At 41.5% G+C, this 144,179-nt stretch overlaps 2 protein-coding genes across 4 annotated transcripts; one reads left to right on the top strand and one right to left on the bottom strand.

Annotated features, from left to right (window-relative positions):
• The first annotated feature begins 6,295 nt into the window (after positions 1-6,295).
• Positions 6,296-11,065, top strand: COMMD9 (COMM domain containing 9). Of its 2 annotated transcripts, XR_005956286.1 has the most exons (7): positions 6,296-6,399; positions 6,479-6,604; positions 6,947-7,086; positions 7,827-7,861; positions 9,091-9,194; positions 10,001-10,777; positions 10,876-11,065. XR_005956286.1 is itself a non-coding variant. In XM_041481288.1 (6 exons), exons 1-6 carry the CDS (start codon positions 6,349-6,351, stop codon positions 10,139-10,141), a joined length of 597 nt encoding a protein of 198 aa, XP_041337222.1. In that variant the 5' UTR covers positions 6,296-6,348; the 3' UTR covers positions 10,142-10,837. The 2 variants fall into 2 exon arrangements, 1 of the variants encoding a protein (XP_041337222.1); XM_041481288.1 differs by lacking the exon at positions 10,876-11,065 and having other exon boundaries at positions 10,001-10,837.
• A 24,083-nt stretch (positions 11,066-35,148) lies between these two features.
• LDLRAD3 (low density lipoprotein receptor class A domain containing 3) lies at positions 35,149-139,220 on the bottom strand. 2 transcript variants are annotated; one of them, XM_041481310.1, is made up of 6 exons: positions 139,123-139,220; positions 104,907-105,053; positions 88,459-88,584; positions 85,913-86,047; positions 41,965-42,310; positions 35,149-39,969 (listed from the first exon to the last, which is right to left on the bottom strand). In XM_041481310.1, exons 1-6 carry the CDS (start codon positions 139,154-139,156, stop codon positions 39,708-39,710), a joined length of 1,050 nt encoding a protein of 349 aa, XP_041337244.1. In that variant the 5' UTR covers positions 139,157-139,220; the 3' UTR covers positions 35,149-39,707. The 2 variants fall into 2 exon arrangements, with proteins under 2 accessions (XP_041337244.1, XP_041337245.1); XM_041481311.1 differs by having other exon boundaries at positions 35,149-39,966.
• Between the last annotated feature and the right edge of the window lie 4,959 nt (positions 139,221-144,179).

The following is a 144,179-nucleotide window of genomic DNA, read 5'->3' as shown; positions in this document are numbered from 1 at the left end:
CGTCCTGAAATTATAGTGCACAAACACAGCTGCATTTGTGCTATTTCTAAAATGCCAGAGGCAAAGCATTTAATATACATTTATACAGATATGAAACACCCCTCTGGGGATTTACTACTTACACACATGGAAGTGAACAGTGGCAGCAGCAGATAAATAATGAAAAAGTCAATTACATTTTAAAGAGCCTTTTAATTTTAATAGTCCATAGTGATGTTAATAACACAGGGAAGGACATTTTCAAAGCATTTATCCTGACATTTACCCTTATGATGGCTTGGTAATTTAAGCATGTGGTTGTGGAGGGAGAGAGCTAAAGCTCTACCTCTGCAGAGAAAGAGAAATAATTTATATTCCAGTTTCTTAGTTTTTACAATTCTGCTCTTCTGTTTTGAGGCATTAATAGAGGCTCTTCTGAGTGTTTGTGTTATACCTCTTCTTTTCTGAATTTTAAGCCATATAAAATAGAGAAAGAAACTGCTTTTTGTTGAAAACTGCTGTTGAAACTGTTTTCTATTGCAATTATATGTGTGATCAAGGCATTGTTGAAATAACCTGTGGCTTTATGATTTTATTGCTATTTCTTAGCACCTTAATCTGGTGTTCTTTGAGCTAGCCAGCATATTAACACAGAATGAAAAGACAATCATAGCTAGTAAGGCAGAAATGAGCCCTCCAAAAGTGTCATTTCAAACCAATAAAAGGCAGCTATCGCAACAAAAGGGGCCTGAATGACTCCAGTATTTCCTTGATAATGGGATGTGAATCCTTTTGCCTTACTGAGATGTAACTTAAACTAACGGTGGCTGTTCTCTCTCTGTGAGCTATTCTTATGCGAAATGAACTGATGGGGTTCTTGTTGTGGTTTTGGGTCACAGCCATGACCTTACAACTCTCCGTACCTCCCTCTCTGCAGGCAGCCTGAGCTGCAGAAGCAGAGACAATGCAATTTCTTGAAGTCCCTAGGAGCCCGGGGCTGCCTTGATCTGCCACTGGCTGTTTCACACACCTGCCCTCACCACAAATGTAAACTGAGCACATGCAGAGCTGGGTGAAGTGGCTGGTGCTTCTCCTCCTGATGCAGGAGAACGAGCCAGTGTGAGTGGCTTCCTGCTGGGAGGCCCCTGGCACCCAGTGGTTAAAGGCGGGCAGTGCAGAGGACAGTGCTCAAGTGGGATTTAGGCTGTGGAAGAGTGGAAGGGAAGCAAGACAGCGTAGCAGACTGAGAATGGGTAGGTAGAGTTTATAGGTTGTGTCACAGCAACATTGCAGAGTGCAATGGGCTGGGGTATACTGAGACTTTGTAATGAGTACAGAACATGAAACTGATGAAATGAGCCTATAGCTGGCTTGTTGATACTTGGCATCACTGCAGCTCCAGAGCTGGCCCTTGATGTTTCACTCTTAAAGGCTAAACTGCCACAAGTCACCAAGGTGGCCTGAGGCCCCACAGATGTGCAGAAACTGCTCTCCTGCCAGCAGTGGTTCCCAGTGACAGATGTCATCAACTACTTGCTGTGGCAGGTAACTCCTCTGCTGGAAGAGAGAAGCCATGCAACTGAACCAGGCACATTTGAGGCTTGCTGGTTTACATACCTTGTCTCACAGGACGCATTTCTGTCAGCTGCTGTCAACCAGTTCACCAGCAAGCTCCAGCATGTTTGAGCTTTCCCTTGCTGCCTTCCCCTTGCACAGTTGCTTGCACAGATTGGTGGTCACCTCTAGCAGCCAAAAGGGAGAGCTGGGAGCCCATGCTGGTGCTGGCCTCTGCCTCCTTGTTCAGCTTCAGCATGACCACGTCATGCTAAGGGACACTGACATTCAAAAGGAAAGTGGGGAGGAAAGGCTTGTTTACTTTTTTGCTTTTATAAGAGCTTTTAAATGTCTTGCTTTTGTCTGTGCTGGCTTGCTCCTCCCGTCTCGTCAGAACTGACTCTGTTATGCCACTGGGGTTGCAAATACCTCAAGGAAAATGTTTTGTTGCATGCTTTAATTTGCTTAATAAAACCAGATGCAGTTCCATTGATTTTTATACAGAATTTTTTCCCAGGAGTTTTGTGAGCATCAATGAATGGTTGTTAAATCTGAATGAGACCTTGAATAAAGACAATGGTAAAAGCTTGGTATGATGCTTAGGCCAAATACACTCAGCTGGAAAACACTCAAAAAGCTTCTTTTTGTCCCAATGATGCTTTGCAGTTTGAACACATTCATAATCTCATGAACAGGCTGAGCTGCCTATCAAATTTTATAGGGATTGTCTTGCAGCAGAGGGCAAAGAAAATTACCTTAGATGAGCTGTTAATGTGCAATGTCCTCTTTACAAGTGTGAGGCTGCTCACTTTCCAGTTTTAATACAGTTTTACAGCAGTGTGAGGCTGCTCACTTTCCAGCTGTAATGCAGGCAACTGTCCACAGACTTACAGAGCACACAGAGTATCTGTTGGCACGAGCCTTACGGATCACATCTGTCAGCAGTGGTCTTACCCTCCAATTTGCAGTCCCATCTGAAGAGTCTCAAGTATCAGCAATCCAAACTGAAAAGGCAGTTCAGCTGTTTCAGCTGAGAGGCCAGGGAGGAAGGAATACTGTCATCTGAAACGTGATTGAAAACTGACATGGAAAAGCACAAACCCGAACATTAATAACATGGTTTGGCTCCATTTCTTAAAAAACCCTAACAATAAAAGCCTGTCAAGATGACAAGTCCTTAGTGAGTAGAGATGGGGCCAAATAGGAAAGGTGTTGATTCTACATTACATGCACTTTGTTGGGCCACTGCAAGAGGCAACAGACTGGCAATGAACAGGGTGCACAGCCACGCAGAGCCAGGCCAGCAGTGCTAATCATGCCCAGAGTGTACCGCCAGTGCTTCTAGCCTGCTCTCTATCACACAGTTAATGGGTTTCACCAACAGAAAGAAACGTAGGAAACTGGAAGATGAAAAGAACCTGACGTGCCTAAGTTTGTTAAAGTAAGGATTACCTGTCAAGTCCAGTGATCAGTTCAGAAACTTTCCCCAATAACACAGACCAATCAATCTTTCTGAATTCCAGCAAAAAGTAATGTGTCAAAATACTAATTACAGGCAACTGTTTGGCAATCCTGTTCTCTGAAGATCTGCAGGGCTTAGCCACAGACTGTCTGGGACAGAGCTTTCCTCTCTCACACAGTCTACATCCAGGCCCATGAACACACTTGATGTCATCTCTCTGATGCATTCCCTTGGAGCTAAATTCTGCATTTCTAATTTGGAACAGGATAGGCAGCTTTGTTACTAAAATTGCACCCACCCAGCAGGGAGCAGTTACAGAACAGAGCCTTGCCTTGCAGCTGGAAGCCCTTAAGGAAGAAACAACTCCTCTGCAACACATGCTCCAGTGAATACAGGTGATGCTGTAGGGAAAAAAATAATGATTCTTCCCATCAAAAACTTAGTATCCCAAAGATTTCTCTTCCAGGGATCCTTGAATGAACAAAGTCAGCTAGAACTATTTGGTTCTTTCCCTGGAGTGTAAAAGATTACAGTTCTCCAGGTAAGAATTGTAGGCAAGCTAAATCTATTATTTCCTTTTTTTTACTTCTCAAAGAGAAAAAAAATACCTACACTACTTTAGGGAGAACCATTTGCAGATACCCTAGGCTGGCTCAACCAAGAGAGAGTTATATCAGTCAGTACTCCAGCTGTATCACCCAGGCCTGGGTGCAGGCAAATTTGCCAGCCCAGAGGCAGAATTTAATTTTCAGACTCAATGACTGGACAATTTGGTTCATGAGATCCAACCCAATTCCTGCACACACTGCTGTGACTCATCTGCAGGCTCAGAACTCACAGCTGAGTCCCCTTGGGTGATACAGACATGAAATCATGGTAAAAAAAGGGCTGTGAGAAAACACATCTGGAGGTCATCCAATCCATCTCACTCCCCTAAGTGGGTTTCTTTTTTCAAACTCAGAGAGAAGTGCCTCTGGCACAGCAGATAATTGAACTGGTGTTTCTCAAAACTTCCTGATAATCACACTGATCACAGGGCCAGCCTTCCTTACAGCATGCAGTCTCACACTTAATCCCTGATAATTTCACTTTGGAGGCCTTGACCTTGAAGAAAGAGGAAGGAAGGAGGGAAAGAAGAAGGGAAGAAAGGAAGGAGGAGAGGAAGAAATGGAGGGAAGAAGAAAAAAGAAAAGAAAGGAAAAGAAAGGAAAAGAAAAGAAAAGATCAAAACAAATAAAGCATTTCACTAAGCATTTCTGTTGGCTTCAGCTGTTCCAAATTTGATATTAAACAAACAGCATTTCAAGTTTGATATTAAATCAAACCTGTCATTATTTCTTCATAATTATTAGACTCCCAGAGTGAGGAAATGGCAGCAATAGGAGGTGGACTGGAGAACAAATTCAGTGGGATGCCAGCTGTGCTTACTGGCAGGCAGCATCTTTGTTCTGACTCACAGGTAAATGCTCTCTTGCCACACACTCCTGTGAGAGCTGGCAGAGACAGTTATCTACTCCCACCACCCTATACCCTCCCATCCTTTGCATCCCTCCACCTACTTGTCTGACAAAATTACTCTGTACAATTAGTCCTTATCCCAGGTGTGGTGGTTTGACCTTGGCTGGATGCCCAGTGCCCACCAAAGCCACTCTATCATCCCCTTCCTCTACTGGACAGTGAAGAGAAAATGTAACAAAAGGCTCATGAGTTAAGCATAGGGACAGATCACTCACATTACCATCATGGGCAGAACAGCCTTGATTCAGAGAAATTAACTTAATTTATTACCAGTCAAAATCAGAGCAGGATAATAAAAAAACAAATCCTAAAAACACCTTCCCCCACCCCTCCCTGCTACCTGGACTTAACTTCATTCTTGATTCACAGTTACTTCTGTGCAATAACTTTTGTTTTTTCTTCTTAGCCCTGCTATCCCAGAGGTGCTCCCACCATCACTGATGGGCTTGGCCTTGGCCAGTGGCAGATCCATCTTGGAGCCAGTTGCTTCAGGCTCTGTTGGAGATGGGGGAAGTTTCTAACAACTTGCCAAAGAAACCACTCCTGTAGCCTCCCACTACCAGAACCTTGCCACAGAAACCTAATACCCTAGGCATGGACCAACCTGATTTTATTGAAGTCTTGTAAAGTCGTTACTTTAGAAAGGCTCTGAAAAAATGTAAGTGTCCCTCTCCCCCAGTTAGAGATGGCATTTCAGAAGTGGTACTGCTTAGAAAAATTCTGCTTACCTCTTAGAAAAAGTTAGCCTTATTGGTTTGGGAGCAAGACAAGCAGGCGGATTATAAGAGGTCAACGATGCAAGGACAAGTATATCCTGTGAACAATCCCTGTTTCCTTTAGGCATACTTCCTCAGATTGTAACAACACAGTGTTGTTTTTTTCCCAGTGTCTTCTTTCTGTTTATCCTTTCACAACCTCCACGCTTACTGCTAATGTTAAAAAATGCCCACACTTACTGCAGGATGTTATGTGTTATACAGAGAGCGCCATTACCTTCCTGGCACTCCTGACAGAACTGACCTACCTTGATTCATCTAAAGACTGAAGCAGGGTCAAGAGAATGTGATTCTGGCTTCCTAGCTCTTGAACCCTGACCTCTAACCACTACCCCATGCTTTCTCCCACTGGGGTGCTATTGTTTAACCCACTAGCTGCAAACCTTTCATTTTGGAAATCAAAAATTAATATTACACCATCCTTCTCTTCACTTTCTGTTCTGTCCTAGTGTGTAGTATGGACTCTGTTCCTCTACAAGAGTAAACCCTGTTCCCTGCCAGGCTTGTGAAGCCCAGTAGAAGAAGCATTTACATGTTTGCATTTCTCACTGTGCAATATTCTGCTTACGAACCAACAGAGATGAAAATGAGGATGGGGACATGACAGAGGCAGTGATAGGGAAAGACCACAGATTAGTGATGCCCTGGATCCAGATGTGCTGGAAGCCACACAAGGCAAAGAGAAGACGTTATCTCTCAGAAAGAGGACTTATTTAAATCCCTTAAAAAGTGTAAGACACAGCTTGCAAAGGTAAGGGTCCGTATCTCTATCACAGTGCCATGATAAACCCTTCACCTCCCGTTCCCGCTGGCTGAAAGCAGAGCGTTTACAGGACAATTCCAAGGCAGAGTTTTGCACAGAGAGTAGAAAACGCCCCGACTGGGGCGGCAGGGGCAGTGCCACACACCGAGAGCTTCCCTGTCCGTGTCCCTATCCCTGTCCGTGTCCCTGTCCCTATCCCGGTCCCAGTCCCGGCCCCTGTCCCTGTCCCCGGCCCCGCCCCGGTGACGGGCGCGTGATGGCGGCGGGCGGAGCGCGGCCGCTGTGACGGCGCCAAGATGGCGGCGCTGCGGGATGTGGACTTCGCGGCGTTGCAGATCCTGCTGAAGGTGAGCGGGGCCGGGCCGCGGGGGCCGGGGCCGCCGCCGCCGGGCCGCGGCTGAGCGCCCCCGCTTTGCTCCCCGCCAGGCGCCGTCGAAGGACGCTGTGCGGCAGCTGTGCCAGGAGTGCTTCTCTAGCCCGCCCGCCGCGCTCGGCCCGCTGGCGCAGCGCGCCGGCCCCGGGCTCGCCGTCAGCGCCGAGGAAGCGGAGCAGGTAGGGCCGGGCGGAGCAGCCGCGGGCCCCGGCGGGAGGGAACGAGCGGGACTGTGCCGGTGCCAGCACGGGGGTGGCCCAGGCCCTCGGGAAGATGCGGGAAACGAGACGTGAGCGGTAACAGCGGCCCTCGCCCGCGGCAGAAGGGAACGGGCTGAGGCTGCGAACCGGGGACGCTGAGGAGCTGAGCCCCATCGTGCTCAGGCTGTCGGGCCGTACTTGGATGCCCAAGGCCCTGGTGGTGTGGGCCCCGCAGCATAAGCTCTGTCCCCTGGCTAAGAAGGCCCGTCCTGTGCTGTATGTAATGCTTTTCAACCCAGCCCTGCTCTTGCCTCCTGACAGCTGGTGTCTGCTTTGCACAACCTCACCAGGCACGTGGTGTACCGCGGCTTGACCAGGGCAGAAGACATCCTCTGTCTCTTCCCAGAAAACTTCCACCAAAACCTGAAAAACCTCTTGACTAAGATAATCTTGGAGAATATGTAAGTGCTATCTGCCTCCCATTTGCTTTCAGCTGGAGAATTAAGGCTTGTGTGTGTGGTTGATACATGGATAGTTGGCAACATGATTCTTGTTTCTGTAAAGTTTGTGTGCCTTGGGCATAATCACACAGGCTGGGATGAGCAGAGTTGAGCAGAATATGTCATCTGAGTGGAATGGCCAACAAAACACAGCCATGTGGGCACACAGAGTTTTCCCATGACTTTTGAAACTGACATGGGCCACATACCCAACATGCAAAGCCCCTTTTATCTTAACAGCTGTGCGGTGAAAAAATGTTACTGTTGATGATAAAACTTAGAAGGCTGGATTTCAGCTCTAGAAGATCTAGGTAGTATCCAGATATCCATCCACTTGTCACCACGGCTTAGGTGCAGAGGCACTGTATGTGATAGAGCATACATGAGGTGGTGGCAGAGGAGGGCACTTCTGCTTGTACATCTCAATGCTTGGAGCCCATAGCTTTGATAAAACCAGGGAGGAAGGTTTAACAAGCTTTAAACAAGCTGCCCTTCCAGAATAACCCATGGGTGGTCGCCAGTTTGCCTGCCATTACCCACCAGTGCCAGCCTTTCCATGGCACTCAGTAATATAGGCAGTCTCTGTCTCCTTACTGCTGGTGACCCTTCAGGTGGGGCTAAGCCATGCTGAATGCTTACCTCTTTTTTTTTTTTTTTCTCCTCAAAGCACTGTTGATACTGTTTTCTTCACTTTTTCACAGCTCTGCTTGGAGGAATGAAGCACAAGCCAGTCAGAGTAAGTAGTAATCTCAGGAATGAGATTGTCTGCTAGGAAATAATGGATTATCTTAGTATTGTATTTATGAAGTATCTGACATGCATTACATAGGGACCAAGGCAGTGGTCCAAGGAGGACATTTCAACAGATTGATCTGTGTTAACGTAAAAAAGTGAATGGTTTCCTGCTCCTCCCAAGCCACCAGCAATCAATCTTTGCAAATTAACATACAGTGCTTAACAGATGTATTTTGTGTTGTCGCAAACGCTGCCAAGTGCTAGCCCTGACACACTGTGTACTGGAATTTGTTCCAAAAGCAGGAGCAAGGCAGCCAGTTGTGCACTGCCCCCTGGAGCTCTGCACAAGGAAGCAGAAGGAGCAGGGAGAGAGAGCCTTTCCCCAGACAGAAAAAAAATCAGACAATAAAGCACAGAGAGGAAAGGACTTGAGTGTCTGTAGTCAGTAGGAAGGCTGGCAGTCAACCCCTGGGGAAGACACTAAGCGTCTTACAATAGGCAGAATCCAGACAGGCTGCAATTGCCTGCTGAGACAGCTCTTTCCTTAGCAGCCAAGTTAGACCAGTCTTTCTTTCCTTGGGTGGGCCCAAGAGGTCTCCAGCTCTGAGCTATTGATGTCAGTATTGCACCTGTTAAATTGTTTCTGCTAGGCTGCATGTAATTAGGATGATAATTGAAACGTTTTTAAGGAATGTGAAGATTGCACTTTGTCAGTATGCTTGCTGTACTGTAGGATGCTTTGGTTGGGGAACTTGAAATAACATGTTTTATGCTGCTAGATTTTACGAGCTTTCCTGAGTGTTTTTGTACCAGTTTCAGAGCAGAGCAATAAGCATGCAGGTGCCAGAGCAACTCAGAATGAAACACTAATTGAATGTAGCACGCAGCAAGGCAGGGCATAAAGATGTGAAGAAGACATCTTACTGCTCTCATTCTCCCAGCTGCTTTGGGAATTTACCTCTGCTTCTTGCACTGAACTGTCATTGCAAGTAATGATGGGAGAACCCTTTTTGCCCTTCCACTGTTATGAGGAGGTCTTCAGAGACTGGCTTTTTCCAGAGTAAAATGATGGGAAACCATGTAGTGGGAACTAAACTTGTACACTTCCCAGGGGCGGAAGTGGAGAGGCCTGTGCATGGTGGTAGCACAGGTAGCACATGGTGGTAGCTTGCAGGGTCTGGTGTCATCATGTGCTGCTGAGCCTAACAGAGCCATTTTGTAATCCCCCAGTCTCCCTGCCTCGGCTGGTGGACATGGACTGGAGGGTGGACATCAAGACATCTTCGGACAGCATTGTAAGAATGGCAGTCCCTACCTGCCTGCTGCAGTTAAAGGTAATGGCAGTGGCTGTGAAGGGCCGAAATAACAAAGTCAAACACCTGACTTGCCAGGGAAAACCAGTTCAGAGACGCATCTTGTGCCTGGTGGGCCATTAGACTTTCTCAGAGATGATACCTGAAATGCCACAGAGGATGGGAATGTTGTCTCTGATGAAAGCTGTCTTGCACAGAAGTTTTGTGTGCATGAGGATGTGAGAAGTCACCATGTTTGTTCCTAGTCACCATTGTGTTCTACAGAAAAAAAGAAGATAAATCACGAAGCCATCATCCTTTAATTCTAAGCACTCCATCAACATGTTTAGCTGACTTCATTAGTTGGGAAATGACTTGAGATTATTAATAACTTCCTTCACTAGCCACATATATCATTTGGGGAGTATACCTAACTTACTGCTTGTGTTCTCAGAGTTTTGGATTCCCCCAACCAATAAAAAGCAGATGAGTGAGATTCAGAGGAGGAATTAAAATCTAATTTCTGTATGTGGGGTGGGGTTAATGTGGTATCTCTGTGGTATCTGCTGAGATGCTTTTGATACAAATGTGGCTTCCTGCCACAACTATCTTCAAAATATCCCAGCACTCATGGCAGTAGATGCTCACTTGCACTCTCTCAGTGGGAGTGCACTTCTCTAATGAGGCACACGGCTTAGAAAATGTGCCATGGTTCTTCAGGATGGAGCTGGATTTCAAATTCAGGCCATTTTGTTTAATCTATGTATTAAACACTGACTTTTGTAGTGGCTCTGAAAAACACATAAATTAATTCTTCATACAACTAACATCTCCATTCCTATTTTAAGATTCAGGAAGATGCTGCCTTATGTGGAAATAATCCTGTTGTTTCTGCACTGACTGTGGAACTGAGCAAAGAAACCCTGGACACTATGTTAGAAGGTCTGGGAAGGATTCGGGACCAACTTTCTGCTGTTGCAAACAAATGAATGCTCAAGGGCATGGATTCTAGCAGCAAGGAAGGGAAGTATTCTCTACCTACGGCTGTCAGAAGTTGCAGCCTAGTGTAACACGTTGTCTATTTCAGCAAAACAAAACTAAAGAGATTTCTTTCTTGAATTAATGAGATAGCTTTTGAAAGGCTAACACTCAAATACTCATTTGGATGGAAGCCAAAAAATTGTTTCCTATTGTGTTGTTGAACAAAAGCTGTTCACTATTTCAGAAGAGGATTTGAGGGCTGAGAGCCTGGCTTAATCACAAGGGTCATAACTGGAAACAGCAAATAGCTGCAGCCAATGAAGCAAGTTCTATCTCTGTCCTGAAATGAGAATCTGAAAGCCTCAAGCTGGGTAATGGGCTGCCTTCCAACAAAGGGAGGGTGCTTCTCTCTGGGATGTGCATGTACTGAGGTGCCTGCTGGATGTAGCACTCTCTCCCTCTCAGTGAAGCACAGCTATGCTGCAGATTGTTATTACAGGATGATGCACTGAAATAGGGCAGTTATGTTACAACACATTCCCTTCTGATCAGCTTCACAGCACCATTTGCAAAATGACTGTTCTGAACATCTTTAGAAGGAACTAATTTCCTCCTTCTGTTTGTAAAGAAAAAAAGGAGTTCAGGTAATTCATGTCTGGGGTTTATTGGACTCTGGACTTTGCATTTGTCTTTGCTGCAAAAACCAGACTCCTTCTGTTTGTAAAGAAAAAAAGGAGTTCAGGTAATTCATGTGTGGGGTTTATTGGACTCTGGGCTTTGTCTTTGCTGCAAAAACCAGGCTGGGAGAATAAAGAATTGAAGGCTGTTTTCTGTGCTGTAGGAAACCCCTCTGTGGCAATATGTGCCTATACTTCTTCAAAGTGTTCTGTTGTTTGTGTAAATTTTCATTTAATTAAAGAATGAACTGCTAATTGATTTTGTGAATCCTTTTCAGTCTGGAAGAGATGTTGTCCTGGGTTACCTCAGCCTCTTTGTGATGGTGCAGTTTCTAGGCTGATTTAATGGATGTTTGTGTTTGTTGCTGAAGAAGGATCTTTTGTTTCCTATTCAAATTGATTCATGTTTGAAACTTCCTTCTCTTCATTGTAATAAAGTTTCAGGGCACCTCTTTCCATGGGCATCACCTCCGTACAATATTAGAGGATTACCCTGACCTAGAAGTTTATAAATATGTATGCATTGTGAGTGTGGAGGAGTTCAGTGCAGAAAATCAACAACATTCAGTTTCTTCTTTCTGATGAGCTTCTATAGAAGTCTGTATCCAAATGTGTTTATGGCAAAATCCAGTCTTTCCTACAACACTGGGCTCTCCTTCAAGACACAAAACGTGTTTGGAAACACGAAATCATTCAAGAAGTGTACATAAACTACAAGAACTTTGTTAATTAATTCTGCACATCCCCCCAAAGTGCAGGCTAGAGTAAAAGTGTAAGTGAAGGCTGTGCCTTTAGAAGATAAAGGTGAAATGCAACTCATGCATCAAGATGAACTGTGTGGCAAGTCCCTTGTTAATGTCTTAAGCAAAGATTATAATGCTTAGTATGGTATCAAGGCAAACTGGTACATTTCGTGTATAATAGGGACATCTCAATGGAGGAGATGGATATTTAAGAGTATGTTCTGTAAGAGTCAAGCTGTGAAAAACATCTCTAACAGTACTTCAGTTTGAGGTAATTTTGTTGCCTTTGCAGCCTAGCCTTAAAAAAAAAAAAAAAAAAAAAAAAAAACAAAAAAAAACCCAAATATGTTTTATATGGTAAGAATCACTGAAGAGGTAAATAATTCAGGATGAAGTACTGTAATGTTAGAGGAGCTGAGGAAGTCAAAACATAGAGGAAATCCTTGAGGTAAACACTGAAGTTATAGTCAAAATGTAGGGTCCAATGCAATGAAGAACTGATAGTTGTGTAAAACAATTACACAACTATAGAATAGTTTTAAAGAAAAGGAAGAAAATGCTTTTCTGGTGGCGGAGTGGAGCTTTCTGCAGGTGGCTAAAAGTTGCTTGGGGAGTCTTAACAAAAAGGAATGTACCCACTCGACTAGAGACATGCCAAATATCTGGTGACTTCAAGGGGTAGATGTCAAGTCATTCTGCAAGAAGACACTGGTATTTTCTAGCTCAGTATTTAGGATGGTGTAAGAGCTTGCCTTCAAATCTTTGCCTAAATTGTTAGGTATTTTATTGTGAGCTCTTATCTCCTTAGCCAGAAGAGCTGAGACTGCTCAGAAAAAGGTACATAAAACAAAGGAGGCTGAGTAGGACTGTCATTACCGCGACAGCAGGAGAACTTCACATTAAAGTCCTTTTTATGGAGACTGCTACACAAGAAGAATAAATTGCCTGCTACTGCAGGCAACCATATGTGATCTTTTTCATAAAATTATTGCTCTCTTAAAATGAGTTAGATTTTCACCCTCCCTCCACATATTGCTGCTATTTGGTAGGGCTAGCCTAGGAGATGATGTATTCATCTCTTCTCTGGTACCAGATTGTTACTGTGCCAACACTGTCCTCTTTTGCTTACTTCTTTCTTGTCTTTCCATTTGTCCGTCCTACTTAAGCAGTAAAATCCCTCTCCACTTTTGATGACTAAGCCTTGTAAACTCTATATTCTGTGCCTTTCAGAATTGCAGTGGGCATTCTTCACTTAACAGTTTGCATCTCCCTTGAATGGGGTCATCACCACAAGTGTTCCTGGAGGATTGTCCAAGGACATTACTAAAGAATAAACTGTCATAGTACGTGAATTACCTGAATGAACTCCTGCCAGGAAACCACAAACCTTCATTGTGAAGTGGAGCTTAAAAGCTCCATCCTCATTCGAGTATTTGAGGAATAGAAAATTCATTTTCTACATGTACACTTGGTAATGGTGCTAATTCAGTTACAGTAAGCAAAACAGTGATAAATTTATTTATAAAACACAGTATGCAAGTTAAATTCAAATTGTAATTTCACAATCAGACATTGTGTTGAATCTGACTGTCAAAGTGTTGAAAAAGAATTACAAACATTAAAGCCTACTTTGTATTATTCAAAACAATACAAACAATGCTACCTTCTATTGCAAGAAAATGTGCACTTCAGGGTGTTCAGACTAAAAATTGTGTAGATGTGATTGAGAGCAAGAAAAGCTTAGAAAGTAAATACCTTTAAGGTTCCTAGCTTCTTCTTCAATTACTGATCTTCAAACATTGGTTTAAAACACTAGAAGACTTTCTAAGACTCATGATGGTTTGGTAAAGATCTAATAATTACTCTATATTTAAGTTCTGAGTTTAATACATGAAATTTATATATTCAAGCTTTTCTGAAACGAACATGTATACAAAGTTTTTGCTTTGTTTATAACTGAGGTCCTACTGTTTCATATCAAACAAGTTATTTTGTTACTAGTAATCTGGTTTAGAATTGTTTTTGACCTAAGTTTAAAATGATAGTTTCTAATTTTTTGCTGTTTAATTTTCACTGGATATTATAAAATTTCTTTAACAATATAGATGGGGCCACCTGCCAGATCAGAATTGAAGAAGGCATTTTGGGATCAAGAGACCAGTCTGGGATAGTTCTCTTGTTAAATGAACATCTTAAAAACCACAACAGTCCAGCTTAATCTCAGTTTTTGGTACTAGGAACAACATAGCTAGTGGTGTAATTTTGTCAGCTGCTTTATAACTATGGTTATTCTGAGTCATAATAATCCCTACAAAAGTAGCAGTTTAATACATTTACCACTCTTTTTTATATACCCTTAAAAGATTAATCTCACTAGGCTGTAGAGTGGCAGCACTTGAATTTGAGGAATGCCACCTCCCAAGACCCTTTACTAACATTTTGACCCCTTAGTTAGAAACTTTAGTCCATGGCACAGTAATTACACAAACTGTCATGTATTTTTCTCCCTGTCTGCACAAATGTTGTGCAAGTAGTTGCTGATTTTTTGCTCTGGTTTTTATGTAGGAGATTAATAATGCTTGTGACACTTGGGCTTGCCTTTCTAACTGACTTCTCCAAGATATAACTTGGTTAGCATTATGTAATTTAGTCTCCAGTATCACTGCACCAACACAGCCCTGTATCATTACAATGCAAGACCTTGGCTTACCCACCATCAAATATGTGCTCATCCTGCCCAGCGTTTCCATCTGCTCTCATGACTCACATTCATCTGGCCCCTGCTTGAAGGCAGCTGCACTACCATCACCAGTGAATTAAACCTCACAACCTACAGCAGGGACACATTTATAGCAAGGCTGATGACAGTGTGCTAAAGGTCTTGAGTTTTTCAGTTACACTCAAAAAATCATAGGTATCCATTAGAAGCCTCCTTGTAAGGATCAGTGGCAAAACACCCCTTGCCCTTTTAAGCACATAAGAACCAAACTTGCTGCTTGATGCTTTATAAACCTCTTTTCTGGACTTATAAGTGCCTATGAGTCTTGCCACTGACAATGCTGCTGCTATAGTACCCATGAAATACATAACAAAAATACCAGTACAGCACACCCACCCTGTGACAATTCTCCGGTGTATTTTACTGAGGATCACAGGAAGAGGGACAACGACAGGGTCAGAGCTGGCACTGCAAGCTCACAAGCTTCCTAAGCTTTCTGTAACATTGGCCTTTAGGAAAGAAAGAATCACAGAATATCCCAAGTTGGAAGTGACCCACAAGGGTCATGGAGTCCAACTTCTGACCCTGCACAGGACAGCTCCAACAATCCCACTATGTGCTTGACAGCATTGTCCAAACACTCCTTCAACTCTGTCAGGCTGGTGCTGTGACCACTTCCCTGGGGAGCCTGTTCAGTGCCCAGCAACCCCCTGGGGAAAGAACCTTTTCCGAATAACCAGGTTAAACTTAACAGAGAACAAGGAAATGAGCCTAGATTTACAGTCCTCCTAGTTCACTAAACACTCAAGCCTAAATGACACTGAGAGAATTTGATAAATTAACCACTCTAGCTGAGTATTTCCAGCCTTCTAAACTGGTACTGCTGGCCCGGCTCGGAACAGCACCTGACCATCTCCCGCCAACACGTTGGGCAGGTGTGACCGAAAGAGTGAGAACCAAAGGATGCCACAACAAAGAAACATTCCTGAAAGCGCAAACTCTTTTTCTCCAGGAGATGGCGAGCTCGGTCTCCCATTTCTCTTCCCTCCTCAGTTTCTCGGCAGGACACAGCAGTCTGGGCTGTTCTTAGAATTCTGGGAGCAAATCAATGCCTGCCGGAGTCCAAACAGCACCAAACCAGAAGGGGGATATTATTCACTGCTCAGCAAAAGGTCTCCCAACTGCTCCCACAATTGTGGGTTGAGGCAGCTCAGCACATTTTAGGGGAAGCTGGCAGAGATGGAAGCAGCAGATGGTTCTCTGGACAGTGCCAGTCATTTTAAACGCCAAGAAGGAGGAACTGTCCCTTCTTTTTCCCAGGTTGGATGCAGAGTCCTCCAGGGAAAGCTTAGGCACTTACAAGGGTAAGAACAATATTCCATTTAAAGAGATGAGGACAACTTTGAATGCTTCCAAACTGGCCTCTCTCAGACAATGTGAATTTTGCATAGATTTGTCTTTAAATAGTGGTGAGCAGGACACTGTAAAAATCACGTCTGGAGAAGGAAGTAAGATGGGGGGAGGGAGAGTTCCTTTTTTCCCAAGCATGTTAGAAAACAATTTAGTGCAAGAAGCACAATGGCATCTTGTGCAATGTACAGAAACTCTCTTGTTGCTTCTCCACTCACTTTTGCTGCTGCTGTTAATACAAGGCCTGGGATGAAAGCATTCCCTCCCCTCTCTGACCTTTCTGCACCCCCTCCTCCCAGGAGGCATCATCTTGCCACTCTGGGAGGGGAAGTGCTAATGCGCACTAGCAACACTGACACACCACACAGTGCTGTCAAATATGCAAAGTAAACACACAGAACAGAGGCAGTGAAATAGTACCCTGCTTTCATCCTTCCTCTCTTCTAGTCACTGTTCTTGTAAAGGCTGCTTTGGAACAATAGTAGGTATGGCTTCCCCCCCCACCAAGGAAGACACAATTTGTCATGTTGACATCATTCCTTTATGCTGATGAGATAGTGAGGGTTGAGTGCCAACTAGCAGCAGAAATATAATAGCATCCATCAGAGCTGTTAGCTAGAGTTGGCCAGTACTTTTGTTTGTAATTTAGAGGGCTATAACTCAGCCTTGTAAATAAGATGCAGGAGGAACTCTACACTGAAAATCTGGACCTTGCAGTGGGCTCTTTAGTTCCTTAGGGGGGAAAAAAAAAAATCAGGTTTGCTTTGACATCCTGCACTGTGCTGAAAAGAAGTGATAAGAAACCTGGATGAGATGACTGCAGCGTACCAATGCTTTGCACTGACAGGGTAACTGGAAATGCTGATTTCTTTACAACTGCATCAGTGAGTGTAGGTCCAGGGTGTTCAAACACACTTTCTGTATCAGTAAGTCTTGAGGCAAATGGTATCTTCACTTCCAAACAAATCACTGTACAGGTCAGCAAGGCTCTCCAGGTTGTATCTCTACTCCACACAGTGGCAGGGCTCAACTCACATAAAGCCCACTGCAGACTTATGACCAAGATCAGTAAATTACCCAGTGTCTGAAGTATTCTGGTTCCTTAGAGCATGGTGGCATTTAGGTATTGGGGCCTCATTCCCAAGCCTGTTCCTGCACTTATCTTATTTTCATGCCTACACAGAGACATGACCCCTACTTTTTGAATTTATTTTTTTTTTCAATCCACTAGTGTCAGCCAGTATTATTCCATGCTCTATTAAGCCAGAATGGTAGCAAGTCTAGAAAGTTTGAGTTGGATCTCAACAAACAACTGATAGACTTTTGTGTCCAATGGCAAATAAATAATCAGAAGATCGGAGTGAACTCAAAGAAACACAAAGCATGTCTTTAGTGCAGTGCATAACTGAAAGTTAAGAGAACTGCATTTAGAAACTAGTGTTTTTCCTCTCTGAAAAGAACAGCATGAAAGTGTATTTGGCCATCTGTGTCTCAGGATGTTTTCCTTTTCTTGGGCACAGATGGTAAACTTCAAACATCACTATCACTCCCATCTACCACATAAGCCCTGTAAGCAATCTTATTTACAATTTCTAGCCATTGCTTTCCAGTGACCTCATTTCTCCCTTTGGTGCTATCTTGGAAGTTCTGGCTAATATTAAAGGCACTGAAACAGACACTTTCAACACTCCCTTGTGGGTGTGGTAACATAGTTTTCAATGAAGAAAAGACCCTTTAAACAAAATGAAAGCTGGCCACATTTTCCCCTTAGCCTTAGGCAAGTAAAAAATAAAACCCCTTTCCTATGCTTTCAAAACGACAAAATAAAACAGCTAAGCAAAAAATCTAATCAAGGTGAACCTTCATTCCACCTTGTGGTTTGCAGAGCACCTCTCCAGACTGCACACTCTGAGGCAGCGACTTGGTCTTCATAGCCCCATACAGGAGACTAACTCTGCCACTGGTACACCATCAGTAACACCAAGGATTCTGTCTGCTGGTGTTATGCATCACCAAAATACTGTAGTTATTTTGGGATCAGATTTCCAGTTGTCTGACACAGCATCGGGCTTATCTTTTCCTAGATAAGTAAGGCTGATCTATGCAGTTCAATGGGTGGATTGTGTCATCACCAGCAGCTCACAGAGAAATGGTCCCATTTTCAGATGTGGAATATTTACTTTGGAACTTCAGATACTTCTGATAACCCTCCCTCTAAGCCCATCGCATCTGCAGTGTCAGAAGGGATCTCAGTACAATTTCCCCCAAGAGAAGCAATTGTCGTGGTATTTTTGGTTAAAATTTCTTCTTCCTCTACAATTCCATTTCCTTGTATCATTCTGTATCATACACACTGTCATTCTCCACTCCAGAGTGGATTACACTCTGGCAGTGAAAGAACAGCATCCTATTTCAAAAATTCAGGAATAAATGAAAAGCACCAAAATTAAAAAATAAATTACACAGACTGTCCTTTGTTGAAATGGTGAAGAGAGCTACAAAGCCTTCTAGTAACTGAAAATGAACTTGACTTTCAGGTGATGAAATTCAATTAATTAGCATTTCTCTAGAGAGGTGAAAAATCTTTGGGGACAATCTCTGCATACAAAATCAACACACTGGTCATGAATGATATTTATTCTTAAGTACAGGCAGCTTACTCACATCAGCAGTGCTCTGGGGAAGGAGTACCTTCTAGCATAGGGCTGTTCTAACAGCAGGCACTGGTGCAACTCTAGACCACAGCCTGGTTTTGCTGAGAGCTCTGCATGCCCTACAAGAAATCAAACTTTTCACAGCTCCTTGGCTGCAGAAATAAACAGGGCCCAGGAGCAGCTGCAGCTCTTCAGGCTCAACAGCATGTCCAACCCTGGATAGTGGGAATAAGTTTGGCTTTTACAGCAGACCTGGAGGCCTTGATGTCACCTCTGGGAGCACAGTAAAACTTAAGCAGGCAGCCCGCTGGAGGTGAGAGTGAGGTCTGGAAACACAGGCTTCTGAGTGCTTGTCTCTGCAGTGTCTCTGAATATCTCACTTTACCTCTGACTTCTCCCTAGCAGGTAAAAAGCTACATTACACCTGTTGTGGTGATAGAGTAACTAACTGATCCACTTGCTACTAAGCCTCTTGCAGCATGTAGGTAAAGGAACCTACAAGTGTACTGAGCATTTTGCCAAGACAAAGACGTCAATACTGGGGTATTGTGTTCCCTACGACAGAGAAGGCTGAAATGATTTTCTGCTGCCTACAAAGAAAAGAGCGTTTTGCAGAATTTCTCTCTCTCAAGTTCCTCAGGATCACAGTATCATACATCTTTGAAAACACAACAGGGTTCAACTCCTGGACCTAAATCACTATCACAACGCTCTTCAAAGGAATCCTATCCTGCTGGGCTTTATAGCTGATTGCAACTCTTCACCTCTCCCTGACCCACTTTAACACTGTGTCCTTCTACCTCATTCATATGAAAGGCTTCAGAAGGAAACTGTGAATAAAGGCCACAGTGAAAGACCAGCCCATCTGTTTGTTTAGGAAGAATTCCCTTTGTCTTGTCTCAGTTTCAGACCTTCCATGTAAATCGGCAACTATGCAGACGATTTCCCTGCGTACCCCCCCTTTCCTTTCTCCACCTCTCCAGTAGCATCTTATCCAGTAGCATCTTGTCTGTCCTTTCATGTAGCTGTGACTGGGCAGATGAATGGGCACAGGAAATAAATTCCATGTATTTAAAGTCCCTGCTGTATGAAGCTCATGTGCATGCAGAGTGGGGAAGGGATTGAACCAAGCCTGGATGATTCTGATCGATTCATTTTCACATCTAAGGTCCCTTTTGCCTAGGGTGTTTTGGTTTTTTTATTTTTGTTTTAAATGCTGGTTTCCAGGCATTTACTACAGGACATGGTAGAGAATAAATGTGCCCTGCGAGACAGTACAGCCTCAGCAGGCCTTTAGGAGGTCTGCAGAGCCTGCAGACACCAGGGATGTCCCATGGGTGGAGTGATGACGTATTGCTCAAATAAACCTGAGATGAAGCAGATGCAGGGAACAGTAAAGGGGCCTTCAGCCATCCTAACTGAGATAGAAATACAGATTTATTGTTCCTTCTGAAATCAACCAGGGACTTCATCATTGCCATTTATTGCCTTATTAACTCACTTTTATTATAGCATTTATGATATTTGGACATTCCACACCTGACAGAGAAATGTCTGCAATGAGCTAGCTATGTTCAAGTGTTGTCCTTTATTTGGGCTGACCTACAAAGAACTTCATGGGTCTGTTAGCTTCCCCTTGAGATCTATTGTGTGTTGACTACAAAAGAAAATGTCACAAGCTATTTTATAATTATAAACCAGACCCTTAATCAGTGTTTCTGCCTCTCTTCCTCCTCTCACACCCCTCAGGAGCCCTCCACCAGGAGTCCTCTGAATGCATCACCAAAAAGATCCCTTGTCCCCGAAGTCCCTGTCATTGTGTAGTGCCTTTGCATGACCACACAGTCCTTCTGCAGTCCTGAAAACAAAGGCAAACCCAAGCCAGCTCCACAGATTCTCCCTCCTTACCCCTAGCTGTATTTCATGCCGTGGTAGCACCTTCCTGTCCAGTGTGGAGCACAGTCTGGAGGGCAGCTCTGCTGTGAGGACACAGGACTGGGCTGTCTGGTGTTAATTAACCTGTGACAGGACTGCAGGCAGCTCAGGGCTCTGTATCCAGGTGGGTGCTGTTAGCAAGGCAATGACTACATCAATACTGCTCCAGTGACTACAGTTTCCCTTTTTTATTTGGTGCTAGGTGCATTACAGGGAAAAAAAAAGAAAAGAAAGTGTGAGAGATGCAGGGAAGGGAAGGATCAATTGTTCTCTGCTCTTTGCGAGCAGCCAGATTGAAAATGTTCCCCAGTCAGCCTAGTGATGAGAAATGGCAAGCTGAGAGCAACCCACACCATGGGCTTATTTTAACACACATGACCTGACTGCTAACTAATCTAACTCCAGCTGGACTTAGCAAAGCCTTGGATTTAGAAGAACAATACCTATATTCAGCTGAAAAAACAATTTGTGTTAAAAATATATCTACTAATTCTGGTCTGAATGCCATGTTTGGAGTATGCAGTGAATGCACCTGGTCCTGCTGATTTCAGTCAGTGGTTCAGTGAGCCAGACCCAGGACAGCAGCAGGGAGCAGTCTGGAAGGGAGATTTAAGAATAGACAGTGCTCCAAACAGACAATTGTCAGCCAGTATTTGGAGTTTAGCAGTCAGCAAGCAGAAAGCCTCCAAATAAGAGAATTAACTGCTGCTTAAGGACTTTGTGTTGTATCTGCTAGCTGACAACCAAATTTGTGCTGAATCTGATGCAGCAAACTTTAATCCTGCTGTGTTATCAATACTGTGTATTTCCAGGTTTAAACACTCCCAGTAGATAAAATGTCCTTGAAAACTCACTGTCTCTTTGATTCCCAACACTTTATTTGAAAACATAATCCTAAATATCTCATTAACCAATGGCTACAACACCCTTCATCTACTCCAAGATCCTTTTCTATTTGATATCTACCACATTATCACCATTCACTGAAGGAGGCCCAGAAGTGCTGTTAAGAGACTCTGTGCAACACTGCTGAAGCCAAATGACATATTGCCCTGAAACTACATATCCTGACATTCAAGGAGACAACTAAAGTAGAAATACTTCAGAAAAGGCAGTCTTCCAGAAGAGAAAAAAGATGACAAGGTACAGTACACTGTCACAGGCCCTCACCTGATCACAAACTGAGACTGGTTGTAAATGAATCCCCAGAGAATAATTACATTTCATGGTTTTAAGCTCATGCAAATTTCAGTGTTCAGCCACACACCTAGCCCACCACCTTCCAATGTTATTGCACATCAGCTGAACCATGCCAACTCACTGTGCCTTCTGCTCCCAGTGCCTGAGAGCACACACAGCTGCACTGACCTGATCTGCAGCCATAGACAGGTCAACATCCTTCACCCAGGACTGGTCAGGTTGGAAAAACCAAGTTAAGGCCATACTGTATTCCCTTCTGAATGGATGGGACTAATCTGTTTCATCCCGTGCTTTAAATGTGGTTTAAAGGTTTAAATGTGTTTTGCAGTGCCAGAAGGAGGCATAAAACAATGAGATATCCTATCAGATAAGTAGTGACAGGATTTCCATCAGATGTGCTGAGAGATTATGTGGTGAAGGGATTATGCTGGCATGAGAGTGGGCATGACGGCCTGCTGATTGATAGCTTATCAGGTGGGAGGACCCTTCTCTCTGGAACTGGTGGAAGAGGGAGTGACACACTAACACATCAGGGGTCTGTTCTACCCTTGCACAAACCCCAGACTGGGTAATCACTCTTTCTGTAATTCTCCATATCCCTGACACATAAGATGGCTGTCTCCCCCTCCCATTTATGATGGCAATAACAGAATATTTTGACTACAGTTTCACCTCCACTGCCAGAAGCATAAATGGGCATTTAAAATCCTCAGTGGCAGAGGATGAGAATACAACCCTACCTTGCTCTTCTCTCCTCCCCAAAGCAGGGAGCCTGTTTCATAAGATTTTGCCTCTGACTGCACTGGAGTATTCCCAGGAACACTTGTACATAATGCTATCCATTTCTATTTTGCAAGTCTGGTGAATTTATCACCAGCAATCTCACAGTAATCTGTAACCTGCTGCTCCAAGAAACTGCACTATTTGTGCAGCAGTAATAGTGAAGGTGACCAGACTTAGTGTGACCCACAGAATTTGTGCATCTGGGATCTTATTAAATGCAACCAGACTTACCAGAAATTAAGCCCAGCCACACCCAACCCCTCTGATCCCTGAGGACCAGCTGGAAAGCAGGGGGGTAAATTTTTTGCCAGATTTCTATACTTCTAACACAACAGCTAGGAGAGGATTCACAGGAGATGGACCCACTCAAGCATCCATTTACGTGCTTTGCAAGTTTTCTGAACACACCCCCTGAACTTACCTTAGCAACCCACATCTGCTTCAATGGCCAGCTTGGCTCAGAGCTCTGCAGTGCTTAAGAGAAGAAGAAATGGAGTGTAATTCTGCAGTGTGAGCCACCAAGCTCCCTGCTGTAACTGAGGTCCCTGGGCAATCTCTTCAGTGATGAGTCAGAGATGTGGCTCACATGCACACTCTGTCCCACTCGGAAGATTTGCAGCTCTGTGAGCCTCATCTACAGATCTTGCCTTGCAGACAGGCAGCAGTCTGGAGTGATAATTGGGGATCACAACCTCAGCAAGCAGATCCCCATGGCTTTCATCTCTGGCTGTTGTGCCTTCAGCATTATCAGGAGTCAGAGAAAATCAGAAGTGATGGTATCAGCATTTAGGGCAGGAAAGGGCAGGGAACATAGACGAGTTTTTAGGAATCTGGAATGAGAAGGTTGGTGTTTGGTATTTAGATAATGAGGCTACCAATTTCAAGATAAATTCTCATGGGTTGCCAAAGGTCTCTAATTAATTCCAACTCTCCTCTTTTTCTCATCAGCCTACTTTCCCATCTGCTCCTTCACCCAAATGCACTGTAGTCTCCACTGTTCAGGAACCCTGATGGGGATGCTGGGGGAGGGAGGTCGGTCCTCTTACGCAACCCCTGCTGACAGAGACAGCATCCGAAGTGAGCAGGTGGCCTTTTTGTAAATAAGTGTTTCAAACAACCCCTTCCAGCTTTGTATACAAATGAATTGTATGCTACTGAGCAAAGTAATGCTCAGTCATGATCTTGGATTAATAGCTAAATAAGACTGACCATAGCCAACATCAGCAAGGAAGCAGAAGATTCACACCTGCTTGTAACACGATCAGCAGGATGGGTTGATGCTGGGATTTTCAGCTCTGCCTGCAGGAGCTCCCACCAGTCACATGGATAAATGGGATCTGATAGTCCAAACAGCGTGTCTCTCCCTCCTCTGAACTGCTCATTTGTAAGTACTTGACAGTGAAAGGGTTAACTTGGAGAGAGCCCCTCAATACCTAAGTGATGGATATATCAAGTGACCCCTCTGGTCAAATGTGTTCACTCAGACCAGAGCGTGCTTCCTCATTAGCAACAATATATTCAAAGCAGATGGAAAAACTCCTCTATTCTCTGATCCAGCTTTCAAAGCCCTTTGATTTCAGAATCCCTTCACTGCTCTTTGACTTTTCTTGCCTGTCAAGTTCCCTGGCAAGATTGATAGGAGAAGGATATCAGTGCAAATTCTGGTTCTGGTCACCTCCCCTGTCAAATTTCCCACATCTGACCATGTTAATTGCTTCTCTCTCCTCCTTTGGTGTAAAGACCATTTGATTTTTTTTCCCTATCTTTTCTCCATTAGGGGGTTATTACAATTCTTTGAAAGGATCAGTGGTTAACTCTTTACTAGGGCTGCATTACTTCTCCCATACACTGCTGCCTGCACCTCACCAGGTCAGGCGGGGAACTGCCCAAGGTTAGGAAATGTTTCTTTAGGGACCATGCTCTGTTTTTTTCCACACCACTGGCTGAAAGCCTTGAAATAAGTGGACATCTGGAAAGGACAGCAAGAGTAAGATAGCAACCTAAGCACTGATGTCTGTAGAAGACTGCACAGCAAGTGTAACACCAGGACAGGAACAATGATGAAGCAGTGGTCAGAGCCATACCACAGCTCACAAGGAGTCTGGCAGGCAAGTGTTGCAGAGTGACTTGGGCAGAAGGTACTTGCAGGACTCTGAGGACTCTCTCTTAGCTGGCACAAGACATTTCCTGCAGCCCAACCCATGCCTTGCTGCCTTTTTCACAAAGGTATTTTTTCCAGTCCCCAGCCTGGATGGGAATTTTCAGCCAACTTCTTCTCATCCCACCCAGGTGGGATGAAGGGACCCTCTGTCCCCTTCCTGCAGCCACTGAAATCTCCTCAGCTCCTGAGGCTGCTTGAGAGGGCCCTGTGAAATGAGCAGGCACTGACACACTGCGTTCCTCAAGGTCACCTCAGGGAGCAATCCTGACCCTGACACCTCACCATCCTTCTGGAGGCTCAGAGGCATCTGCCTTCCCCCTGCCCCTTGCCACAGTCTCTCATTCTAGCTGCTGCCATCCTGCTGCAGCCATCCCATGCTGCCTCCTGCCTCACTAAAATCCCCTGAGCAATTATTACCCCTAAGAAAGGAGCCATTTCCACAGCCAGAAACAATGGGAAGCCCCAGTGGTAGGGTCTTCCCTCCTTCCCTCCCTGCCCTGAAAGCTCGCTTGGCCAAGGCAACACAGACTGATGAGGCCTGGCAGGCACCCCATGCGCCATCCCAGTCCCACTGCAAAGGGAGATCAGCTCTGCCAGTTACGCCAGCTGCTATATTTTAATACACCACTGCTACCATAGATAAGCAAACTCCTGTTTCCCCATGGATCTGTGATCTCGGCCACAGAGGTTTGTGGTCCCTACTCCCCACTCTCCTTCTGGGCACTGCAGACATTGCTCCTCACCTGCAATCCAGCTCAGGGAGTCATTTGCCTGAGGGTATGAAGAAACACTTCTGAAAACTGGGCAGGTCCCTGCCGTCCTGGAGATGTCCTGTCAGGCCCTGGCTCTTCAGGAAAACCATAGAAAAGTCTGTCTAAACAAGGCAAACTGAAATGAGGTTAAAAAACAGTAGCATTGCACAGAAACCTCTAGGAAAGTATAAGTAATAAATCCAACCTCAAACCACATTAGTCTGAGGTTTTGACCTCAGCTGCTGGCCCAAGAGTCTTCCAAAGTACAGCAAAATTCACTTTTCATCATCAGTGGGATGAGTCCCTACTCCTTGCAGAAAGACAGCAACACACACAGCCAGACTAGTGAATGGCTGGTGGGATGCTCTGGCCATCAGGGTGTGTGGCAGGCAGCAAACACAGGAGGAAAACTGAGACATTTCCTTTGCTAAAAGCAGCTCTCTAGGCACTGTCAGCAGGACTGAGCTTATAATGCCCAGACCAGCAAAAAGCTGATTCCATGTAATGAAAAACAACCATGTGCTGATCAGGCTTTTTGACCAGACGCTCACTTACGGCCAGTGTTTGATAATCCACCTTTAGTCCTCAAAACTATTGTGGGCAATGCATTTTTTTACACATCCTGTAGTAACACAGCCGTGCTAGTGGCATAGTGAACATGCATGAAGTGCTACATTTTGGAGTACATAATGCACTTCTAAATCCCTAAGATGCTTTCAAAGATCTCTCCATCATCGTGCCTTTAAGCTGAAGCCAGTGCACACAATCCAGATGTTGAAAGAGCAAGCCAGGATCCAGGGGTCCTGTTCTGGCTCACACAGCAAGCCTTGTGCTCAGGCTGTTTCACCTCTCCCTGCCCATGAGGTACACCAGAGCAAAAGCAGGATCATAATTTCCTGCTAGCTTACACACAGAAGCTGAAAAGCTTTAGTTCTCTGTAATAGACTGTATAATAGCCTGCATAAGGATTTTGAGGCAGAACTGACTGAAGGATGTTTCCATTTCTCTCCAGAGAGACAGGAGTGGGTGCATGCACACAGAACTGATGTGTCTCTGCAGGGGAGGAATCTGCTCTTTCTTAAGTTACATATTTATTATTCACTAAATCTAGTAAAAGGCACAAAATGACACTGACTGCCACAGTTGTTTTGGAGTAGCAGAAAGCCAGGCCATCAGGGTACCTACAGCTCCTATTTGTTTCTGCTGTGGGAGATAAGATCATTACAATTTTAGTAATCAGACAGAAGGAAGCTGAAGGGAACCAAAGAACTTGCCATAGAGCAAGGGAAGGAGCAGATGATGCTAAAATACTGCAGAACTGTTGTTGGATGATTACGGAGAGACTGAAGGCTGTTTTGCCTTCCTCCTCCTTTCAGGGTGCAACTGCAGGTACAGTAGAAACAAGGGAGCATTTTGCTCACAACAAACAGCCAAGCAAACAAAACTGATTTCTACTTCCTCCAAGTTGCAAGAAAGAAACTTTTGGCTATGTGTTAAATGAGGCTGCTGTGGAGACTTGGGTCAACAGAAGAGCACAATTAATTTTTACTGAAAGTATTAGAATATCAGACACTGAAATATCAAAGCTTTGGAGATGTGTGCTGCTTGGATGTCGATTTACTTGTCACCTCCATGTAGTCAATGCAGATGAGATAGGGGTTACTCTGCAGTTAAGTGTACCACATTCCTTTTGTCCCAGTTTTGCTAACTGGGCCCAAAATAAGGTGCCACCTTCCCTCTTCCCATCCTAAGGGACTTCATCTTAGTGTGAATAAATCACTTCCAACTTCCCTAAGTGCTCAATACCTAGGTAACATCTTCCAGTGCCATGGTAGGGGCCAACAAAGCAGGCTGCAATTAACTAAGACAGGGAAAGCAGGTGTAAAAGGGAGACACTCCATTGCTCCAGAACCAGAAGCCTTTGGGAAGAGCAGAAATAAAATCAATTTAGGGTTTTTTCTCAGCCTGCAGTCTTGGGGCAGATTTCACCACCTATTTTTACTCTGAACTTGAAATAAGTAAATCAGTTGGTTCTGTCATTCCCTCTCCTCACAGCAGCTTATAAAGCCTAAGTCATAGTGTTTGCAAAGCAGTCAGCAATTCCCAAAGTACCAATGAAAGGCCAGCAAGCAGCCTCAGCCAGTGCTGTCTTGAAGCACAAGGAGTTCAGACACAGGGCAGAGAGAGCAGAAAGTGGGAGCGATGAAGCAACCAGCCCAAGGGCCATCTTCCCGAGCCCCTTCCCCGACTGAGGGATGCTCAGCTTTCCACGATACAGTTTAATATTCAGAAGGTCACAGTTTCAACTTTTGCCTCAGGCCTTCCAGACTCCTTGGCACAGCATTTCAAATTGCATTAGTTTGGGAGAGAGGCAAACAAAAAAAGTTAGTTTTCTCCCAGGCATTGCTTAAAATAGAAAGCAAACAAATGTCACTGCTGACATGCACAGCCCTGAAGACAGCAGTGAGATGCACAGGCACAGACAGATGCCTGTGACTGGCCTCTGTGCTTGATCAGGATTACAATTCTTTCACTATCAGCCCAACATTTTCTGCACAGAAAATGTTTTTTCATATCAGATTATGGAAGATAATTAAACAGCTTTCCATTCACATGCCATTTGGTGAACTAATATGAATACTGTGGTGGTTTGCTCTCAGTTTTCCACCACTTTCTTTTCCACTGTCTCCTGTGTAATTTGTTCAGTCTGGCTGTTTCAAAGCACATCCTTATGATGTCCTTTTACTCTATTCAAATCACCATCTGTTTGTTTCATTAGCAGTCTCATTTGGGGGGTGGGGTGTCAGTTGAGGAGGTCATTCAACATTTCAAAATTAAAAGCTTGGAACTAATATTCTTCAACTAGAAAATGATAAAGTGCTTCTCTTTGGCGTTTTCCAGAAGCTTGTCTAAAAGCAACCCAGTGCCAATTTCTTGATACTTTCCCCTTTTGTTTTACCTTAACTGAGAATCACTTCTTTACTTGCAGACCAAAGAGTAAATGCTTCACACAGTTCAAGGAGAGGTTGCTAAATAATCAGGCTGATACTCCACAGGTCCACTTATTTATCTGAGCACACAGCTCTCAGCAAAGAAATGTGATGTTACTGGATACAATCCCAGTCCTCCCAGAAGCACCAGCTCCTTCTGCCCTGCTTTCAGTGGGGTCAAGTCCAGCCAGGAGTGCTCTGGGCCTGCAGTTCATGGGCCAGCACCACGTCTGATTGACGAGAGGACTGCCACACAGCTTATCTAGAAAAATGCACAATGCCAAAACATAAGCAGGCATAAAGAGGGAAGTGTTTGTCACCCACAGTGCCAGTGTCACATGAGAGACAAAGGATCATTTTTCATGTCTCTAACAGGGAGTGCAAGCTTGTTGGGACATGATGACAACTCATTGATCTTGGAAAAAAATTTGAGTAATTTCTTGCTGAACCAGAGGGGGTGCAACAAATTCAGCTTCATGTCTTTATGCCCGCCTTGTTCTGTAGCACAGGATGAAAAACAAGCCCTGCCAGAGAAGGAAAAGGAGACTACTGCATTGTATTTGATTATATTGCCATGTGTTTGATTTTTGGGTGATGCAGGCTGCAGGGGGAAAAGGAAGATCAGGCAGACTAGAAACATGAAGGGTCACATAGTGATTTGTTTATTCACTGCATCATTAACTCAGCACTAACCATGTAAGATGTTTTATTGGTTTGGAACCCGGTTTTGAATGGTTCTTCCTTAAGTTGTGACTCCTGGACTCACCAGACTACAGCCAAAGCTATTAATTTCCCACCGGAAAAATCAAGACACTTAAAAACCGCAAATGCATCATAATTAATGCACTGCTCATCTGCCTGAATGCAGAGTACTCCTTACAGAGAAGTACACTACCCTTTGCAAGGGCTGCTGGATGAAAATATGGCTGCATGAGGATCAGTGGTGCCTCAGATGCCAGGCGTGTCTCGAGTTACCAAGCCATCACTAGAGTGCTGCTAGGGAGAGGCTTTCCCAACCTGCCACTTCAGAAGAGGGATGCTTAGTTGCTTTTTCCCACTGGCTGCCTAAAGACAGTGAACAGAGACCCAAGCAGTTGGTCAAGCCACAACAGTGCAGCCAGACCTCCATGCTGGCAAGCTTTGAGACAAAATTATTAGGACTAGTTTCAGCAATAGTGTAGCCAACTGGACCAGGGCAGTGACTGTCCCCCTGTACTGGTGAGTATACTGGTGAGGTCAAACCTCAAGTGCTGTGTCCAGGTCTGGGCCCCTCACTGCAACAAAGATATTGAGGTGCTGGAGTGTGTCCAGACAAGGGCAACAGGAGGGTCTGGAGCACAGGTTCTTTGAGGAGCAGCTGAGAAAGCAGGGGGTGTTCAGCCTGGGGAACAGGAGGGTCAAGGGGGAGTTTAACACTCTCTATAACTGCCTGAAAGGAGATTGTAGCCAGAGCTGGGGGTTGGCCTTTTCTCCCAGCTAAAAAGTGACATGGATGAGAGAAAATGGCCTCAAGTTGTGCCGAGGAGGTTTAGATTGGATATTAGGTGAATGTTGGGCTGTGAAAATATCCTGTAAAAGCTCAGAGGTTACTTTAATTCCTTGAATTACATTTCATCAGCAGGGCACTGTAAAGCAGTCATGTAAGCTGAAAAGAAAGCAAGGGCAGAAGACAGCCTTCAGACAGAGCATGCACAGGAGCACCAGACCTTCACTAAATGGACATGTAATACCAAGCTGACAAAAGAGATCTAACCACAGATACAAATAAAATCCAAAATTCTTCAAGGCATCTTAATAAACTCTCAGACTAAACAGAGATAAGGGCAGACAGATCCTCTAGCATTTTCCTAACAGTACATAGTGGTGAGGGGAAGCGTCCCCATAGTCTCAGGGATACTTCATAGGTGACTGATGGTGTGAAATCAGACACTTGCCAAAGAGTACAGCACAAACCTGTTTCTAGATGACAGTTCATGTTCCTATACCCACTTCCCCTTCAGACCTGTCACAGTCCATTTGGTAAAAATGATCTGTGCAGCTTCTGTTTAGGGAGATACTTGGATCCCATAATGTGGTTTAAGGGCTTTCAGACAGACTCAGTCCTGGGGCTGCCACAGAGGTTCAGCTACTGTCCTCAGTCACTTGTAAGAGGGCTGAAGTCCAAAGCCCTTGTATTGAGCATATCTAGCAATCCAAGGTCTCTCCTCACATGGATCCTAGAACCATTTGCTACAGGTGACTGCAGAATGCCAGATCACACTGCATCCACTGAAATAAGTGCCTGTATCTTCAAAGGAATGTGAAACCCTCGGGTGTTCCTGTGCAGGCATGTCCTGTGCACTAAGAGGTAATGAACAGCCCCTGGAGCTGCTGGTGCTACCAGCCCACCATGCAGCAGGATTAACCCCAACAATGGGCTTATAAGGCTCGTTACCCAGCAGCTGAAGGGAGGCTCACCCTGACACAGTTGTATTGCCCTCAGCTCTCACCTGACCTGCGATTTCACCAGGCATGTGGCATATACACACACCTCCAGGCAAAAAAACCAAGAGCAGGGGCTGCCCTGATGGGATTAGCAGGCAGTAATGCTAGTAGCACATCAACTCCCTGTCTGCCTTTTCCTTCCCAGCCACAGCCTCATTCTCTTAGGGTTTTGCATTTGGTCCTCTGTCTTGGTGCCACACCACACCTTCTCTTTACAGCTCAGAGCAGCTCAAAGCCCATCCCGCTGAGCACAGCAAGTGCTTCCCTACACTGCACCTGGCCTGTGCTGGGAACAGCTCCTCTGCTTACTTCATCAGATTAACACAAAACATGCTATCAGCACATTGGCAGGCTCTTAGTATCTTTGCTGGCAGGTTTTAATGGCCTCAGGTCTTCTAAGGCATTTCATTCATCTGGTGACTGTCAGGCTGCAAGAGCACCAGGGTGCTCTCCCCCCACACCCCTTTCCTCAAAGCAGAGATAAGAGTGCAGCTATTTTAAAAGCAGGAGGTGAGATGAAAGCATTCACTTTAGTTAGGATGCTACTGCCATTCCCTAATTAACTTCACCTAAATTTTCAAAGGAAGAAAAGCCATCCAAAAATCATTTTGAATCACTCGCTCGCCCACGTTAGCCATCTCGTTCTTGATATCAGTATCAAGAAAAGAAAGAGGGGACTTCTTTTATTTTTTTTTTAAATAATATTACCCTTCAAAGCACTATCTTGAGCTAATTTTTCAAATGTCAGCATGAAAGGCAGCCAGGTCACACTCTTCTCTCTGTAGTTCCTTGTATCTCTTTGGGCTGCCCATAAACTCAGGGTCAAAATGACATTTGTCCCTCCCACCTCCTCCCCCTCTTTTTCCCTGTTCCATAAAGCAGAAAATGTTGGCACCAGCCACCTTGAAAAGTGTTCCTTCAGGGCCTGTAGTACCTGTGGCCCTCCCTACTCACACTGTAATTCCAGTGTGCATCTTTAAACCAGCATTATTTACAGCAACCCATTTCCACACACTCCCCCAGCTCCCTTCTGGAGTCCACATATTCCTCAAGCTACAACCTTCCTTTGTGGAAACCTACAAAAATATCTACTCTAGGTTAAGACCTAGCCTGGAATCTTATTCTAGAGCCAAATCCTCCTCCATGTGAAGAGCTATACAGAATAACTGTTTCAATGAGTCTGCAGAAATAACAGGGCTAACAAATGCGTAGAAGACAAAAGAAAAAAAGGAATTCAAATATTTGTTCATGTTTTTTTTTTATCACTACATGAATTTTCACCAAAAAAAAAAAATTAAAATAGTTACCTGCACCTCCAGACTTACCTCTTTTTTTTTTTTTTTTTTCCCCACCATAAATCTGCAAAAAATCTTCTGTTGAATGGAATGGATTTAAAAGATTTCAAATATATGGATTAGACAACACTATCCAGTGGTCAGGAAGCTGGATCTTGGAAGATGCAGTTCTGTTATTCCTGAAACTCATTTTGATGTCTCTCCCTGTCTCAGCTGTCCCTACATAAAATGTGCAAATCTTCCTCCCATCGCTGCAACGGATAAAAAGGGAGAGAGAGAGTGGTTAGTTGCTTGAGAAACATGATGTAAACAAAGCAGCCAAACAATTTCCATCTAGCTTCCTGAAGGAAGCTGAAAATTGGTCTAGAATAATCTTCACATATTTCAGGTATCAGATACTAGACAGACTAACTCATGCTACCAAACCTGAAACAACCATTGGTTTTTCTTGTGAGTGCTGCAGATTTATACCTAATTTCTAATTTCTAACCCTGACCTGCAGCCAGCTCCTAGACTGGCCTTGCTGATGAAGATCTGCTGCATCTCTCAGATTCAGAGGTTTTGTGGTTTGTTTGGGTTTTTTTTTTTCCCTGTAGAAGCTCAGGTATGATTTTATTTTATGTAATTCATGTCTCAACCAGCATATCTAACATGACACCTTGCAAGTAGATATGTAAGCCAGCTCCTTTATTTCTGAAGCAAAGCACTCTCCAAATCCACTTCAGGTAATTCATTGGTTCTGCTAACTCCTCTGCTCTGCACAGATTGCCAAAGGAGAACAATAAATACAGCAACAGATGCATGGAGAATTTTTGCTCTTGACTATGTATCATATCTGAGTAAACAGAAATTAGCAAAAGAGCAGCCAAGTATCAACTATACTTCCTTAGTCTGCAAATTCACTTATTGTGCAGCACTTAAAAATTTCTTATTCAGGTACAAGAGCTGGAACACATAAGAAATCTCCAAAGCAGTTATATATAACATATACATTAAACAGCCAACCTTACTGTCCTCCCCTTGCCCCATACCTCTGTGAGACAGTGCTGCTTTGGATGCAGCATCGGGCAAGAAGCATTTGGAGCATTTCTGAAATAACTCTGTCACCAACAAATGAGAAGAAAAATCTACTCTGTCAAACACAACATCATACTTCTTCATCACTGTGCCGCTACAGGACCTGCATCTATCAAGGAAATAGGAGGTGTTGCAAATATATGTAAGAGACTCAGTTTAATTCAGTCAAAGTGATGCTGCCTGGGCACTCCTGGAAAAGTGAGAGGTTTAAGTGAAGCTGAGCTGCTTCTCCTGTTGTTCCTGCACAGGTGAAGGTTATTGTACTTTTGTGTGCTGGAAAATGACAGTGGTTTAAATCTGAAGGTGTTACAGGCTGTGGTATCAAATAATGAGAGATGAAAGGTTTTACCTCAGGGTAACTGATAGGAATTAACCTTAGGTAAGTAGAGACTAGTTAAAAAAAAAAGCCACCTGTACAGAGGCTGTTGGGAAGCATATAGGAAGTGATGGCCCCAAATCAATTCTCAGTGAATGGGGATCTTCTGCATGGTATCCAGCATTAAAGCACCTGCACCTACTGAAACACTGACCCCATTCCCACAGAAATGCTAACGGTCAGATCAGCCCCAAAACTGCTCTGCCTCTTCTTTTTCAGTGGTCCCCACAATAAGGCTGTAAGGAATACTACTGGGATTTTTGGGGAGCAGAGAATCATGTTTCAGTTTATCTATTCACAGTATGTTTGGCAGATAAACAGAAAAGTTAATTCCCTAGAGAGATCCATCCAGTACTTTTCCGAAGTGCTTTATGCAATATGCATACTCTCAACTTTGCTTTGAAAAGCAAAGAAGAGCTGTGAATTTCCACATGAAGATGTCTTTGCTTCAATAAATAACAGTACATCATTTTGGACTACAGCTCCCCAAACAGTGAAAAGCTGCTTAGCTCTCTCTCCAACAATAACTGAGGCTGACTGATTAACAGACTGCTTGCAAAACAGCAAGAAAAGATGTTGCACTCAGAAATCACTGCTGCCTATTTAATTTTTAAGGTGTAAAAATTAGGATCTTTAAACAAATCAAAGCAGAGAGAATAAAAAAGATTAATTAGGGAGCTTAGCTGGAGACTATGGTATTTATTACCAACATTTTTCAAGCACAGCTTTTGCTGGGTGTGACTGAGTGAGTCAGCCCTGAGACCCCAGTATTCCCTCTCCTGCAGAGAGCCCATTGTGGCAGCTCCATCTCCCTTGTGCTGCTGGTGTGAATTCTGGATCCACAGCTATTTTGGGGCAGTTTGCCAGCACCAAACAAAGATTTCCATCTGAGAATCTGAGTCAGGGCATGTGATTTAATTAATGAGGATAACAATAAAACTGGCATGCCTTTGTGAAGCAAGCAAGAAGAAGAGAATCATGGAATATGTCAACTTCTGTATACTAACAGAGATTCAACAATTTAGACATAACATTTGAATTACTACTCCTTAGTCTGGGAAAATAACTTTATAACATCAGGGTACTTCTTACAGTAATCCTTTGAGCAACAGGACTTTGACAAGAAGCGGGTCTGGACTTTGTGGGTCTGGATGGTGCCCCTGATAGTGGTGGTGCCCGCAGGGGGCATCTGCCAGGGGCAGAGTCCTGACCCAGGACCACAGCCAGACACGCTGCCTCCCTGGAGCATGTGCACTTGAACCTGGCTCATGCAGCCAGCACGTGGATCACAGACCTGGAGGTAAACAGGGACATTGTGCTGGGAACACCAGTGATGGGGAAGTGGCCAGCAGAAAGGGGAGGTAGAGGCTAATGCTGACAGCCCCTGAGCTCTGCTGGTAAATCCATATACAGCAGCCAGCAGACCACCAACCTCTGCTGTGGCCTCTAGAGCTTTGCAACAAAGCAGACAACAAAACTGGTTCTGACACCTTGTCTTTCATAGCACAAACAGGACAGCAAAATGAGAAATTATGGTTATTAAGCAATTTTCATTTGTATAAATAGGGATCCGTAAATTTTTATACACATAGGTATAGGTGATTTCCAATATCACTTTGCTTAAAAATGTATTTAAAACCCACAAAGAGTTAACAAAACTTAACATGGAATGTAAAAGAAATTATAAGAAGCCTCATGCAGGAGGGCTATAAAACTAGAACAACTGAGACTGTGAGACAGGGGACATGCCCACTTGTGAACAGTATTAAAACACCAATTTTATTCAGGAATACAGAATACATTTTTAAAGATTTCCAGTTTACAAAAGTTTAAGACAAGGTTGGCTTTCAACGTACAACCTCTTCCAAAGCATTTCAGTAACTTCTCCATTTCAAGTTGACAAAACCCCCTCAAATCAGGAAAAAAAAAAAAAAAAAGACAAATCAAGGCCACAGTCCTATACTGGGATACATTCAGGCAGAATCCAGCACAGTATTGAAATTCTTCCTGCAGTCCATGTTTTAGTCCATGGATGTAATATAACCTTGTGTTAATAAAAAAATACTGCAGATCTAGTAAGAACTGCAAGAAAAGCCCTTGTCTTACAATTTTAGTTCCAGGCATTATATGCAAAGTAGCTTCCAATAAGCAACAGTTAAAAACAGTACTTGTCATTTGATCACCACATTAAAAATACAGAATTAAATTTTTTTCTTCATTTATACAATTTTAAATATTCATTAAAAATCAGAATCAGTGTCCCTCCATCCTTTCCATCGTTAATAGTTTTCCTTATCTACTAAAACCATTTGTCTTCGCTACAATGTCTAAAAGGAAAGAGCAGAAGATTAACAAGCTGCAGCATTAATTGAAGTGAGAGTCATCTCTTTCCTCCACTCAATTTCTAAATCTATCACAAGGGCCCTATTAGCTGTATCAAAGTGAAGTGGTGTAAATAAAGCTGATTTGGCTTAAAAGTAGAGGAAGAAGGAATGCAGTTATTTAAAAATTGCAATGCAGTCAGATGTCACTGCAGACAAGAGCCAAGAAAACTATTCACAGGCTCTGTTTTAAAAGCATCAGTGCCAGTTTTCCGTTTCCAATATCAGAGAGGTAAATGGCAATCTGCCTTACAAGGAACTTCAGATTACTATCAAGCAGAATCACTAATGGCTTCATTTTAAATACACAGCACGCTGATTTCAGCGGAGGTTACAGTTGAAGCTCCTGAATTTTATTTGTTTGTATTTAAATGACCTTTCTGGCATGCCTTAATTTACTTGAAGTAGTCATTTCTTCAAACTCTTTTGTTCAAATATATTAATAGCTGCACTGAGAACTACTCAATACAGTGGTCACCATTCAGTACAGATGTGGAAACAGAATTTGGCTCTTGAAGAGAACTTTAATTAATTTTACTTTTGTAAGAATAAGTCTTTGAAATAACATTCATGTGTTTAAATATTAAGTAGAAAGGAAAGCTCTTGGATGACTAACATCAAACTAAAAGGTTAAGAACAATTGCAAAAATAGGATGATCAATTCCAATTTTACCTGCTACTGAAAAGAAACCCTACCACATGGTATTGGATGAACATTTAACTTCAGTCTTACAAGCTTCAGGATTTTCAATGAAATATTTAATTTCATCAGCACATTTCCCAAAGATTCCACTGAATAATGCAGCATAATGCTGTATTAACACACTAGAAGTGATACACCATAAACAATTTCTGTGTGATACTACAGCAATTTCCAAAGGAACCAGCCTAGCAAACCTGTTCTACAAACCAGAAAACTGGAGTAAGATGAGCCACCCCACATTTTAGCACACCTTTTTGAACAAGATACTGAATTGCTGTAGTCCTTAAAGTTCAGTGGTCCCCATAAGTAACAATGAAGTGGAAGACAAGACTTGTTGCTCTTTCTGGATCTCTAGACAATGATATGCAACAACACCCAGAAACACAGGTAACAGCTTTTCCAATCAACATTCAAACAGAAAGGCACAATCTCCTTTTAAGTTGTGTTCTCAAAAACTAGATGATTCCTATACAGAGATAAATACACCCTTAGCTGGAAGGGAAAACATCACACCATTAAGAACGTTTTTGTTTTGTTTTGGGTTTTTTTTTGGTAAAGTCCAAGATTATCTTAATGCAAAAGTTACATGAATATATACATCCTGAAAGAGTATCTTTTTTTAAATATATATATGTACATATATGACAGTGACTGACACAAGACAGAAGAAACGGGCTATATTCACTCCTCTCCTACTTCTTAGCAATGTGAGGCAATGTTTTTCAGATGCCATAGGCACACAGTATTTGGGCTGCACACCCTCTGGTGTCTTAGAATACACATGGTGAAATGCAATCCCCTGTGGAAGGCTTGTTTGAGGGGTAGTGGACACAAAGATTTAGTTTCACTAATACAGCTACAGGCAACTTTAAAATAAAAAAGATACCTAATTACAATGAAAATACTGCAAACTCTTCAATGGTGTGTTTTCAAGGTGAATATAAAGTTTATAAAACTGCAACAGAAAACCATTAAAGTTAATTCTGATACAGCATAACACAGCTGTCTTACAGAGGCCAAGCAGAACCCTACTGAAAGGCAAGAGGAACAGCAGGGTCCAGTGATCACAGAAGATGTCCCTGCACCCATCTGTACTACGAACTCATTCATATACCTGAGTCTGATCTACTTGTAAAATAAAGAATAGCTGTCTGCTCGGTGCAATGACAACAGTCTGCCTATGACCTTGGTCAGCCAGTAATAAAGCTAAATCCTGCTTTGTGCAGGACAGCATAATTACATTGCTTGAGTTCTCAGTAAGGATGAAATCTGAGCCACTCTTGTACATTACTTTCCAAGGACCTAAGAGCATCTTCACCAATGCACTTCACCACAGGCTGCCTAAGCCTGTAGTGAAAGCTGCCCTTAATCTGCTTCCAAAGTCAGCCTAGCCCATCAGCATTAGAATTCTTCAGGACTCCCCACCACGTCCTCAGTCCTGGAATGACCTGTGCTTGTAAATCTATCTGGTCCCTGTCTCTTGCATATTGTGGCAACAGACTCGAAAGCTGGAAATGAAAAAAAAACAACAAAAAAACAACCAACCCAAGAAACACCACCCTAACTCTCTCCCTGAAAAATGAGGTGTATTTATGAGAACTGAGACTGAACTTGAGTTGTTGCGTTACCTACACTCCAAATTCTTGGGTTCTGAGCATGTAACCTTTGGGCAAAAGAATCTACCTTACAAAGATGGTGAAGAAGAAAGCACAAGGTGTGGGCAGTCATCTTCTTTCACCTCCCTTAAACAGCAAGGCCTGTTTAATGACACTGTTCTTTTTAAATAGAAAGAGTGGGAAATGTGGGATAGACAAATATAAATAATTTTTCACAGCAAATTTTCCCCCAGAGAAGAGGAAGACACTGCACTGTTTTCTGTATACAGAGCAAAAGTACGGCACTGCAGTGGTATTTAAATTCACAGCTTCTTCCCTCTTGCCACTCTAAATACCTTTAACCTCATAGGTGCTTTCACAAGGTGATTCAACAAGGTGCACTGAAACACATTTGACAGGAGACCATTACAAGACTTATGACAGAACAGACATAAATAATTCTGCTACAGAAGTTAGAATTTCAACCAAATGAATGTGAATAATGCAAACCCCGTGAAAACCAATGAGTACATTAAAAAAGAAAAAATTTTGACAGTTTAGAGTTCTTGTGATGTAGCAGAACTAAACCCAAGTGATACACTATGTACATACCTACACACAGGTAGGTATCCATGTCTGGTCACACACATGCTGTAGATGGGATGCCAAGCCCACACCTTTCACTGCATGACCTGCTTTCAGGTATTTCACAAATACAGCAAACTACTCATTGACACTAAAGCTTTCTGTGCTGGGTGTTTGCCTCACAGCAGTTTTGGTGTTGAAGCTTTTGCTGGAACAATCTGGGGGTTTGTTTTGTTATTTAGTTGTGGGTTTTTTTTTAAAGGGAGTAATGTTATGCCACACAGGAAAAGAAGCTCTGCTCTGTTGGTTTGAGAAGCTTCCAGTGCCTCTGTACTCAGCCTTGACATTTGACAGATAAGCCAACCTTTGTGGTGTTGCTGAGACAACCCATGCAAATTTCACCTAGATACTGGCATCTGGGTAAAAAAAAAACACGCATAGTTAGAGATGTTGCATCCTCACAAGCTTAAACCACCTTCACAGTAAGAATGTTCCAGACCACGCAGAGATGGGTCAAGTAGGAGATTTTCTGCAATTTGGGCACTGCCAGGAGACTGGCATTGGGCACCAGACCTCCAAGCAGCATGAGTGTCTCTCATGTGCTTCAGTGACCACCAGTTGGCACCAGACAGTAAGAAGAAACAGCTCCCACGTTGAGAGGATGGAAGGCAGTCTGAAAACAAGAGCCCTCCTGGCAGAGTTCTTGTGTGCAACTTCTGTAAATATTATACACACTCATATATACATTCATATACAGAAAGCAGTCCAATAAATACACCACATCAGTTCTTTTGACAAAGCACTGATGTTTCTCTTACTTGTCTGAACCAGAACTTGCTCACAGAAATACTGTGGAGAACTCATGAGACCCTAGGTTTAGCTCTCCTTGCTCTACCGTTGACAAGCCCAAAATGCTGAATTCAAGTATTAACTCAGTGTGAATTCAAAGCAAGTTATCATTCAGGCACATGTCCCCCTGAAACCTATTAGCCACAGCAGATTAACCCACACAGACACAGTAAATGCCTTCTGGCCATCCCAACTACTGGAGCAGTTACACTTCTCTTTCAGCAGTGTGGCTGACCAGAGGATCTCTCTGATCTACTGTCCTCTCCAGCAGAGTTCTGTGCCCATCCATGCTGCCACGGACGTCTCTCGTCCAGCTGTCGGATGTGCCCACAGGACTTTCTGCCACAGGGGTGTCTGTGCTGGCCAAGCTTCCCGACCGAGAGCGGTAAGGAGGAAGGTCTGGCTGATTAGGGGATTCAGATTCGGAACAATAAGGTGGTGGAGGAAGGTCAAACCAAGGTGGTCTGCTGTAAGACACACAACAGAGTAAGCAGTTACTGAAAACAATGGGACAGAAGACAGTACATGGTATTCCAATGATGAAAAAAACAAACAGTATTTCTTAGCTTTTGAATTATGACACATATCAAGTGATCTCAGACCTGCTCATATTACTCAGGTAATTTCAAAATATCCACACCACCACTGGGAAGCAAGGCTTCTGGCCAAGGTGCAACATAGTAATGACAACATGTTTTAACAACCCACATGCTGAATTAGATGGCCATGGATGTCCAACAAAGCTGGTTCAAAGACAGCTGTGTAAGAGGTAAAAAACTTCTGTTTAACCTCTACTCCAGAGAAAACACTAAAAGAAGTAACATTAAGTGGTGGATTTTCACCTATAGATGATGATGTGAGCAGAAGAAAGCTCCAAGGAAACCTCCACTGAGTGACAGAGATTAATGGCTTACAGTCTACAAATAAATAACAAACGGAGTTCTTCACACAGACAAATCACTTTGGCTGTCATGAGATCACACGCAGAACAACTGTTAAGTAGGCACAGGCAAGATGAGCACTGCATTCAGGAAAACTGTTCTGATAGCAAGCAAGTAAGGGTTGAGCAGATTGATAACAGGCAGTGGGAGCAATTAGCTCCAAAATTGCTGATGGTTTTATCAGCTCAGGTGAGAAGTGATTACAATCTGGACACCTGCTCATTTAGTTGTCCTTAATAATGAAAATATATCATTATTATGAAAGTCAACAATAAGACAAAGGACCTGCAGCCAAAAGTAGTAGAGAATAGGAATTTACAATTATTCTTAAATCCAAGTTTGTACTGTAAATACCAATAGGGTGATAGTGAACAATCTGAATTGCTAAAGTTTGTACCATATCCTTTCTAGGTACAGGGGATGTCTGCTTACAAGTTTTGTTTGGAAAGACTTCACAGACAGAGGTTAAAATGAAGGTTAACTATCTACAAATAAAAGCAGTGTCATAACTACATAACTACAAAAGCATCATATACAAGCCACACCCACACCAAACTTCAAAGCACTTTCAGCTATTTAAATTAGGAAGAGTTCTTTCCATTTCAGAGTTTTGTTATTTTCTTCTCTTGGTAAAAGGTAAAGCTCGGAGAGCAGAAGAATGATACAATTTCTTTATAAAAGAATTTAAGATGATCTCACCTTTATATACTCATCATAAATGAGCAGGGCTGTATTTTTTCAGTGCTATGACTTACAGCCTACCTGGGGTTTTTTTTGGTGAAACTCCAAATTCAGTTTTCATATTTTGATTCCAGACTGGCACAGGTTATCCCTACTAGACAAGTGATACATTCTCCTGCCATTCTCAAAATCTTGCTACCAATGTGCTAAGAGACTCGAGTTTGCCTCAAATCCCTTTTAATACCAGGAACAGTAAACAGACCTGAGGACCATGAATTTTTCATACACAGAATGTGTCGCCATGATATTTTCTGAAAAATCCTTTTGCCAGGATTTTCTCCTGAGGAGCTGAGGGCCTCAGGAAAGAAATATAAACAATAACTATCTGCTGCTGTGGAATGCAACAGGTGCATCTGTGATTGGTGCATGTTGGTTGTTTCTAATTAATGGCCAATCACAGTCAGCTGGCTCAGACTCTCTGAGAGTCACAAGCTCTTGTTATCATTCCTCTCCTGTTCTTTCTAGCCTTCTGATGGATCCTTTTCTCTCTATTCTTTTTAGTATAGTTTTAGTATAGCATTTTAATATAATATATATAATAAAACAGCCTTCTGAAACACGGAGTCAAGATTCTCATCTCTTCACTCGTCCCAGCACCCTCGAACACCACCATAAGAACAAGCTCAAATTTAGTGAAATTTCATCCTGTGCAGGCAACAGAAGCGCAGCACTGGACTTCTGTCAAAAGCAGCAGTAAGTGGGGAGCAGCAGCACAGATTACCAGAGCTGCAGCCAGCAGAGGGATGCTTTGGGGAGGCCTAAATCAGCTCCTGTACGTACCTTTGGTCGAGCACTGCCTCTGAATAGGATGGTGGGGAGTCCAGCTCCACTGGCCTGTGGTAGGGCTGGCCGGCCATGTACTGGATGCCATTGTTGACGTTGTAGGTGACGCTGCAGTGGTGTGGGTGGTCAAGGACCACCAGGCGGGACAGCAGCACGGGGTGCTGCAGGCGATGCACCGGCAGCGTCATCAGATTGTTGCGCTTGCGCTGGTGGTGCAGCACCAAGGCGAGGAAGGCCACCACGAGGACAAAAATGACAGAGCTGCCAATGATGGCGTAGGTAATACTCGGGTAGTAAAGCAGCTGATTTTCAGAGGTCACGTAATCTTGGCCGCTCCCTGCCTCTGCAAGACAAAAGGAAAACTAAGCCTGAGATTGGTTTCAATATAAAACTGCTTTTGGCCTATACTGTGCTTTCTGCTAACACACTGTGTGACAAAGAAAGTTTTCGTTTTTCCTTCAGATTGTGAAAAATGAGCTCATTAAAAGCACACGCATGCAAATTGGAGATGGCACAGCATCCCTGAGTCCATCCTCACCCACAGCAGTGCCAGCACGTAAACCACTAGGGAAAGACAAGCTGAGAAAGAGGAAAATACACACTGTAGTAGGAAGCATGAGCATTATCATGGGAGTATCTCCCCTACCCAACGGTCAGCTTTGGTTTCCAGAGGTGAGACACCCAGTTCCAAGCCATAACCACACCTCAGGTGCACCTGGCAAAGCTTACTAAAATCAGAGATGTAGAAGGCGCAACACCTTTTTTTTTTTTAACTTTACACCATTTAAGCCCCACATCCACAAGGTCTTGCAGCCATTGAGCAATATATTTTTGGGCAGGAATTTCTCTTTCTGTGCTGCCTGTAATTCCTTATAGCCTCAAACAGGCTATTCTGACATTTATCTACCTCAAGAAAAATATGAGGCTGAGTAAAAACCAAACCAAACTAAACAAACAGAACCTCAAATCCACACAATTACAGGAGCATGATCCATCCAAATTCTTAATTTCCTACTGCAGAAAGCTGGCACAGTAAGTCTTGGCATATGATTTTCCTTTCTTTTCTTTATTAAACAAAACTGCTTTTCAGTCATTCAGAATTGCAACAGAGCCACTAACATTTCTCTAATAACAGATAATGAAATATATACTGACTGTGCCCAGCAGAATGGAAGATCTTTACTCAAGCACCCATTGTTTTCATCCAAGATGCTTTAGGTATCTCTCTCAATCTTTGATTTTGGTAGTTCACTTCCATGGTTACACACCAAACCACAATTCCCAGCATCACTAAAAATAGCTTCTGCATTTGTCAGTAAGATAATACAAGATAAAAAGGCTAATCCTTTAAACATCTCCATTTTAAAGCATATATACTTACATAAGAAGAGATGAGTTGGGAAAAAAAGACTGTATCAGAAAAAAAAAAAACAACAGGATTTTTTTCATTATGAGAGCAGTGAGGCACTGGAACAGGTTGCTCAGAGAAGCTGTGCATGCCCCATCCTTGAAGTGTTCAAGGTCAGGCTGGATGGGGCTTTGAGCAACCTGGTCTAGTGAAAGGTTTCCCTGCTCACAGCAGGGGGGTTGGAACGAGATAGTCTTTATGGTTCATTCTAACCCAAGCCATTCTGTGATTATTGGTCCTGCTACCAACTATGAAAACTACAACTCAGAGAGAGCTGCTTCGCTGATGATGCCACTTCAACTGCAGACCAGAGCTTTGCAGGCCAGCTGCAAGCCAGACTTTCCCTGATACTTGGTGTAACACCTCAGGGAGGATCTCTGCTAACTTTATTTCCTGTGCAACTGCGCTAGAGAAAGCAGAAATCACTGTTTCCAGTCAACATTTGGTCTCTCACTCAGCAAAGTGAACCAAGTCTGCATGAGGAATGTAAATGAGAACAGAAGGAAGGAAAGGAATTGACATGCATTAGTAATTTTAAGTACAGCTCATCACATATTACTCTGGCTCCTTTAACAAACTCCCTAAATTCAACAGCTAAGAAATGAATTCATGTCACGCATCACAGACAAGGGCCAGTGCAGGGAATATAATGACAAGCAGATCATTTTTATGCAAGCATCAAGAAGTTTATTTGCAAGGACTGACCTGTGCATGAATACTACTACCTGCAGCAAGTACAAGGAAGTACAAGTACAAATCTATTATGGCATCCCAGTAAAATACCACAAGACTCTCATTCAACTTGGCTTGCCTTATTGGCATAATGCTGAAAACAGGATGCCTTTGCAGACCTGATGAGACCTAATTAGTTACCATGGGATCATTCTGCAGCAGCACAGTCTCTTCTCTGTATAATCTCCATCTTACTAAAATGGGAGAAAAATGAGAAGTTAAGTATCCATCACTTTTTTTCCCAATCTTTTAAAGTTATCCACCTGTTAAGGATAACATCTTCTAGGTCCTACAAGAACCAGTTCTATAAATCCAAACAAGTTAACTAGACTACTGAAGAAAAACTGCTTTGTCAAAAGTCAGATGGGATCTGATGACCAGCTTCTGAACAGTATGAAACAAAACATCTCTTATCTGGTTTTACAATCCTTTTCATACAACATCCATAGACATATTTTGCAGAGATTTGGGACAACTTTGCCATTAACATGCTATTTTGGAGATTTGGGATTAATGTGGCTAATGAAAGATCATTTATTTACTCTATTCCTTTCTGGGTGTTTAGATCTGTTTCGCATATTCCCATTTAGTTCACTGTCTTTCTGAAACCCAGAGCAATCTAAGGGCATGCCTACAGACATGTGTAGAGGTCTCTGAACCAGAAGCAGAGCTATTAGGGTGCTGTTTTGAACAGTGTTGTCTGATGCAACCTTTGAACCAGCCAACACAGCAATATTGAATTTAGAATTGGAATTAGCATCTACATCAGTTCAGCTAATTCTTGCCCGTGTGTCTCCAACACGAAGCAGCACAGAGGAGTACAGATATATCCTGTGAAGAGGAAAGAATCTAATTCATTTGTCAGGTGCTCTTTCTTGCACCCCAGGCAGAGCTGAGGATTTGCATAGAGACACCCTCCCCATACAAAGAATCCAGCTCCCTAAACATGCATAGTCTTTACACCTGTCCAGGAACAGACTGTACCTGAGATGGAGTTCTAACTAGGAAGCTCCAGCTACCACTGAAACTAAGTCTTCATTCACCATAAAAACAACATTATTCTTGCCTTATCAGTGGGTTTTCTGGGCCAAGACAACAATCTTGAGATCTCTTAGCAATCCACGCTCACAAGTGAAGTCCAGGGGCATCTCACTTTTGCTGTGATATAATTTATTCCACAAAAGATCAACCTGTACCTAATCTCTCTTTTCTAACAAGGTAAATAAATCCAAGCCTGCAAAAATGAAAGTAACATTACCTGAGCCTATCAACACTGCTTGGCTTGCAGTCTCAGAGAGGTGAATTGCCCTTAATGGTCTTCCAAAGTAATGCTTTGACAAGAAAATTGCTCTATGGCACAGCTAAAACAAAGGATAGTAGAGAACTATGAGACAGTTTTGCATACAGGGGACTCTTACATCAAGTTTTTGCTTTGTCTTCCTATATACCTGATCACGTTGAAATAAGTAACTTTTTAGAATTCCTTGATAACATTCTGTTTTTTTTGTAGAGCCTGGTGAATATTCAGAGGTTTGGAAGGGAACGAGGGGTACTGAGCTGAGACTGCCTGATGAACCTTTATCTATTTTGCACTCAATGTAAAAGGGAGAAAGTGAGATATAGAAAACACCTGAAAACTGTCTGTTGGACATGCACGACTACTTAAGGAAACAAAATCCATGACTCTTTAGCTCTGCTCTAATAACTTTCAGCAAATGTTTACACATCACAGAAGTCATTTAACTGAATTTCTTGGTAATTCAGTTATCGTCTCCCAGGAGAAACAGGCATTATCCAGGTAGGTTTAAAAAGTTCTGTCTGCTCTGCTACTAAGTGCAAATACATGAAAAAGAGTGAGTGGGCAAACAAATTTCATTTAAATTCATGGAATATTTACTATTTTGTACCTTTTTTTTTCCCCTTAAGAAGATCCGTTTTCTATCATGCCATATATAAACAGTTTATCAATGCCACTTATGCCTCTTAAACCCCAGTATCTGGGAAATGCCAAATTCACAGATCAGAGATTTTTGGAGTGTAAAAAGCCTTGCAAATAATTTAAGAAAATACTGATAAAGGAAACATAGCAGGTTGTGCTTAGAGGTCTATTTTATTGACTGTGAACAAATTTGCTGTCTCAAAGTTAAAAAAAAAGATCTGAGAGTAACTGCATTAAGTCTGCCAGACATAGGGATGAGAGGCTATTATTTTATCTTTCACAATCCTCTGCTCAAGCCTGGCTTTTCACAGTTCATTGGAGAAAAAGCTTTTGAAATACATAATCTGAGCAGACATCTGTAGCCTTAATGAGCACGAGTCACGGTCCATCTCCAACAAAGATGCTACTGTAACAACACATTTAAATTCCAACTGGTTAAAGTGCAGAGCTGCAGCTTGGAAGGTTAAAGACAACAAAAATCAAATGCAGACAGGCAGAGCCTCTGCACATTATTTACTTTCTGTGTTTGGAGCTCTTAGGGCATCCAGCTAAGTCTCTCAAAACTCTTATTATATTTTTCATTCTTGATGATTTTATGTGCCACTAAAACAAGTCTTTCATAGATTTTGTGCACTGAACTCTCAGAATGTTCTTTATTCTAGTGATGTTTTTCTAACTGACTTATCTTTTTTCACTATTGCCCTTCTCAGTGTTACAAACAAGATCTCTCTCAGACAACACAGCACCTTGACCTCATGAAGCCTCCTGATAGGTTACCACTGTTCCCCTCCCGAACAGCTTCACAGTTCCCATAGACACCAGAGACAAAGATTTGTTTTCAACTGCATTCAAAGCGTGTTTTTGCCCTGCTATGGCTTTCTCTGTTTCAGGCACAGAATAGAGATTCACTAATGAAAGTGTTACACATACTAAACAGGTCTTATCTATGGGAATAGACCAGAGGAATACAATATGATTACATTTTTGCTTAACAGGTACTTGGTAAATGGATAAGATTTTGGGGAAGGCACCAGGATGAAGCTCCTTCCAGGTATGTCTATAACAATGATGGCTTCACAGACAAAGACAGACAACAGGCATCTGCACAGATGCCATGACTACAAATGGCACCAAGGTTATCCTGTGTTTAACTCCCTGCTAATCACAAGTGTCCCTAGTGCCCACAGACCAGAAGCACAGCAAACAGAACAGCCCCTGATCCAAGAAGCTGGAGCAAAGGGTAGAAGTTGCCCATCAGGTAGTTTTCTCCACCTCTGCCTAGCCCCACCTGAAAACTAGATAGTGATGTTCCCACATTCACAGGACATTCTCCAAAGCTCTTTCATACTGACAAGAACTACATTTTCCTAAGAAGTCTAAGTGTTTCCAACATCAATCAGAAGTCTTAAACACCACTAAATGCTGTCTTACCTATTCTTTCAGATGACTGGAATGACAGTTATGGCCTTGCCTGCACAAACACAGTAGGACCTCTTCATATGAAGAGCTTGTTAGCTATACATATACATATTTACATATATATTTACATCACTATTGGTATTAGTGTAACAACTTGAGCTCAGAGCAATGAAACCGAATTTCTCTGTATAATGCACTTTAGAGGCTCTGAGCAAAACAATGGTTATTGCTCCCAAGAATGTAAAGCTAAGTGTAAGACTTGGAACTATATATAGCTATAAAAGTAGCTAGCAAGACAGAGATAAACCTAAGGACAGTAGCAGTCAGCAGAATTAGAAGCAGTGCCAGCATGTCTCATTCAGTGCACCAGAATGGGTGCATTATCAGTGCCTTCCTCCCCAGACTTAAATCCTCATCCTGACCACGCTCTACAAGAGCTGTGCTTTCAAGTCTTTGCAGCTGCTCTAAATGAGCAGCTGAGTCAGCCTGAAGATCAAGAGCCTCACCTCTCACATGCCATCCTTTTTTATCTTCTGCAGGGCAGGATAATTACGCCATGTACTTCACACACACACAAAGAAAAGAAAAGCAGCAAACTGAGCAAATAAGTGGAAAACTAAGAAATACTTAGCAGTAGTCATAGCAACCAAAGTTCTAAAATTAACTTGGCAGCAATGTAAAAACCTGCAAAGCCAAAACCTACCATAAAGCACAGAAACAAAAGGTCCAGACTTGGCAGCTGGAGGGAGCCCAAGGAGGAAATTAAAGTGTTACTCAAAAGTAATTTAGGATTACTCCACCATTGATCTATGCAGCAGTTCCTGGACACATGATAGGATAGTGGTGTACTGGATTAAATCATAGCCACTACAAAACCATGCCCAAAAGCAGGGGTAAAGCATAAAAAGGAAGAATTTTGCCCTGTTAGTCTCCTCCTTCTGGTTTGTAAATGTAGGGTCACCATCGAGGCTACCATGAAATTAGTTACTATAGAGTTCTTGTAACATTTTATGACAGGAAGATGCCACTCAGGAAGAGTCTGGGGCACTGAAAGCTTATGGGGCTTGTGCTACTATTGGCCCCTCCCAAGCACTAAATTAAACCTGCTCTGCCAAAGGAAAATCTCCAACTGCACCCACCCAAGGCTCTTTGGTAGACCAAGTTTCTAAAATAAATCAATAACCTGCTTCAAAGAAAGAAAAACAGTAGTATTGTCATAGCATAAACATGCTCTGGTGCTCTTGCTGAGACACATGACAACTACACACTTCGCACGCACTAGTGCCATTTCAAGCAAGGTGCCTAAGTTGGAGATAATAGCCACTGATCCAGTCCCACCTTGTTCCAGTCTGACAAAGTATTCCCCAACTGCTTAACAAGTGCACTGAACTCTATGGGGTCTTTGGTTGCTGTGTAACCTCTTGCATACCATTAGTGAGTAGTATACGGCAGTCTTGAAAGTTAAAACAACAATGTTTTAATGGAGAAGTTAACAAAACTGTGAAATTCAACCAGCAAGACCCGAACACACTCAGTCTCCAATATTTAAGGAATAATGGGCATACACTAAAATACAAGAAGTTCCACCTCATCATGAGAAAGAATTCCTTCACATTGAGGGTGACAGAGCACTGGAACAGGCTAAAGAAATAATGGAATCTCCCTCTCTGGAGACATTCAAGAGGTCCCTTCCAACCCTAGTGATTCTTTGATTCTGTAACATCAGCTTCATCTTCATTTCTTTAACTAAAGCATACTATTTTCTACCAAAAAACCTTGGCATCGCTGGCAAATGTATGTGCAAGTGCACTGTCCTGTCTTCTGCAAAGGTTAATTGGAGCTCTGAGCCAGGTAAGAGCCTGGACATTGTATCAGCTCCCTGCCAGTGCAAAGGCATGCCCTACCTTGATTAATTTTGAAAGGTCATCAGTACAATTCAAAGTCAAAAGTATGACGGAAAACAGGTTTGGCAAAGGCCACAGGCGGCTTTGCCTTTCCTTAGTGTTTAGAATCCATGTTTCCCTTACATACTTCACTAATATTCCTTGGAATCATGTGAATATCTAGGAGGCAGAAAAACGCAACAAATAAAAACAAAAAGTAAACTAATTAAAATGAAAATTTGTGGATGAAATGCTTGTGTTTTTATCATCTATCAACTGTGAAAAGAAATTACACCCATTGCAGAACTGTTACTGATTTATCTTGAGTGATCTATATGCCTGAAAAAAAATGCATGTTATTTCAACAGAATGTCTGGAAGAAGCTGAATGTGGGATGCTGTGCAGGACAGCTGAATTGCATTTTTATAGTGTTTATTTGGGAGGCTGGCAAGAAGAGACACACGGTGCTCAGCTAGAATGTGCACATCAACTTTTTCCTGGGTGCTGATTAGTGCTATGAGCAGCTGGAGCATAAGAAGGATAATAAGGCTTGAAGAAACGTGGTGCAGGATTTATGTAGCCTGCAGTCAGGTATACATGGCAAGAAATACTGCTTAAATGTAATTTAAATCTGTTGTAGAGTAAGTTCATAATCAGTTTATAAATTTAGTCTAATCGTTCAAGAACTCTGTTTTAATGACTGATTTTTGAAAAAGTGTTAGTACAACATCCACGTCCTGCTTTACATATTAATATTGTCAATCCTACTTATTTTCTAGAATTGTGAAGAAGAGATGTTGCCAGATACACAGTACACATAGTTTCACTTGCTCAAGAAGCTACTAACAATCTAGAAACCATGAGCAGGTTGTGATCCCAAGTGAAAAAAGAAACAAATCTGCAGAGACACAAAATACTTTCCAGGTCACCTAATTCCTTTCCATCAGCCATTCATTCATACCTACTCAATGCCCCTTCAATGACTGCCTCTAGGATGACACAGAAGAAGCCAGCAGCAAATCCACTCCAGCAAGAGCCTGCAGGCCACCCTCTGGCTCTAGGAATCAAAAGGAGACTGGAGAGGAAAGCAAGACTACAACAACTGAGCAATGTGGGTAGACACTCAGTTCAAACCCAGATAAGGTCAAGTGCTCAGTTCCAACAAACAACGCCCCTGTGTGAAGTTACATTATGAGATGCTTTGCCTCTTAAAGTTATCCTGACTTTGCATTACAACTGTATGACATACAAACTAATGTTTCCTTTCAGCCACAAGCTTTTTAGACTCAAGAAACTCTTACCAAACAATGGCCTCAGTAGCTTCACTGTGTTCAGGTTCCACCTCCAGGAAGGTCTTAACAAAAACTGTACCTGGCTGCAAATCAAATTGTAAATATTTCCTTAAATATTGTATGTACATACATACAACAGGAAAAAAAAAAAAAAAAAAAAAAAAAAAAAAAAGAGCAAAATTGGCTGGGAAAGTCGCTATTGCACAGCCCTTTTTGGCCTTTCTGATCACAAGACCCAGACTGTCAAATGCCAAAGAAAGAGAGAGGAAGAAAGAACAGAGAAGCAAATGAGGCAAAGAAGAAAAAGAAAAAAGCTGCATTTGAAAGCTAGTGTACACAAATGGGACACTAACAAGCATCTGGAAGGCATTAACACCACGAAGAAGATAAACATGTGATTTTTACTCTCCGATAAAAATCTCACTTGATCAGAAAAGATTACACTGAAAATAGGGAGTGGTAGGGAAACATTCAAAGGCTGTGGCTGCTGTGGCTCATTAGAAAATTGAAAGCTTTTGAGGGGGCCCAAAAGGCTCTCCTCTGAACCTGAAACTATTCAGTAATTACCTGAATGACAGAGACTGCTTATTCAGCTTGCTGAATCAACCCTGCCAGATGAGATCAAAATAAAAAATTATTTAAAAATAGCAGAAATGGTCAGATCACATGCAGTCAGGTATCAGCAGGGAACAGTACATTCAGTGGCAGTGAAAAATACAACACCAACAGAATCTAGCTCTAGCAAGGTGTGCGCTTGAGAAAAAAAAAAAAAAAAAAAAAAGCAGCAAAGGTGAACCAGAGCTTGATGGAGAACACCAACTATCAGATGCCCTCACAGACACTAACTAGCAAGAAGGGATTGTTTGGGCTGAAGAGAACATTGCAGCAAAGCTTTTAATATGTTTAAATACAGAAGTTTGAAATGAATGAGAAGTAAAACCATGCCTACTCTAACAATATAAGTGCAGGGATTTCAAACACTGCAGGGAAGTGTCCCAGATTACTCAGGTGAGAAATCCCAGCTTTATTTCACACATCTAATTGATTAGAGCTGTCACCTCTGTCAGTGAATAAACACTACTAGCACCACGTACCTCCATGCCTTTAGATTTCCAGTTACACTGACCACTGTGATGGTTTTACCATACGGACAATCATTCCCGTATGTCTCAGGAGAGTTTCTCAAAGTTTTCCTGATGTATATAAAAAAATCCTATAGATTTTAAGTATGGGCAATCCAGATTGAATTTGAACCACTGACCTCCAAAGGTAAAGCACCACAGTAACTTACTACCTACATGTGTAGCTCTGGTGTGAGGTGCAACTTGCAAAGTGGCAAGGAGAATGCAGCACTGGAACAGATCCCCTCGAGCTAACAATGGTCTAGCTGTGCTTTGGGAATACCCCGAGAAATCTGACAGTCCTGAATGTATACACTGGCCTGCAGTCAGAAATAACACTTTTAACCCTGCCAATCAAATAACCCAAAACACCCCGTAAAACCTACATTTGGGTTATTTCTCCTGGTGAGCTGACAAACGTGTCTTTGTTTCACCAAACCTGTCTTCAGATAAACAGAAAAAAGATGAAAAGCACCTTCTAACAATGAGGATGGAGGTCCTCTTGTAAAGAATTTTATATCACTTGTTACATGATCCCATTATTCTCCCAAGTTCAGTAGGAGCTCATACTTCATTGACAAAGCAATAAATTCTATAAGCCTTAGAAGCTAACCATGCATTCAGAACAGAAGGAAGAGCTCATCTCCTCCTTTAGAGTGCAGAGGACACTTGGATACCTTTACCCTGTGAATGGACTTAGTGCAACATTTCAGACAGTAAATCAAGATATTAGAGTACCTGGGACTTTATCCAGAACCTTTTTTTTTTAAAATATGCATTATAAAAATTTTGGTCTCACTTCAGCAAGTTTTCATATAAATAAATTAAGCAAAAAATATCTTTAATAACAGAATGGAGAAAATTGCTGCACTTGATGAAAGGCTGTTTATTCAGCACTGACAAATGCAGCCTAATGAATGCGAGAGTGCCAGATTTTATTCTTGCTGAAGATGTAGTCTTGTTTTCTGTTTCCAGAGAGATTGTGGAAACATTTATTTTCCCTTTGACCCTGGCTGACTGACTAAACTAGTCATATTGAATTGTGCAATTCTTGATATGAAAAGCATGTGTACAATTCAAGAAAGAAAAATGTATTTTAAAATTTGTATTAAGAGGCAAGAATCATAATTATTAATCACTATGTCAAGATAATTACTGTATGCAAGGGCAAATGAAGAGATTTTTGGTGGCATACTTATAGTTCCTGTTCTGCGTGAAAAGACTGGAGGCAAATAATAATGATTAGTACAGCTTAGCATAGTTTAAAAGGCACTGAATTAGCTAATGTGTCACATGAGAATGAACCTTTATTGACAGAAACTTCAGCTAATGCATAGCAGTGGTAAAGAAGGTTAATAGAAAACTGGCTTATCACAAGGAAAGGATATTAAATGTATTATGGCGTTATTCTGCAAAACCCCAATGAAACCACATTTGAACACTGGCAGCCTATTTTGGCCAGCTTACTTGAAGACAGAATTAGGTTGATGGAGTACAGCATGAGAAACAAAGATGATGAATGGGGGAAACAGGGCTTAAATATCAAGAGAGAAAAAAGCATGCTTTATTTAGTATTGAGAAAACATTATTAAGAGGAGATATGACTGAAGTATTTATAATAGCCACTGGTTATAAAAAATAAGCTCAGTGACTAATTCTTAGATTATTGAACAGATCAGAACTAAAGATGAACAAGGGTAAAAGGGAAAAGATGTGAGACAAATTTAATGAAACACTTCTCAGGAAGAAGAGAAAATAGGTAAAATGATGCTTCATGACTAAATTTAAACAAAAGCTGGGGGACTATGTGGGCTGGGTAAAAGCTTCTAGGGAGTCTAATTTGTAATAGCTGAGACATGTTTCCATTTACACACACACACGAGCATCTGCTGCAATTTAAACAATCATTCTTCAAAAAGGTTAAGAGTTTATCTAATTTGAAAGAAGAAGAAACAAAATCATTTACTACTACTGCCTTATAGTACAGATGCAAACAGCCAACTGCAGTATTTTTTTAGTACTATTCCTTTAAGTATTTAAAGACAAATCACATAAATGTTACAGTAATCCAACAAGATAGGTAAACCTATTCCTTACCTAAAAAGCAAGACTTAAATTAATAAAACAATTCACTTCAAGTTGCAGAGCTAAAGATTGTCAGCCAGGATCAAAAATTGGGAGTTCTCAGCTTCCATCAGCCATACCCTGCTCTCCACACACACAGAGACTTTAATGAATTATTTACTTTTTCTTTACTATCAAAGAGGAGGCAGCTTTATTGCTTTACTCTTAAGGTGCACTTAATTATCCTTGAGCAACCCAGTCCTGTCCTCCCCAGCACTCTGTGGTATGTTAACAAGCTGTCTACATACAGTGTTCACACGATAAAGATGGAGGCTGATTTAGTATGCCTATGTCTCAGCTTAAAAACTTGTCTAAACACAAATTAGGAAAGAAAATTAAAAGGAAAAAAAAGGACCAAATCACACTGGATTCTAGTCTAAGTGGAATATACCAAGTATTTTAAAAATACTGAATAAAAGACACACACTGGTCTGCATGACTCCTTGCTCCCTTTAAAAATAGCTTTAATTTTTCAGCTGAATTTGTTCCTGTAGATAAGCACCCCATAAACAAAGACCTCTGGATGCTGAAGGCCTGACTGATCCTAACAGAACTGTGTAGCCGTCACTCTTACCTTGTGCTTGATGGTAACTCTGCATCATGCTCACCTGTGCAATTCTACATCCTTCTCTTTGAACATTTTAAACACACAAACAACAAATTGTGCAATTTGCTTTCATTGGGCTTTTCACAGACGTTTCAAGAGCTGTAAAATTGGAACATAGTGGTTACCTGTGATTCATAAAGTGACAGATGACCTGGGAGACCTCTACCTAGGAAAAATAAATCCTAAAATGCAATTTTCACACACTGGGGTGTAACTACCCTGCCTTGGGAGTGTCACTGCAGTTTTGAAGGGATTAAAACAAAGAGCAGTCTCCATAACTAAGCCAGCTAAAAGTTTAATTAAATACAATTGCTTGCTGTGCTTCCCTTCCCCAAACAGCCTCATACATATTTATCACTGTAATTACAGCAGTAAAAACCTCCACAACTAATTATGCCATGCTTCTCATCTTCTGTATGCCTGGAATTTTTTACATAATTACTACTGAAATTAATTGCAAGTTAGTTAATTTTGCACTTTGTCCTTTCAAGCTTAATTGAAAATTAAAATTTTTCAAACCAGTCATTCTTGAAAGCACGGTGCTTTTACCTCAGATGGTGCCATAACCAAAATGTTATTTTAATGGCTTTTAGCAATACAGCGTAGGGGAGTAGTGTAAATGTTATCATTTAAAATAAGAGAGCATTGCTCTAATGCACATGTACCATATGCTTGGTAGTGCTACATTTTCCATAGAATATTCAGCCTGTCCACTTGACCTCTCCTGCAGTGCATTAGCATGTCATCCCTTGAGACAGAGACTGCTATCAGCCCCAGTTAGCTTAGATCAAGCTCAAACCTGGAATTTTATTTGACTATGGTTTAAGCATTGTGCCTAATATTTCAAGGGTGACTAATGATGTCCAGTCCTACAACTGATTTTGAAAAATAACAAACATTTCCTCCCGTAAGAAGTAGGGAAAGAGCCAAAATTTCACTTGGTCTAGAAAAATAACTGCCTGAAAAATTTTGACTTAGCCCAGGAAGTACACGGTGTCCTCATTTTCTAGGGTAGTCTCTGCAATCAATTGTAATTTATTGATTTGGGAGTGCTTCTAACGAAGGATACTGTACAATACAAAATCTTCCCATCAACTAAAGAAGTATCTAAATGCCATGCTGTGACAACAGACAGAAGATGCAGAACTCCTGGATGGGGATCCCAGCAATTTCCAAAACACAACTGGCACTCCAAGAGGACCAGTGACACATCTCAGCAAACCACAGGACATTTCAGAGGCCCACGCCATATAGGCCCATGTAACTCAATCCACTATTTTTATAATTTCATTATTACTTTCATTTAAACCTATGTCCTTAGGATCTTATAATAGTGGCAATATTAGGGGGTTTTGCCCACTCAAATAATTCATTATTGTTCTAAACAAAACCAAGTCTGTAATTCAAACACCTTTTCAATTTTAACTTCAAAGCTTCAGTCTTGCTGTGTTTTTTTTTTTTTCCATCTGCCAAGAAATCTTGCAAATTTCTAATCAAATAGAAGACTTTCAAAATCACAAGAGAACTTTTCTAGGAGAGCACTTGTTCCTTACTCCTTCACTATACGTCTCCATAAGCCAATTACTCAATGGGTAATTTTTTTCTTACAATCTTTTGTTTTCAATTTCTGTAGATTAGTTCAGTATAATGTTGCAACAAAAATCAGGGTGGTTGGTGAGTAATTAAAAAGGTAATTAATAAGAAAAAGCATTGAAATTCAAGAGCCCAAGAATGCCAAGAAAGCTCTTTCAGCAATTGTCAAAGACCTATGACTAGTGATCCCTTACCAGCACATGAATACAGTATTTATTCTGTCTCAGTAGACTAAGAGCTGCCTGTGAGTAGCTGTGAACCTGTGAGCCACATGTGTATTATTAGCTAGGAGGTTCTGAACAAACTACACTGGTACAGTGTCAGAAAGCAATGATTTCTGTTTTACAGATAATTTGCAATTCCATGAGGAAAAAATCCCTACTTGTTTACTATATCCAGTTTAAAAGTTGAAGCAAAACACAAATTCACTTGTGCATTTTCATAGCCTGACTATAGTTCAATACATTTACCCACATAAAATTGCAAAGCTCTTTGTAAACCAGTCTCACATTTTCTTAACCAAAGAAACTTCATTGTGCTAATGGCTAGCAAGTGCTAGACAGATGTATACACAAAAATACAACGAATGATTTGGTGTGAAATTCATTATTTTTTTGTACTCTGAACCTTTATCTGATGGAAGTCTTCTATGCTCTTATTTGAACCTCAGAAAACACAGTTCAAACATTTCATGCTAGCTCAGATGTTCTAAGGATTTCTCAGTGCATACCTACATACTAGACTAAGAAGCATTTTTAAAATCTAAAAAGAACAAGGCAAAAAAAGATTCTGTCAGCGTTTCAAATGTTGACAGTCATTTATTTCAACTACCCCACCACAATACTTCTGCTTTAATTAAACATTAAATCAGTCAAGAAGGCATGCAGATTTAATTACTGCTGTGCTTTAAAATGAGCTTATTTTCCCTTGAAGCCAGTGAAGGTTAGCAGGATGACCTCAGTATAATGGAAAATCCTCAGTCTGGCAGGATGCTGGACATGAATTTGTCCCTTATGGCACAGTTTAAATATCATTCTCAGTAATACAATGCTCACAAAGAAGTACTGGTTTTACAAGTTTAATCCAAACATACCTGAGGTCTATGGCAACTGAATATTTGATGGAAATAAATCAACCTGTTTTAGGGAAACAGCCTATTCAGCATTAACTCTGTCAGCTCAGCAAGAGTGGACCTGATGCAGAAGTCCCCAAACATCTTCATGTCTGATTGATACTTTTCTCCTCTGACTCATCATTGCGACCATTTCACTCAGGCACCTCGGTGCAGGAGTCAGGGCCAGGTTACTTCAAGTGAAATGGTCAGAGCTCTCTCTCACAGGGGACAATGGGTGGTACAGGAAAGGGGAAGGAAAAGAGGAGTCTTTCAGGCCACATGGTATCAGTTCAAAACATTTCCCATCAGACATGAGAGTGAGGATTATCACCTTGAGCAGAGTCTCTTCCTGTTCACTTTCCCATCAGACATGAGAGTGAGGATTATCACCTCAGAGTCTCTTCCTGTTCATACCAGAGGTTTGAAAGAGACCAAGAACACACCTACTACGATGATGGTAAGAAGTTCTGTTCTCTCCTGAGTTATGTCCTACAGGGACTTCTGGGATAGCTGTCAGCAATCTGAAACCCACTCACTGACTTCCAGACCTCTGTGAAGGAAAATTTGTGTATGTCTTCATCCTTCTTCTGCACTAAGATTTTTGACCAAGAATCTCAAAGGCTCTATGTCCGATTACAGACAGTGATTCTGATTCTGGGCAAAACCCAAGCAATTAAAGCAATTACCTGCTTAGTGACAGATCTCAGTGAGTAGCTGAAAACAGGGCAAAGCTGTTTAGTAGGAAGCAACTACAGACGTTTGTATTTATTAAAAAACCTAAGTATGCATTGAAAAGCAACTGGCAGCTGAGAAGGTACTTAGTAATACAGTCCTCTTGCATTTAAAATTGCAGACGTTCCTGAGTATCTTTGCAACCCTACTCTAATACTCTGTCTAGACAAGAACACCATAGAATGTACAACATATGACACTTTCTATATCCTCTGCGGGGATTAAGCAATAAATCAGGTTTTCAGACTCAGAAAAATTGCATTCTTGGGAAAGTGACTTGCCAAATTTCAGTAAAGGTTTCCTGCCCTTGGGAATAAACCCATGATGCTTTAAAGATGAGTAGCAACAGATCATACACAGGAAAATAATTGAACCAGTTTTGAAGTAATAGGACCTGTAGAGATCAAGGAGAAAACAAAGACATTCTATGCTGCACACCCTCTTTTTAATGCTGCATCTTACACAAACACTCCAAACTTGACACTCATTGTACAGAACAAATATTATGCATGTTCCTCATTGCATGCTAATTCTGTAACAGAACTGCAGCATTATGACATTCAATACAAAAATCAGTATTCTTCTATTCTCCTTCTTCAGTAGCATCTGATAAAGGCAACTGGGGCTGTGTGATTGTTTCATCTCCCCCAAGTTACTGAACCTATCACTTAGGTTGTGGCCTAACAATGATAGAGTTCACCCAGGAAACAGGAGATGTCAAGTCTCATCTCTTCTGCAAGGACTGTTTACGCTTTTCTATACAGTGCAACATATAAATACATGAACCCTACTTATGGAAAATGGAACACAGCTGCCTCCTCCCACACCTCTTTTGGATCATCCTCCCTCTTTCTCTCCCTTACCCGCCCAAGGACTCTCCAATTCTCTCCTACAAAGCAATAAAATGCCATAAAAGTAGTGTTTCCACCCATATACCCTGAAGCCGTAGAGTTCAAGGTTCTCTCTTAAGGTGTTTTGCTCATAAACATTTTAGGATGAGGGTAGCAAGGTGTTCCGTTCTCCAACAAATATTTAACTAAGCCTGATAGACGATGAAAGGGAAAAACAGCTTATCCTGGGTATTTCTGAGGTAAGTGAATGCAAATGTTACATTTCTGGTGGAAATTAATCCTGTTTCTGCATGTGAGCCCTCCACCTTGGGAGCCTTTGATAAATGAACTCCAGCCGAGAGCATCTCAGTCAGGTACACGTGTGAAACCAAAGCCAAACTGCTTTGCTCCACCCAAATGGAAGCAGATACTGAACATTTCAGCTGCATTAATCTAGGTCCCTCTTTGGACTAACTGCTTGCTGTACAGTGGCACAGATCTTTCAAAACCACATCCTTCTCATTCTGTTGTCTCCACCCTTAACATCAGCATATTGTAGATAGATTAGCAACAAACTTTCTGACTATGTCTTTGGCATAGCTTCTTTATTGAAACTCTAATGTAATTATTCATTTGCTTACTAGTTCCTTGTTGCTCCACTGCTAACAGGATATACAGCATCTGACTTAATGAACTGTACATGCTTTATACTGCATGTACATCCTCTATGCTGCACTGCTTTTAAATAAGGCACCAAGTGAAAAATCTGCTGCATTACATCATACAAGGCCAACACTTTCTTAAATAAGGAAAATTTCCTTTCATCTGAAGCCTACAGACCAACTTCATTGGATCTATTTACTTATACTTGGTGAATGCATGCCACAAAGCATAAGGATTTGCATGGCAATACATGGTGTGTGATAAACACCTTAAATACTTTATGCAAATTCCTTCTTTTCCAGCACAGGAAAGCTCCTATCCATCCTATAGACTTAAATAAACCCTAATTCAGACTGAATTGTATGGAAATAGCCCAAGGCTCTGACTTTCTCCTGTAACTAATGACACCCTTATAAAACACATAGTACATGCTCTTAACTATTTTTCTTGATACCCTGTAGTAAACCAGGTATCCTGGAATTTTCCTTTCACCCCTCCACTCTGACAAACCCCTGATCATTAAAATATCAGAAAAAGATGCAAGCATTTTCATCTGTCTAGAAGAGTATTTTGAACTAGGCTGAAAATCAAGAAACAGAAGATACAGACCTCCACTATTCAAGCCACAGCATGTCCAAGGATGAATTCTGCTGTTCATTACCAAAAGCTTTTTGGCAGGAAGAAAACACACCAGGAACCTGCTCTCCAGTAATATATGTACATGTATATGAAAAAAGAACACATCTGTTAAGACTGCATTAATGTTCACTTTTGATTGCTCTGTACAAACAGTTAACAACTAACCTGCATTGCTGACAAAAAAAAAACCAAAAAAAACCAAAAAAACAAACCACCAAAAAAAACCCAAACAAACCAAAAAAACCCAACTTTCTACCCCTTCTAGTTAATACCAATGCTTTCCCCTCAGGAAGAAAAACACATTTTTCTGCAGTACCCAGAATTGTGAGTGCAGGTTTGCTGTTCTGCCTCGTCGTTATACCATGCATTTAAATCATACACCATTTAAGATAAAATAATATGAAGTTTATGATCCTGTCAGTTTTTAAAAGCTAATGATATGTGCTACTTAAAGCAAACTGCAAGCCCAGTGGGAGGCATTATAATTAATACAGTTTGTTCAAAGAAAAACAAATGCAATTCCCCTTCATCTGTCAGCCAGCTGCACTGCAACCTGAATGCAAGGAACACGGAACAATAAAGCAAGAGTGTGAGAAAATCAGACAGAACTGGGGCTCAACAAAAACCAGCAAGACTATAAGCCAACTGCATCAGTATCAAGCAGAAAGATTTGAGCTTGCAACATCTATTTAATAAATATAAAATTTCACCATCTGTTCTGATTTCAGGTTTATCTTTCCTAGCAGATATTACAAGGCAATTTTGAAATGCTCCCTCCTGAGGAGAGCTCTTCAACTGTACTTATAAATTATGAGAATTTGCAAATTCAGGCACAGAGAAAAAGCACAGCAGAAAACAGAGGAAAGAACAAAGAAGAGTTTGCACAGCAGAATAGGCCATAGGAATTTCTCTCCAGTCCCTGAAATCACACCCACACCAATCAGTGGCATCCCATTAGCCACTAATCGGATATTGATTTTAATCTCATTTATACCAGATTAATTGCTACAATACCAGATGACTTACTACTCATTTAAAATGGAGTATGTTATACTCAGACTAGGTCCTTAACATTTTGAAAATCTTAATATTGATTCTCTCACAGCATCTAGTTTTGCAGAATTCCTCTCAGGACATCTACAAGACCATTATTTTAATTTTTTTTTTGTTTTTAAAACCACACCACCAACAAAATTTCAAGACTGGCTGTCAAGTACTCACAGCAAATTTGATCAGTACTTGCTAACATTTTCATGCTCCAATATTAGTATGGTACTTCCAAGCACTTGCTGAGGCTTGGAACAACAGAGACATTTCATTTTTTGCACTGACACAAATGTAAGTTTTTTAACATGCTGTGCTGCTGAAGTTAGACAGCCTTCACCTGAGTGAGAAACCAGTCCTGTGGACTGCCGGCTAGCCAACAGCTTCCAGGTAGGACATGTGAACAGGTATCCTGGGTAGAAATCTACCTCAACAACGGCAGGGACACAGCCTCCTCCCATCCTCCTGAGCCCAAGTGACCCCAGAGCTGTCAGCTGAATACTCAATTTGAGGTGTACATAAATGAATGGCTGAGTTTAAGTTACCATGTCAGTAGCAGTGTATTGCTGGGCATGTCTTCATACACATAAACCTGCACAGCTTCATTTCCCTTCATTGCTGGGCTTCATTTATGGGCAACAGCTGTTTCTATCTTTAAATTATTAAAACTTCATTCTAAAAGATAAGGAAAACAGCCAACCAGGTCTTCCTTACACTATTTTAAAATTCACCTGTCCCATGAGAGGAGTAACTGCAAAAGGGGTAACACCAAGAACCTTCCTCAGCACATTTCCCCTTAAAGCACAAGGTATACATTTCTTTTAATCGCATTAAAAGGGCATGGGTGGATAACAAGATGTACTGCAGATTTACTCAGAAAAACAATTACTCAAAATTTGGTATTCATGAAATTTTAAATAAATTAATTTTTTCTTGCACTGTTTTTTATCCTTACCTTCCCCCACACCTCCACATATGTGAAAAAAAATTTCTAAATCTAATTTATGCAAGTCCCAACGTTTATCTTGGTACAAAACTTGTAATAATATACTCTTTTTCAAGCAAAAGGGCAATTCTGAGACCACAACCCAGAGGAGCTCAGGATGGCATACCTCAGCACCCAACTAGGTAAGTGAAAAACCACTGTCACAACCAGCATCCGATCTCCTCTTCAGAGTTGATTATTGCATTGCTCTAATTTTTGTTTAGCTCACTATCACAGAGCTGTGCATATGATATATGCATCATACTTGTTAGGAAAATAGAAAAATATTTTATTGCTCATTGACTACTATAAATGTTAATAACTGCTCCAGCCTCTATTCTTCTTGCTGCTTTCATACTCTTTAAGGGAATGATGTTTTTGCCTCACCCAATATACTGACCTCATTCACTGGATTTTCAGCTTGACTGGTCACTTCTTTGAGCTGATGATTTAAAGTGGTAGACACTGCATTTCTACCACATTTATTTGTGAAAGAATTAATGACATCTTTTAAATTTGGGTAATCTGAGGACTGTTTCACTTAGCTATGCACAGAAACTGAACAGAAGCAGCTGAATGCACAGCATTGAACACAGAATTCATATCAATGCACTGCATAACACACACAGTATTTTATGTGATGTGGGTCTATTTTTTATATTATTTTCAGTATGTACAGAATCAGATAAAATTCACAATTGTCTTCAGAATGGTAAATGATTTTAAATTTTAATGGCTTAGAAGTACCCGTTCAGACTACACCTGAGGAAGCACACTCTGGAAACACTTTTAATTGCACTGCTTTAGTGAGGAGGTATTAACCTCTTCCTGATAATTAGTGGATTTAATTAACAAGGACAGTCTTTCAAAGAACTAAAATCTGACTCTCTAATGCACACCAAGCTTAATAAAAAAAAAACCTACATAAAATCAGAAGCAGGGATAACATGCCTAGAGTCATTAAAATTATATGCCAAGACTACAAAAAGGCTATCCAAGCCCTTTATCTTCGCAAGAGACAAAAATTACCTGTGTAAGCAAAAAAAAAAAAAAACAACAAAACCACAAAACCCCCCAAAACTAAACAGATAAGAGACTAATTATAAGCTTCGATTCATCATTATTTACTGACACAGATAAAGCAGAAGAGTGACTTAATCATATTCTGATACTTCCATTTAATTGCTGGACTAATTTCAAATGGGAATGTAAAAATATGAAAAGGGATACAAACATTTGATAGGGAGATTTAGAGGCCAGAGTAAGTATTTTGAGGTCATAATGTAAATGCTTATTTTGCAAATATCCTCTTGTCACCACATTACTTTTTTATACAACTCTAAAGTGTTCTTATAGGAATTCCTAGATGAAATGGATCATCAAAATTAAACTCTTCTTGCTGCTCAACAGGATTAACAAGGCATAAAAGAGTCATGCTAAAAAAACAAAGACTAATGTCTACAATCAGACTGTATTGATCAGCAAGGGAACTACATTTTTCCTGTTGCACTTCAAATTGCTGATTGATACAAGCATTTTGCACAAACTGAAAAATGCCCATTTCACCCATGCAGAGGTCACACAGCAGTTCTGCTGGCAGTCAGCATAATGAAGTATTAAAAGCTTTTTTGGGAAACTCACATATAGGAGCTCCACATTGCTAGAAGTGAAATAATTTACTGGGAGAAACATGATTTGAAGTGAACTGCAACACAAAGCAGGATCCAGTCAAGATCACCCTATTCCAAAACATCTTGTTGGACGTGCCCTGGGGAACTGCATGAATTAACTCCTAACCTTTCCAAGGGCATGTCCAAAGGAGAAATGGATTCACAACTTCTTCCTGAACAATGTTTTCAAGTGAACTTGTGACAGTATGTTTCTGTCCTGCTGGATATAAAAGACAAGACTCTAATAGTTACTGTCTTTTTAATGTCTTTTTACATGGGCATGCAGTGACAGGACAAAGGGGGTGGCTCTAAACTGAGAGCAGATTCAGATTATGTATTAGGAAGAAATTCTTTACGGTGAGGGAGGCGAGGCACTGGAAGAGGTTGTCCAGAGAAGTCACGGATGCACCATCCTGTCCTTTGTAATATTTTTCCAATAGAAAGTGTACCTGCCCCTGGCAGAGAGCTTGGAACTAGATGATCCTTAAAGTCCCAACCCAAACTGGTGTTAATGATTCTATGATTAAGTAAGCAATCAACAAATAGTTTACATAAATCTCTAACTATACCCTTTGAAGATAAAGAAAGTGCTACTGATATCTTAAAAATCTGGGGAAAAAATTATCACAACAGAAACTTGCTGTAAGTCACATGGTAGGATCACAGATGATCAAGGAACTAAACTCATTCTCTCAATTCTTTGATTAGATGGCCCAAGTGTCAAGGATGCATTGTTTCATCTTTATGATCTCTGGTGATGATTACAGTGTGTCGGGAAGCCTTTAGACAGATCATTCCTATATTTCTCCTCTAGCTAAAAGCAGAGTAGAAATAGAAAGAAAATATTTTTAAAAATAAAAAGCTGCATCTTCCTTGATTTGCAAAACCAGTTGTCAACAATGCAGATCCTCTTAGTAACACTGAGAAGGATCAAGAGTAATGAATACATTCACATATTCAGCAAGTAAGCACACTGAATTGCACTGTCAAATGTGTGACTAAATGTCCAGCTTCCTCCAGCAGATCTCTTCCTTCTCTGGAGGATGCATTCAAAAAGCTAGGCTCCACAAATATACCTAGAAAATCCTTCTTCCCTAGGAAGATGCTCTATTATAGAGGAATCATTGGAATCATTACAATATCAATAAAACAGCAGATTAAGACCACAAGTCTTATTAGCAATACCCTGCTACTGAATCTGTCAATGCAGCCATGGCTACACCAGCAGAAGCAGCTGGGATGTTCCCATTTACTCTGCAATTGGTCTGGAGTACAAACAACAATAAATTCTGAAGCCACAACGGACTGAAAGATTCAGGATAAAGAAATGACATTAAAACATCCTTCTTTACATCTCTGAAGATTAAGACAGCTCCTGCTTTTAGGTGCAATCTATTCAGCATAGGATGGCAGTAAATGAGGCATGCAGTCTGCTCACAGATGGGGCTTCAATACCTTTGCTAGATTAGTGACATTCTGCTGAGCCACTGCATCAGCACAAGTCTGCAGTCTGAAATCAAAAACACCTGGGCCATAATGCAAAGTGCTACTCTGGGTTAAGAAATTTCTTAAAAACAAGTGCCTGTGTCTGAAAAGATTGTGCTGGATAGGCATCACCACCAGTCTTTCTTCAGCTGACCTAAACTCAATGCTGCAGTTAACAACAAAAACATTGGCAAAATCTGTACCTCTGACCGAAAGGACAGCAAACATTCCCAGGATTAACGATTCTGGAACCATGGTCTTGTACTGATCCTATCCTCTAGTACAAGGCATTTTGAAGGAAGACAGTATTGATCAACAATGCCTTATCCATGGGAATACATTTTAATTCTTTGGGGTTGAAAAATAGGGTGTTTGTTTGTATGCGTGCTTTAGGTTTGTTCATTTTTACAGTTACTGGCCACTTTTAGAAATTCTACTATAGTTCAGGGGCAATATTATTCCCATGGATCAGGGAACAAAAGTAATGGAGAGCAGAGCACCAATCAGAGTCACAAGGTTTGCATAGATAGTTATAACAAAGAAGGCAAAGAATTTATAATACAAAAGGATGCAAACACAAAAAGCTTAATATTAACCTGATGTGATGCCAAAGAAATAAAACAGATGAAAAAGAAAATATTTGACAGTACATTCTCTGGATCATTAACAATGTCTAAAAATATCCTTGGTCAGCAGCTTTCCTTGACACAAGCGATCTGTTCAATAAGGCAAGTCAGCCTCCCACTAAATCCTGATCAATAAAAAAATCCACAGACTACAGTAACATCTTCTCTTGGCAAGTTAAATAACCAGTGCTTTGAACATCTGACTAAGCACGGTAGTGAGGGAACTGACAACTAAAGCAGCAGAGCTGTGGAGGTACATAAGGGAGAAATGCAGAGGACAGCAGTCGGAAATAGCAGTGTTCAAGCTGCACATCAAAATGCCACTCTCAAGCACTTGATTTACATAGCTGATCTGAAAACTCATGTAAATAACTATTTCCTTTGGAAAAAAAATCTACTTGGCATACAAGAATCAATCACATGATTACATGTTAATAGACAGAAACAGAATGCTCTGAATGCATTTAATTATAGTAATGGGAACCAGAAGGGAAAACATTACCCACTGGAGTGACAGAGACTATGGCAAGTTATTCTGATAGAAAATCAAACATGTTATTCCAGAGTTTTCTATGTGCAGCCCAGAGAAAAATCATCTTCCCTTTGCTCTAACAATTTTAAATACAAAACAAACTCAGCACTTACATGATACCATTAACAGCAAAACAGAAACTAAAATATAACTAGCATAACCCCAGCATGGCACAATTATATGAAAGGCTGATAATCCTTGTAGAGTGACTGTAACACCAGAAAAGCTCAGCCACAACACAACCTAGAGCTGACTTCTTTATCTGTGCCACAGAGGCACAGCAGCTCTTTAAACAGGCACAAACTTAGCAGCAGCTCAAGACATTTCACTCATCCATGGCAGAGGAAATGTAGTTGTCAACACAGGAAATTATACACAACTCTGACATTCAAGTGTGAAGTTTCTACTTTTAAAGGTTCATCTTGAGAAAGGTCTAGCTCAATTTTTACACAGGAAAGTGTCTGAAGTGGCCTATTTTCAAGTCATAAAAATGTGATGAAACAGGAATATCCACAGCAAAATATCTGGGGCAAAATACGGGAAGTATGCCAACATTATTTCAGCTTTCAAATCAATCTCTGTATTGGACAAGGAGCAAAACAGAAGCTTTGACTGTTAAAGCCCACAATGATGTGCTGAATATGCATGAACGAGTTAATGGAAAATGTGCCCACCAGCAGCAGAGATGCTCTGGATCTGCGGCTCTCTCAAAGCCAAGAGGATGCTTGTTGCAGAAGGTGGCAGGTTTTACCACTGAACACTCACACTGCAGCTCACGAGCCTCCTCTGACAGCGAGACAGCACTTGGGATGTGACGAACCTGTGACAGTTCACTGCTTCACAATGAAGCCTCATCTTCATCCCTATCTGGCTGCAGATGCCAGGACAACAAAAAATGCAACTGATTTACCTTGCTGGTGTGAGGATGAAGAGCAATGTTCAAACCAGACTGTGCTGTAAAGACATTACAGAGGTTATATTGAGTAATTATCAAGTTACTGCTTTTCACTCTAAGCTTAAAATCACATGGAAAATATCAGATTCAATATTTAAAAAAACTGACCCTCACCTCTAGCTATATATATAATTTATTAAATATTGTGCAACAATCAAACTACAAGTTTAGTAGTGCTAAGAAGCTGCATTGTCCATGTTCTCAGCATAACGCAGACCTGTGGAGGAAAGTTCTTTGCCAAACATAAACCTCTTGATTTAACAGGTGAAATTCACTTCCATCCTCAACAGCAATCCCAACTTCATCCACTGCAAGCTTCAAAGTCGGAATTCATGGACTGACAATCTTTTGAGGTTAAAGACATGTTACCTAATGTGCTTTGAAGTATGGCCTTGAACCATCTGCCTATTGAATCCCCCTCCCAACCATGAGAGCTAAACGGAATTTGTTTTCACAGAAGGATGGGACAATTTGTGAATGCTATTTCCAATAGCACTTGACAGCACTCACAAAAAGTAATTTTGGTACCACGTACCACACATTGTACCATCACAGAAGAACACTGTTCTCCCAGTGTAAATAAATCCTCCCATGCACATCACCTGTCCCTACCAGCTCCTGACTGTACACGACTAACACCTACAACTAGACTCCAATGAGCCTTCTAATTCTACTTTTTTGGTAGGTGAACTACCTGATATGGGAGCTGCCCTCCAGCCAGGAAAGTTCCAAACAATAGGATGTTTCATGTTATGCTCCCATTCCCCTCATATTGGATCAGATACACAATCAAGAACAAATACATCAGGTCTCTGGATAAAACAGGAATAAAGGCTTTGTCAAACCTCACTCCCCTGACAAACACTCCCTGTATTGTATTAGAAAAAAAATAGGCACCCAATACTATTTTTTTTTTTTTACCAAATAGCCAGAAGTTTTTGTTCTATGTATTTTTACACAGCCTCACAATACATATCTTTCCTTAAAGAAAGCCAGCAAATACGCAGCAGTAACCGCCCAAGCCTTAGTGGGTTGAACACAATGCCATGCAGGACACTGTCTCATTTGGCAAACACTGCCATCAAACTGTTAGATTTGTTTGGTTTATATTGTCAGGATACTTTAAACTTTTAAAGGTTAGTTATAAATCAAAGCAACATAACTCTTTTTCAACAGAACAGTCCTACCCAGCTTTTGCGGATGCATCTCATGCAGCTCTATAGACAGACACTAATTCTCCTGGCAACTGCACAAGTTAACAAAACCACATTTACATAATAGGATTGTGTAATAAACTCCTGGAAACCAAGAATCTCAAAGTTAACAGTGGGCTCTTTGTCAATGTTAATGATGTGCATACTTGTGTGCATGCGAGTGGGCAACAATCATCTGCAAAATGAAAAAACTGCATTAGCACTAAATTTTGAATTTTCTGTGTCTTGCTTGGGTTGCAGATTTAATTACGTTTTAATACAAGCTTCTTGTCCATTTTCTGAAAAGGAAAATAAATAGAGGGTTGTGAAAAATGAAATGCATCCACAGAATGTTATTGCTTTAGCCAAGTGATTATTTTAAACTGTTTTAATGTTTTGAAAGCTTTGTCTCAAGTAATCAAACACCACTTTAAGGAGGCTGTTCATGATATTTATGAATGCAATTGCTACAACAATTTATTCTCAAGCTATTAGCTCATTGGGTCTCATGAGTCAAACACAGGATTAGGGTAAATGACTTTCCTGAGATGCCTGTGACAGTGCAAGACAGGAAGAAAGGGAATCAAAAAGCTACTGCCCACAGTAGAAATGGGAATTCAGCAAATTAAATGCTCATTTTCATCAGGAACACTGCCACACCACCATGCTAAAAGAGTCACAATATTCAAGGCTTTGTCTCAGATGAAAGCACAAAATCCTCATTGAAAGATAGTCCTGTATTTTAAAAGTTTCAATACCTGATTTGCAGTTTATTGGCACTTTTCACAGGACCCAGATTACAACTTCCCTTAGGCTGTGCCCCATCACCCTCAATGCAATTCCTCTGGAAAGCAAAAAAAGCCCACCCAGAACTGGCACTACCGCAGCACCAAGAGTTCACAGAGAGCAAAGCACTTCTTCTATGTGAGCTCTCAGGACTCCCACTTTGCCTTCTGGACTTCTATGAACATGTCTCTTCCGAGCAAGCTCGTGTAATGAATTTAGCTACTGGTAGTTTGCAAGGAAAAACTAATATTAGGATGTACCTAAAAGAAGACAGACTGAAAAACTTGAGCTTTGGAAGCACTTTAAAGATGTAGTGGTAAGTTGTAAGAAATGATGGTGAATCTGTAGAGTGGGAAATTCTCCTGTAGGAATGAGAACTACACCAACATAAAGGACTCCTGGCTGCAGTGACAGCTGCACCTTGATGAACGAAACCTGTGCTTCATTTAAAGCCCACTTGGGCAGAACATAGGTGGCATCATAATTCATAATAGTAAATGCTTTTAAATGACAACAGACAGGAGTTTTGTCCTTGCAAGGAATGAACCTTCACAACCTTGGTTAAGCAAGTGAAACTAGAAAAAGCAGCGGCTTTCTCCAGGGCTGGCAGAACAGATGGCTAAGGTGCAACATGAAATCAAGAGGGAAAAGACAGGTTGATAATCTCTTCTGAAAATGCTCCCACTCACACATTAATGCCAGAGAACAGACCTCTCCCTCTCCTTCCTTAGACTGCATAGTGGTAAAGGACCAAACCACATCAGCCAAACAGCAGCTGTACCATGCACCATTTATCACCCAGGGGGAAAACTGCCCAGGGGAAGGGTGACACCAAACCACTAAGCCCACAAGGCCCAGCAGAAAAACCTAGAGCTTCTCATGTCACTAAGAGACACTGTGCAACAGTCAGCATCCCTTTCAGATTCATCAGAAAATTATAAGTTGGTGTAGAGGACACCAGAGAATTTTTCCCAGTTAGAGAGAAAAGAACTTCAAACCCTCAGAATAACCATCACAAGCAATAACCACTCCTTTTTGTGTTCTGTATCGGGTGACATATGCCCTCATTTCAGCAGAGCATCCTGTCTCAGCAAATGAAGACCACTGAACATCCACCTGCACTTCCAGACACTCTGCCCAAAAGGCAAATGAAAGGATTTTCACCAGCACTGATGAGACAGGGGCTGGTACAGCACTGCCAGTGAATGAATATGAGATGGAGCAAGGAATGACAGAAGGAAAACCTTTTAACAAGCAATAGCAAAAATTGGAAGTTTTAAGAGATATTGCTCGGATGGAAGAAAGGAAAAGTAGGACTCTCAGACTTCACTGTTACAGCCTAAGAGATCTCCCTTACTGAATTCCCTCTGAAAGTTTCTATTATTTTCTTCCTCTTCTCCTTCTGCCCTCCCATGGAAGGTCTACTAACCAGATCTGTTTTCTGGATGTTTCATGCAATACTTGGCTAGTACAAACACTCTGCTGCTGCCCAAAATAATTTTCACGCAGCCTGAAAGTGCCTAAAAAACAGAGGCTGTTGAGCACTTGCTGAGGCTGCAGCAGAGCTACCTTTACCCACAGCAGCTGGACACCAGGCAGAACTCCCTCCCTGCAACAAACCCTGGCCATTCTCTGGGCCAGGCAGGGGACAAGGGCCTGGAACTGGATCTTGCCCAAGGAACCAGCTGAATAGGGAGAAGGAAACACCAAGAATTTACCCCCAGGCTCACAAGATACACTTTCAGTCTGGAACACTAAATGTAAACGATGTAGGGCAGAAGTAAGGTTTAGAAATTGAGATCTGACAAAAAACATAAATAGGTAATAAATTCAGCTGGACTGAGGATGGATTCAAGTGATTTACCAGTCACTGAATGTGAAGATCAACCTCAGTTACTTCCATCCATGGAGAGAGAAACTAGTCCAAGAAAAATGAAAGAGAATCCTTGTTTGATCATTGTTTTGAGTTCAAGAGATCAAAAAAGCCCAAACAGTATAATAAATAATAAAAAATGAAGTCATAACATCTGTATGCCTCCTGCACTCATCTGAAATGAAGCACCTATGCAAACACATGAGACTTGCAGGGAAAAAAACCTTGTAACAGATAGAATGAGATCAGGCCAAGTTGAACCACATACAAAATGTCAACAGAAAGGTCAATGTTTGAAGATGAAGCCACAGGGTAGCAATTTAATAACTTCCTAATGACAAAATGGGCCTAAATGCAGCTGATCTAACCACTGGAAAAGTAACAAGCTAAAAGACAAGCTCAGCGCAACACGATCCTACCTCTGGACAACAAGAATCTTCTTGCAAGGGTAATTTAGCAAGACTCAGCAAGAACTGGTCCACAAGACCTTAATAAAAAAAAGCAGCTGGGATGGAGTGTTCATTAAAAACAGGAAGCACATTTAATGTACAGATCACAGAAAGGGTAGAAGCAGCCCAGTAAAGGGCAAACCTCACTTAGCATCAGTTTTCACCCAAAACAACTGAGATAAATTCAGGATAAATCAAAGATCTAGAGAGTTTGTTCTGGATGCAAAAGACAAAGGAAAGGTAAAAGTTAAGAGTAATTCTACACTACAGGCTTGTAGAGGCCTTGAAACCACATAGGCTATGTAACACTTGAGTTTTCCTTGGCTTTAGAGCAGAGGCGAAGTTAGAACAGAAGAACATGAGAACTGCAGTTACAACAATCCCCCAGAAACAGTAATTAAATCCTCACAGCCCGAGGCCTTGAAACTTAGACTGAACAAAGCATAGCAGAGTGGTACAGGACAGGGCAAACTGAATTGTCAAGATATGATGATCCTTTTCGAAGCCTCTAACAAGGAAATAAGTGGAAATAAGGACTCTGTGGTATCTGCTCCAGTCAGCATTCTTTCAAGCAGGGAAAAGCCTTGCTTGTATTAAGTTATCTTTGGTGCTTCATTATTTACCTCCTTTAAAGAAAACCCACATTGACATTATATAAAAGGGTGATCTTTTCAAACTTGCCTAAGAGTACAGAACCTACTAGAAGTTGACCTTACTTGTGCATCTAAACATATGCTTTGGAAAAAAAATCCACTTCATAATTTTTGGCTTTCTTCTTGGGACAGAGCCACAGCACACGTAAAAGAGACACATTCCTTTCTCAATGTGGAAAGGGCAGAGGTGTGCAGCACCCTCTTCATTTCCTTGGCTTTTTCACTGCGTAGCAGAAGTAGAAGGGAAAAGGGTATGGGAAAAAAAGAAAGAAAAAGCAAAAAGCTAAAAGAGTCTGTCCAAGCTATCAGGAGAAGAGACAGAATATTATGTGATTGCAATTCCAGAGACAACTGCCATAACAGTCAAGTAATGGTTTTGGAGAGGCAGTCCTGCAGTCCCTGGAAAGGAACAAATTGAAGAAGTCTGATTAATTTTCTTCCCTCCCCTATCTCCCACAACTGAAAAACCTGGGGAAGAGCACAGCAGAGAACTCCACCCTGTTACACATGACAAAGACTTGTGGTTGAAAAAAGTTAAGGGAGATTTTTCTCTGAAGCATCACTCACAGAACTCACAGCAGTGAGGCATGCTTCTGGACAACTGCTGGCAGCAGCCTGCACTCAACCCAGCCGCAAAGGCTTCCTCTCCCTCCTCCCGTTTAATGTATGAGTGGGCAACAGCTCCTGCTCTGCACCCCAATCTCTGCAAAGCCACATTTGCTGCTGTGTGCTGCACATGGCTGGGGTTGGCCAAAGGCTTGCCCCCAGGTTACACTCCAGAAGCAGACTATTAACCTATTTCCACTATTTCTTGTGGAAACTTCATCCTCTAGCAGATGTTTAATGCAGTAATTTCTTTGAAGACTCTCCCCCACCACCTCCTTCCACTGCAAGGGCTTGGTTCTGGTGTCCAATGGGAAGGTATTGCAGCCAACAAACACACCTCATGTCAAAAGCATCAGGACACTGCCCCCACCTAGCAAACCACAGGCAGGGAACTGCTAGCAGCATCAGAGAAACTCGTGACATATGCTATAAATCATGGCTATAAAATATAAGCAGTACAAATAATATGGTAAAAAAGGCAGAAAGGAAATTCCTGCTCTAACAGCTATAGCACAACCAGAGCAGAAACTGACTCCTTTTCTCACCTGATTGTGAACTGCAGACACCATAAACTTACACTAAATCTCTGCTGAAAGAAACACACAACTGCTACAAATACTGCCAGCTGGCAATTCTTGTAGACAGGCACTGTGGCCATCACATTGGAGAGAAGAGATGTGGTCCAGAGATGGAAGAGAAAAGAACTTATACTCAGTCTTCTCAGAGAGATGTGTGATTGCTCCGGCCTGTGGGTTTTGAGGGTTTTCTTATATTTTTTTATGTTTTAAGCCTAGACAATCTCCTGCCCCTCTAAGGTGACACTAAAATAGGAGAACAATGATTGTGTAGGAGAGATTTACCTGTTAGGGAAACAAAACTTTGTGTTTTAATTAGAGGTAATAGAGTGAAGTCTGGATATGGCTTAGTGCAGAGGTCCCCTTGTCCAACACATTCAGTAAAGGCAAAAACAAACATGTGACAAAAAGGCAAGATGTAAAATCTGAAGACAGAAAGAAACCAAAGCAAACAAACAGAAACAAGTGAGGAAAAGCCCCTGACGTCTCACAGGAAAGAAGGCAATTAAAGAAAAAAAGGGGGGGGCAACACAAGTTTGACTTTATTTCTTTATTTGAATAGTTTTTCCAACAAAAGAAAGTAGAGAATATGGTAAAGGTGAAATGATGAATGAAAGAGCACAGAAACAAGAGAAACAGGTTCAGTATGTTTCCTCTACTCTGTATTTACACCAGGCTTTCTGGAAAGATCGACCATATTGCTGACGTACAAATAAGAGAGACACAAACCAAAAGCATTCAGGTACCTCACTGGAAAAGTCATTATTCAAAGGTTAACTCATTACACAGTGGTTTTCCAGGTGCTTGGTTTCCACCTCAGACAGGCCATACAGCTTGCAGAGGCATCTGCTGGGATCTGTCTCCAAAATATGGGCTCACAGCATCACCTCCGCACATTTCCTCAGGCACTTCCAGCCAGCACTCTTTCACATACAGAGTATTGAATTACATCCACCTTGGCCAAGAAGGCACTCCCTGAATATTTTCTTGTAATTATCAGTCACAGCTAGAACTTGATCTCATATGGCTGCCAACTAACCATCAACTGGGATTTACATATCAAGAGGTGCAAAAGGTGGTCTGGAAAACAAGGGAGAGGCCAGCAGTAGCTTCCACAAACACTCAGTGATTCAATCACATGTGCTGTGAATTCAATGAAAAAAGTAAAAATTTGGGCTCAGGATTGTAAACCTTGGCAGTTAATTAATCACAAAACTGATCATGTGTGCATATGAACAGCACATTACTACCACCTCAGTCTTAATTATATGAGCTGCCCTCCACACAATAGCAATTGACAAGACCATGGCCAACTGACCCTTTCATAAAATGCAATTTAAAAAAAAAAAAACAAAACAAACAGGAAGAAGGAGCATGGTTTCATAAAATGCAATTTAAAAAAAAAAAAAAAAAAAACAAACAGGAAGAAGGAGCATGACTTACGCATCTGCCTGTGATGTGCAGCTGCTATTTGCACAGTAAGCCCTACTCTCTGCCACCAGGTCTCATCTTTTATCACAACAGCTGCTTCCATCCTCTCATTCTGCAGTAGCCCCCCTGCTGTCTGAGCCCATCTCTGAAGAACCTCTCTATCAAATCTATCCCAAACACCTGTTCCAATCTAGTCAGACAAATTCTGCTTTAATAGCAAGTAAAAACAACAAAGAAAATGAGCCTGGAATTTGTTCAGTTCTGAATGGGACACAGAGTCTTCTCATTCTCCTTTTTGTGGTTGATCACAGTCGACCAGTTTCTAAGCAAGGACACAACTTCCCTCACAGCATTGCACTCCCTAAGTCACATACTTATTGTTTTCTAATTCTAGAGTATGAAATAAGAAAATTAAATTTGATGGTCACTTACTGTAAGGACCCATACAATATTCCCACAACTATTGTTTCTTACAAGTATCAGCACAATACCTTGCAGAGCTTCCATTTTAATTGCACACAATGTTCCCTTTCCCTCAAACTAACTCCAAACCACATCCTCACAAACCAGTCAGCCAGGCTCCAGCCACCATGGACTTCGAAGATGACTGACAGAACAGTTCAAGTTTTAGTTCAGAAAACCTCTGAGGTCTAGAACTTGTGCTGCAGCACTGTTCTTAAGTCTTCTGTAGAGAACCATAAACACTATTTACCATGGAAAAACCACCTCAAAAAGTTTTGAAGTGTTTTCCTGACAGCTATCACTAAATCAAGGCTGGTGTTTGCTTACTACTCAGTATGAAGGAGCCAGAGGGAAATGACAATCTAGAAAAAACCACTTGAACAAATAGAACGAGTTAGTTTTTAACTCCCACAGGTAAAACATTTCCTGCCCCTTTAACAAAAACACCAGATCCTCAAAAATATGTCCGCTTAAGAGCTCAATAACAATTGCATTTACTGTAGTGCATTAATGCTGTTAGAAGCTTTGAAAGCCTCTGCTTTTGTTATAAATAAGAGGCTTGACTAGGGAAACACAACTTTGTATCTCACACTTTGAAGCCTCAGAGGATGTACTTCAACACCAATGACCAGACTGAACAGTGACTGGCTGGTGCACAGCAGCTGACTGACAATATTCAGAAATTATTAACCATTTATTTTCTTCAAATGATTTAATATTTTACACACCTTTTAAAAGTTAAAAGTTCAGTATTTTTCCCATGCAGAATAGAGATGAGGCACACAACCCAAACTGCCCAAGGTTATTTACCACACCAGTAGCAGTGAGCATCAGACAGCTCCAGCTGCTGCCAGCTCTGTGCTCAGGACACACAAACAGGCACTCCCAAGTGTCCCTGCCTTCAGCCACGTTGATGGAGGCATTATTTAATCATAGGGTGCCGCAGCATATGTTGCGGTTGAGACAGCCACAGTACACAGAATATCACCATACAATTTCAGAAAGCTTAAACCCATACAGAGTAACACCATACCACATCAGAAGGCTTCAGGCATCAGCCCATAGAGAGTAGCATCACTTCACTTCAGAAGGCTGCAAGCATCTGCTCCTCTTGTTCTTCAGCCCAGCCTTTTATATCCCTCATATTCATGCACTGCACCTGTGTGCCCTCTGCTCCCTTTGGTGGTTGGTCAGTGCCCCTGGGCACCCCATGGCTCATTGCTGTCAATGTTGCTCACCTGCTGCTCACAGCTGCAGCCCCACTCCCAATTATTAATTACCATAAGCTGTGTGCCTACAATAGGGCATACGTATCAACAGGAGTTCTGAACCCAATGCTTCCCACTCACCAGGCTGTGACTTCCCTTAATAGCCCATACCAGTTTTGACATCTGAACTGAACAGAGACGCTAAAAGCATTTTATGGCACCATACCCTTTACACTTCTCCCCCTGCTTGTTCTCCAGGTCTTACTGTTTGCATAGACTCTATATTAAAAATAAACAGAAAATTAATTATTCAGCTTCTAATTTGCATTGCATGTTGATGTTTATGTAATTGAAAACCATATAATTACTTTATGTTTTAATATCCCTCATAAATATGGATTTTTTAACACAATGCTTTACAGCAAATTAGCACCAAAAATCTGGTAAAGTGAGATGGGAACATGAGTTACTTTGCCAAGCTCAGGGAACAGCACGAACACTAAATACTGGTGTGATGTCTCTCATCACTTCACAATTTTCAACAGGCAGAAGAAAATCTGCTGCAGTTCCCATCTTTGCTAGGAAGCCTGATCAGACTCTGGGACACAAGTTTGAATGCAAGAGCAGCAAAGAAGGAAAATCTAGAATTCAACAGCCTCATCCTTCACACATTTACAGGTACTGAAATGCTTGGCTGAGGATGAATCTCAGCTTAATCTAAAGCCTGGCAAGAAACTTCCTTTTTTCATGATAATCCACTTCCTCATCAAGTTTCATTTGCTAGGTTTAGATCAGGCGGTATGAAATACCTTTCTCTGGAACCCCGGCTGGCAACCGGCTTGGGCTTTAAAGCCATCCTCAAGCAATGTGTGCTCCACAGTGAATACAGCACACTGGCATAGCAACTTAAGTGTGATCTACAATAAAGAAACAAATGCCTTCAGCTGCAGAAAGTTAATGCTGCCATTGAGCTGGCTGGGACCAGCACGTGGAAGGAGTGGGCATGAAGATCAGTAAGGTCTGGTAGATACACTTTGACGTTAATACCACTCAGTGATTTGGCATCCCCCATGATTCAGTTTTCCACACCTTTATTTGTCCTATAGGCTGATATAAAATCATAGTTTCTGTAAGGCAGAATAAAACTGCAGCTATGCTAGCACAGTGAGGTGAAACGACTTGGAGAAAAACAAGAACCACCCTAAACAAGGATTCCTCAAATAGACACAAACTGCCAAGGTCCTGTACTCATGGGATCACCTGCATTTCTGGGGACAATTCTGCATTTCTACCTGCTCTCCTCCCTACAAACAAAATGCACTGCAGCAGCACAGATCCTAGCTAAAGGGACATCTAGCTAACCTGGAGTCACTGAACTTGCTATTGAGCAAATGTCAGTAAAACTTTGCAGCAGAGCTTGGTAACCCTGCTCTAGGGGACTGTCTACACTGAAAACATACTGCTTTAGATCAATCACATAACTGGCTACGTACTAAACTGCTACAGAATCTGAACAGAGACCCTTTTACATCTGGCCATGTTGGCTCTGCTGGTGGCTTTAGCTTTGCGTAAGAACACGCATACAAACTCTGACAGAGCTCACATGCCACAAATTATTCCCAGATATAACTGAAGTAGTGAAAAGATCCAGATTTTAACCACACGCAAAACTAGTTACAGCTGGGGACAGAGTTACAGCGTGACATTTTAGGAGCCACATCTTCCAACTTTACTGTTGGCAGCTGCAGGTGGAAAAAAACAAACCAAAATTAAAAAACTACCCCAAAGTCTGACACTCAAGTAGCTGAGATCTGTTTTTCCTCCCTACACACAGGTATACGCAGCAAAACTGGTCTTCTTGCCAATTCCAGTGCTGCAGAAAAAAACAGTCCAACTTCTAAAAAGAAAGAAAGGGACTGTGGTGCTCTCTGCCGAAGTCCCAGTGCAAACTGCTGAATGCAGCCAACAGTCCTCAACAGTTCATCTTGGGAAATCATTTCTAACCAGTGATTACAGACATGACAATGCCAGACCAAGATTAACAAAGGCACTGAAGAATAAATTAACCTCACACCTTTTGCTGAGCTGGTTAATGCACACAGGTCTCAAAGCTAGATTTAGGCTAAAGCATTATTACTACCAGAGATTAATGCCAATAATCAGGCTAAACAGCAAGGTTTAACTAAAAGTGCAGGGTTGATGGGGCCAGACCTGGTGAGAGAGCCACGCAGGCCAGCCCCCAGCTGGGTTTCAAAGTAGAATTACAGGCTGGGGCAGGCCAGTCTGATGAATGAAGGTTAGAACATGAAACAGAAGACACAGCCAAGCTAACTCCCACTCTGCTAGCAAGAGTGTCTCTTCAGTACTTAACGCAGGAAACCTTTGTGAAGGTTCTTCCATGACACATGTTTGCTATGGCAACTCCCGTTTTCCAACAAAAAACAGGTTGTCCCTGTACTGAAACTGAAATAACAGAAGGTTTCATTTTAAATACAAATGCTATAATCATTTTCTACAGCAATTATAGAAAATATACTTGGTCACCTTACCTGGAACTGATTTTGTTTCACAGCAAGTCAAAGATTAACAGCTGTGCCTTTTATTTGGATTTCTCCCGGTGACTGCAAAAAGACATGGGTCTGGCACCTACAGTCCAGTAACAGGAGCCTTTTGCACAATTAAATCACACTGACATAATGAAAAGTTAATGCAATTCAGCAGCCAGGGCATGGTATGACATGCCAATACATACAGTGTATTTCAAATATCCACATCATGTAATAAACTTGTGGAAAATGTATTTCACAGGAATTTATTTATTTTTACTAATGAGAGCTCAAGAGATAATTTAATGAGCCTCAAGATCAATAGGGGAAAAGAATGTCCTTTATTTCACACTTGTCTTCCTCAAGTGTAACATTTTATAGTCTGTTTTTGAAGTTTTGAAGCACAGGCAATGAAACTGCATATCCATGTCATCACCTCTTTCGGGAACTTTTAATTAGACATAAATGCCACAAAGTCCTGGTAAGAATATATGCATTCAGAGCATTCAGAGCTCACATTTCATCTCTGCACAGGTGAGAAGACCCCGTGACTTTTCAAGCTCAGTTCCCAGGTCTTCTCATCAGCCACCTGATGAAAGAAAAGTGTCCCTGAACATCCTGTTTTTGTAAATAGCCTGAGAACCCAATTTCAGTTCCAGCAACAAAAAAACCAACCAAAACAAAAAATCATGGTATTACAATAAAAGTCCAGTGTGGCACTCCAGTGAGACCAGCACTTCCATGATGGGAGTAAGCTATGCCTCGAGGGAAGGCATTTTGAAGTATATCTGTCTACAGAACATACTTAACACAAGTGGGCGGCACAATGGTAGTTCTCCATCCTTACTATCTTAAAGGAATTGCTTTCAGGTCAAGTGATTGTTGCCAGATCCTATTCTTCCCTATTATCCCTGATAAAGCTGTAGGTAAACATGGTAACTCCCAGTGACACAACATCCCATCCAAGACTTGACCTAGATCATAAAACTGATTTTTACAGTAATCAAGTCATCATCTGCTGGTAACTCTGAGCTTGAAGTCATCAAAGGTGAACTGAGCAGGAGATTAGGTAAAGAGTCTGGACACCTCCCAGATCTAGAAACACCTTTTGAAGTAAGTTTTTTGTCTGTTTGAAGACTTGAAGTCATTGCTTGTCTACTGCCACATCACATTTGCTCTTAATAGAACAACTGCAGCATAACATTTTGGCAGCATGCCTTTTATTACTCTGCCAAAATGACAGGCCTGTAGAAGCAACATGCTGGTCTACAAGGAGACTAGCCTCATGTACATTTGCCTGTTCTGCAACAAAACCTTGTCGTACTCACAAGCTCGGGGAGCTGAGAGGCATAGCAACTCAAATCCACTTGTACCGGCTGTCTGGACCTCTACCTGAGATCCCCACATCCATTTTAAACTGCTTTAATTCAAAACCTCCATGCACAGTGAAGTAAGAGTTCTTCTCTCAACACCACTCAGAAGATACCATGTTTCTGAATGAGTCTGGGCCCATCTACAGTAATGGCTGGTTATTATCAGTTGTTCTTATCAAGTGATCAACAATCCGTTTTACAAATGACGGCCTGTCCTGGGAGGCAGCACGGACCACAGAGTCCATTCACGTGCTGTCGAAATTAACATAGAGATGAACTCGCTCAACACCTGAAAAGTCAGTACCAGCCACATGAACATCTCCCATACTGCTCCTTACATGCTAGACCCAAATAGATGGATACATTTTTTTCTTGACAAGAACCCTCTCAAATAATCTTTTGAGGAGAAAAAAGGGGAAGAAGAGGAAGCATGGATTCAGGGAATGGAGAAACATAGGAAAGAAAAAATCCACAGCTATCAAAACCATTTTCATTAGTAAGTATTACAAAAGAAGGATATTAGAGAGCTAAATATAGTCAGGCAAAGCCTTCATTTAATAAAACATTCAGTGACATTTTATTTGTGTCCTTCTTTATGTTTCTGCTTCTATTTAGTTGCCTCTGAGTATTGAATTCCTGCTGCAGGCTGAATCTGGGCTAAGATTATGCACAATAATTGCAAGTTAAGCTTCAGTTTACAGACTGAGACAATAATGAGTCAGAGAGACTCAATAAAACCCTGCATACAGACAGGATCAAACTACAAAGCCTTGGGATGTCTAAGTGATACCGCAGCATTTGGGAATTTCAGAATTTCAATTTATCATGTGCAAAGGGCTGGTTACAAGCTCCATACAGAGTGGGATGTTCTGAGAGCTATTTATGCTTCATAAACTAGATTTTGTGGTATTTCAATGAAATTTAGAGTACGTGTGTTCCACTTAGCTGCCAGTTCTAAAACCCACTTTGCATTGCAACTCAATCATGCAAATGGCCTTGGTGCTTACTTCTACAGCCAGCCCACTTCCAGCTTTGCCTATACCTTAATCCACACAAATTATCATCACAGAATTCATATTATCACGTAGAGATTCATTTTAGGAAGTCATAATTTTGAATTATTTTCCTCTTATTCGACACCGGGTCAGATTTCTTATTTTTTACTATGCTGACAAGTTTTATGTAAGTTATTTATAAATGCCCCAGAGAAAAGAACAGAGACTTCTAAAACTGTGTATACTTCTAAATCTGTTTTAGAATACTGGGGTATATAAAAATAATAATGCAAACTCAGTGAAAAGATACACAAAAAATAAAAGGAGGCGGTATCCACATGGACAGCAGTGGACACTACCAAATACACAGGACAAGAATTAAATACTGAACACTTGCAAAACATTTGGTTTATAAGTTGACCACAACAGTACTGTTTACAAACAACTGCAGAGCTAGAATTTCAGGAATATTACTGAAGTCAAGAGACTCTCTTTACAGCAGCAGACAGAGTGAATACAGACTAGCAGCAATAAAACTCCCTTTCCTAGGCAACGGGGCTAAAGCTAGTAAAGGTATTTAGCAACTTAGATGGAGAAGAAAGAAGGGCTGTGTAAGAAAAACGAATTTGAATTAAACTACCCAGTATGTTTTTGTTAGCATTGAAGTCTTCCAAACTAAAAGTACAAAATGGAGGAAAAGAAGAACTGTGAGTACACATTTAGATTAAAAAAACCCCAAACCAATTAAGAGAATAAATTAAACACAGTCCTAGAGCTGAACAAATTTATATGGTTGTTGGAAGATACTGAGAAGGAGTAATTTCTTCCAAATTGAGTGGATGCCTGTCACAGAAGAAGAAATCCCCCCAGCAACAGATAAGCCTGAGGAGTACATCCAGAGTAGATGCTATGAATGATTAAGATTAACACTGTCAGCTAAATAGAGGCATAGGAGAAAAGAGTGTGGGGGACAGTGTGGAGTATTTCAATTGAATTGAGATCAGTTAAACACAGAACAGGAGCAGAACTTTCTAATCACTGCTGCTTTTGTTAAACCTGGAGTAACACCCTAGAAAGAACAATTCTTAAGTAATTCATGTAATTGACTGGTGTGGATAAGCAATTATAAATGCCCCAGCAATTTAGCAATTATATCCTACATCCAATCCCAAGACTCAAGCACATACTTTGATGAATACATCACATTCCAGATTAAGGGAAATATTTTGCCATGCTACCTCATTGCTGGAAAACTGAGATGACCAAAGTATAGCTGGAGTGGTATTAAAATAATTGCTCTGAACTTCATCATGGCAGTGACAAGAGCTACAGATAACTTTTGTGAGGAATTAGAGAAGAATTCTTTGACTCACTGCTAAATTGGCACTTTTTAATCTGACACTTGCCTCATGACATACAAACCTTTGTAACATACACAACACTCAGTTACAAGTGTTAAGGAGAAAGGAAGACATGAACATCCTCCAAAATTTCATCTTCTTCTCATTTTCACAACTGAATCATGGGGCCCTCCCTCCTGTTAAATGAATCTGCTCTTATTTGTGACTAAAATTAATTTACAAATGCACGTCTTCAGGTTCATCTCAAATTGCAGCATGCTAGCAAAGCTGTTATTGGTAGAGGATGGCACATTTTGAAGTGTTCCATGTCAAAGCTGGGTCAGTATGTTTTTCCGTGGGAGGCCACATTCCTGTTTTCCTTGTCTGCAGAGTGACCCTTCTTGACTGAAAGGATCCTTACGCATGGAGGAGTATCTGACACAAACCAAACTGATATACTAATGGAGCTTCACAGTAATGACAGCAGGATAAAGGAGGCCTTTGAAGTTCATGGAAGAGCAGGAAGAGGTGATAATTTAAAAAGCTTGTCAGTATACCCAAGAGCAGAAGGAGAGCAAAGTAGCAATTAATAATTCACACTTCTATTTCCCATGTTGTCATAGTATCTCAAAACAGTTTGCAAACATTGATTAAGTCTAATGGCATGCCCCTGAAGCAGACAAGCACGGCTGAAGCTCTATTCCTACCAGCCAGGATGGCACTCTGGGAGCATTTCCTTCAGCTGATCTATGACCTCTCTTTCCCATCTGTTAAATGGTGATAACGACACTATCATACAGTGGTTCAGAAGCTTAGTGACTTCTAAATCAACACATTTACAGATAGAAAAAACAGCACACAAGGACAATCTCATACGTCAGATTACACTCAATTACACTGAACTAAAGCTATCACATTTGACATAGCACAGCCAGTGGAAAGAAACCCGTCTATCTTCATTTTATAACACCCTACAGATTTGCGTTGCTCTGTCCCTAAGTACCCACGGCACTTGAGTTCTAGCTAATGACCAGGATTCTTGGGTACTGTGTGAACAGGAACACATTGTAATTACAGTAATTAGATCTGCTGTAGAAAGAATTGTGAGAAATTAAAGACTGTCCACAGTAGTGTCTAATTCCCAATTAACACAAAGTAGTTGCTGTGTTTGCAAGCCAGGACAGACATACCCATAGCTGCAAGCTCCAGAGGGAATCGTCATTTATATTCAGATAGGAAGTTGAACACATCACACTGTTTTAATCCTAGCTTTGAAAGACAGGTACCCACACATTGTCCACTTACAGATAGTGAAACAGCAATTCAGGGAGGCTCTGAGCTGCCAAAGGGAAAAGTCAATTACACAGGTTCTCCACAACCAGCACTTCACTTTGGGAATTCCTCATTCCCAACCCCATATTTGGACCATTTGTTTCTTAAATTAGCCCACAACCATGGCTATTCTTGTTCTAATGGAGAGAGTTCCTGCTTCCTTGTTAGGGCCTCTTTCACACATATAATCAGAAATAATTACTTTGCTTACCCTCCTACTAATCTAGTATTTCCAGAAGGACCAAATATGAAGACAAAAGTAACAGCTTCATGAAATACAGCTCTTTTCTTCTCTTGAGCCTGACAGTCAGTTCCAAAAGCAGATTGTCATGACAACAAACAACCTGGAGGCAATCCAGCCAATTAATCTGCAGAGGAAGCAGTCATCCCCATCTAAAAGAATGGCACTGCTGCTTTAAGCTTCAGAAGCCAAAAAAAAAGAGAGAAAGCAAAAGAAACCTTACCACCCACATTAATGTGATTAGGCTGCCTTAGAGCCGTAGTGAAGAGCAGTCCAGCCCTGGGCACGTGCTAGGCCCTCGGCAGCCCTTTCGTCCCTCTCCCGACAGAGAGCGGGGGCAGGCCAGCCCCTCTCCAATGCTCTGATCCTTGCACAGATACCTTCCCAGGCTGTGATGTAGCTCAGCACACAAAAGAGTTACCAAGATGAACCCTCCATAGGTTAGGCAGAGGTATGACACAGAAGAGACTGTCACACACCACTGCTATAAACCCTGTTTTGTTAGCATTGCTTTTGTGTATTCTTCCTCCTCCTCTGTGAGTTGTCAAGAATACTTATCAGCATCTTAAGCTCCGGATTATTTTATTTTCCACAAAGGACTAATTAATCAGTGCAGGTAGATAGTAAATAATTCTCCTTCAATTTCACTAATTACATCTTCCTTCATATACTGCTTTGTCTCTCTTCATCTGTCCTGCTTTCCATAGGCTGAAGCACACCACCTCTCCCCTGAAAATATCCACCATCTCTCGTATTTTTTTCTACTCCTGCTTCTTGGTAGGAACTCAGACATTAAAATGTTTAGCAGCAGATGCCCAATACACACCATTTGTTAACCTCAAGTCATTCATATATACTTCTTGTTTTATAAAATACTGTGGTATTAAGTTACAGAAAACAAAACTGAAAAACACTACCTGTAGACTTATATGATAGGATAAAAAGAATAAAAATGTCACTGTGTTTTGAGATTCTCCCAAGACTCAACACACAAGAATTTTCAAATAAAATTTTTCTTCCTTGTCTTCAGAGGAAGGGTAGGAATAAATGCTTTCGTTGTAGACCTATCGTGCAGTTAAACACGTCTTTCAGAAGGTAACTGAGCAATGAGGATCTAAAGCTTTAAGCATACACAAGATTTATTCATCTGGTAAACAGTCAGATTCACTTCCAACTCAGGTTTTACTATCAATCCCCCTGGGTCCAATCCATCTCACAGAAATACTAAATGGATTCCCCGCAACTCCAGTGAGCACTGGATCACAGATTACAAGCACTTCCGGCAAAAGTGTGTTTTTACTAACCTGAAAAAGATACCACTCTTCTAAGAATGCAATGTATGCATGTGCACACTCTCCACACATTTCACTCTCACTATCTGCAGTGCTAGCCAACACAGAGCAAGCCAATAGAAGCATATTTTCTGCTGAGCATGTTCTGTGTTGAGTTGGTATAATATCGCAGAAGAGAACAAAACCCCTGTGCCTACCTTGAGGGCTTTCGCAGCTTTCCTCATCGCTGTTGTCTTGGCAGTTATTTTGACTGTCGCACACAAAGCTTTTATCAATGCAAAGACCATTTTTACAGTGGAATCGGGCAGTAGAGCAAAGCAAGGGATTTGCTGCTGCAAAAAGAGAAAGTGAGAACCTTTCATTAGGAATTCTCTTGCTCAGGCAATTAAATAGCTGATAAGCATCAACCACAGGTCACAACTCAACAGCTGGTCAATTCGCTGGGTATGTGGGAGTACCTTGGCAATCAAACCAGCCCTGGCTCTCTAACCAGGGAGAGCTGAAACTTCTAATTTATGCAAGATTCATTACAATTAGCAGAGATTTAGCCCACCCACAGTTGTGATAAGCCTTCTGTTCATTTTCATGAGAGCCCAATCATGATCACTGTTCCACATTTGCTCACACTGAAGACATATGGAGGGTAGAACTGCCTACCATAAACACTGCCTGTTGATTTCCACTACAGAAGGCTCAGTTTAGCTGAAGTTTCATATAGTAAGAAAACAATTTTGACTGAGAACTGCCAGGCAGTGGTTTATTTACCTCTGACTCTCTTCCCCATTCTCCTCACTATTTTGAATTGATGTAACAGCAATGCTGAAATCTCTCAGCCTCTCACTGTTGGAATTTCAACTACTTTTTAAGGAACAATGTTCGCACCCTTCATACACATCATATATAACCATATCCTTCAACACAGTCATCACTTAGCTGAGATATGCATAGTTTAGCTGGATTTAATATCTACTCATAAGTCAATCTCTGGCCTTTAATACTTTTTGGCACTCTTCTCTGAACTCCAAACAGTTTTTGGTAATGGGGTGACTGAAAGAGAATACAACTTTCCAACTAAAAATCTTAAAAAGGCTGCTTAAATGCCCTGTCTACTTCAAACTGCTTCTCTACCATAATAACAAAGGAGATTCATTTCCAAATACTAACTGGCTTCCATTTTTTTGTCTTTAAAGTAAGATCTACATTTAAAGAGTTTAAAAAAATAAATAGTCTACCCTGCATATAACCTGCAAGACAAAAACAACATTCCCAATTTCTCCAGCTCCCCAAGAGCTTGTTTAGCACAAACATGCTAAAACTCCTGGTTTGAAACTGTTGCACTCTTGCATATCACATTGATTTTTGAGGTCACCCCAGAACCTAAAAGGTTGTTCCTCTTCATAAGCAGTAACTAGACATTTAGACACATTTTGGTGCTAAAAAACATTTTAGCACATTTTGGTGCTAAAAAACACCAAGCGCCTCACTGGCATAGAATAATGGAGAGATCAGGAGCATGTTATCATCAGCTGTAAGGTCCCAATAGAGCTACACACTACAAGCTCACAGGAAATTGTGTCGTTCCTAATGAACTCCATAAGCTTTCAGCTGAGACCTGCCATTTGTCAGTCCACCACCTTAAAGATATTCAAAGCACTTCTGTAAAATCTTATTTTTAGTCCACTTGTTCAAGTATAATCCAGAGTAATTTCCTTAGCCTCCAATGCTTCTCTGGCTTCACTTTCTCAGCAGAAGTGCTGACTCGCTGCCACAGCCGCATAGTCCTAGCAGGGCCCAAACCAGTCTCTCCAGGACAACAGATGCCACCTTAAGACAGGTTCATGCTGTGGAAGCACACCAACCACCAACAAAAAAGGCAAGTCCTCCATGAAGCAGACAGTGACAGATCACGCTAAAGATTGCTCCATTTGTTATCTTTGAAAGCTGCTGTCTGTTGTCCTCCTCCTGACCTTTAAAAGTCGTTGAAAACAAAACCTCAGCATGCCTCTGACATGAGAATGAGCAAGTATTTTGCTGCAAGCTTTCACCTAGAGACCCATGCTTTTACCCACTCTTGACAGTAACAACAGAGCTGCTGGATTCAACATAATGTTTCCCTACTGCTATGATATATCCCTGCTAGACTTACACATACAAATGGATCTGCGAAGCCACATGCAGAGGGTTTAGCCCAAAACAAGCAGTACTTCAGATCATCTCTCTGCTACAACTTCCCTGCTGCTGTGCATTGGCAGGCAGGTCTGGCTTCAAGAATCTGCCTCTCCTTCCAAGAACCTGTTTCACTAAATATACCATTATTTGCTTTTGTGTTGTTTGAGAACATATATAAACAGAGAAACCCAGATGCACTGATGACCAAATACATCGTATTCTTCAGTGACAAAAAACAGGCAAATAAAAATGGAACAATTAAAATTGATCCAATCTGAGTTACATTTGAGTACAGAGAACATGTTCAAAGCAAACATGCAGCTTAAAATTAATTTCAAGGGCTTGGAGTATCACACAGGCATTATATACAAAGCAAGACTAGGATGGACCCTAAAAAAAAAAATAATGCAGATTCATTTTCATGAAGTGAAAAGCCAAGGATCATCTGGGTTGTAAATGACAGGGAGAATATTTGACTCAGAAACTGAAGGCTACCGAATGCTTCCTTTCTAAGTAGCACCAATTAGTGGAAGTAAGCAGCAGTGCCCTCACTTGCAAGCAGGCTCCCACTTACTGCAGTTCTCCTCATCGCTGCCATCCGGACAGTCCTCGAAGCCGTTGCACCGGAAGCGGCCAATGATGCAGTGGATCCCGCTGGCGCAGGGGAAGAACGTGGCACCACATTTGGATTTGGCTTTTGCTGCGAGAAGAGACAGAAGTGGTCAGAGGTGAAGGAAACAATTTACAATGGTTAGAGATCCTCTTGTAGCAGTACAGTTAAGGGTGCTCTATGCAGTGCTGTTGTCACTGCTGTTAGGTGCCTTATAAGCAAATTAGCGTCTCTGTGAGACTAAGAAACACAAGAGACCCTCATAAAAATATTTTTCAGGCTGCAAACAAAAATAACATTGCCTATATTCAACATGACTTATATAAAACTGGGTGCAAAATGACCACTGTATCTCATGCTGCACAGCAGAGCTATTTATAAAACATTAAATACTAACAATAGCATCAAAATGAGTTTAGCACACGATTACAGAATCTCATTATGATTTCAAGTACTACACATTTTTTACTTTACTGCACAGCCACTGCCCTCAGCCATAGCAATGCAGATGGTTCCACATGATGCTGAAGGCAAGCACCAGTTAAGTACTTCTGTATCATATCACCAGCCTAGAACAAAACAACTCCCAACCACAAAAGCAATTTTACAAGCCAAATGGTTACATTTTTGGTTTTTCAAATTATCTCATGACTTGATAGACTACACCACAGGACACTGAAGACTTCAGACAGTCCACTCTAAAGCAAAGGCAGTCTCTGCAGGAGGAGTATGCTGGTAACTGCAGGAAGGTGTGTATGGTGCAATGTGGTAAGGCCACTGATGGGAGAACACCAGGAAAAAAGCCAGATCCAGAGCTTGCTGGCCTTTTAAGCAAGTGTTTCCTACCCCTACACCAAATCTACCAAATCTAAGATATGCTTATAACTCACAGGTTTTGAACTATGACAGACTGGGTACCACAGCAAGAGGCAAGTTTTTTTAATGTGGCCCTAAGGCACATCAATACACCAATCTGCACAGTTTTACAAGGCCAGAACAAGGTCAGGGACTATCAGTGTACAGACAAAGAAAAAAGTATATCTGATAGGATAAGTAGCATTGATTTGGAAGGGATCCTCTCTTCCAGGATTAACTACTAAGTACACCTGTAGTAAAGTTTTCTTCCACCACTCAGAGTGCATATAAATTGTTTTAAACTACAGCCACAGTAATTCTCATTTGCTTTAGTGTTCTCCAAAATCAAATTCTTGCAGTTCTTCTCTTACATGTTTTTCTTCATTTTATTAGTAGTTTTCAATTAGAATTATGAAGTACAAAATAAGATGTATCACTAAATTTCATATATTCTACCACCACTTTTTCTGAAGAGTATCCGAGGTCCACTTGGGGAAAAGAATGTGAGCAATTACTTTGCAGAAAAAGATGATAAATTACCCTGAAGTGGCCACTGTGCTTCACACCTCTGGTAATAGAAAACCATCAGCAGAGACATTTGAAGTCCCGGAAATTCTTTACACAACTTCAAAGAGCAACTTCTGTGTTAGAGTTCTGAGACAGACAGATCTCAGCAAAATAATTCATTAGCCACGAGGTGTGAGGCACCATCATACCTCCAAAAGTCTTTAAACAAAGGCAGCAAAACAACCTCAGCAACAGATTCAGTGTCATCAAAGCAAACAGTCTGTATTAACGCACTAACAAGCCAGCCAAGATGCTGCTGGAAGACTTGTGTGAAGAGGTGCCCAATGTTTCACGTGTTGTGCTTTTGCTGTTGTTTTCCTTTCTATAAGAGCTAACATCTTTCTGAAACCGTAAACATTCCCCAAGTTCTTCCATACAACTCATTTTAGAGATGAATTTTGAGCCAGAACAGTTCCAGAGGGGACAAAAGGAAGAATTTCCAAGAGTTTCAAGAAGGAGAAGAAATAAGAAAAGGGGGAAGCAACTGTGATTTTGCCTCTGTTAACATTTACTGGATCCCATTTCTCCAAGCAGGTTTACTTTTGTCACTTGGGTTCTGAATTCAGAGGCCATCAGCTTTCTGGCAAATCATACTCAATGATGCTCTTTGTCCTCTCTGAAAATCTTGACAAATTAAGGCTTCAAAATTATTTCCTTCTAACATTTCTAGCAAGGACCATTCTCTTACTCCTGTAGCCTATTATTCCTGACAGATTTCAGACCGTGAGTCTACAGAACCAGCGCCCTCTGAAGAGGTCATGTGGCTGCATGTTCCTAAGCAGAGTGAACGTGCAACCAGAAGTGGCAGTGAGCGGTGCATGAGCTTTAATTCAGGTATGACAGGCACAGGTCACAATATCCTCAGCTGCTCTGGTCCCAAAGGGTACAAAGCACATCTGGGACATTGCCTTGAGCTACCACAGTAAAGCCGTTTGGCCACATCTGGAAGAAAACCATGCTAGAATGACCAGGAACAAAGTCAAGAACTCTTTCTTCTGTATAAAGCACAAAGATACCCCTCCAAAAAAGAGAGAGAAACCATTCAGGACAATTATCTAATATAAGTACTATTTAGATAGTTATATAATATTTAGTTAAACATTTTATCCCCAGACATCTTTCTATCTTCTCTTCCTCCTCCAGAGACAGAAGCCAGAGCACAAGAAAATTCTGTTTTAGAATAACTGTTCATTAAAAAACACATACTAGTAACCACAGACCCAAAACAAAAAAGGAACTAAATACCTTCAAACTATCTCTAAGTTTCCCTTTTCTGTAGTCCACTGATTTTATTTTTTTTTTTAACTGGAGAGAAGGAAAAAATAACAAACAAAACTCAATTCTCTATATTTGCAACAGACATGATCTATAAACCAATCCCAACTCGAACTCACACTTATATTAGAGACCCTAGGAATATAAAAGAACATTTCAACCACCAAGGTAATTCACAAGTCAGTCAGTTGCTTACTGACACAAGTCTTGCTCCCAAACAGAACTCACTTTTCCAAGTTCCAATTCCAGACACAAAATGCATTTTTCATATGCTGTACACAAATGCAGAAAAAAGTAGAAACCAGTAAAGGCTAAGTCCAAGTCACGTCCCCTGACTCTGGAGAACTCCACTGAAGAATTTCAGCTTTATTTTCTATTTGACATCCTTGTCCACTGGCATAGTTTTCCCATGGTTTTCAAATAAGTGTTTTTTGGTCACTGCTCATAAAGTTCCTATGGAAAGGACAATCATTTCTTCCAGACCAGAAACCTACCTTCCCATTTTGCAGGATCTCTGGAAATACTCTAAATATGAAGGGCTATAATTTTCTTCAGGTCTTTAGCACCCTAACAAGTAACAGATACATATATCAGGATCCTGGCAGCCTATAGCACATTCAAGTCATGCGCTGCACTATCCCAGCATTCCTCTGCAATTCCAACTCCCATTACATGACTGTTACAAAAAGAGTTTTCTTCTCTTTTGCTCATCATGGTGTCTCCTGCTGCACAGGTTAAGAGTTTTCAGGCAGATCTGTATGTGAGAAGCTTTATATTTATCTAACAGCAGCTATCTATTTGGCTATTTCAGTGATTTCAGCCTCAATAAGCTTTCAAGGACAGCATTGTCTTTGCAATCTATATTCTTCTCTGCTAAGCTTGGTTGAAACAGGCTCAGGGTGATCAAGAATTACAGGGGTATCAGGAAATGACAGAAGTGAAGTGAAAAAATGAAGAGGCACATGTGGATTGTTTGACCTTATTTATCCAAGGTATTACAACCAGCGAAAGGAAAGGGAAGGGAGGAAGCTGGTTGTTTTTAAAGGAACTTGCAGGCAAGTTCCCCTGAACTCATGTCTCCAGAAAGGAAGAAACCGATCACACATTGGACAGGAAGGGGTGAAATACAGCAAGACACCACAGAGCAACTTACAAAACTGTCACTCTGGATTCAGTATAGGAAGTACAAAAAACACTGAAAAAACCTGCCATTCAACCAATTCGTGAGCCTATGGCAGAAAGAATAATTCACTCCAGTTCCATTCTTCATTTTTTACCTGCTCATGGCAGAAGCGACCCAGGACTGGAAGATTAATGTGAATCTGTATTTACATGACACAAAAGGGAATTGTCGTGATATTTAAAAAGAGGTGTCAGTGAACTACCATGAACTTGAGAAGCCTCCTATGACTCCATCACCCAAGGGCAGAAACTGCTCTTCACTAAAATATTCTTTTCATCTCTTAAAATTGAAACATGAAGCAAATGGTGAAGACGGTGGCAGAGAGTTGCTGGCCACAGTACAAGTTCACCAAATGTTCCCTCCAGGTTGCTTTGCTCAAATTAAAAAAAACTATTTTGGCAGTTGTACGTGTGAGTGCATGAAGTCGCTCCTTATGTTACACAGAACCTAATCCTCCCACACTCTACTTTCAAAGCTCTAAAAACATACTTCCCATCAGGGCCAGTAGTACACTCCACTGACAATGTGACAGTTTGCAGGCACAGCTCTACAGCAGTAACAGAAAAACATTTTGGTATCTTTAGGATCCCAAGTGTGAAATTGTACTATTTTTAAAAAAGTGTCATCCATTTTATTACTTCTGAGCAGAAATGCACAATAGCAGAGAAAAAGAAATTAGATTTGGCAATACTGTGTAAAACCTTATGCTGTATATAGATAACACTCTTGAATAAAAGCCATTTTGATACTAATGGCTACAATGACTTGGAACCTGATTAGAAGATTACAACTGATCCACTGTGGGCAGGTGATTTTTCCTTTCATAGATAAAGCAGCAAAGTCATCAAATGCATTTTATAACTTAAAAGTTAAATATATATTTAAGTTTAACAAGACCAAGTTCAAGGCACTGCACCTGCGTCAAGGAAAAATCTGATGCGAAGACAGGCTGGAGGGTGAATGGACTGAGAGCAGCCCTGCCAAGAACAACTTGGGGATTCTGGTGGATGAGACTAGACATGACCTGGCAATGTCCACAAGCAACCCACAATGTCAAATGCATCCTGGGCAGCATCCAAAGCAGTGTGGCCAGCAGGGCAGTAGAGGGGATTCTGCCTCTTTACTCTGTCCTCATGAGACCCTTGGATCACTGCATCCAGCTCTGGGGTTCTCAGTACAGGAGGGACATTGACCCGTTAGAGGGAGGCCAGAGAATGGATCACAGGGCTGGAGCACCTCTCCTATGAGACCAAGCTGAGAGAGTCGGGGTTGCTCAGCCTGATGAAGAGAAGGCTCTGGGGTGACCTTACTGTGACCCTTCTGTAGCTGAAGGGGATCTACAAGAAAGCTGGAGAGGGACTATTTACAAGAGCATGTGGTGACAGGACTTAAACTGAAAGGGAGTAGTAGATTTAGATTGGATATAAGGAATAAATTATTTAATGTGAGGGCGGTGAAGCACTGGAACAGGCTGCTCAGAGAAGCTGCCTCACCCCTGGAAGTGTTCAAGGCCATGTTGGACGGGGTTCTGAGCTATCTGGTCTGGAGAAAGGTATCCCTGCACATGGGTAGGAGGACTGGAACTAGATGATTTTTAAGATCCTTTCCAACCCAAACTGTTCTGTGATTCTATGACTGTTACTGTTGAGCCAGCTTATCTACACGTCAAGCATCTCACAGGTAGTTATAGTGAACTGGACACTAATTACTGCATGCAATATGCAAAGACCACACAGCAGGCACCCCACACGATGTGGCCAGTAGACGAGCCTATTTCCTTCTTTTAACTTGACAAACATTTCCGTTTTAAAATGTTTCTCAATTATTTTGTAATCTGAAGTGAGGAAACAGGATGTAGCAGATACAACATACAGACAGAAGTAAACTGCACAGAACCTGAGTGCCTTTGAACTAAATTGTTGCCTTAGAACCTCTCCAAGCAGCAATCAAGCAAAGTAACTTTATGCTGCTTCACAGCTATGCAACTCAACTCAACAACAGATAATGATTTATTCAGCTAATCAAAACTTGATTACTTGCATGCGACAAGAGCAACTCTCCAGACAGAAACCACTGCATGCAGATGCTGCATTACGGCACAGCCAACACTATTTTCCTGACTTTGATAATAAACTCCTCTGTTGTGGTTACTTTCAGTAAGGGATGCTACAGCCACATCAGACAGCACTGTAAAACCAGATTCTTTTGATGAATGCGTGGTGAGATGCAGCATTTCAGTAAAGGCTTTACATGAAGGAGATAAAGGTTTCAACTTCAATTTACAAAGAAGGATTGATTTGACAACTGCTGTTTGGACCCTACAGTATTTTCAGTTCTGTTCCCAACGTGAAAGCCACTGCTACCTGCAGTCACTCAGCTGCCTCAGCACTGAAGGCAAATGTATAATTTGTTGGTTCACAAAGCTCTGGAACCGGCCATCTTGCAGAACACCACAGAAATTTCACTTCCTCTGCTTGCTTTTTCCTATCTAGAAAAAAGCTAGCACTTGAGTAATATTGCCAGTATAAAATGCACTGAACAGTTCACTATACCAGAACTTCTCCAATTCAAAACCAAACAATTTTTAAAGTCACTGAGTTATGATACAAAACACAGCCAACTGCAGAGCATTCATTGCACTTAAAAAAGCCCTTGGGTCACTCTTGCTTTTGCTCCCTGTTTAACAAGGCAGGTGAAAGAGTTGCTATTCTTAAACTGCTAATGCAAATACAAAGAAAAAGAGCCTAAAATGTGCTTTATTTTAAAGGAAGCAATTTTATGGGTTTTTCAGTAGTGAAATTAGCCCAGTAGGAAGCATCAGAGGTTGCCTCCAGTATAGTAAACTATCAACCACCTACATGAGTAATATTTACACTATAGTTAGCAGTAAGAGAGAAAGGACAATGTTAAAGCAAAAAAAGCCAAGGCAGTCTGCTGCTATGAAGAGTAAATGCCTTCCTTCTAAAAGGGTGAAAAAAGAAAGCACTTCAGAGCTGAATTACTATGAGTTGGTGGCCTTTAATTCTTGCCAGACAGTAAGGCCCTAAAATAATCTTTCATGGTCTAGGAGTCTATGTTTTAGTCCTTCAAAATCATCAGAAAGCAGAGATGTCAGAGGAGAGCATGGACAAAAACCTTGGTTTTCAGACATTCAGTAAAGCAGTTTCTCAGTAAGAGAAGTATTTTAGAAGTTACTACTCACTAAACAACCCAAACAATAACATCACACTAAAGGAAGAAGTAAGCACAATTTCAGAGTTAAGTTACTCAGGATGCAAGCAGGCAGGACAGAACACCACCCTCAAGGCACTTCAGTAGCAGTACTCCTCTCAGGAACAACTGTGTGCCTGATGGGCTACAATCCCTCACTCTCTTCTGGGATACTACCTACCTGCTCTTTTTCTTTTAGTTGTGCCACTGATTCCATCCAACGGTTAAACCTGTCCCAATTCCAAGCTCTCCAACTGGGCTATTTACTGATCTCCATCAAGAGGATTAAATAATTAGCACCACAAACCCTCCTGATCTCCCTGCATAAAAAGCTATCAAACATAAGCAGCTATTGCACTTGCCCCTACTCATGTGCAACTGAGCTTCAAATGAAACATTCACCATGGTCACTTAATCACAAATCTTATTATAACTACTAAGTATTTGGTTGCTTAATCATGAGTAAAAACAAGAGCTAATCCCAGTTTGATATTCCAAGTTTGAGAGCCATCTGAGTAAGTGGTAAAAAGATCAGCAGCTGCCTTACAGCATCTTCCCAATTAATGCTGATACTCACTTCATGCGTTGTTTAATATCCAGCTTTGCTTAAGAATTCTGATGTTTTTTACCTACCTGCAAGAAATATTCCAGGTCATCCAGGAGATGACAGGAAGCAGCAAGAAACACAGAAAGAGACTTAAAAGCACTCATTGACTCATTGAGAGAAAGTCTGGATAAAAGCTGACTTTCCCTTGGCTGAGGGAGAACAGGTAAGAGATCAGGCAAACTTGATACCCATAAATCCATGGGCCCCAATGGGATGCACCGACATGCGTTGAGATGCCACTGCTAAGCCATTCTCTATCACCTCTGAAAGACCACGGAGAACAGGAGAGGTACCTGAGCACTGGACGAAAGCCAATGCCCCTCTACCTTGCCCTAGTGAGGCTGTGTTGGGAGTACCCTGTCCAGAGCTAGTGCTGCTCAGAGAAGCTCTAGTCTCCTCCTCTGGAGCTTTTAGAAAGCAACCTGAACATGATCCTGTGCAACTGGCTCCGGGTGAACTTGACTCAGCAGCAGGGTTTGACTGTGACCTTCAGAAACCCCTTCCGATTCAATCATTGCATGACTGAGATTCTGTGACTCCTCCTGTTTCCTTTGGAAGCATTTAAAATGCACTAGATGGAGATGCAGTGTAAAGCAGGGCACCACAAAGGTAGACTGTTAGTCCTGTTTACAAGGAAAGTCAAACACCCAGATCACACTCAAAAAAATGCCACAAGCCTCACACTTCCACCTTTCACATGTATGTTAGCACTACTCCGAGCTATGGAGTATTCCATCTGCTGTAATTATACTAGTTATTTTAACATACTGCTTTCACATTAATGCATTTATTATTTACCTTTTTCGTTGTGCCTGTATCACCCTACTTCATGCTCATAGGGAATCACAGAGCACTTCAAATCTGCCAGCATTTGACAGCTAGCTCCACTGTTTGTATCAACCATTTGTCTGTCTTGGTACACATCTATTTGCAGCAGAGGCTTGTCATCACCTCCACAATTACACATAGACAATAACCAAGGTTCACAGCCACCTAACCCTCTGGTAAGTACTTTGAACCTTATCACAGCCACTCAACACTTCCGAAGGTAGCAGACAGAGGTTTGATGAACTAAAGACTACAAGTTCGGCTATAATACTTTTGAATTATCTTATAATCATAAGGTTGTAACAAAATCCTCAAATGTGATAAAGTGATTTCAATGCTGGAGTTCCCCTTTTAAGATTTTTTTGTTTACTTAGTTTTTTTAAGTGTCAGGTCACTAAACCACTTACTTGCAAATAAGCAACTAATGAATACTTACCTTCTCCAAAATATAGTAAGCTTTCATACAAGACCATTTCACAGCTATTTAGCTCACGCTGCCTATAAGCTGTTCACTAGCAAGATAGAATACAACTTATCAGCAATGGTAACTTCTCAAAGCTAAAAAATGCCCCTGGCTAGCAGCTACAGACTGCAGCAGCTGAGATGCCTTCACCTTTATACATGATAGGGCAGTCCAAAAACTTGTTGCAGGTATGCAATCCTGGATCTTAATCACAGGAATCTGAAACCATCTCTTCAAAATATCACCCTGCCCCTCATCTTCTGTAGAACTACTGTTAGTCTACACCTGGCTTTAACTTCTGCTTTAAGAATAATTTTCTGGGGCTACTGAATATTAATTCAAAGTGAGTAATCTTTACTGATGGGTAGGATTAGTCCTGCCCAAGTCCTGGCCCACTGCTGTATTTCTAGATCTCAGCTGGTTTAGACAATCCCTTCTGAATAACGCAGACATTTCTTTGTAACAAAACACCACATCTCATTCTTCAGTGCACTGAGCTCTGCTTGTCAAACTGAAAGTCTAGTATTTAAAAGGCTAGGAGCCGGAGTTACTTTGTGCCCTTTGCTCCTGTACATGAAAGCCATTCATTAGACTGACCCTGCTAAGTGGTTAAATCCAAGCAAAACGTCTTCTGCTGCAATAACTGTACTGTCATAATAAGCACTTATTAAATACCTTATAAAGATTGTAGCACTCATTGTCTTTATAAGATTTTTTTCTCTGTCTTTAAAAGTGGCTATTAAAGCTGGTTACTTATTCTTACCAGTGTGGAAGTCAGGATTTTAACTGCTCTCAGAGCAAACCTTAACAAGGTGAGGACACACATCTAAATTCAGACTGTTGCCAGAAGTATTTGAGTTGTTAATAATGACCATTTAGTACTAAATTTTGCCTTTGCCTCTATTGTAATTTTGGGACATACAAAGGGAAAAGCAGACATAATGTGCCTTAGTCTATCAACTTGTGAACTTCCTGTAGAGCAGACTCAAAGTGCGGGCAAACTTCATGATTTACATTTTTTTTTTTTTTTTAAGCAGTGAACAGCAGCAAATCTAAAAGCCACCTCCTGAAATATACCCTACATCAAAGAAAGCAGGACAAGGCAGTCTGACAGTCCTCATTTGAGGCTTCCAAGCATATGACAAGGCTTTGAAGCTGTTGCAGCCCCCACTCAAACCACCTTCTTCCTACTGCAGCCCCTGCCAGCAAGTGTAGGAGTTCTTGCACTCAAGAGCTTCTCCAATGACAGACAAACTTCTTCAGACTTGACTTTGGTTCCAGTGGGATTTTTTCTTTTTTAAATACTTTCTGGTATTTAAGATGCAGTTGTTAAAAAAAATACCTCTTTTGTAGAAACTGAATGCAATGAAGTCAGTTAAAATTCACCTGATGAAAAACCTAGCTAATCTGCTCTTGTCCTCCAAGAGTTTCAGTTTCCCAAATGAAAGGGTTTAGAGCACAGTAAAATATTCTTCACATGATCTAGGAAACCCGGGCTGCTAATTGCAGAGCGTGGATTTCATTTGGCATTCCTGTGAAAAGACTCTTTCTCTCTCCCCCCGGGCCGTGTGTAGCTGATCACTGCGAACCCGTGGCCTCGCTGTCCTCAGCGTAGGGAGCTCCAACACCTGTTGCAAGCGAACGCCAGAGGGAGCAGTGAACACTTGTCTGGTAAGAAAGCTTCATATTGGAGATGGAAAAAACAAGGAAAATAAGGTACAGCAAAACTCGGGGAAACTTAAAAATGGTTACTGTGTGCAGCACTTTCAAACTACAGTATACTGCTAATCCAGTTTAAGTCCTCACCAGTGCAGAGACAATGAAGATTTAGAGAAGGCGTGCAGACAGAAACACTTTGAATGATGGAGGCTTACTTGTGCCACATCTCCCACCCCAGCACTCCACACCCCAACGACACCAGAGCTATAAAATCTTCTGCAACTATAAAGCATTTATACAAAATCATATGTGCATTTAGATAGATTAAATGGAAATGCAAACATACTCAACATAGAAAAGATAGACAGAATGAAATGTGACAAAATAGGTCATATTATATAGTAAATACTACACATAAACACACAGTTCCAACTCTACAGGGTAAGAGCAAGAATATAGTTAAGAGACACACAAGAGAATATGAAATCAAAGATTAATATGCTAACATATCAGCAATGAACAAGTAATTACAGGACTATCTCAAATGTTTTTCTACTTACCTGACAAAGACAGTTAAAAATGCTTCTGTATTCTTGCAAAACCAGCAACAGAAGCATGGTCACAACCGTAACCAGAACACATTCCCACCTCACACCTTCATCTTTGCACTATGGCATGCAGCCTAGCAGGTGTAAAGTTCCTTTGGTGTTTGTCACCAGACCTTGGCTTCAGCAGGGGTGCCAAGTGCTTCAATTTCCTGACATAGAAATGAAAATGTTCTTACCAGATCTACTGGACACTTGGATTAAACTGGTTTCTCAAATTGCCCAAACACAAGTCACAGTGTTCAGGACCTTGAGTTAGCCTGCTGCTGTGAAACTGCAGAAAAGCTTGGCTCATCACACCATGCTGAGTGCAACCCAGGACTGCAGGTATTACAAAACCTTCAGTTCTGATTGCACTGGGTTCCCTGCAAGCACGTGTGTCTCAGGCAAAGAGACAGAACTGACCTGTAGAGGAAGCCTGCTTGCCAGGTGGCTTCAATACCTGTCTGGGGAATCCTAATTATAATGGACCATTTTCATGCAGCACTTCATTTAATCAAGACATTCTCCCACATGGAGGAGACTTGCTCTGTCTGAAGGACAATCAGAGACCAAGGTTTGATGACAATGGATTGCTGGTGATGAAATGAGCTTTTTATTACCACAGTTCCGGATGTTCCTACAGACCAGCTCTTGCTAGCCAGCCCAGGAGTGTGTTGCCAGCACATTCTTACAAGCATGGATGATGCTCCATTGTTCAGACATCTATACAACCCAGTCACAGCTTTTAGCATTGAAAAAACCTGCTTTACCTTCGTGTTTGTGTTGAATGAGCAACAGCACCAACCAGAAACAAGTGAGACTGAGGTTTGGAACGTGAGAACACGCTGCCCCGAGGCTATCCTTGCACGAAGCTTTCTTCTAGCCCACAGCCTACACTCTTCAGTCCTTGGATTAACACAGATAGTCACTGATTCACTGTGTGCCACTATTTGCTCATACAAATTTGGCATCTCTCAGAAGAGCAACAAAGGAAAATCTAGACTCCTGGGCATTTGGTATGTCTCTAATTCTGGCTGCTGTCATGCCAGGCACTTAGCGTGGATGATGTGCCATGCTCTGAATCCCCACCATCTGCTGCTCGTTTAGCTGACAAAGGCAGCACATGCCATCTCCCCACTAGCTGCTGCTCATTAGTGACAAAAGCCATTCTGTGTTCACAATGTTCTCTCTCTAATAATCTAATACAAAGATGTACAAAGAGCAAAGGAAAGAGGAAACAGAGATGACAGAGTAAATTATGAGCTTAACTAAGAATATTAGTGCACTCTTAAATCTCATGATGAGAATCCTTCCAAGAGCAAGACACACGTCTTGGCTCCAAAGGAACAGGGCAGCAGGAAGGTATAAAAGTCAGCATTAGAGATAATCCATTTACCTCAAAATGTTTCAAAACATGCAAGCACACATTTCTAGGCTCCTTCCATTCAGGCTCTTCATTTTGCAATATTTTTTATCTTCTATTCCTGATAACAGAAAGAACTGACCAAGCTCCCAACCTGACCAGGGCAGGCACTAACACCAGGTATCTATAAGGCTTGGTATGCAGCCAGAGGAGGGTTTAGGATCTATGCAGTCAATCCCTCCATGCTTCACAGGAAAGTCCTGTTGGCAAAGATTCTGCATTTGTGAAGAAGAGCCTCAGCTTCCTTTATAAATCATCTACACAGGTGAAAAGCAGTAGTAATAGCAACACTTCAAAGAAATGTGCGTGACAGATACTGGACGACAGGCTGAGGAGAGAACCAGAAGGTGGGGATGAACTACAAAACAGCTCTCCACTGGGAGATACACTGATGACAGCAGTTTAGTCAAACTACAGAGAACTGTAAGTACTCACAAAACATTCATTTTGATATGGTAAATTAATCTTTTTCAAGCTTAATTAGTTGCTTGGAGGAAGAAATAAAGCAAGGTTGTTCTTCAAGAAGTAGTTCTTACTACAACAATGAGAAGTCACTGTCTCAGCTTTTTCCCTCCCTTCCACGCTTTTTCTCAACCCTCCCTTCCAGATAAAACCAAGTAACATTTTTCAGTCATCACATCACCATTAGAGAAGGCAAGAGTATGAGAAATGTTCTGTGCACTAAACAGCACAAAGACAGCTGGCATGGGATGTGTTAAAGCGCCAGGTAAGGGCACAGATGAAGCATGGAAGATGAAAGGTGGTGTAGGGGTATGTGGGTTCTGGCATGAGTGGGAGATGAAGGAAAGGCCGTAAGCAAAGTGACATGGTTAACAGAGATGGTCCTGCAGAAGAGGAGATGGAAAAGGGACAAAAGGAAGAGAGGGAAGAGATAAGACATGAATGGACAATGTGCTTTGCATCTTATTTCCTCCTCACACACAGACCATCACTTTTCCACTTGCTGGCCACAAAAATCCAGAACCAGACCCGGAGTTCAAAGTTTTCCTGTTTAAAGGAGGACAGACAGGATGAGATGCTAAAGCAAGGGAACTGATAAAATATTGTTGGGACATCCACATTCAACAGTAAGACAAATCAGAAGAGAAAGACTTTCCACATACCACATACATGTGCATGACTCCTTCCTCATGGTCATGCCACAACACAGCATACTCATCTTCACAACAAATGAACCCTGTAACCAAGCTCCTTACTCACATACAGATATTTTTAACACTTTTCAGTGTGAAATAGTTACTTGATGAGGAATCACAGTCAAAGCAGCTTAAAGTACAGCTGTAAGTAGTAACACACTGGGAACTCAGCCATCTCATGCTGCTAATGCAACTCCTATGGCTTTGTGCTCACCATCAACAGCTCAGCTACTGCAAAGCAAAATCACAGCAGAAAACAAAGAACTCTAATTTTGCTGCAAGGTAAGTTTTAGGAAGTAAAGCCCTGTTCTGATGGAAGGAAAGTAACGAACTGTAGACTAAAATGATGAGAAGAAAAAAAATATATACCTATAAGTCTGCTTTTCAATGCCTTATCTCTGAGCTAGGAACAAACCTAACACCAGATTTGGTCTGCATAAGCCCATCCAATTTCTGATTACTTTATCATGTAAAAGACTGGTTGGAAACACTACAAATGGGGAGATTCAAATGAGCACTATCTCCATTCTGTTTTGGCTTATCTGACCTGTTAATAGCAGGCCAGCACAGGATTCATCGATTGCTCTCCCTGCAAGCCTCTTTTGTATGCTAGTTTTACATTTGTGAGGGTGATCCAATAGCAGATAGATGTATGGCAAGAGGAAAGAACAGTCTAATTATCTCCATCAATTTGTGCAGGATCAAAAGGATGCTCATCCAGGAAACTGTCAGCCAATCAAGCCAGATAAAAGTATCTGGAAAAAAAAGCCAGGAAGGACAGCTCTGCAGCAACTTAAAATTCAGAGCTGCAGCACAGCCTACATCACTGAGGTTTATTTGAGTCTGTGGTGACAAGAACAGCTTTTATGAACTGCCATTTTATAGCTATTTATATTTTATTGTCAATTACTATGTTTATTACTGTCTGCAATTCACCAGACCAAACTGATTTTGGTAAGGAAATTTTTGAACAGAAAGTCACAAAGCATATTTTCTTTTTACTGATTCCTGAGTAAATACCCAGTCCAGCCTTCATGAAGAAAATCTTCATAAACATCATCTAATTGTATCAAATGAAAAAATTTATACAAGGCAGACAATGACAACATTCTTAGAGACACAAAAACTCCTGGTGTGTATCCTATAAATACAAAGAAGTACTGTCATTCAGCTTGTTTTAAAAAGTAGAAGCAGCACACCAAAAGTCATGCCAGCAGTCTGTTCAGGAGCCAAGTAATGAGGAACCTGAGTCACACAGCTATTGTCATCAGGAACATCTCACTGAAAGGTACAGGTTGAACTTTAGGTATTTTTACTCTTGCCAAAGCTCCCACTAATATAATTTCTGCTAGGGTTTAAACAGATATGCATGACACTGATCAATCCTTGCAACAGGCCTATCCTTTAATGTCAACTTTTAAGTGTGAAAAACAAACTAAATTAATCTGTCTTCAATGTTTCAACACAAGCCTGACGCCTTACAGAGACTGCAAAGCATTAGATACTTCATACAGACAGTTTTAATTCTTTAGAAAGTGAGCAAAGCTCACTGGCCTAAGGCAAAACTATATATGGAGATTTACACAGCACAGGTATTAAAGCCCCATTATTTAAAAAGGATGGATTACTGGGGTTAAAAGAAGAGGAATCAAGTTTAAAAAAGCAATAGCATTTAACAACTCAAGTATTTCTAGTCAGGTAATTTGAAAGAAGCTATTATTTTTTCCTTCTGCTCTATCAGCAAAGCTAATGCTGTCTTGGAAATGTCCTGGGAAAGGTAAGCTTCTTATAAATTCAGTTTAAGTGTAATGAAAACCTCTGTAAAGTATACACATAGAGAAACCACATTTGCTACACGAAAACAAGTAATGTCTCAGAAATTTCTCAGTTGCTCTAGAATCACATGAAATTTTATTTTTTTCACTCTCAAGTGGATTTCAAATCACAGCATTACGCTACAACATAATTTTGCTGTCTGGTTAACACAAGTAGGCTGGAAAGTTTCATGTTGTGGCTGAGTAACATTAAATCTTGCTTAATGCTAAGAAAAAGATGAAATCACAGACGAGAAGCAGATCAGACTTATTTAGCTCTCTAGAACTAGAAGTTCTTTAGAAAACTTAATAAACACCAATCAGCAAATTAATTCAGCCTACTTTTTAGAAAGTTAAAGTTCATAGAGTTAAGAATGGCATTTTGATTGGAGGGAACAAAAATCACAGGATACAGTCAACAATTTTGAAATGGAAGGAACTAGGTTTGATGGTAGTGAAGGTCAATTTACAGCACTACACCAGTGTGCAGAAGCAGTACATACAAGATCCCTAAAAATCACAGAGCATCATGGAAGAATTGTATGTCAAGTCCATCTCAATTTATCCATCAGCTCAGGTACCTCCCCAAGTGCTGTATTAAAACGGGACATTGAAGAACATTAAAGACCTGAAACATTAAAGCCTACGTGTTTTTTCCAACAAGATCTAAATGAGGAAAATGGCAGCAGCTTTGTTCCTTCTCTAACACAGAACACAGCAGTAACACCAGTTACCCAAGCCCTGTGATAAAAATCATTATAAGTTCACAGCAATGGTCACTTACGGCATTCCTTCTCATCACTGTCATCAAAGCAGTCTGGCAGCCCATCACACTGCCAGGCCCCTGGGATACAGCGTCCATTACTGCACATGAAGTTTCCAGGAATGTTGCATTCATTCGTGAAGTTATTCCCAGGCAACAGTTGGCTGTCTGCGGCAAATGAGAGAGAGGTAAGTTCATCGAGGATTTAACAAAGGCAGCAAAAGCTGTCACTGAGCCAGCTGTTTATCAGTGGTTGAAAGAAGAGTAAACAAATGGACCCTGATCCTGGTTATTTTGTCATTATCCTATCAGTATCCTGCGCCTGGTACTTGGTAGCACTTTCTTTTTCTTAAATTCTCATTTTATCTGTTCTCCATTCTCACACACTATTTCGCCAATTTCCTCTTGCTATTTTCTTTCTAGGAACACACATGCAGCCTCTATGCTGGTCAAAGCAATGTTTGTTTAAAAAAAATTCTCTTCTTCAGAGGGTCATTCTAAATAGAAGTAAAAATGATGAGGCTACATGAGCTCAGCTCTATCCTCCCATGGTTTTGTCAGGCTAGTACTTAGCTTGCAGAATATTTTGTTGTTGCTGTTATTAGCCAAGGGCTATGCGCAAGGTAACACACTGACTAATTCATACTAGACAGTCAATTAAGTTTTAAATACAGTGTTTCTGGTCAAAGTTAGAATTGAGCTTCTTGGTGTCAATACAGTCCCCTGGCACAACTTGTCCACAGGCTACTAAGCTGGCACACTGAGTCTGCTAGGTGAAGGGGGGCACAGTAGCAGGATACTGGAGATCAAGAGAACAGTGAAAGAAAAACCTACAGATCTGCTGTCAAGTTAGACACAGCACTAGTCAGCCATTTTAGTCTACTGTTTTTCTCACTTTGTGCATCGTCTTTTGGAATGCAGATATCACAGAAACATGAATGAACTTCAGTGAAGGAAGGATAATGACAATCAATGGCTTTAATAAGCATCAAAATGGCATGACCTGTGACAGAACTGGGGGGAAGTTGCAAGACAAAGCAGAAAAATAATATTTTCCCCTTGTCTTCCTGTCATATTCCAGGCAACATACACTTGACTAGGTAAAAACCCTAGAAATACAAACCTTCCCAGGTAAGGACGTCACAAAAACACGTCCCCCTGCCAACCTGCATACCTTCATGGGTCAGAAGCAGGAAGAACAAGCTAAGCTGACACTAAGCTTAACCACTTACCTATCATTTATCTATTTTGAGGATAACCACATTATTTTTGGAACTCTGGAGGAATGGCAGAGCTGTAGTTGGTTCCCTCCACTGCCCATCCCTACACCATCTTGCTTCCTGTTGCTCTTGGAGTTCAACTCCTTTCTCTCATGGTAAGCCCTGAGCACCAATAGCAAGGAAAACTATTATGAACACAACATGGTGAGTGCCTCATTGTTCAGTGCTGCACAGGGCACAGAGCAGATCACAAATGCCAGCATAAGAAGTTTCAGGTAAGACCTTTTTCCTAGCTCATTCCTGAAGCCCCAGGGAGGAATCTGCTTTGTACAGGCATCTCTGGAGAACACATCTACCAAAATCATTTTTATAGCATGATTAGTGCATGAGGCTTTTCAGAAACTTCTGAATCAGTCAAATGTAGACTGTTCCCTCCCTCTCCCACAATGTATCACAATGCTCCATTCCATGACACAGGCAAAACTGCTAAGTTTCACATCACTATTTCAAAAGATACCAGAGGAACACTTCAGGGAGGCAGTCTCTTTAAACCTATGTCTGTCTCAAACAATGTATTTCCTTTCAAATGTTATTTCTTGCAAATGGCTGATTTTCCTGGGGATGTTTCAAGAATCTGCCAGCACAGAGCAGATGCCTTAATGGAAATTTGCCCTGAGCTGTTAAAAGACAATGTAGTTCAGGAAAAAAAAGGTGGAAATAAGGTCTCCAGAGCCACCTGTAACTCTCATGCTGTATGTAGCACCTTAAAGAGAGTGACAGCCACCAAAAAGCATGCCCAGGCATGCACCTGGCAATTAGATATCTTTTAGCAGTGTCATTCAAAGCTCAGTTTCATTCCCTGGATCACTGCTCTTCCCATAGAGAAACAGCAGGTTTGCTCTCCACACTGTTACAGCCTACACCACACTGTTACAGACTCATCTCCAGCCCAGCAGGCAGGGCCCTCACTGCTCCCAGCATCTCCTGGGGAAACACCACACCCAACTCTGCCTCATGCCGGAGTCCCTGACTTTAAATCAGCAGTGGCAACAGTTTGTCCCTGGCTACTCCTGCCATGCAACACTGAACAGATACCGGGCTGTCAATCAGCACCCCCAGGCTAGTGCAACCTTACAGCATCACTGTTAACTGAGTTCTGCACTCCTGTGTTCAACCAGCGAGGACTTCGATGCTGTTTATGGCAGTTTTTTCCTCTTACAACAATAATCAAACACATTCAGCTCAGTATTTGTATCACTGACATGTACCTGCTCAGTAAGGACCAAATGAAAATCTCCAGACTGAAAGAGCTGCAGGGTGAAGCTCTCAGCATTTACACAACCTTTTATTAGCAAACCAGTCCCAATGCACGAACACAACCTCTGCCCGCAACCGGAGAAAATCTACCACAGTAATACAAAATTACAGGATGCCATTGTCAGATCAAGATAGGAAAGAGAGAGAGCTCGGTGTTCTTTGTAATGCAGAAGTTCAGTCTATGTACTCAAGCTAGTTATAAGGCATGCAAGAGCTTCAACAGTAGAATCCAACTCCCTTCTCCACAGCCCCCCTAAAAGCAGTTTCATGTCAGTATGGTACTACTGGGAGATTTCCTCGTAATTTTCTTAACTTTCATTAGAATTTACAAGTTCTCAGATATTACAAAACAGAAATGACCTGGCTAAAAATAAATCTTTGATATAAAACAGAGCTAGACATGAGAACTAGAAATTACCAAGGCTTTTGCTCTCTCAGAACCTAAGCAACTAAGGCAGTACATTTAGGCAGCAACATCAGAAAGGAGCCAACCTTGTGGCATCTCTCTCCATGATTCTGCACTACCTTCTTATCTAACCTCGTATATTTCTCATGCAACTTGCTCCTCATCTTCCACATGGAAGCAGGACCTATTTAAAATAAGAAATCCTTCTGTGAATATTTAAGTGAGATTTCTTCTTGACTTGGGCAAGTTGCTAGCTAAGAACCAGCAGCAGATCTCACAGCCACCTGTCCCAGCTACAGAACTGCCTTTGCCCCATGAAGCATCCTGGTGTTCCCAAGAGAAAACATAACTGGATACATCTCAAGCACTGTAACACCTTCTGTGCAGAATAACCAAAGGTCAGCTCCTGTCAGATCTACTGCTGTTATCCTGCTGAAGAGTTTCAGCCGTGATCTCCACACTCCTTTAATGAAAAAAATTTTGACCAAGCCAACTAATTTTAGAAATTTTTAGAGTTTCAAAAACCAAAAAGCACGAACAAAAAACAACTTCCCTAAAAAAGCATTATCAAGTCCCTATTCCTTTAAACAGTTCCTTTAAATAAATGCCTTACTTCTACCCTATTAGACTGAAGCAACTTTCCAGGAACAGTTATCAAATTTTGTTACCCAGTAAGTTGTTTACAGGATTTCCTTTGTCATATAATAACCTTATCCTCAATATTATTTTAAAGCAAGGATGTATTATTAACCCTTTCACTGAACAAACAAAAGATAGCGGCAGATCAAGATACTTGCAGACAGCCCTACCCAACCTTTCCTGCGAAATGGGAACATGGGAACTCTGACTCAATCCAGTTTCAAAGCAACCAATACTTTTCTTAAAACATGACCTTCATCAGCTCCTAAGAGAGTTGCAAGTTACAGAGAGCAATTTGAGAGTCACAGCCAACACATCTAAAAACTTGTTTCGTGCATTACTCCATGCCCAAAAAATCCATTGGTGGATAAAAAAACTATCAAAACAATGGCACATGTGGAACTGTTTTAAATGGTATTACTCCTTCTGCTTCCCTCACACTTTGCAAGTCTCCCCTAATGGATATTTTAAAAAACCCTCAAAGAAATCCTCAGTGTGGTCCTCAGCTCCCAGCCCTCAGGAATGCAATGTTCCTGCCCACTCAGCACACGGCCCAGTGCAGGACTGCATACACACAAGGAGGAGCAGTGTCACAGACACACTCAGAACAGACATGGAAAGGACCAAACCACATCATCATGTCCATTTTTCCAACAAGGCCCATAAAGATGTCAGGTTTTGTGTAGCCAACTTGCTGCACTGTCTGTTGGCAGGGGCAGAGACTCCTTCAATCTGGCAGAGCTGGCATTCTAAAGTTGACATATTTACCCTGCAGCCTCTTTGATTAATTTTGAATTCAACCCAAATAGGAGCTACACGGATGTGTTCAGTTAAGTAAAGGAGGAAGGAAAGAAGGGGAAAGTAGTCCATTTTCACTGCAACACATTGCTCACTTTAAGCAGCATACCATCTGGGCTGAATATAAAAAAACGGACTTGTGTTTCACTCTGAAGGGGACTGAGTAAGGAAAATCAATCTGTTTTAGCAGCCACTTGCAAAAATGTTGGTATCTAAATATTTAATATTCCCCAAAAAAGAATCAGGGAAAAATAAATGAAATGACAAGTCCTACTGAGCAAGCACTTCACACTGTATTAAGAAAGCAAGTCAAGGATATCCTTCACAAAACTACCTTCACCTGAAAGCACTCCAGAGAATTGTGTACATTACAGAACAGATCATTACTGATCACACAGCTCTGTATCAGAAAGTATAATCAGTAAGAGCAGGCAATCAGCTCGGCCAAGGAGGTTTTGAGGAACAAATACAGGACACTTATGTGTTCATTGCCCACATGAACAATGTCAGTAGTGTCAGCCTCATGGCAAAAGGGATCTACGACCAAGGATGAAGATGAACTCTTCACCACCAAAGCTTTGGCATGTCTTTTGTGGGAATCATGGGATCTTCACATGATACTTTCAATGGATTGCTGCTTGAAGTTTTACATATGTGAAGAGAATTATTTTCATCAGGCTGCTAAGTAGCTGTGAGGCTGAAGCGTTACTGATGATACTTTCCTGTCACACCATGCACACATTATACTACATACTCATTTTTAATTTCTGCTTAAACCCTTCCCAGGTATAAATCCATACCAGGCTTGATTTAAGCACATCAGAAATCTGTTTTAACTCTACTGAAATCTGCAATATGTTATGAAAACAAATGGAGAGAGACTACAGCAAGTCAGTAAATGGAATTTGCAGCAACATGGCATCCAAAAGACATAACTTCAATACCTGCCAATATCTGATCACCAGCAAAACACATCACAAATAAAGAAAAGACAGCAATATTAGCAGACTTGAACAGACACTATTTGATCTTCCTCCGTTATCTTAAAAGACTGCAAATAAGCACTGTCAAATGATTGGTAAGCTATTAGAAGATCTGACTCCTCAGAGAACACAAAACTACTTCCAAACGCTTACATTCAGGCCCAGTTGCTTCTGTGAATTTAGCCCCAGAGGACAGACATTTCTTTTCATACCTCTTTATGTTCACATGCAGCATGTGACTCACTCCATAGCCACTTTACAGAGATCTACTAATACAGGTGATTCATTCAGAGGAGGAATTCAAAAGCTGAGCACAAAGAAAGTGCTTTGCCTATAAACTTCAGTTTAACATGTGCATGCACAGACTTCACTAGCAATAGAAACATATTGTCAGCAAGGTAACACCAGTGGCATTAAGGCAGACTTGGATTAATGCTTACTGCACTGAAACAGAAGGCAGAGACAACTTCTGCTTATGGGAGAAAGTCAGGATTCACACAGTCACCCAGAGCGACTGTGGGACAAACACGTTCAACCTCTTTATAACACTTCACTCCTTGTTAAAATTAAAACAAGGCACTGGTTTTGAAGAGGAAGGCACCCATACTGAATTCAAGCACATAGGATATAAAAAAACTGCTCGTTAACAGCACCAAAACCGTAAGGAAAATACATCAATGATGGTGAAGTTTACTTTCCATCTCCCAAATAAACACCTTTAGTATTACCCAAAAAGTTGTTTGCAGCTCAATGTTCATAAGTGTATCATGTAAATCAGCAAAAATGCCAGTCTTCAGTTTAATCTGCTTTCCTATGCACTGCTGCAAAGGTCCTTGCCAGAACAGAAGAAAAGCATGCCTGTGCACATTCAGGCTGGCTCTAGGAAGCAAAGAGTAAGACAAGCACTCTCTTGCTCTGCAGCGAAACCCCTGACAACACCTAAGCCATATGCCACAAGTGAAGGACACCTGTCACTAATTATCTGACAACTTAAATCCCCCAGAACAGTTTTAATCCCTATCCTTCCCTATCCTCCTTTAAACTGCCTGATGATTACAGTGCTCATGCTATATTAGAAGTTATGAGGGTTATTTGTAAAGGGAGATTGACAGTCCCACTGCAATACAAGTGCTCAAAAATGTTTTTTCACTAAAGCACTGAAGCTATTAGTAATTAGTAATTACTCAAGGAACTGCTCATTGATCAGGTTCAACTTCCCCTCCTTCAGTTTTCCATGAGATGTGGTATATTTGGTATCTGGCATTTTCAAGATTTACCATGGATCAGTCTTAGCCAAAAGACCAGAAACTCCTATGTTAACTTCAAATTAAACACTAAATATTACTGAGACAAGTCAAAGACAGTGGGAAAACCATCCCTCTCAGAGCACTAAAACAGATAGTTTATTTTAATTTAGAGAGAAAAACTACTGTGGCAAGGAACACTGACTACTATCCAATGCCCATCATTCACCCATTAATTCCTCACTGCAAAACCTGACTTTGTTGAACTGGAGATCACTTAACCCATCATGGTCCCCACCATAAATAACACAATATGCACAGAACAGACTATCTTCTTTTAAATATCTTACAGCATTAGCTGAAGCAACTGACACATTCCCTGTAGCAGGTGGCTGCATTTCAGCACTTAGCCATGGAAGCACCTTAATGAAATATAATCTTCTAAACCATTCCCTATTAAACAACCATTTGCTTTTTCCTTGTAACAACATGTGCAGAAGTGAGCAGAGGTGAACAGGCTTACTTTAATCCTGCACCCTTCACGGCTGGATTCTATATTTGGAGGACTGGACATTTCACTGAAGCTTCCCCATTTGCTTGTCTCAGCAGCAGTGCAGCTGCTTGAGTACACACCAAAAATGTATCTCCCAGGTCTGCAGGCTCTCGGCACACTTACCATGATGGAAGGGAAACAGGCTGTGGGCCACTAACGGTGCAGAGTGAACACAGCTCCAAACTACACATGTTTAAATAGAAAAAGGAAGTAGAAATAAATAAGGAGGAAGAAAGTTTAGATTACTGAACTTGGTGCACCTTGAAAGACAAGCATTCCCCAGCAAGAAGGTCAAATGGAGATTTTATGCTGCTCTTATCCAAGTCAGAGCTACCCCCACTGCTTCCTTAAAGAAGCAGCAAAGATAAAAAACATTTTATTTTTAATACCTTTGAAGGACACCAACCATGTGAAGTCTAACAAGGGCACCAACTCAGCATGTTCTATGATTCTATGGCATGTTGCTACAACATCCTGAGGAAAACATTATTTTTGTCTCCACAAAAACAAAAGACTAAAGGATTTATGCACAGTTATGCAGAAAACCTACAATAGATCTTAGGAGAGAATTGAGATTTCATTATTCCTGTCTTTCATTTAATAATACACTTGTAATTACTTGGCATCAGTTTTCGTATCAAACAGATGTGCCTATAAGAAATTAAATGGGAAGTAGAAGTAAACAAGTAGATAATAAGCTCATGTATCCATCACACTACTGCAATTTCCCAAAAAACAGGCCAAGCTCAACATCCTGCCCAGAAAATACTGAGATCATGCCTGAAATGTGACAGCAGCAAGACTGAGTCTGATTCATTCAGCATAAAATTTAAAGGAGTAACAGAAGAGCAACAGAAGTGATTTAAAAACCCCTTCCATTTAACAGGAAGCACTAAGGGCATTCTGTTTTTTTTCTAACAATTGGGAGGGGCTAGGTTTAAATTTCCTCACATGACATTCTATGCCAATAAAAACCTACCTACCACAACTAAGTTTAATTTTCCCAATCAGAATTAGAACATTAGCTTTCAAAGATCAAAAGCTTTTAATTGCCTTTTGAGACTTGTTTCTGCAAGGACTTTTTTTGCAGTGTGCAGATGCAAGAGATCATAAAAGGCTGCTGTTAACCACATTTTCTTGCTTAAAGCATGTACTGAATTACCTGCATTTTGGGAACTTCAGAGAAGATGGCTAGCTGTGCAAATTCTGGGATGTTCAGCCTTACTATCTGGACAAAGTCATCTAGGCCTTACACACGATGTAAGAAAAATCCCACAGTTGTTTTGTCTGGAGAAAACAACTGAATTCACTATTAGATTATTTCTTCATAGGCAAATGGTACTTCAAGCTGTTCTGTTATGTCACATGGCAATCACTTAAAGTGCTGCTCCAATGAGAAGTAATCACAAGGACTGGCAAAAGTTAACTTGTGAGGCTGTAAAAGTGTTAATTCTCTGGAAAAAAAAAAAAAAAAAGGCAACTCCATAATGTCAGTTGCTCTAGGAACATTTTACTACGGCAATGGTTAAAGTACACTCTAACTTATAGGCATAAAAACCACCGAAGTCCTTTGGAATTGGTAGCTGATACTGGACACACTCCTCCCTCCTTTACATCACAGAAAACAAAAACAATGCCCAAATATGCAGCAGTACAAAAACAGAAGGGGAGAAAGAGTGCTTCAGCAAACTATTATCTTTCCTCTTCTTCAGTGAGTAGCTGCTCAGCACTTCTAACCATATTTAATATTTCTGTAGTCTTATGTCTCAGCACACAGATCAGACATAGAATCAAACTTTGCAAGTGAATGCAGTTTAAGCAAGAGCTACATGTTACTGGAAAAACAAACCAACAAACTGATATCGTTAACTGGTAGGCAAAAGAATGTTTCAGCCAGCAAGGAAAAAAACCCAACCATAGAAAATTACAAACTCTGCACCTACAGAGAGCCCACAAAGTCCAAGCCCACGCAATGAGGATAGTATGGACGGTATTGCTGCTCAGTGACAGAAACACAAGGTCAAACTTTTCTATGCTGCTTTCTGTACACAGCTGATTAGCTAAAGGTGCATGTCCTCAACAGTTCAAGCCGATTTAAATCACAGCAGATAGCCCCAGCTTTCTTTAACCCTCATCATAAATTCCTGTCTTCCTCTTACTCCACCACAGGTGAGCAGCAAGCTTTAAAAATAAGTTAACCTAGAGCCTGTAGTTCTCAGTGCTGCCTGAATAAACCCACCACAAAGTTTCAAGAGATTATGCCCTCACAAAAGAGAGTGAAAGAAACATGCACGCCCCCTCCAGATTAAGAACACAACAACAATTGTAGCCTTTTCTCAGGCTACGTCAGGTAACCTAAAATAAATACCTCTGCCATTTTCAACTGCAATAGACACCACTTAGTCTTACGAAGTTGCTTATCTTTAACAACTATGCCACAATTGCTTCTTTAAGCAGCAAAGTTTCCAAGAGGACTAATTTCTTCTTGGTAGCTGTATATCAGTCTTCTCCAGCAAGGAAAGTGCCTGTCAGAACCAAACATGCCATTCTGTGTCCCAGCAAATGTGTAAATGGTGAAGGCTGATTTCCCACACTGACATTTACTGGTGTCACAGGAGTCACTCTGGCAGTCACACTCCTACTACCAGACACGGTCTCTGCTGGAACTGAAACCTTTACACAGTAGGTGGCTCCAGTGACCTAATGGGTGCACTTGACTCTGCACACTCCCCACTCACACCATCAGACAAGGTTTCCTTACCACAACCCTGTTTTCCCATAATGCACTCTCAAATCTCTGGTTCCTTTAAGTAATTTAATCGTGGTGCATAAAACACAACCAGCTTGAGCTGGTGCCTCTGGAGAGGGAGCCTGAACAAAGGAATTCCTGTCCTTTCATACCCTCAGTCTGTGCTGCCAATAGTCTGGGGTCTTCCTACTGAGCCCTTGGCTCCTGCTGTGTCCCAGTGTCTGGTCACCTGGCCAGTGCCACAGGTCCCTGTGCCTTTTGCTGGGCAAAGGGTCAGCACCAGGTCACAGCCCCTTCCTTGTCTGGGGCTCCCAACATTTCTCCTACACAGGGCACAACCTGCAGCTCTCACTGCAGCTGCACACCCAGTACCTGCTCCAAGTGTATCCCTCAGCACTGGTCACTGACAATTCCAAAGGTGTGCTAGAGACAAAAAGTGCAGGGCTCTGAAAGCAAACTCACTGTGGAATAATGGTGGACAAGGCAAACCAAGATGAAGTTGCGGTAATTATCTTTCTGATGATAGAGATTGGCAGAGGGACCTTCCCCTCTGCAGAGTTTGCATTTAGGATGCGACAGCATATCAGGAGGGGAAGATAAGCTGTGCTACTCGTGCTGAGGGGAAAACTTGGGCTCTGACACTGCATGAAAAGGTCACACCTCAAAAAGAGCCTGAAGAGACAGATGCGTGTGAGGCTCCACAGAGGAACCAAGCCCAAGGAAGGCCAGGATGCAGGACAGAGCAACAAAACAAAACATCAACACTGTCCTTAACAATAAAGAAAAAACTCATAACCCTTCACTCAACAACACTGAGCTAATTTCCAGGTGTGAGGAGATTGATGACAGATAACCATGATTTTCATCTAGACAAGAGAGATCTGCAGACTTCCCTACCCTAGGAATGCAACTCAGCTCCTGCTTTGAAGTCTTGCCCTAAGAAAAGAAAACAAGGAGACCAGAAACCTCTCTCCTGAGGCTCCTGAAGAGGGACAAGAACACTTTTCTAAATACACTGAATCAACAGTTAAAATTAGAAGAACTACCAGAAGACAATCAGAGTCAAGGAAAGGCAATAGCATAAGAAAAGGTACAGACTGTACTAGGTGGTAGTGATAACACACAGACAGTGAAGATGGGATAGTATTCCTAAACAGAAGCATCACCTGGAACTAGATTATAACCTCTTCATATACGTGCAAATCCAACAAAGAGGTAAGAGTGAGACTGAAAAGAGAGCATACATGAAGACCATGTGTGCTGGGTGACAAAAAATGATGCGAAGTGAACCTCCTGAACCTTTAAGGAGAAAGGCAACTCATTGCTCACCAGCTGCAGAATGCAGAACTGGACCATGTTAGAAAAAAACAATTTTAACAAAACAAGCCAAAACAGAGCTTTGATTTCAGAGCACCACCAGGCTTGGTTATAATCAGCTACCCTATATATATGAAACCATGACAAGCCATGGGGCAGCCACAGCAACACCCTTCAGGCAGTCCAGGAGCTCTCACCACTCTCACAGTATTCTGGAGGCCCCTGCTAACACACTGGTCTAATTTAACCACAGGACAAAAGCCTCTTCAAATATCACGCTCCAGGTGCACTTGAAGAGATTTTGCCATTACTTTAGAGTTGAGAGGTTTAATTTTATAGAAGACTGTGTATTTGCCCTTTTCCTCTACCTCTGATCACATGTCCTCTACTAGGTAATTCAAAGAGAGTTAAGTGAGGGCAGAAGATGGGGCTCAGGAATGACAGACGTATGCAAGTAATGGTTATTTATTTGAAGTTGAAAATCACTACCAGAGACCTAAAAAATAATAATTTCAAGTGAGAAATAACAGCTTTTATAACCACTTACTTAAAGTATGATTTTCTCCCATTCAGACTGAGCTCTATGATGTGCTTTATACAGCTATAATAAAAATTTATCCAGAAGATAAAGTTACTTGGTGTTTGCTGCATGGATTAGACTGCTGATGCTTTCTGTAAGCAAATCAAAACCAGAAAAATAAGTATGATTTGCATTTTGTCAATAGGAAATGTGCTGTTAGGCAGATATATGGCAGGGATTATACTGAAGTGAGGGTCTCACTCTTTTCACTGGAGTTTAGTTTCACCTTATGTCTTTCACTTATTGTACCAGAAGCCATAGCCAAGAGCAGTGATGTTGTTTCCTTGTAGAGGAATGTACAGAGCGCCTCCACACGACAGGATATTAACATGAGGAGAACAGTGGAGCTGTGCAATCTTCCTGCAAGGCACTGGTGACTGATTCTTTCCAGCAAATACTGCCACAGCAAGATACCATTCCACACACCACATACCCCAAACTGCTTTTGAGCTAGCAGTGAAATCAGAGGGTTCACTGCAACATAGGTAATCTTGGAGTTTGGCTCTTTCAACAGTTGCTGTATTTAACAGCACAGCAAAGAGTGAAGACTACTGGAATGAAGGTAGACAGAGAAAGATTCAGCAAAAAGGAGAAAAGCTTTTCACAAGAGCGTGAGAAAAAATGAACTTTCCCTGGGGGCAGTGGATGCAACTATAGATAAGTGACTCTGGAAAGGGCCACTAAACAAAAAGACCAAGATTCAGTGTGTGTGGTGTACTAACTTTCTTCCTTTTTCCACTTTTTGCTTCCTGACAGTTCTGTTTCCTTTATTTCCTACAATCCTCTGAAAAATTTCTCAAAAAAAAAAAAAAAAAAGTGGCATCTGCTTTTTAGATACTTAGCCTGGTCCCAAAAGAAAAAAATATCCTATCTACCCTACTCAAAGTGCCTATGACACAAAAAGTCTAAGAAAAAAGCTTCCCACTAGGCTCCAGTTAAGAAAGATTACATATTTCAGCCCCTAATCCAAAAATGTTGGGTGTCTCACTTGAGCCCTCTTGCAGCTTCCAAACCTGGATGTGTTTCATTCAGATGAGTCAATCCCGGGCACAAACTCAGCTAACAAAAATGAATACCTTTCTGGTTAACTACCAAACCATTCTTGCCTCTTAAGGCTTCATTCAACATTTTTTTCTATCAGGTATTCTTCACTGAGCCAAATCAAAACTCAGATCTCTAAAACCCAACGCTATAACACCACACATCTTTTTCTTGGCTAAACAAACTGAAAAGTCCACATTCCTTCTGGCACCCATCATATTTCTGTATGCTACCTTCTGTAGAAGCTGGGGTGAAGACATGTCCAGGCAGAGTGCGCAAAACTGACAAACGCTGTGAGGGCTGCACAGCAAACCCATGAGCTGGGGAATCACCTACAGAGCCGCACACACGGGGATCAGAAGAAACACACAAGACCTCAGGAATCTCATGAAAATTTTCAACAAAATAAAAATCTTAATATCTCAGTAAGCCAGAGAACTCAAAATGCATAGACAAAAGACATGGATTCTACATAGTCAGTAATAAACTTTTGATTCACAAAGTGCACACAACTTGGCTCCAAGGCAGGATACATTTGTTTCCACACAAAATCCAGGCTGGAACTTAGGGTGCACTACGCTCATAAATTTGCCAATCTTTTCTTCAAGCTTCTTGGAAAGTAAGCATTACCGCTGCAGTGGCACCAGAGGCTGGCCAGAACAGAGGTTCTTCAGAACCTTACTCAACACAGTAATGAACAGCAGTTTCAGCATGCTGCCATAAGGGTTAATTTTAATTTTGACTCTTGTTGGCCTGGTTGGCTATTTCCATAAATACCAACCCAGCAGATATAATTGCAAAGCAGGTATATTTGGTTCCAGTCCCTCTGCCAATTTAGTGGCAACTAATGTTTGAAAATTGCAGGGTGTAAATTTAGCATAGTGAGTCCCACATCATGTTTTTACTGCTGGAGACTGTATTTGATTAATGAGAATTAAAAGGAAGATATCAGACTTTATGAAAGCTTTTCTGGTTTTCCCCAAATCCCTGGAAAGAAAGAAGTAAGAAAAATCAAACTGTATTGACTTGGTAATGATGAAAACAGTGCAGCTCAAAAATGTGCATTTCTGAGTTTCAGCAGTCATTTTTTTCAAGTTGATGAGCAGAGAATTGCTGGTGCCAAGCAATGCCAAGACTTCCGCCAAGCAGCTATCAAATCTTGGTAAGAAAAAACAAGCAGCACAAGACATCTTTGGAATACAAGGACAACCTGAACATATTTTCTCTGTAACAACAATGTTCAATTTTCTTTCACAGCCCAAGAAATCAGTGACTGGCTAGCTCTAATTGTGGCTCTCCCAGTACTACTCACATACACATTTGCACCTTCCTGTCCTTCTCACTCGCTACAAGAAGTTCAAAAGACAATGCAAACTGTACATAATAGGTATTTTTAAGGACACTTTGTTAAGTAATACACAGTGCCAGACTGACAGCCATTGCCATCGAAAGAGACCACCAGTGTAATTCATACAGACACTAGCTGAGGTTTCTCCTACCTAACAGAAGTGTGCAACAGAAGCAACAAAAGCAAAACAGCCTCCAGCCTTTGCATTTCCAAGTCAGCATGGCAGTGCACCACTGCTGTTATGACAACTCTGATTCTTCCTTGGCAGAACAATGTCTCAACCCACTCGCAGTCCTTACTTGCTTCTGCTCATTTGGGGTTGAATTTTCTAACCAAATGCCTAAGCAGACTTACTCCAGACTTACTGAGTATTTTCAGTCCTTCAGCACCAGAGCCTCTGTCACACATATCCTCTCCTTAAACACAGGCCTGTATTTAAAAGAACAGGAATCTTGCCGAACACTGAAAACTCACTTTTCTCCTGGGGAAACCTAAACCGAAGACACTTGAGAGCAATAAAGTTCTTAAAAAGCCACCTGAGATTCTTCACAGACTCATTTCTCTAATTTTAACTCCTAGTTACTGTAGTAATTTTCTTGTAAGTCAAGGTGACAAATTCTGCTCAGATCTTCTGTTGAAAGGTCGCAAGTCACAGTTGCCACCTTACCTTCACTGCTGGAAAGCCCAGTAAACTCCAACCATCCATACACTGAGGCTTTGCCCATTCTCTGAAGCTACTCCATTAGCAGCAGAAAAACAGGCTTCACAGGTGAGGTACAAAGCTCTGAGGTAACAGACCCTCCTATAACTGGAAAATTAGTTAAACACTTCAGAAAGGTTTCACATACTTTGCATCAGAGAAGATGTAAAGCAAATGGAAAAAAAAAATATTAAAGAGAGTGGAGACTTTCTTCCTACACGACAAGTAGGAGGGGGCTTTCATTTAACACAATTATCTTCCCTAAATTTTCCCTTCAGTTTTATTCTCAATACTGGCAAGTTACTGAAGCATGTGGAGATCAGCACCTAAGCAAAAAAATCACTCTCACAAAAGCAAAAAATATTTGGCCAAGAAGACAAATCCTGTGCTTATATCATAAAGACCATGAACTTGGGACCACTTTCAATATTCTTTTTATTACACACAAAAAAGGTCACTAACTTTCAAGATGCTTCCAAAAAAAGGATGCTTTCATTGTTATTATCACTAATGCTCAATTTAACAGGTCAGCTGTGCCATCCTGTTAGCAGGAGACATTACACAACACAAAAAGACAATAAGCCATAGTGTCTAGGACACAGGATAAGCAATATGATGAGAATGGTGATGTCACTGACTAACCTGTGACCTCATATATTATACAAGACACCAGGCTGCTCTGTTTTCAGAGACCCCCAAGCAAGCGCCTCGCAGCCAGAATCATTCCAGACACGCCTTTGTTCATCAGTCTGTATGAGAATGCTCATCATTCATTGCACCAGAACCTAAACTCCTTCCATTCAAGACCCAGAAGAACTGAGTTTTGTGAATGACACTGACAACTCAGTCACTTTCTCTTCAAGCCTGGAAGAAAGCCTGTCTGCATCTCATACTGCTTCATGTGGAATGAGACTCCTGTGACCCTGGTGACCAACCCAAACAAAAGAGGATTCTGAGAGTCAGGAGAGGCTTCCTTCAGAATACCTCATTCATAATTTAACTGTTAACAGCCATGTAACTGGAGTGGCTGCAGGAAAAATTAACTGTATAGTTCTCCATTACATTGAAAGCACTTCAATTGTGTTTGCTTTCTACTTAAGCAACAGGGCTTCACTTTATTTCAAGGGTTAGTCCCTTTGGGGAAAAAAAAGGTATGACGCTCAACTAATAAATAGAATTAATTTAACTTCATTTTTAATCACTCAAGAAAGGCTGACTGTGATTACTATAGTCTTTCACATTCTCCTCATCTCCTAGGCAATTAATTTTCACATATTCAATCACAATATAGTCTATAACATAGAAAGGAAATATTTATGCACTTGTTGCTTCACTACAAGTTTTGTGTATGGATATTTCTGATTCGGGGGGTTAACACAAAAATAGCATTCCTTCTGACCATGTACACTGACCCATATTCTGTAAACACTCCGAAAGTATAAAGGGAAAACTAACACAGAAAATATAATGGAGTCCTAAGATTCACCCAGGACCAAGAAACTTTGTTCAAGCTGTGTCCTAGATCATGTTGTTGTGTTTCACAAAAAAAGCAGATGATATGGCTCAACCAGAAGCACTTAATATTATCTAGTAGCTCTTTGAATTATGGCTGTGTTTTCTCCAGATTTTCCACAAAATAAATTTAGAAGGAATGCACTAAGTATTGACTGCATTACAGCTGATGACTGCACAAACAAACTTAACTGAAGTGTTACCTCCATCAAACAACACCTGTTCGTTCCACGTGTGAACTCAAAAGAGGGTCATGTGAAAATGTCTATGATACAACACCGCTAATACAGACATCCTTAAGGTGAGGATAGAAGTTCTTGCTTCCTTTCATCTTATCTGATCATCAAGTTCATTCATATGATCAGAAATGGTACAGAGTATCCTTCAGCAGTCTGGAAGCATCATCCGAAAAGCAGGAAGATGTTCTCAGAGACTGCTACCACAAGGTAACTTTGCAGCTTCATCACTGCCATCATCTGAGTGGCCATTATGAATTTTTAAGTGTATTGCAGATTACCCTCTACCTGGCTGACATTCTTCATCACACTCAGATACAACAGACTGTCAATCACAGCGACTCCCAGAGAAGGGTGGTGACACAACTTTTCCAGTATGTCCACATACCTTTTGTGTTTCAGAAGCATCTTGGCAACAAGAAGCACACGCTGACAGAGATGCTTTGTGATCAAACACTGACTTAGCACTGAAAAAATCTGTATGGCAAGATCAAAACCACAGAAAAATTTTAAATGTATGGCATTTAAAAGAAAATGTATGACTTTTTTAAATGTATGGCTTTTTTAAAAAAAAAAATTTTCCTCCCCCCATGTTTCCCCAAACAAAAAAAAAAAAAAACCTCCCAAACCAAAATTCATTGTGCCACTGGAAACCAGAAACTAATTACTAATTACTCCTTCCCCAAGTCTTAATTCTTTCTTCTGCTGCACCTTTATATCAGAGCTTTTCCACTGAAGATGTTAAAATCTCACTTGAGAAAAGCACTGATTCAAGGATTAATTTTGTTTGTGGAAAGTGAAGTTTTAAGCCATTGTACAGACTTAAAAAATACTCTTTTCCCTTTCTCAATTTGCTGCCTAGAGAGGTTGACAATAAATATTCCTTTTAATACATGGAAGAACAGATTTAGGAACATAAGGCAGGTACATTGCTGTGTAAAATGCAAGTACACTGCTGTGCAAAATATCCTAGCTGCAACACATTCAAGTCAAAACTCTCCGTTTGACAACTCCATGGAAAACTATTTACTCAAAGTAGCAGCATCATTTGTGTCCTCTTTCCCTGAAGAGAGGCAAGAGTGACTACAGACCTAACAAAGTGCAGCAGGCTGAAAAAATTAACTTTTTCATTTTAATGAAATATCATCATTTGAAATTTCATTTCGAAACCAACACTTGTTAAAGGAAGCTTGGTAAACGGAAAGTGAAGCAAGACTGCAGTAGGTCTTTAAGGAATCCCACAAAGCAGCTGATTGACACTGATATTCCTTCCAGCCCAGTCCCTTTAATGAAGTTTAAAGACATCAGAACACATTAAAACAAAACCAACAAAGGGTGTGTGGGCACTGGAAGAGGCTCCCCGGGGAAATGGTCACAGTTCCAAGCCTGACAGAGTTCAAGAAGCATTTGGACAATGCTCTCAAGCACAGGGTGTGATTCTTGGGGGTGTCCTGTGCAGGGCCAGTATTTGGACTGGATGATCCTTGTGGGCTCCTTTCAAATCAGGACATTCTGTCATCTCTGAGAACTGAGATGTCAATTCATTTTTATTCCCACAGCAGTTGAAGGCAAAAAGTTAATGCACTGAAACAAACCCATCGAGGTTCTTTTAAAGAATCATGATGCAAATTCTCAAGAATGTATAAAAATAGTAACAAAATCATTCTTCATGTGTGTTTAAGACAGAACTGAATCAATTTGGAAGCTATGTATGTTTACAGAAGAAACCCAAAAACCCACCCCAAAAAACAAACTATGTATTTCCCTTTAATGCCTCCTTGGCAAAGCAGACTCAGATGAAAGACATGCTCCAACAGACTGTGCACTGGTTTTTAGGATGCAGCACAATGTTTGAAAACATTCGGCATTGTCAAAGCCTGCACAAGTGTTAAACAGTTCAGATTCTGCAAGGTAAGGCAATGTCCCAAATTTTAAGAAAGTGATCAGAAAACATATAAATAAAGTCCAGTTGTAGCTATTTATCTTTGGACCTTCATCCAGGAAAGCAGATGAAAGATGTTTGCAGTGTCCCAGGGGATAACCTATATAGATAAATGAATACTTCTTCCCCATCTCTCATTTCTACATACCAGAGAGTGTGATACTGCTCTGCTTCCTCATTTGTATTTTAGTTCATATCTTACACAGAACAGAGACTACCCTATGCTAATAAAAATAAGCATCACATATTTTTCAGGACATCTATTTTAAAGTTCCCCTCTCTAGCAACCAAAAAAGAAATCTGCCATTGCTCCACCCTAGGAGACTGGAGGCACTAACTTCTTGCTATGAGGAAACACTGGGAGGAGAACCTGCACAATTCCAAATCCTCATCTATGACTCCTCACACAAAAAAGCAAAACATACACAACTGTTAACCATTCCCAACCTACACAGTCTGATTATAATGAAAAACTATCAGAATAACTCACATATGATTCAAAGTAGGGATATAAAAGGGACAACTAAAACAGCCTTCTCACACAAGCTTAGAGACAAACCAGGACTTTGAGGACCAGCAAGAACAAAAGACAGCAGTCAAGTAGTCTACTTGAACAAAGAAAAGAAGCAAAAGTAACAAACAGTGACAGTAACAAACAGACACATGCAGAGCTGAGTCCTCCGAGCTCAGCCTGCGCTTCAGCCCTTCCTGGACCTGCTGCTTTGCTGAGGCAAAAAGAAATCCACCATCTCATCTGATGCTGTTTGCCCCATTCTTTTTGTAAACTACTCCAATTTTATTTGGGCTCGAAGGCAAAGCATACATGGAGGAGAAGGGAAAAGGCACGTGCACAATAATCTCATAAAACATTGGGAAAAGCAGAGTAGAACTGACAGTGGCAACTACCACTTCCTAGCGTCTTACTTAGCAAATCAATCGGAAATCAGCTCCAGCAATTAAGTGATAATGAATTATTGATGACACTCACTTTGGGGAACTGAGCACTTACCAGCATTTATGAAACTAAAGAAACTGAGGTGAGTAAGTGCTATCCTCATTTTGCAGACAGCACAAAGCCAGGCAGACAGCAAACAATTCCACGACATTACCCTTGCCAAGGATCACTTATCTCTAGCATGTTATCTCAATTCTGTTTGTACATGGTCACACTTCACCTTGATTTGTAACATATTCCTGCTTCAGAGAGGCACAGTGAATGCTCCAGGTACAGACTCCAATAATTTCAGTAACCACATCCTACTACCTTTTCAGAGGTGGAGAGAAAAAGGCTGCTCAAAGTAAAGGACAGCAATATTGGAACCAGGGAAAAACCACTTTAAAATGTGATCTACAACACATGTTCAGTGGCAGAATTTGCCCTTGAGAAAGCAAAGAAGGTATTCAAGCCCTACTATTTCAAGATACTTTAAGTCTGTGCTTAACATGTGTTTAAGTCAGCCAACTTATTTTGCCAATGCAAATATATTCAACAAGAAACTTAGAAGAAAGCCAAGAATTCAGTCTTGGATTTAAAACACTCTTGCCAGCCACTCAAGGCTGTCAGTAATGCCATACAGGAACATTTCCTGTCACTAACACATAAAAGTGATCTGGGAAAGAGAACTCACTCAACTTCTACCACACTTCACACCTGAGCTTTCCAACTGATGCCATCATCTATTTATACCATTAAAAACCAAAGAGACAAAGGTGGATGTAAGCATTCACTGCACATTATCTATTCTGACCCTTCACAATTTTTCATCAGACTTAGCAAGCAGACAGGCTATTGTCTACATGCACTTAAAGGTAAGTCTCTCACACTTGTACAGCTTTCACCCTCAACAGCAGCTGCCGGAGCTGAGGCAGACACAGATGCAGCTTTACAAATTAGCGGCCATATGTCATCCAACTGGTGTGAAACACCACGATGTCCCTCCAAACACCACAATGGTTACACACATGTGAGCGTGCTGACTTGTAGTCAGCTCTCTGACAGAAATGCTGGCGGCATAAGCTTCAGAAGGAGGAAGATGAATGCCAGCACCTGCCATGTAGTCCAGCCTTGCAGATAGGATGCCTTTCAGGGAAGGGCAGCTTTCTGTATGGAATTTGAGATGACTGGAGATAGGGTTCAGCCCCGCCACAGATGTCTTACATGATCATATTATTCTGCTTTCCTTGGCTTCAGTTTTCCTTATCTGTTAATGACTACTAATGCTCTGCCATCCCATGGGAATATTGCCAGCATCCATAATTTATGTTTCTGTCCTGCTTGGATGGAGAAGATGGGTACCTGAAGACAAATACTGATCAGTTGTTTGCCAAATACATTAACTGTTTCTAAAGAAATATAATTAAAAATGCAAACTATTAATATTAAAGCCCACCTCTGTATCATATAATCATTAAGGAGGGAAAAGGCCTCAATAATCACTGAGTCCAAGCATTAACCCAGTACTGACAAGTTCACTTACTACACCATATCTCTAGGGACCACATCTACATGTTTTTTGAACACTTCCAGGGACTGTGATTCCTCCATTTGCTGGGCAATCTGTTCCAGTGCCTGAACACCCTTTCAGTGAAGAATTTTTTCCTTATTCCCAATACAAACCTGCCCTGGTGCAACTTCAGGCCGTTTCCTCTTGTCCTATTGCTCGTTACTCTGTCTACCTTACCTCACTACAATATTCTTTCAGGGTGTTGTAGAGAGCAGGAAGATTTCCCCACAAGCCTTCTTTTCTGCTGGTTAAACAACCCCAGCTCCTTCAGCTGTTCCTCACAAGACTTGTCTCCAGACCCTTCACCAGCTCTGTTGTCCTACTCTGGATTCACTACCTCAATGTCTTTCTTGCAGTGAAACAGGATTCAAGGTGTGGCCTCACCTGTGCAGTACAGGGGACAATCATTGCTCTGGTCCTGCAGGGCACACTATTGCTGACTCAGGCCAGGACGACATTGGCCTTCTCACGTTCAGCTGCTATCAACCAGCACCCCCAGGTCCTTTTCCACAGGACATCTTTCCAGCCATCTTCCCCCAAGCCCACAGTATTGCATGGGGTTGCTGTGATGCAAGTGCCTCAGGACTCAGCACCTTGCCTTGCTGAGATTCACACAATTGGCTTTGTCCCATCGATCCAGCCTGCCCACATCCCTCTGCAGAGCCTTCCTACCCGCCAGAAGACCAACACTCCCGCCCAGCCTGGGGTTGTCTGCAAACTCCATTTATTCCTCAACAGTAAACAGGCATTTTTTTTTATTTTTATAACCAAAAATCTTTGAGGTATGCAGGTATGCAGCTGATACGCAGTTCCAGGTTCTGACTAAAATAGGTAGGAGGACCACCCTGTAACAGACAGGCAGAAAGGAGTTTGGGAAATTGCAGCTTCAACTACCAACTAGACTCAGTTCACATAGTAACTCTATGTTTGAGAGTTAACTCTAACATAGAGATAAGTAATCCCCTAGACCTAAAAATCTAATCATTTTAGACACAGAAATTAACTGCCCCCTAATTTACACTTACAGGTCCAACAACAACACCTGGTATGGTTCGATTTCTATTCTCCTTTTGCACCTACCATTTACTTCGTTTAATGCTGGGATGTGATTAGTAGGAAAAGGGAACAACTTGGGAAGCTTGTTTGAAAACAGATTATGAATCTGTACATTTCAAAGTATCCAAAAATCACTCCACCCTGGAAACATGCAATGACTAGCTCTTGGTATAGCTCCTTACACCTAGGGTTTAATTTTGACAGCTGAGATCACTCAAACTGCTCTCTAACCAAAACATTTACTACGGCATTTCAGTAACACATTTTTTCCAACACAACAGGCCAACACAATCCTTCTAAACCAAAGCAAACAATGCTGAAACAGTAACTAAATCTGTACCAAGTTAGTTTTCTTACAGGAATGTGCAAAGTAGCTTGGAAGGCTTGTGTTTGCAAACACCCAACTTATTCCATCTTCAAGGGCCAGACTGGCAAAGGTGCAAAGACCATTCTGTTTCCTCAATGTCACTGCTCCTTTGAAACTTCCCATATCAGACATGCTTGCTTTCCAAAATGGAGATAACCAGCTGATATTTTAGAAGTCTAAGTCATGCACTCTTTACTGGGTTAAAAACTGGCTGGATAGCGAGGCCCAGTGGGGAATGAACATACATCTAGCTGGTGGCCAGTCACAAGTGATGTTCCCCAGAGCTCAGTGTTAGGGCTAATCCTGTTTAACACCTCTATCAATGTCCTGAATGAGAGGACCAAGTGTCAGCCAGTTTGCGAACACTGCTAAACTGGGCAGGAGTGTTGATCTGCTGGACAGGCTGGATCAATGTCCCAAAGCCAGCTGTGTGAGGCTCAGCAAGGTGAGGTGACGTGTCCTGAGGGAGCTGGTGTTGTTTAGCCTGGAGAAAAGGAGGCTCAGGGGGACCTTATCACTCTCTGCAAATGCCTGAAAAGAGGTTGTAGCCAGGTGGGTTTGGCCTCTTCTCCCAGGCAACCAGCAACAGGACAAGAGGACACAGCCTCAAGCTGCATCAGGGGAGGTTCAGGTTGGACATTAGGAAGAATTTATTCACTAAAAGGGTGAACACTGGAACGGGATGCCCAGGGAGATGGTGGAGTCACCATCCCTGGAAGTATTCAAGAAGCAACTGGACATGACACTTAGCGCTACAATTTAGTTGACTTGGTGGTGTTCAGTCAACGGCTGGACTCAGTCTTGGAAGGCCTTCCCAACCTTGACGAGTCTATGATTGCATGTGGGCTTAATTTCAACAGGATCTAATGGGCCTTACAGAGGTCTCTTAGATACAGGCCCAAAGGAAGTTACGCTGATTGCTTCTTCCACTGGAAAGTTTGCTCACAATAGAGATCTGCCTAATTTTGCAACTACTGATGAGAAAACAAAGTACCAACACTGCAGGGAAAAATGAGCTAAACCACAGCTGAACAGTTTCCCCATGAGACTACTCACAAGGAGAAGTGGCAGTCAGCAGGTCAGCAGCTCTGGATTCAACCTCAGCAAGGACACGAATATTCTGCCAATGATAAGCATGGTTTCTTGTGTTTCCAGATTTTATTTGACTCAGCTAATTGGCCATTAAGCTCCAATGAGGTGGACATTTATCTACAGATAACACAAGGAAATTGGAAAGTAAGCAGCCTGAGGCTACCCTGAACACTGTTAACCAAATAGCAAGGCAGAACTCAATTAAAACAATTCATCAGAAAACCTATATAGTCCATTGGCAGATTTTCAAGGATCCCATTAGAAATTTTAAGGATATTCAATCTGATTAGACACTGACGTCTACCTCACATAGAAACCATTAATAAGTAAAGAGCCTTTAACTTTGAAAGCCTGAACATTATCAAAGCCACAGCAGGAAGAGACACTGGGCCTTTCCTGTGTAACTAACATGCACAATTTTGCATAAGAATGGCAAATGCTTTCTGTACTATATTGAAAAATGTGAGACTGATGAAAAGGTACAGCTGTGCAAACCAATGTCATCAAGTGCCCACCACTTTTGGGTAGACTCTGTTGATGTAACTGAGAGACAGACACTCCTACATGCTACCTCAAAAAAGCCTCCATGCAGGACCTCTGAATCTGGAGTATTCCATGAAATGTCTAATACTTCGGTTGTTGAAAAGGGCAGGCATTGCAGTGCAAATAGGAAATTACACTGCAAAACATTTTGTCTCATTTTATGAAAACTTGAAGAAGAAAAATGGCTATTGTGCTCTTAACCTTAATGGACATATAATTCAAGTACAAAATAAGTTCACTGAAACTATTCTGGACTCTTTTTTTTTTTTTTTTAAAGAAAGGTTGCAATGAAAAACATTTCAAAAAAACACGATGCTGTCAGTAATTCCTGTAGGGAAAAAATCTGACAACACTCTACTTCAAACTTGCGATTCAGAAACTCATATTACTCATCGAAGATTTTCAGGGTACAACTGTATTGTTTAAAAATACTCTTAGCAACTCTACTATCGATGTCCTTTTTATCTTCCACGTACTCTGTTAATGTTCTAGACAGACCACTTTGATCTTTGGACAGAAGTACATTCTTGATTTGTATACTGCACATGGTAGCTACATTTTCAGAGGAAATAAAAAGAATAGGTTCCTGAAATTTAAATACTGCTTGCAGATAACAGAGGGAAGTCCTCCACCTGACTGCAAAAGGACAAAAGCTTGTGGTTGGATTAAGAATGTGTAAGCTGAAAAATATCACAGGGATTCACTTCTCTCTTACCTTCACACTTGCTGATATTCAAAGCCACTATATCCACAGGACTGAAAATGCCTAAAGAGAGTAGGCAGATCTCATCTTTTAAGACAGGGCTACCAATCACTTCTTAGAGAACATAAATCAGAATTCCAACAGGACTCAATTCAATTAATGGCAAGTTTAACCTCTAGAACCCTGGTTACATAGTAAAATGAATTATCTGTTCATTTAAAAGTTCACAATGTTTTGGGTTGATTTTTTTTCACAATTCTACCTGTAACTGCATTTATGCTTTCATTTCACTCACAACCAGGTACTGAAATTCAGCCATATGGATTGTTTTCCTTCCTCTCCACCTTCTTTTTACCTTTCAAAAAATTGCTGAAAGGAAAAAGAAGCCTTTTTTGAGTTTGAAAGACAGCAATCACCACAAACACTGTTGTTCTGCCTTAGCCAATTCTGAATTATGCCTACTTAGTTTAACGACTTGGTCCTTTAAAAGTGATTGAGCAGTAAGTTCTTCTAGACTCCAGGATTTCACAAGTGCAGTCTGCTTTCTGCCAGACTGAGCAGATCTTGATCTCAGCATCTGTCCTGTGCCTTTCCAGTTACACAAACAAAGATTTTACATGACGCCAAGGCCTTGAGAAGACACATTTCTTACTGTTGATCGGATCATGGAAGATTTAGTTTGGCATCTTCAAGATCACCCATCCAAGATCACCATCAGAGCCCCAAACTCTTCTGGTGGACAGCCATTCTCCTCAAGACAAAATCCATGCACATCTGCTTCCAGATAATCATATATTCAGTTTAGGAGTGTGCAGTTCCACCCAGCTTTTAAGACTTCATAGTTTTGGGCCCAGCCACAAGAGTAACTTGTGCCATTGGCAGGAGGCTGGCTAACGGGTTAGGACTTATTTCGCCCTTGAAACTCATCGATTGCAATGTGTTTCCTCTGGAGGTCACACATGCTGACTCTACCAATTCATGTGTTTATGAAGAACTGATGTGCTTTGGCAGGTGAAGCAGATCTATATATTTAATTCTCTAACTAGTCTATGACTGCACATATTTAACAATGCATTCACTAATGATTTCGCAATTTATAAATCACACCTTGCATTGTGTCAAGTAAATATCACCTGTCCTTCATAAATCATCCCTGAGAAACGGCTCATTTGCTTAAGATGCAAAATTCCCTTTTAAATTGTCCCAGAAACTGAGTAAGACCAAGTCCCAAGTAGTCTGCTCTTATTAAACTCCACTTCCCAAACTCAGCAGCAAAGTCCCACACAGCCTAAAGCCGAGCCTTAGCACACAGCATAGCTAAGGAATGGATAGGGAGGACAGGGAGAAGAAAAGCAAGCACAGCACTGGTGGCAGAGTGAAGCAGAGCACTTGCAATAGGTAGAGGCAATGGAAAAATGGCAATTCCTAACTGCAGGTTTGGCATAGATATAGTAAGTATATATAACAGCATCTTTCTTTTTAATTACAGAGGCATGATGAGGAAATCCATGGCTAGCTCTATGCATCAATGGGTACAATTTGGTGAGGTCATGAGGCACAAAGGAAAAAAAGAGAAAAGGATACTGAGAGGAGGAAGGAAGTGACACAAATCATCTATGAAAAGAAGCATGTAAAGACTAAGTCATCAGCATGCAGCTTCTCAACAAGAGAACAAGGATGCAGGCAAAGAAAGAAAAAAAAAGGAGTTTGAATCTGACAAGAAAGGGATTCACAATATATGAATAAATAATGGCTATCTTTAGCTGCAGAATTTTAGCTAAGCTTATAAAAAGAGCAGCAGAAACATTTAATAGCCCTTAACGTAACTTTTTGCACTGGGAGACAGCAGCAGAATACCAGCCCTGAGACTGAATTAGCAGCCTCGAAACTCGAAAGCGCAAGCTCCAGTATTCCCTTCTGCAGCTGTGTGTGAGCAATGACTGCAATCCCTGTCAAGCAGCCACTATTTGGCAGGTTTGACACGGTCCTGAGCCGCGGGTTACCTGTGCAGAGTACCCCAGACAAGCAACAGTACTTCAAGGTGTCAGCTCCCGCCCTGCCTTACAAAAGGGAGAGAAAGTGCACCTTGACAAATACACGGATTTTCGTTAAGTACATCAATTTGTGTGTCTCTATCACGCTTCACATCTTTGTACACCTAACATTCCTGTGTTTGTGGAATCCTAACGCCTTTACGCTAACAACAAAAAGAAAAAAAAAAAAAAAAACAGGAATACTTGACTAAAAATTATCATATCAAGAAAAATCTACTTACCTCACATCAAATCCATACCAGGCACGGCAGAACATCTCATAAACGCAAAAACCACTGTTTTGAACTGCAAAAACATATGCCTGATATTTGTGGCATATAGCTCTTGACTAAAACTAGGGTAGCACTAACAGCATCAGAGAAAGATGGTAAGAGAGCTGGTGTCAAAAAAAAAAAGTTTAAACAAGAGGAGGGAATACAGTGAGGAAAGAATTGTATCTTGCCCAAAGTCATACTGCTGACCAGTAACACAACCTGGAGTAGATCCTGCAGCACTAAGACCATGAACAGCTTTGCCCAGAAGAATACAAGTCTTCAGCTGACACAGATACACACAGCTGGCAATGCTTTTCTGTCTGGAGCTATAACCATATCTGACTCATTAACAACTGAAGTGATAAATTCATCCAAAATACATAAAGCAAAAGAAATTACTCCAAGGAATGACGGAATCTGAACACAAACACTTAGTAGCCAGAATTCACATCTTAATTTTTAACGGAACCACAACCTACTTGCTGCAGTAACATTACTACATTTTGTCAAAACAGAAAGCCTCACAGGAAAACGTTACCTAAAATTGAACTTTTCATCCAACAAACCCAACAATTTCACAACAGACCAACACAGGATACCTCATGTGATGTAACAGGTTTCCATCTAAAATATTCAATAAGAGAATCCTGAACCAGGAATCTCCCCAATCACATTCCTTAGGAGCCACCTGGAATCTGCCTAAGCAGATGAAAGATAACACAACATCAGAGACCCAGAGCAAGGTGTGGCACTTAGGGATTCTCCTTTAATTTAAAAGGAAAAAACTAATCAGAATCCCTACAGAAAAATAAAAATAGCATTAAAACCTGAAAAAAGGTATTTTTGCCCCTATTGAAACAAGCTACTTCATAACACAACAGCATACTTCAATCATATTCAACTTATGCACTTCCCAATCTTTAATAAATTAAGTCTCACAGGCTCCTTGAGAGACACCAAAGCCATTTTAAAATAGAAATCTTTTGGCTAAGAAGACATAGTATCAGGACCTCAGAGTTCATTAGCTCCCAATCCTAAATGATCCCAGATTTTAGCAGTTTCACAGCCACATCACCTTCCATTCATTACCTCAGCTCCCTGTTCACTCTGACATGTGACACAGCAACTTACTCAACCATTTACACATTGACAAAGAGCAACTTTGCTTGATATGTTTTAATTGTGACAAGTTCACAGCTGTCCAGCCCCTGGCTGGAAGAAGGCTTAAGAAACACTGAGGAAAAAGTTATCAGCCACCTCACCCCCCCAAATTGCTTTCATTCTCATTTTGTTCTTCTGGGGCCTTTTGATTATCCACCCATATGATTCCCCAGTCCTCCAACACATTTCTCACACTAACAGGAGCTACCTATTATTTCTCTCCAACTTCCAAAGAGTACGCATTTCTATAAGCTGCAGCTAAAATAAGTATGTGATTCCACAAGTTCCTTTGCAACGAAGAAGTGGGTAAGTGGGGATCTGCATAAGCAGCTGAGAACAAGAACAAGGAGAGATCAATGGCTCCATTTAGAAATCTCACTGCCTCAGCATTTCCATGTGCAAGTTAAAACACACCCACACACCAAGCCAGCTACTATTACACTATCTTCTCCCCTAAAAGGATTTTTCTGTCCTGCTAGACAACATGCAAGGTGAGGTTGGCCTAAAATGCCTTTTAGTCCGACAGTTTCACTAGCACAAGAGGCTGCATGAAAGAAACTAAACATCTGATCAAATTACTGCAGCTTACAAGATTCTATGTGTCAAATAATCTGGACACACACAGAGTTCTCCCAAATGCAAAACCCCACTGATCACATAAATCAAAAGGTTCACTATCAGAGGTAATTAATTTAGACAAATGCTTTCTGCCATGGTGTTTTGTTTACTTGTTAAGCTATTTGTTTAATTTTGGGTTTTTTGGTTTCTTAATATATATGAGCTCCTCTTCAAAAATTCTATAGCAGCCAGTCAATGTATGATAAACTGATTATCCTAATGGCTGACTATACAATTACCACCAGCCATGATCTATTTACATTTCAAGCAAAGGGCAATCTGTCATTCTGTTGCATTTGAGAGCTACCTTAAAATACATAATTAAAACTGTTTTCACATGAAATACTCCATTCCGCATCTTAGATATAGCCCATTATGAGGTCCTGCCAGGGCAGAAGGGTTGTTTTAATACTTGAAAAGACAAAAATGCCAAAATCCAACTATTGACACCCAAGATATTTCTCCTTCCTCATCTTTGAAACCTGCCAGCTGATAATGAAGCTGTTTTCAAATCCAGACCCTGAAAATGCCAGTTGAAATAGCTGTCACAGAGTGCCTTGTATCAAAGCTAGAATATCCTCCAGCTCCAGTCTGCAGCAAGCAGGACAGCTGAACAGCGGACCAGGCTTTCTAGCAATTCATAAAACTCATCAGCTTCTACAACAGACAAGACACTGAAATGGAGAGCACTGCTACCATCACAGCAGATCTCACGCTACAGATTTTTCAGGCCTACTCCATTATTGCATTTCTGCTCACACAGACAGAGAGAGTAACCACAGAAGAGGATATGACAGACACTACTCTGGTAAAATGTACCAGCTTGGAAAAATAAATTAAAATTTAAAAAACATAACACAAACAAAAACCAAAACAAATTCTTTCTCCAGGTGACAAATTAATTTTTAATTAGGCCTTCCCACTCTTCCCTGAAACACAGAGATGCTTGAATCTCAAGCATCAATTCATCACTGCTACCTAACAAATCAACATATGCCTGTAACAGTTTACCAAATTTACAGCAAAAGGAGCCATTTTATTCCTCACCCAGTAGAAAATCAGCATAAAAATGAAAGCAGGATGCAGGTTCTTATTTTCACAATAAAAATATTTTAGTATCACCTGGAAACTTTTTCTCTAAAGAGGTACGGAGCTTGCTGGTCTCTATATCAGTCACTACAGACTGACTGCATGTCTGTAACAATTTATTTCATATTTGTATGAAAGGTGCACTTTTACTACCCATTCTCTTTTTAACAATCTCCACTTCCTATCACAACATGTGACTGCAACACTGCAGTCAGGCTTTTCCCCTCTCAACCTCGCAACTGCAGACTCTTTACAGCAATTATCCCAGGTGAGAAGGCATGGCTGGAAGCTCCTGGGCCCTGCAACTCCCCACATTCAGTGAGTAAGAGAAATCTGTTTAAATCTAGCCAAGGACACACCGCCCCCAAATCATCCTCTGCTTATTTCAGTCCCTGCACAAAAAATGTACTTGCAAGAGTAAAGTCTGACAACAGCCTCAAACATCAAATGTTGAACAACCAGAAACTGATTCAAAACAACTTGTGCGTGGGCACAGGCTCCTGTGAGAAATCCCACATTCTCCTCAGCGTGGCTGGGGAGCTTTGCATTGGAGTGAGTACTCCTGGCTGCTCTCATTATGAGCACTGGCAGACTCACATCTTCAGCAAATATCCACTGCTTGTTGTTTATTACTGTCCCAAGCTGGAAGTTTCTTTACTTACCAACTACAGGAATCTTTTTCCATCTCTCTCACACTGATGTGCTACCCACACCCACAGCTGGCTTATGTACCAAGAAAGACAAACACTGGTTATGAAGCACTAGACTCAGCCTAAGAGGACTGCCTGAAAAACACAGACCAGACCTACTGAATACACAATACAGACATGAGTCTTCAAGTAGAGAGTGCTTTTTTCTCTCGCTGTTTATCCAACAGTGGAGACCACTACTCAGCAGTGCTGCCATGCAGTACACAAGATTTTCAGCAAAGAAATTCTACGACTAGCAGTACCTCTGAATGTCAGTATGAATGAAGACGCATGTAAGGAAGTAATGGCTATTTCCTTAACAACGTGTGGAAGTTTTAAGTTAACAGATATAACACAACATAGACTAATGTGGTAACATGACTCTTCAAACAGCTCCTACCCCTGCTTGATTCTAGGTATGTTCTGGTTTTTTTGCAAGATTTTGAGGTGAAGTTGCAAAATGTAATGAAAGCACACGTGTGGCCCTTCACGTTTATGCTGTGGAATGCATCCTGATTCTAACAGTCTCACACCAAAAGACTGGAGGGAATAAGACACAGAAGCATCCCCTTAATACAAGCAAGCTGAGTATATTTTAAGAGGCATAATATCTACATTATATATTTGACTAATGTATCAGAAAGGCCCTTTTATTGAACTGTGACACCTGGGGACGATACTTAGAAATCCCAACTGTGCATTGCATTTTGATTCTCCAGCCAGTTGAAGACTAACATTTTAGAACCTTCTTCAGTTAAAACAGAATGGTTTGTAATCGTCAGAAAAAAGCGTCCCTTTTTCGCTCACTTTGTAAAAGCAGTTAATTTACCTGAATGTTTGTGATTCCTGCCATCATTTCTCTTCTTAATGGATGATATACCGCTTGAAGAAAAAACCACATAAATCTATGTTCAAAACATGTTCAGTAGATTTAAGTTTCTTTAAATAAAAAAAAATTGTCTTGAATACACAGTACAGTGGCAGTCAGAACACATTTTTCTGTTAGGGATTGTTTACATTTTATTGGTTTTTCAGCTGTAATGTACTTGCAATTCTCTGAAACAATCCTTTCCAAAACTCACTGTAACTGTGTGTAGATCAGCTTGCATTACTTCATACAAGCAGCAGAAGATAAACATAGATGTCTGTTTTCTAACTAACAGACCTTCTTCTACATTAACTTAACCCGATAATGTTGTTACAGTCTGAGCTGGGAACAGGAATCCTTATAGGACCTAACCTACATCCAGGAACTCCTGGGCTGACACTGAGCCAAAGAAAAGTGCTGGAAACTGGGTCACACTATGACATGTACAGGGCAGCAGGAGGGGATCGGAGCTGAGCCTGACCTGCTTATACTGGCAAGAGCACGAGAGATGAAAGAAACTGGGTGCATGGTGTGTGAGCTGCCCAAGAGCTTGATGAGACTTGAAATGAGACGGGGACTAGAAGAGGAAAGGAAGGTAACCAGGAAGCTCCTGTGCAGGGAACAGAGGCTGAAACTTCAGATCCATAGTCTCTTTCTGATCAATTACCAGTTAGAAACCAACTGAAATTAACAAGCCTGGTGTAAGTTCAAACTCGAGTATCATAACAAAGTGAAACCTCTTCCATGCAGATAGGCTCTTTCAGGATGAAAAGCACTATTTGATACAACTACAATATTATGAATAAAGACAAAAATAAAGATCAACTTTACCTTACAAATATTCACTGCCAATGCAAGTCAACAGTTACTTCTGCACACTAGCAGAACTGTTTAGACAGGGACACTATACACTGTTTATCTTCTGTTAACTGAAATTCATCCCCAGGGTTTCAAGGTTTCCCATCTGTACCCAAAAAAGATTCAATAGGAAAAGAAGTATTTCTATTTTATATCAGGAGTTACCAGAAGTAAAATTCAAAACAGAGTGAAGGCCAGGCAGAGACAAACTTATGCTCCCTGTGGGAAGCTTGCAGGGGTGCCAAAATATACAGAGGAAGCAACATCTAAAAAACAAATCCCTGAAGACCCCCTACTTTATTTTTCAAAAGAAAAACAGAACACATGAAAAAAGAAGCTTCAGAAATTTCTTTGAATCTGCCCCAAAGTAAGCCAGAGTCTCTGGTTAAGTAACTGCAAGAATGTTGTGCAAGAACCACAGCCAGCAGTCAAAAAGCTGAAGTACCAACTTCCACACAAGAAACAGGTCTTTGTCACTGCCCCCAAGCCAAGGTGGAGAAGGAACATGGGGTGTGGGTGGCTGGGAAACCTTCAGATGTAAAGATCAGTATCTTGTAGATGGGAACCCTCCGTGTTAATCTAAGGGTGGTATTACAAGCAAATATATTCAACACATGGGAACATACAACTTGCTGTGAATAATTAGATGAAATTTTGGCAGTAGTAGAATGGAAATTAATAAGGAAGAAGGCAACACAATCCAGGTAAACAAACCTGAGCTTCATCTGAAGCCTCCCAAAAATGGAAAGGTGGAAATAGTTTTGCAAAGACACCTAAACCTCCAAAGACTTATGAATATCACAGTCAAAGTTCGCAGTTGTCTAATTTCAAAACAGTTCTAGTGCTGTAACTCCTCTCCTTCCTATCCATCTACACCAAACTCAAACTTTTACCACAGAAGTTGTGAAACTTACGAGTTCTTCATGACAACAAATATTCTTAAAAGACAAGAAAAGAAAATAATTTGAGCTTGATAATCTGAGTTTTACACACTGTGTGTCATCACTTCATCGCCAAGGCGTGATTCGGAAACAGACACAGCAGCATGCAGCCAAGCTACTTACACTGCCTGGAAAAGTGCCCGCTAAGATCATGTTGCAGAAATAATTCACACCTGCAGCAAATCTGCACAAAACATCATCAACTCGCCAATTTTGACGGGCATATGCCTACCGTGGCGGGGAGAAAGAGTTTTTATATAGACGAATACGAACAAGAAGTATGAAATCCCCTTTCGGCACCCCAAGTAAAGGCAGGCAGGACCCGAGCGCTTCTCTTGGCCGTACCCCGCCGCGGGCCCACCGCCGCAGGGTCGCCCGCACCCGCCACGGCCTCCCTCGCCCCGAGGCGGCCTCGCAAAGGAGAAGTGGGCCCGCCCCGGGATGTACCGGCGGAGCCGCGGCTCCTTCGGCCCGGCGGCGACTTCGACGCCCGGTTCGGCCCAAGGGCGCCCGACCCCAAAGCCGGCCCGACTCCGCCGCCCACTCCATGCGCCTCACTCCAAGCCAGCCCCGCTCAGCCCCGCTGGCGCCGGGACCAACCCGAGCACGCCCCGAGGGGCGGAGGGGCACACGCCGCCCCCCCGCCGTGGGCATCCCGGCCCGGCCCGGCCCGCCCGGGGAGGGGAGCGCAGAGACAGCAGCCAGGGGAAGGGCGGCCGGCGGCGCCCCCGGCCCGCCACGAGCCGCCCAGGGAGGCGGGGGTGGCGAGGAGGCCCCGGCGCCCTCCCCCGCCGAGCGGAGCCGCCCCCTCGCTCCCGGGCAGCGCCCCGGGGCACCGCCCCCGCCCGCACTCACCCGCCGAGCCCAGCAGCAGCCACAGCAGCCACATGGCCCCGCGCCGGCCGCCCCGCAAACTTCGGGGCTGCTCCGCCAGTCCGGCCCGACGGAGCCTGCGGCGGGGAGCGGCGGTGCGGGGGCCGGTCCGGGGGAGGGCCCGGGGGTGGCGCCGCCGCCGCCCCGCCCCGCTGGGCGGTCGTGCCCACCCGCGGCTGCCGCCGCCCCGGCCCGCACGGCTGAGGGGCCGCCTCGTCTTCCTCACCTCTGCTACCCATCCGACACCTCCGGCCAGTTTTGACGGCCGGGTTGCGGTGGCATTAGCATGTCTTACAACAAGCTCTCCGCTTGCCGTGCAACGGCGGACAGGAACTCTTTAGGAACAGCTGGAAGAGTTTGGGTCCGAGCTGCACCCCTGCGGACATGCAGGGGCATACGTGCTCATTCAACACCTTCTGCAACGACAATGGGGGATATTGCTTTCAAAAAGCTTCCCCTTATATCTTCTGATGCATGCTCCTCTAAACTTCATTCCCAAACTAGAAGACGAGGTATTTCCATAGCCAGTCAGTCAGAATGACATTGGAAAAGACTTCTGACAACATCAAGTCCAACTTATGACCAAACACTACCTTGTCAATTAGACCTTGGCACTGAGTGCAATATTCAGTCTTTACTTACACATTTCCAGAGACAGTGACTCCACCACCTACCTGGGCAGTCCATTCCAGTACCTAATCACCCCTTCTGTGAAGAAATTCCTCTTACTATCAAACCTAAACCTCCCCTGGCTCAGTTTAAGACTATGTTCTCTCATTGTGTTACTGGCTGTCTGGAAGAAGAGGCCAGTCCCCACCTGGCTCCAGCCTCCTTTCAGGATGTTATAGAGAGCAATAAGGTCTCCCCTGAGCCTCCTTTTCTCCAGGCTAAACAACCTCAGCTCTCTCAGCCACTCCTCACAGGACTTGTGCTCCAGACCCTTCCCCACCTCTGTTGCCCTTCTCTGGACACACTCCAGCACCTCAATGTCCATCCTGAATTGAGAGGCCCAGAACTGGACACAGTACTCGAAGTTTGGCCTCACCAGTGCCCAGTACAGGGGGAAGTGCCAAGTTCAAATGGAAATCAGAGCCAGCCCGTGGGGTTTACTATCCTAGCAAAGCTCTGAGACACAGCATTTGGGAAATTTACATTGCATTTTCAATCTAGGGGACCAATCCTGACCCTGCTTGGTTTCAGTGGGAGCAGAAGTAGGCTTTGTTTTAAGGAACAACATTTTTCAGTATATGATGACCAGGAAGAAACTCACGTTACCGTGTGCCATTCTGCTCTCACGCAAAAATCATTAGCGGTTCATTAAGTGGTACCTTTTGGTTGTAAAGTATTCCCCTGTGTGAGTGTCAACTACATAAGTAGATCTGCATGTGTATAGAATAAAGTTTAACTCTCTAAAAAGCTTGCAGCATGTATTTAAGAGCTCAAGAGGAAGGCTTAGTGCAGAAGGTATTTCAGTAAGAATTAAAGCCAGTTTACAGCAGTAAGAAGCTGCCAAATGATTTCTAAAACTGTGCTCAGCTGATCTGCACAATAATAATGTTTCAAGCAGAATTCTTACAATTTGTGTTTAACATACTCAGAGGAGCTTGTGGAGATTTACTGATAAGGATTTCACAGCATTTGGAAAGATGAATTTAATTTTTCATTTAAAATAAGGCTTTTATAAGTATTTATTTGAATACTTAGATGTAGCTTCTGTTAGTTTTTCAGTGGTATTTTAACCACTGATAGCTAATTCCCACATAGAAGTCAGCTTGGGAACTAGTTTCCAGAAGGGGGTCTGAGAAGGAGGAGTGGTTTCTGACTCCTGAGGGATGTGGCTCTGGGAATTTCCTCTGCCTGCCAGGACACAGATCTCCAGCTGCTGCCCTTCCTTCCTGGGGTCCAAGTGTGACACCCCAGCGTGACCATCTCACCACCTGGTGGGCTCCAGCCAGCTCACCCTGGCTACATGCAGCAATTGGAGTTCAGAGGCAAAGCAAGGGGGATGGGAGCCTCCTTAGCAGTTCCCAAAAAGCAGGATCTTCTAGTTTGCTGAGAGATTAAGTGGGAAGCTCTTCATCTATAAAAGCATTCTGTACACCTCAGTTTCTTAGCCAGCATAGAATAAAAGGTCCAGTGTGATTCCTCGTTACCTTTCAGATGTTGGGCTGTGTGACTATAAGTGTAATCCCTGTTAACACAAAGATGCAGGGAGAACAAAGACAGGCAGAGAAACCTCAGTAACTTTGTCAGGGAAAATGGACCGGACAACACTGGCTGCTCCCAAGAACTTCAGAGAAAACTGATTAAATCTTGGTAGCTGGTGTGAAGTCTGCCAAGAAACTGTCTCCCAGATGCCTTGCAAGCTAAAGGTGATTATTGCCTGTGGTACAGGATACATGAAGAGATGCAATGGGAACAGCATTTTGGGAACCTGCCAGATTTACTGTGCAATGTTTAGGGCAAAGGACACAGGAAGGGAGAAGGAAATCTATGAGGTGGATTAGGGAGGAAAAAATGTGGGAAAATAAAGGAAAAAGGGGATGAAAGGGGGTGGCCAGATCTAGCTGAGCCCTGTGTTTGAGCACCATGGCCTACCTTATATTCTAATTAAATCCTGTTTCTAGCTATCTTACATGCAGGTGCACTATCACTTCTGAGGGGATATGTGTGAACACTAGCAAACTTCCAGCTAGATTAGCCAACAAACAAACAGTTTGAGTATGTGTAAGTGAATAGGACCACAGGCCTCAGGTCAACAATACACATTCTGATTCTCTTTATCCTCACATGAACTGCCTTCTCCCCTCTCACCAGGGGAGATTTCTGGCTTTGTTCCTCAAAGCAAGATGTGATCCCAGCTCTGCTGCAGACTTTGTGTGCCCTCAAGCAAGTCACTCTTGTCAACCCATGCTTTGACTCTTGATAAAACTACCAACCATCTACACCACAAAGATAAAGGATAAATAAATAATTTCAGGTTGCTCAGAATGTGGCTAGATTCTGAGTGGCTACCAGTAATGAAGGATACCAGCCTATAATCAGGAAAAACAAGGAATATACTCTGAAAAAGAAATTAGCTTCATAGTAAAATATGCTGAAGTAATGACAAGTTATCATAGGATCCGTTACGAGAAAGCCACATCTTTTAGCTTTGTGCACTGTGGTTAAAGGCTAGAAAGGGAAATTTTCTTCAAACAAGCTTATCACAGAAGACTCATTGGTATTCACAATACAAGATCACAGAATTACAGAATCACAACATGGGTAAGGTTCAAAAGGACTGCTGGTGGGACCATATGGTCCAGATTCTCTGCTCAAGAAAGATTTCCCTAGAACACATCACTTGGGGTTGTGTCCAGACAGCTTTTGAGTGTCTGCCATGAGAGAGACTCCAGAACTTTTCTGGGAAATCTGTTCCAGTATTCAGACACACACACAGTAAATTTATTCCATATATTTGGATGGAATTTGCAGTGCATCAGATTCTGCCTGTTGCCTCTCATCCCAATGCTTGGAGCCAGCAAGGGAGCCTGGCTCCATTCTCTTGGTGACCCCCTTCAGATACAAAGTACAGATACATTGGTGAACTATCCTCTCAGCCTTCTCCAGGCTGAACAGGCCCAGTTCCCTCCTCCAACCCTTGTAAGAGAGATGCTCCAGACCCCAGATCATCCTTGTAGCCCTCCACTGGACCTGCTTAAGGAGCTCCATGGCCTTGTACTGTGGAGCCCAGACAGGACCCAGTGTTCCAGATGTGGCAGCAGCAAGCCTGAGCATAAAATTGTTCTTTTTTAGGTTTTGCAGGCTATGGAGTGTCTCCAAAAACTCACATTGACAGACCTGCCAGCTCTTATCTAGGGGGACAAATGATTATTCCTAAGTACATTGCAGAGGGTCTGCATGCCCAAGAGAATCTGACCTCTCTAGAAAGTACCAATTCTCAGCATGTTGTAAGCTGAAGCTCAAATTTTTCATTTCTTGTTTCTAATCAGCTCAGTATACAACTCATATTTAATTTCACAATCATTCTTATAAGGTAGAAGTTAATTTTTTAGGGAGCTGATGTTGGTTTGAGGCAAAAGAGCAAAATGCAATAATGTCTCTAAGTACAATCTAAATTTGCTGATTTCAATCTGTAAATAGTACTCTGAACAAAATTAATACTAGTTGTTTATATGTGTCATGCTCAGTGACAGGATTGATAATGATGAAAAGTCAGGACTGTTGCAATTAAGGATAAAAATTTGTTCTATTGTATTGCAATATTTTGTACGTGACAGAACTACCACTTAGCAAGCCTAGGAGTTTGAAGCTGTGGTTAGCAAGAGCTTTTTGAAGGATTCAATATAATAATAATCAAATTTTTAACACACTGCAGGAAAATAATAAATGTAGATCCAAATATATTTATGAACTTGTCATCAGCATTAACATCTATCAAGTTAAACAGGTATATTAGCATATCAGCCTATATCCATCTATCCATTAGAATTCATCTTCATTATGGCTTTGTAATGTTCTGATCTCTCATTCTCCTGGCTGTTGAAGCAATATTATCTCTGCAAAACAGAGCTGGAGATCAATTTTTAAAGGAGGAATCATACCAGGCATTCAGATTCCCTGAAATTACTCATTTACTTCTCTCATCTTGACGTGTGAAGGGCTATTAACTGTTTGCATTGGTTGGTCCTCATCAATATGCCAGTAAAAAACATAAGGATCAAACCAAAAGCAAGGGACAGTTCTCAGACATATGCAATTACATTGGCAGCCTTCTCAAAGAAAGTAAATTGAACTAGGCTGGAGCTCAAAGACTGAGACAAGCCTCTCCTGCCCCCTGCTTACCATGGGCTCCAGAGCCTGCAGTGACAGGAAGCACCTGGGCAAACTCCTGCATCTTCCCTTGAGCTCCAGCAGTACCAGGCTTGGATCCAGGGAGCCACCCAACCTCCTTGGCCTGCCTCTGTGCTCCCAGGAGCACACTCCTCACTGCTTCTTCAGCATGTAAATGGTTAATTCTAGGTCTGGTCTCTAGA

This window comes from Pyrgilauda ruficollis, unplaced genomic scaffold, assembly GCF_017590135.1.
Source record: "Pyrgilauda ruficollis isolate IOZ18807 unplaced genomic scaffold, ASM1759013v1 scaffold55, whole genome shotgun sequence".
Taxonomy (NCBI): Eukaryota; Metazoa; Chordata; class Aves; order Passeriformes; family Passeridae; genus Pyrgilauda; species Pyrgilauda ruficollis.
The sequence above is the reverse complement of the archived record's forward strand: the minus strand, read 5'-3'. Positions and strand labels throughout refer to the sequence as shown.

Bases quoted from the DNA above. Each gene is read 5' to 3' on its own strand.
- LDLRAD3 (XM_041481310.1), bottom strand. From the start codon at position 139,156: ATGTGGCTGCTGTGGCTGCTGCTGGGCTCGGCGG. The intron at 105,054-139,122 runs GTGAGTGCGGGC...CATTTGCCGCAG, and splicing joins GCTGCTGCTGGGCTCGGCGG to ACAGCCAACTGTTGCCTGGG. The intron at 88,585-104,906 runs GTAAGTGACCAT...CTCTTCTCGCAG, and splicing joins CAGTGATGAGAAGGAATGCC to CAAAAGCCAAATCCAAATGT.
- COMMD9 (XM_041481288.1), top strand. From the start codon at position 6,349: ATGGCGGCGCTGCGGGATGTGGACTTCGCGGCGTTGCAGATCCTGCTG. The intron at 6,400-6,478 runs GTGAGCGGGGCC...GCTCCCCGCCAG, and splicing joins CGTTGCAGATCCTGCTGAAG to GCGCCGTCGAAGGACGCTGT. The intron at 7,862-9,090 runs GTAAGTAGTAAT...GTAATCCCCCAG, and splicing joins TGAAGCACAAGCCAGTCAGA to TCTCCCTGCCTCGGCTGGTG.